Genomic DNA, 121,896 nt, shown 5'->3' on the forward strand with positions numbered 1-121,896 from the left:
TCTGCCTCAGGTTACTTTGAAAAACCCATCCTCAATTAAGATTTTAAACTGTTCTAATGTCAGATGGAGGAACTATATTTTAAAATACAGTAAGAGAGCTGGTCTGGTGAATGTTAAGTGATCAACCACCACAGACAGGCTAATCTTAATTGTGGAATATCCAGCACCAATAACCACCTCAAATTAAAAGAATGTTTTTGTAAATAAAACCATAGGTAAGAAATGCTGAATATTGTCTAGGAGAAATATCGGGAAATTCTTGTATCACACTGGAAGCTGTCTGACATGTTTAATCCAAGGGTTTACGTGAAAGTTAAAAGATAACATAGAATCTAAATCAACTCCCATGTTTGAGGGAAAGACCCTCGAGAGTTTTAAAACGTTATCCTGTTGTTTGGATTAAATAAATGGTTTGGGGTTTGGTAGAGAGGTGGTCTAACACCTGATCTTTTTGAATCTGTAAACAAATACAGTTGCACACTGGAAACTATTAAAGAACTGGATTAGTTCCTAAAAAGAGATAATGTTTCCAAAACACATCACACAATGCACTCATTCAGCCGAGAGTCAAATGTCACTGTGGATACAGTTGCAAGACGGTGTTGCTCTTTATTTACAGTAAAATATGTCAAATAGGGAACACAAAGGCATCGTCAAGATAAACATGGGACTGGAACACACAAAGGCAGGTGGCATTCAGAGTGCATCGGAAGACCTGAATAAAAGCACTTACAACAATACAAGTTCGGTTTCTATGGTGTTTTCCCTTAATGCCTCAGAATGTTTTACATAAATAAATAATTGGCATCCCACATTTCAGTCTTAACAGTGATGTGTGACATAGCGTGAATTTCGGGATACTGAGAAAGGCAGACACAGGAAACAGAGGCATTTCAGTAGCAGGACACACACAGGAAGAAAATGCTTCATTTGAGGATCTGTTATTATACCTACCATGTGTGATCTCGGTGGGAGTCTATGAGGTTTATATTTTGGGAAGGTACAATAAGGTTGAATCTGCCATTACCCAGGAGCATCGGAAAACTGAGGGAGAGTTAACTTTGTTTCAAAGGTATTTTATTATGTGCAGAATTAACATGCATTACAGTTGCATGACAGCATACATTTTTTATACATTGGTTAGCATTTATAGAGTACTAATAAATGTGGTCATTTTAAATTGCTTTTAAATGGTGTGTTAACTGGACTTGTGCCAATAATTTGTATTCTCATTCAAAGAAAGATATAGTAGGCTGTATTCAGCACTGATGTAAGTGGTGCAGCTATTGACTTTGCAGGAGTAACTCTGGCATACACCAATGCTGACTTTGACCCAATAACTATGAAACCTTCAACTGACAATCAGCACCGGAGTCACATAGCTGTTTGGCCAGGTACAGGCAAGTAATTGTGGGGTAGGAGTCACCCTACAAACAATGAAAGAGGCCTTTGCTCCCTCCAAAAGATACTGACAACCACACTCATTTCAAACTCATTTCCATGTAGGTGTTCCAGGAAATGGTGTGGGAGGAAAATCAGCAGCCACAGGATACGCAGTTCTTGACAGAATTCCCTTCAGGAGCTTGGCTTTTCCAGCATCATATATTTGTCTTTTGAATATTCATGTAAGAGTGACTTATAGTGCTTCTTGGGTTTTGTACTTTTCATCGCAGCTCTGAGAGAGCCTCTCTCCCTCTGGTTTTATGCTGCTGCCCATCAGTGTAGTATCTGAGGCCCAGGTCCTCAAAAGTATTTAGGCAACTAACTCCCATTTAAAACAATGTGAGTTAGGCACCTAAATATCTTTGAGGATCTGAGCCTGAGTGCTCTCCACATAAAATCAATATCAATAGCAAATTCTCCAGTGGACTTCAAGGAATCTCTGGCACTTCTCAAAGGCCTTGTATTCATGTGTTCTTAACTGGAGTTAACTAACATGAGGTAAAATCTTAGTGAAGACAAGGCAGTTGTGGTTTTGACATGAGTTGGCAGGTCAAGGTAAACACAAGGCTACTCCATAGTCTTTAACTCAACCTGCTAACTCATGTTAAAACTACAAACTGCCTTGTCTTAGCTAGGATTTTATCTCATCTTAGTTAACTCAAGTTAAGAACACATCTTTTTTCCTAGTAAATATGCACCCCCAGGGCTCCATGGAGTGGCTCGCCATACCCGCTGAGCCTTCCCTCTAATGTAGGGAGTGAAGTCCACTCCTACTTTAGGGGGAGGAGGGCGCAGGGAAAAGCAAATGCAAGGAAGCCTCTTTTTCTTCCAAATTTTATCTTGGTTTCTGCACAAACAATAAATGCTGCAAACAGACCCCAAATTCACGGGGTTTGCAATGTATTTGTTTATAATTTTTCCAGCACTCCAGCCCTTGATGGACTCTGAGACAAGGACATGCATTTAAAATTGAAAAATATAATTGGCAGTCAGTGAAGGAATTTTTCATTGCACTGTAAGGAAAGTAAGGGGATTCATACAGGTCTCTGTAAAGCATATTTCAAGGCTCTGTATGATGGATGCCATGTTCCAATATAACTGTATGGTAAGAACCAATCCTAGCCTAACATGAACAGTAGTGTTGTGGATGAAAGTGAAGATAGTATGGTCTCAAGCCATTTTTTCTGCAGTTTATTCTCAGTTACTATACGGTGACTTAAAATAATTCTTTGAATTGAACCCTTAACTCCTTTAACATAATTAATGGAGAACTAACTTTTCCCCAATACCATACTGACCTAAAATTAGCATTTTTCCATACAGTAAGAGTTGTTAATTTAGCTCTCTTATGGACCCACCCCAAAAGTTGTGTTCATCACATGGGCATGAGAGACTGTGGTTGTTTTATTATGTATAGTTTGCATGTCTAGGTAATATTCATGAGATGGCTTTGAATTAAAACTCCAGCGATGGAAGTCCTCTGTTTAGCCACAGACATGGTTCAGCACAGACAGTGGCAGTGCAAGCTTTCCCACAGTTGCCCGTCAAGAAGTCTCAGCACTTACACAGAAGTACCACTTCTAGGAGTACAAGATAGTTCTGTTTCAGCCTATGCTAACAAGATTGTTATTTAGTGCCAGAATGGAGGGAGGCTCTATGAGAAAGACACTGTTGGAAACTGGACTGAGATGATTTGATACCACAGTAATGGGCATCTTAGAAATGCCATTGACAGACACAGCCAAACAGCAATCTGATGGTAACAACTTGCATACAATCCTAACCTGGGCTATATTCAAAACAGCAGCCTAAACCATGAAAAGACTCTATAGCCAGAATCTGTTTTTTTAAAAGCATTCTGGAGTAGGAAACCATAGCTAGAGTGAAAACAAATCATGTATTTTTCAAAGCCTTCCACTATATTAGGAAACTCCCTGTACACAGAAGAAAGGAATCACCTGGAAAGACTGGGAACAGGAATGAGAAGAGCTTGGGTCCATTCCCTGCTGTGCCATAGATTTGATGTAGACTTGGGCAACCCACATCACGTCTCTGTGACTCCATCTCCTCAGGCAAAATGGGGATAACAACGATTATCCACCTCTGCAAAGTGCTTTGAAATCCTTGGGGAAAGTGCTAAGTAGCATTATTATAATAATAAAGAAAGAGTGCACCTAACGGGGCGGTTTTCATACTAACCATTTTCCCCCTAAAATTTCCCACTATTACTAACACTAGCTCCGCTCCTCCAATAAGGGCAGTAGGCAACTGCTAGTGTTTTAACCACTGTGTCATCTAAACCTGCTCAGAGTTGCACTTATTTCCACCAGCTGGTAACGGCTTCCGAGGAGCCCTCCGCCTGCTGGGAATAGCTGGAGAACAATGTGCTCCGGTCACCCCTTCTCCTTGCGCTCACATGCCAGCCACATCAGGGGCTTCACAGGGAGAAGCACAGAACCCAGCTGTGTCAGCTCCATACCTGCTAGGAACTCCATATACTGGGAAAGTCCCTCAAGGGGGAGAAGCAGCCAGTGTGTGCTGTATTTGCATTACCAGAGTGGCTCAAAGTGAGCAGAACAGTTCCCAACAAGATAAGACACTTGGTTTAACATGAAGCCTCAGTTTTGATGTTAGGGGTGACTGGGTTAGGTGTGGGTTACACTGGAAGCTTAGACCAGGCGGCTGCTGCCACTTCCTCCTCCCTCTCCTTCCCTTTGTGCTGAAGAAGAGGAAACTGAAACAAGGATCCGATGCTGTACTACAGAATTAACAGTTTCCACTCACACTTCTTTCCCATCTTCCCTTTCACTATGTTATTAAGCAATAAGGCAAGACGTACCGTGTGGTCAGGCTGACTCATAGACCCTTCAGGTGCAAAGTGAGGCACCAGGCAATTGTAAAATGGGCATTTTAGAGGAAAGTTAATTTTTTAATATTAAGATATTTACGGTTCCCCCTTGAATGAACTTGTGGTTTGGAGCAGGTGGCAATTTGAGAACATTTGGCCTTTATTCTTGGGCTATACTCACCCTGTGGAAAAGTTCTATAGAAATGAATGGAAAATTATATCCTTGCTATTGAATTCTGTGGATGATTCCAAAAACCTAAGGAAAGACTCTCATTCCTATTAAATTCTACAGGATTTTAGAGTAGTTTCTATAGAATCTTTTTACATTTTTATAGAACCCCATTGGTTTCAACCCTGCAAATTCTGGAGGGGTTTTCTAGAAGGATAGCATTTATTTTCCTATTCTGGGGCCCACTGATGTCCAGTCCCACTCATTAGTCTTCCTCCTTATCGTCCATGTGATCAGGCCTGTAGTCATCCAACCAAAACAGAAGAGGCTGAAGGAAACTTTGGGGAAGCTTTTTTTTTTTAAAGAGCTTTTTCACCTTATTTTTTTTTTTAAGCTGAGGCAGTTTCCCAGAGAAGATTTAGAAGATTAAGATTTTTTTTTAATGTAAACAAAATATTTATCTGTATTTGAAGAACTTACCGCTGTGCCAAATTTTGTTCCTTTAAAACCCTACAGGTAGAAAAACCACAGGCCTGAAACCCTCATGTATTTCTCAGGAGTACACACACAAACATCTTAAAGAGATATTTAAGAATCTAGGATCACTGTTAAAAGCACACACACACACACACACACTCCCGTATCCCATATAACCAACGCATGGTTCGTCTATGCAGCACAGAGTGCTTTCTTGGGGGCCAGTCTGAAATTATGGAACCAACTCCTATAGGAACTAGGGACCATCACATACCTCGCCACCTTCCCTCCATGTACAAAGTGCACTTCTTAGACCTTGCCTTCTCTGGTATAAACACAATAGCAGCATGTGCATTAAAAAAACAAAACAAAGACAGAATCCTACCAAAACAAAACACAAGTCTCTCAAGCACCCTAGGTTATACAATCATGCTATATAAAAAACCAAAGCATATGTTTATTGTTATGTAACTAAACAGTCTATAAAAAATAATAAAATAAAATAAAAATCCAGCTAGAGGAAGGATGAGTAAAAGCATATGCGTTACTTGTGATTAGAGAAAAAAAATGTTCTCTATTTTGTTTCCAGTTTGTTTACTTTGTTCAGTTGACAGCACTTTGTGTAGAGTCATTTGCATCGTTTCCCCCACATGGTGAGGTTTCCTGCCAATTGCCTTTGTCTCTCTCGTATTGCTGTGTGAAATATCTGTTTTTAAGGTTGCAAATATTGGCTGAGGCATTCAATAGAAAGTGTTGTACCTGAAAGTACGTCTAACAAATTTTTTTTTATTAATTAGCTTTCAAACTCATGTTGTCCTTTAAAGAACCCAGTGTGATTTGACAATTTGTTAGTTCTTTAATTAAAAAACATCTAATGTCTTAGTTGAAATTTGTCAGTGAAAACAGAGTGGTGCTGCTTCTGTATTTAAAGTGATAGGTATCAGTTATCCTTCTTCTTTACCACTTGGATTGGGCTGCTTTTAATTAGTTTATTGGTAGTACAGGAGAAGACAAGGAAGAGTCAGAGGTTCAGACCTGCAGGCCCAGCAAGGAACTCAGAGCTGCAGAGGGCAGGAGGAAGACCATAGCAACAGGAGTCAAAGGGAGGAAGATCAAGCAGCAGGACCTGTGAGAAGGTAGGAATGTGTCGGAATGGGAGCAAAGCTGCAGGCTCAGAGTAACAGGAATAGTAAGGACATCCAGAGCAACAGAAGAGGGGAGAGGTCCAAAGCAGTAGGAGGGGAGATCAGAGAAGAGGTGAACAGGAGGAGGAGGAAGAGATGTGGGAGAGCAGGAGGGGAGCTGGAAGTTCAGAGCATCAGGGATGAAAGGACGTCAGGAACATCAGGAGGAGTTCAGAGGTCTGGTGAGGATCAGAGCAGCAGGAGGGGACACAGAGGTATAGAACTATGAAGACTTACACCAGTGCAAAATACAGACAAGAAGGAGGATGGGAGATGTTGGAGGTCCAAAAACAACAAGGCACAAGTGGAGAGATTAGGAGGAAATGGGATAGCATCACTTACCCTAGTTTTACACCACTGCAACTACATTGATTTCAAATGAACTAGTTGCACTTGGTTTAGGCTAATTTAAGTGTGATTAGACTCAAATCCCAAATCATAGAACTTTTTATTTTAGCTATAAAACACATGATTGTGAAATGGTTTTCACAAAACCATTTAGAGTTCATCTGTGCATAGATTTGGATACTCTACCACAGAGTTCATCTATGTAGCACAGAGTTAAAAAAACCTATGCATAATTTGTGCAAAAATCTATGCAGCAGAGTTAAAAAAGAAAGAGTGCATGTGCTTTTGGCATTTTAAAAAAACATTATTACTATACATATTTATAAATCTCATGTAAGTAGGTGCGGTCCAAAGCACACGATAGTGACGATTGCCACAACAGCTCCATGTTCTGTGTGTCCAACAATCAGGCATTAATTCCAGACTCCCACTTATTATTATTAGTTGTAGTAACTTTTTAAATGGTGAATGCTGATCCTTATAATCTTGGTATCATGTCAAAAGGAGCTTCATATGGGAGAGGATAGTACAGCTCATTAAACAATATGTGTCTCAGGCACTGCCTTGCATTCTGTCACAGGACAAACTTTAAAAAAAAATCACTTAACATTAGTTGTCGTGTGATGGGAGCCCAAGAGATGGCCTGCTGCACTCTCACAAAGTCCTACAGCTTCTTGCCTTAGGTCCAGGTCAACTACTTTTCTCCTTTCTAGGCTACCAAACTTCTACAACAGTGGTTTATTGACTAGGGATTTTTAGTAGCATTGCTCTCTTCAACTCATAGGTAGCAAATTCACAGGTGATGCAGTGTCTGGTTCCTGCAGACATAGGGCCTAATTCTGATCTCAGTTAAATGAGTGTGAACCGGGAATAACCCCATTAAGTCAACAGAGTTACATTGTTTTGAGCAGGACCAGAATCAGGCTTAGAGTCACTAAACCTAGTTTGTTAATTTAAATGATTGTTTTACCACTAGAATTCATGTTAAATAAGATGTTTTACTGCATGCAAATATCATTCCTCTGTAGGAAAAAAACATTAATCAGATAGCGGAGGAGCACTAGGTGCAGTATCTAAACAGACACATTAAATATCCAGTTACTTTGTGATAAATAATTAATAAGATTAACCCATTCATCCATGACACACAAGAGAAATCCTTATGAACAATCAATACTCACAAGGCATAGCATTTATATCCTGCTTTACATTCTCAGAGTGTGGTGTAAACAGTAATTAACCAATGGCTAAGTATTACTGGTATGGTACAAACCCAATGCAAACTTTTGAAAGTTAAGTTTTGATTATATCCAGAATTCCACTTTTAGTTCATGAAGCCTTACTGAAATGCAACAGAAATTTTACAATAGGCATTTAGGTTGGGACTAAGGAGTCAAGTTTCCAGTTCTGATTGACTTTTAATGGGAAGTGATGGCCTAACTAAATTAGACTCTTTTGAAACCTCCAGCCTGTTTCTTGGAGGGTTGCAGTATTTTTACTGCCAATTTTACAATATTTTTGTACTTGCTGCTCAACACATTGAAGCGGGTCTTATCATAAAAAAAGAAATAGCAGACCAAAGAGACAGCGACTTAGGAAATGCAGAAGTATTGTTTAACTGTAAATCTTTTATAGTCTTTAACATCTGTTCCAACAATTTAGGGATTAATAGGACTGATGGTTGATAGACTTTTGCTCCTGTATCAGCTCTTAATCCAAAATTATCACAGAACTATGATAGAATTTGAAGTGTAACTATAATGGTTTTCCTTGTTTTCCACAAAGTCTGAAAAACATAGATAAAAAGTTAAATAAGTTAATTAGGAAGGTCCTGGTACAGTGAAGTTTATTTACTACTCTGTCAGTATGAGAGAGGGAAAAATTGTGTGTCCTACCATACATAGGATTCCTAGCGTTTCATAATGAGTAATGATAGAGATGATGATCTTTCGACCCTCCAATCCCCAAATTAGGATCCTACAAGCTTCCAGGTTTATCTGAGCTTTCCCCTAAAGCAAACAGACAAAGCAAGTAACCAGACCCTTACCTTTCAGAGATTGTCTCAACAGAGCAAAGGTTGAAATCATGTCACTGATTTTCCTCCCCAGGATCATGGGTTATTCATGATTCCCATGCACAGCTGTCCTTGTGAAAATCCTGGCCACAGGTTCCCCATCCCCTTGTCCCTATGTACTTTTTCAGCTGTGTGGGGCACATGGGCACAACGCCAGGCAGTCTGCCTAAGTTCTGCTCAACCTCTCATCTGGATGTTGACAGCTTAATTAGCTCTTCTTTTGAGCAGCCAGAATGAGCCAAGGTAACAAAACATAGTTTTGCAGGCCTCCATAAAATACTCTGAGAAAAGGAGAGAGTTATTTGACTATTATGTGGTTGGGGTTACCTTGTATTACCTCCACATTCACATCCAGGAGTCAAGACAACAGTACATGTGTCCATGAGAAGTGCCTTCTAGCTTTCATATCTCAAGTAGTGAAAGGAAAAGCACTTGTTTCACTTTCAAGAGTTTTCTAGAAGCGGACTATATAGCTCATGGAATTTGTAACGGGATACAAAGGTTTTTGGGTGGAATGACTTAGGCACACAAGCCTCACTGAATTTCACCTTTGGGTTGCTGGTTTAAATCTGTTAGTATTGACCACAATTTATTACTATTTGATGGCTCTTTTGTGGTCTGTCTGAAACGAGTCTAATGCATGTTGGATGGAAGTTCCCATCTCAATGTCACTACCACTCTGGGCACTAGTTAGCAGCCGCAGCAGAGAAACCAAGCCAAGAGAATGACCTTTTCTGTCACTAGTAGAAATGGTTCCTTCAGTATGGGATGTTTGCATTTCTGCTGCCCGTGCTGTATTTCCCCAATGGCTGAACAGTATACCAGGATGCCAAGTAGCACTCAGGAAAGGTTCTGTTCTGAATTTACTTTAAAATAAATGCGAGTTCACATTTTTAGGCATTGATGTTAGTTCATGAAGCAGCTAACCATGGAGTAATGATAATAGCATTCATCATTTAGTTCTGCTGTTGGGGAGGAGGCCATCTTGTGCCAACTCAGGACTGGTGGAGTCAGCCACTGGCCAGTACATAGACCCATCCTCCTATCTTTTAATAGAGCAAATCAGTAACATAACTCTCTCTATCTTCTATGAGTCTTACTCCTGGCACCAGTCTGGTCCTTTGTATCATGCCAAAATCTTTGCACTGATATATTTCCTATTAGCTGAAAATAATAAAATGGGGACTTGCATTTTTTAATAGACCTTTTCAGTAGTACTTGCCTATTGGAGTTATATTCTGACAGATCTATTCTGTTGTTGAAGGCTCATTTTGTTGCATTTATTGCTGGTTTGTCGGTATTATGATTTCTGTGTTTTTTGTGTTGCGTTTTGCTTTCAACCACTAATGTAGGAACTCTTCATCAGCATTATTTATCAAACATTTGTATTCCTAATCCTCTGATTAAAGCTGAGCAAATAATTCACAGTGAATAAATAATGTGATAAACAGTGCCTCTTTTGCTGAGATTTCCTTGAAATTATTTGTTCTGAAATCTATCTGAACATCTTTTAGAAAATCTGATTCTATGTATTGATTGAATATTTTATATTAAAGCCCTATTGTGTAGTTGTGATTGGTCACATAAATCACATGGTATAATTTCTGTTCTATGGCTGGGTGAATGCAGAAGTCTGTCAAATCTGAACATTCAGATATGCAAATTTAAATGTCAGTTTCTATGAATATTCGTGCATATGACTAAAATTTGCTTGCTATTTAATTTATGATTTTGGCCAACAAAACTCAAATCATTTGAATTCTGCTTTGGGCTTGTGAGATAGGGCTCAATTTTCATATCTATATACAATTACTGCAAGCGCATGTGCAAATCGTTTCTTTGTGCGCAATGCCATGGTAACTGTGCATGTGAAAATACACTCACAGATATGAAAATAAGGTCCTCAGACCTCTCTGTGGCTCAGTTTCACCATCTATAAAATGGAAGTGATAATAACTATGTAATTCACGGGGATGTTGTAATAATTAGTATTTGTACTGTACAATACTTAGAGATCTTTGAATGGAAAGCATTAAATTAGTGCAAAGTATTATAACAGATATTTGTAGACATTTATGTTCCATTTATTTGTTGCTAAGCCAAACCATAAGCATTTAGCTCTTTTAATCTTGTCTCTTCAACCAATCTCTCCAACCCTTTAATCATTTTTGCAGTTCATCCCTGGACTCCCTCCAACTCTTTTTTTAATGGTGAGATGCCCACATATGAGCTGCATTATTTCAGTTGCAGTCTCATAAGAGTGATATAACAAAAGGACTATTAACTTCTTTATTACCACACTAGCCTTGTTTTCTGCCACACAACACTGCTGATTCATTAATCCTCCTTTCAGCATTCCTGCTTTTTAAGTTTCTAGAGTGAAACTTTAAATACAGAAGAATGTGAAAGGAGTTTGAACTAAGAAAAGGGACAAGAGACACGGTCTAGGCATGGAAATATTCCTGTGATGTTCCTGAAAATGTTAAGGTCAAAATTAAATTTACATTTTACAAGGTTCTAGGTAATTATTTTTTGCCAAAAGGGCATGAGAATCTCCTGATTTTACATGAAATTTATCACACATACCTGAGGCCATATATATAACAAAACATGAGCGGGACAAAGAAAAAGCCCTGAACAAGGAAGATAAAATACTGTAGGAATGCAGGACGTGTGCAGGAGTCTATAATCTGCATTATTTCTTTGCTTAAGGCCACCTAGCAACAGTGCGTAGGTTAATCCTCCATAGACTGAATGGACAGCATCAGCCAACAGGAAAACAAAACATCTCTGGCAGCGGAAAAAAAAAAAATCAGAACAAGAATTACCCATTTGTGAAGGGGTTATAGGGAAAGATGACAGCAAATAAAAAAACACATATACAAATCCTTTTAAATAAACTATTTCAGCCTTTTCTTTCAGACTTCCATTAAAATGAAGGTTGTGGAGTTTTGGGTTTTTAAATCTGCTGTATTCTGATCATGCAAAACCATGGTGGGAGTTGTAAGAGCCCTTCTCCAAAGGGAGTTTGGACAGTCTGAGCTGGGCTCTGGTCAAGGCTGGGCTGATATTTAAGAAATATTCTTTTTATTTTCCCTTAAACTATAGACCTTTGAAAACACCTTTTGCCAAGTGTTATTAGCACCAACAAGAGCCAGGTTCAAATATCTAGGGGTTCCTCTTAAAATAACAGGTAAAAATATTTCTCTTCTCACAAGCACTGAGTCTGTGTATGAACCACCGGAAAACGTTATTAGGGGCAAGTGAACACAGAATCAACTTGGGACAGCAACAATAGATAATAAATAAACACCCCTGTGGAAGGGAGCTGCTGGGTCGTCAAGTCCAATCCCTTGCTATTGCAGGAAACGCCGTTATATAATCCTATTCACGAATTTATCAAGATTCATCTTAAACTAATTAGGTAGTTTGCTATCATACCTATTGGAAGGCTGCTCAAGAACTTCACTCTTCTGATGGTTAGACTCCTTCTAATCCCAGACTAAATCTATTCATGGCCAATTTTAACCCATTTATTCCTGTGACAACACTGTCCTTTAGCTTAAAATAGTTCTTCTCTCTCCCTAGTGTTTACCGCCCCACCTCCCATGTATTTGTAGAGAGCAATCACATCACCTCTTTGCATTTGATTTGCTAATCTAAATAAGCCATGGTCTTTCAGTCTCTGCTCCCAAAATGAGCTCCCCATTTCCTTGTTCATCCTAGTAGCCCTTCTCTGAACCTGTTCCAGTTTGAATCCATCTTTCTTCGACATGGGGACCAGAACTATACATAGTATCTTAGATGAGATCTTACTTGTGCCCCATCAGTGGTATTAACGTTTCCCTATTGCTATTGGAAATACTTTTCCTAATACAGCCTAGGATCTCATTGGCCTTTTTCATAGTCCTCTCACAGTGGCAGTCCATAGTTACCCTGTGATTGACTAACACATCAGGTCTTTCTCCTCCTCTGTCATTTCCAACTGATGAGCTCCCAGTTTATAGCAAAAATTCTTGTTACTAAGTGCATGACCTTGCAGTTTACATGATTACATTTAATCTCATTTCTGTTACTCCAATGCTTCCTATACAATATTCTGATCCTCTAATTCAATGTCTCCCAACTTTGTGTCATCAGCAAATTTCATTAGTACACTGGGGCACAACAGAGGGGGGAGGAGGGGGCCAGCCCTCCCTCGCCTTGGCAATAAATGCAACTGCCCACTGACACAATCAGAGTTTGGGGTCCACCTAAACACTGCCTGGGGCAGCACAGGGCTTGAACCCTTCAGATCCACTCTCTGCAGGGGACTGCAGAGACACTCCACATCCCAAGAGGCTCCTGGTCCCTTCCCTGGCTGAGCGGCTCTCTGGCTCAGGCATTATGCATGGGATAGTGAGTTCTGGGCCCTGCCTGTGGTTTGCCCTGGCCCAGCATGGAGCCACTGAGTGAGACTGGGCTTCCTCCACTCCTGTGAAGGCAGCTGATTCTGAAACACAGAGCTGCTGGTGGGGGAGCTAGGAGGAGCATGGGGCTGAAGGGGGCTTGTGGAGATGATGGTCCTTAGAAGGGGAAGGCCTCTGTGCAATGGAGGGAGCTTCCATCTGTGCCCCTCCAGATGGGAATGCCCCTGTGGGCCTTTGGGCCCCCATGCCCGGCACTGCCCCAGAGACACAGGGCACAAAATCCACCTCTGAATGAGAATTGCAGTGAACAATCCCAGGGAGACTCACACACACTCTGCCCCCCAATCATATGCTCCGCCCCAGGGAGACCCCCCCCCCCACCCAAATCAGCACTCCCTGGGCCCACTCCTTAGGAAAATACTGGTTGTGCCCCTGGACTTTTTGTACCAAAGCCATTAATGAAATATTACATATGATCCATCCCAAGACTGACCCTTGAGGAACTCCACCAGTAACCTCCCTCCAGTCCAATAGAACTCATTGTCACCTCCCATTTAGCCAGTTCCTTACCTACCTTACTCTTCTGGAACTAATCACCATCTTCTCCAACACAAGTTATAATTTCCCTTTTGTTACCATAGCAAATGCTTTACTGAAGTCCAGATAGACTAGACCTACCACATTTCCCTTGTCTACAAAATCAGGCATCTTATTAAATAAGGTCTGGCACAGATTTACCTTTGGTAAACCCATTGATAAACTTGGTTCCTTATCTGCTGGTGTGACCAACAAATATCTCTTTAACTCATCACTTTCCCCCTCCATTAAATCCCACTAATGGCTTGGTATTGCTGGGTAGCATAGACCCCGAGTCCATAAATGCCCTTGGGCAGGCCTGTCTCCATCCCCAAGGGGAAGTGCTGCCTGGTCTAGACCTCAGCTACCACCACCTAATCCAGCTATAGTAATTTCAACTCTGTGGGACCCTCACCACAGTTCACTCAGCTCTGCTGCTGCCCTCTGCAGCTTCAGCAAAGTGCCACCTCAGCATCAGTTCTCATCCCAAAGCCATTTGTGCACCATCTCTGAAGATTCAATGGCAGATAGGACCCTTGAACAGAGTCCTGGCCCTAAGATAGGAGTTTCTTTCCCCCACCCTCTCTCCTTCAGCTCAACCCACTACGCCCCAATTCCTGTACAGTTCTGCTGAGTCCCTAAAGTCTCAATGGAGGATTTCTGGGTAGAAAACTTAAGCAAATGAAGCTCTCTCCGTAGCCATACTTTCCCCTATTCACCAACAGACAGTGGCAGAGACCTGCTTCCCTATCCAGTGTCTGTCTATCTGGAGTGCTGGGTAAACCATTTAACAAGCAGCTTTGAGCTGCTCATTCTCCTGTTCGCCAACAGATGATAGTAGCAGGCCCCCTACCCTCTATAGCTGCAGGCCTCATGGGTTGCAGAAAGCAAGACTCAAGCATGCTGGTTTTTCAGCCAATATGTACTGCAGCCTCGCACATGAGGGTGAGGATGAAAGTCCCAAATTGTTCCAATGCGACGCAACATGCAAATTAAAAATGTAGTTCTGAAGATTGTCTGCTTACAGGGAAAAAACCTACAACTTACTCAGTGACCTTACTCAAGCAAAACTCCCACTGGGCTGAATCCAGAGGCACCCACTCAGGCTATGCTCAAACCACCACTGAAGCCAGTTGGCATTTTGCCTAAGTAAGGACTGAGTAAGAGCTAATTAAAGACCTCAGGATATGGCCTAGAGTAAAAATGTTCATTAGGGAAAAAATAAGTTTGCTTTAGGGGTTTCCCCTAATTCTACAAAGTGCTGTGAGACTTACAAAAGGTGTGTATAATCAATAACGCTATTAACAAAAAGGTGACCAAATGACGGCTACCGCTGATTAAAATAAAGCCTTTGGGACATTGCAGAAAATAACCATGCAACCATTTCTCTAGTATCGGAAACAGGTCTTTTCTAGCACTCATGTTAAAATCATAGCAAAAAGGCAGGCTTCCTTGAAGCTGTTCAGAAGTCTTTGGAGGCTGCTGTTATGCTTCACCTTTTTAATGCTTTATGTATTACAGCTTTATTTTCACCTACGGCTGTGATCCTAAGCTTCCTCACAGCCTTATCTACAACTCATATGTCAAAGCCTAATTTTCTTGCCCCCAAATGTAGAATAAAATAGCTTGCAAAAATGGCTGCAAGGAAGCTGCAAGTTCTATGTTTTTACAGCTTTTCTTCATAGGTTCTATATATGTACAATTCCTTAAGGGTCTAAAGCCTTCCTAGAGAAGTAGTGTAGCTAGAAGATATTTCTTGACCTAGCGTAACACTCTGTCCAGTAAGGCTGGTGGAGAGATTATGAAATTTTAATTGGTCTGAGAGCAAGATATCACTATAATTGGAGCCCAAGTGTCTGAATAAGCCTGAGAGCCAAGGACTTGTTGGAATTCTATAATACTTGGTAGCAATTTTAGTGCCAGAACCTATCCATGCCGTCACAATAAACACAAAGAAAGTCCGTCATTCCCATTCACGTTTCAGTCATTGACATCTTTTCAACATAAAATGTTCGACTGAGAAAAGGATATTCGTCTTTACTGTTTTCTGGCTCATGCTCTTTTTCTATTCCTCCTCTGTTAATGGTAGCGCTAGGAAATAACAAGGTTTTAAGAATGTTCAAGCCAAACACAATAAGGGCTGAAGTCTGACCTTGGATACACAGATTTTTCACTTTACAATGAATCTGTGTTTGACAGCTATCAATGGCCTCTTCACCAAAACAGTTGTTCCCCTGGGACACTATCATTCTCCCAAAAGCATGTGAGGCCAAACAGCTATACCTACTGCAGCTGTGACAATGCATCAATGGGCACAGGTTGCCCGAAAGTGTCAAGTTTCAGGCCTGCGCACAAGCTATTTGTATACTATCATCTGGTGGAAAACACAACAAAGCACTTCAATCTCCCAGGACACTCTGTAGCTGACTTGAAAGTTGCCATACTTCTACAAAAAAACTTCAAAAACAGACTTTAGCAAGAAACTGCAGAGCTGGAACTCATCTGCAAACTTGACACAATCAAACTGGGTCTGAAGAGGGACTTGGAATGGTTAACTCATTACAAGAAGCAATTGTCATAGTTCACACATTCTCACCTTCTAATCAATGGTTGTGATTGTCCTCATCTACTCTCACTGAATGGACTTTGTTTACACCTACTCTCCCCATTGTTGTTTCTTACCATTGGATGTATATATATACCCCCTATCTGATTTCTGTTTCATGCATCTGACGAAGTGGGTTGCAGCCCACAAACTCTTATGCCTGCGGACATTTGTTAGTCTTTAAAGTGCTACAGGACTCTCGGTTTTTTGTTTTTTAATTATTTATTATTACTGTACATATTTAGTCGATACAGTGTTGCCTGGCTACTTGCAATCATATAAATCATTCTGCTGACTCAGAGATCTAAATGTAGACTCCAGAGCATGGGGATTTGTTACACACCCAGAAGGTCTTTATGTTCAGAAACTAATGCACGGATTACACTCGCTCACATGAGTAGCTTCTAAATCTTTGCCAGACATGACCAATGCATTGTACAGGTAAAAAGTAGTCTTGATTTCACCATGAAATCTGTCTTAAACAGTGTTTAGCAAAAACTGATTGCCTGGAAGAGACTGTCTTAAAGGTCAAAGTAAATTTCCCTTGCAAAACACTCTTTTTTCCAGGTAAGTATAGATTCTAGCTCTGAGATAGCCAAATGTTTTCACTTCCTAATAGCTGTCTGCTACTACAATTGTACACATCTCTTTTAGCTCTCGACATCCCTGCTGCTAAGGAGTTATCACAATACTGCTACAGTGGGAAATCTTGACTCCTGACATCAGATCTATAAAAAAGGCTGTTGATGAAGCACTGTCATTTTAAAATGCAACACAGCAAAAGTTTTGCCTTCTTTTCTCCTGCCAGTAACTCCATGTAAAGTGAGCTCAATGGGAATAGCACCCCAGTATTAGAGGAAAGAATTGGGCTTGTTGATTAAATTTCTAATTGGAGTTATTTGTGATTTACACTGGTATGAGTGATAGGAGAATCAGACCCTGCTGTGACTGCTCTGCATATTGTTATACTACCATTTCCCCCTTCAACAGGAGTGACTGCACACTGTCACTTCTGGAACTGTTGGTGTTAACATCAATGCTGGCAATGGGAATGTGCGTAGTGATAGCAGGTGTCTTTGAAGTACCAACTAGTTTGTCCAGGTCATTAGTTGTGCTGACAAAATATCTTTTTTCTTTTTCTTTTTCTTTTTGTGTGTGTATTTATTGCTGACAAAACAACAAGCCAAAAAAGTAGAAGGATATTTTAAAGTGGTTGTGTAAGACAGGTGCAGTTTCCATTGTAGTTACTGTTTCCAAACATGATGGGTGAATTCCTGGCCCTACTTAATGGCAAACTCCCATTGACTTCAGTGGGGTCATGCTTTCACCCCTGAAAATTGTTCCTACAAGAACAAAAGAAGGGGTTGTAGCATTTTGTGGCATGTAGCAGTAAAGAGATGAAAGCATGTCACAGACAGCTCTTTGACTGTAACTTATCACTGTCTCAGACAGAAAACTGCTATACAAAGAGTAAGAGAGAGCCTTATTTCTGGAAAGGCCATTCTGATGCTGTTGCAGGTTGTGCAACACTTGGAATGAGGAACAGCATTTTTAAATGGCATGAAAGTTAGTCTAGCTTACAGAGTCCAAGAATGTAATTTTATTTGGATTGTGGGCCTGGTCTTCTTCAGCATCATGACAGTTAAAGTGAAAATTTAAAAACATAGGAGCTTGGACTACGTAGTGCTTTTCTCTGCCCGGGTGAAGGTCTTCTGTGGAGGCCAGACATATATGTCTTTCTTGATCATATAAATGTTTTGTGATAGGAAGCAGGCAGACTTTGAAGAAATGTCTTTTGTGATTCTGATTAGCAGAGAACTGTTCCCTCATGGAAATTGTGATTAGTTTTGTTTCGTTTTTTTCTAAAAGTCACCTCCACTGAATTGTTATAACAGGATTTACATGATGTTGTAAGTGTCCTTATTTACTGTAATAACATGTTTCTTCTCCAAGAGGAATCCCTGTCACAGAGGAAAATAGCATGTGTGCTCTGCTATAAGATGGTTTCTTCCTAAGGCCAGATGTGTACAGTCATAGAGTTCCCTACGCATAAGTGCTGCTCCGGTGTGAAGAAACATACAGCTCAGTTATCCAATATTTGTCTGACAGAACCGACCCTTATCAGAGTGAGGAGCACCTATGCACAAGGTGTGGAAATGGTTCTCTCACCAATCTCAGTGTATTTCTATCACAGATGGGTTCACTTTTTAAAAGTGCCCGTAAAGGATATATATTGAGTTTGTGCCCTTTTGGCTTCTTTATGGTCTGGAGAGAATTTTTATTTATTTTGTTAAGTTGGGGGGAGACTGGGGAGGTGTGTACAGATGTGCTTTGTGGAATCAAAGAAATAAGCATTACATTTATTAATAGAATGCTTGGCCTGAAACTGGTCATGGAAGGCCTGGCCTGAAGTTGTAGCCTGAAACTGAAATAGAAGCCCCAGGCTAAACCATTAACAGAATGCCTCAACTGAAATTAGGATAAAGATGTTAAAGTCACACAAGAGGTCTCTGAACCACACCTGAGAAGCAAGTCTCTGTTATGAGCCTTAAGCCTTATTGAAGTCTGAACAGACTTCAACTGTTTTGATAAGTACCAGTACCTGCCCCCCTTTGTCTTACTGGCCCCATAGAGACTTACTTCATACAAATTAGCATTTGAACAAGTATTGTGTCACCACCCATCTTCGGGTGTTAGCCAGGGTCCCTGAAAACCTGATTGTATACTCAAGTGACTCATTGGGCGTTCCTGTGAGGGCGTCTGGTGTGCCCCACTGTGCATTGTGATTGTCTTTCCTGTTAAGTATAAACTGTTAATCAAATTCCACTATACGATCAACATGTAAATGAACCTAAGCAACCCCTATATAAGTCTTTTGTATCTGTTAGCCAGGTGAAGTACATTTGCCCAGCATCCAGACATGCTGCTTGACTTCCCTATAGCCACCTGGGTTTTCCCTATGGCTATAGTATTCCCCATAGCTATGGTTATGTGATTGTGTGTGTCACAATTAAAGCTGCACCCGATCCAACTCTAAAATGTAGCAGTGTGATTCTTTTCCACGACAGCTTGATGATTGTTAAGAAATTCAGGACAACTCTATGGGTGACTGGAAAACTAGAAGTTTATGACATCAGATAGCAAGGAAGTCAAACCTGATTAACTGAAAAGGGGAGTGATTTTTATTCAGATTCTTTAAAACTCTTGAACACATTTTTAACTAAACCTCCTAGGAAGAAAGCTCTGTTTAAAGATTCAGTACCCATGCATCCCCATCAGTTAAGGACTGAGAAAGTTCCCAATACTCATTAGAATCAGCCAGTTAGTCCTCCAACAACAATCAACCCTTCTTCCCTCTGCACACAACTTGACATTTCCTGGTATTTTTAAGGGAGGAAGGCAGAAGCAGCAGAAAAAGTATCAAGTCTTTTTAGTTCATCATAAAAGGCACCACACCATTTCTCCCCTATTCTCATTCTAGTCACCTTGATGGGTGTTGTTCATTGTTCCATAGACCTGTTTGAATGGAGAGTAATGAAGGTGCCTTTCACCTGTACAAAGCGAATTATTACTTCTTATGTCTCTAATACCAATGTTAATGTTTGTGCCGCTCGAGAGCAATTAGGCACTCTGGCTTTCATAAGATGACTTCATGGTACTGTAGAGATACCACATGATGCTTTCACAAGCTATGTATCTTTGCACCACATCCTCTTTGGCCATGTAAAAATCCTTAAAACATTATCATACTGGAATTGAGTCAATGACAGACTCGTTGCTGACATATTCATTTCTAAATCCAAAGTTTTTTGTAGGAGCCTAAGTTTTGGCATTATTCATGTATAGTGCAAGTTGAAAGAGCGGTAGTTGAAGGGAAAAGAGAGTGTGGCGTTTTGTTAGAATTGTGGTTTTTTCCTTGTTCTGTTATGGCACATAAGAATAGCTCAAAATATGTCTGGAAAGAGGGGTTAAATCTCACTAATCCCCAGGTGGGAGGTAAGGTCATTGGCAGGATCTGAAATGCAGGCTGCTGGCAGGAGGATCAGGCTCTAGCTGATCTGATCTAACATTTTTCATTCTATATGCTTAGTGATGCTTCCCCTTTAAGAGGAACAAAACAAAATGTTCTTTGCACAAACATGTCTTGGTATCAGAGCTGGGCAAAGGAAGGCCAACTTTCCGCAGCTTGCAGGAAGTTTAGCATCAAGATAACAAAGCAACATAGCGCATTGTACTAATGGCATATGTGCATTCTATGGGATAGAATGTCTAGTAAGCTTCTAGGAAATTATAGCAGGAAATTATACTGTCTATGGTACTTATATGGCCTCCCATTGCTGTAGTATCCACGCACCTCAGTAGCTTTAATAGAGCTATCTCCTGTGAGCGAGGAAAGTTCTCTTGTTTACCTTTTCTTCAGAGGGGGAACTGTGGCAGAGAGACACTTGCCAAAGTCACACCGTAAGTCTATTGCAAAGACAGAATTTAATCCTGGTTTTCTGTGCTCTAACCTGTATCCCATCATTCCTCTCTAATGCCATAACTACTTTAAGCTATTTACTAGGACCCCCTCTTTACTGTACCTCCCTCCCACAACCTGCTCCCACTTGTCTGTGTCTCTTCCTAGTACTTCCTGTCAGAATCCAAGATGTGAGCTCTCTGGACATGGGCTGTCTTTATGTGATTGCATGGAACAGTGCCTAGCACCAGGCCTCTAGTCAATTCTGCAGCATAAGTGAATAATAATACTGAACGGAAAGAGAGGAAAATAATAAATTATAAAGATATTTTGCATTTCTATTGCACCTTCCATCTGAGCGAAGCATTTTGCAAATCTTATTGAACTCAACCTTTATCAATGAAGCCTTCATTTCTTAATTAATGAATTAAAAACCACAGTACTGTTTATGATCTTACAATTGAAGTCATGACGTAATAGAGCATATTGAGTACATTAAATCTATTTTTTCTTTCTGTATGAGAAAAATGTATAAGAAAAATAAAAAAACCTAGTCCTATATTGAGTGGGAAGAGAGGGAAACCCAGTTCCCTTTGTTGTAATAAATTATGTATATTGTACATAAAAGTCCCCCAGTCATTCCATTCAGCAAAGAATTCCAAAGATTTCCATTAATTTAAATGTGGAGTAGGACCTTGCTATTGCAGTTAGGTAACTAATGATTGTGCATGGGCTTCAGAGCTGACTAGTTAAGGTGAAACCTTCATGCTCTACACAGTTTGTCATTGTGGGAGGCACCAGTTTGTCCAAGCAATATGACAAAGCAGTCAAAACAGTAGGAACTCACCAATTAGCATAAATAATTGGTTTTTCAGAATAAAGGCCCCAGTGGTTAGTTTCACATTTAAGAACCTTGTAGCACTTAGAAAATGAAAGGTTGAAGAAGACTGGAGCAGGGAGAATACGAATTTTTGCAAAATGACTCAAAGATTGGCACCAGATCTTGACCTAAAAGAGAAACTCTTACACAAGCTGATAAGAACTAGATTCCTGTTGGGGTTTATTGCCATTAGGTTTCAGTATAGTTGACTTTTTCCACATTATTTCACTCTTTAAGAACCATGCTTTATTTTTTTAATGAAGAACTGTTAAATGTATTTCGTATCAACCAGGGCCTGTATAGTGCAATTCCAATAATAAAGCAAAATAGAATTGCAGATGTAAATGCTATTAATACATCCTTTCTAATTAGATTCCATCAGAAATCATACAGGATATTTCTGGCCCCTTACTCATTCTAGTCCCATCATCTTTTGATTAACTATCCCCATGCACTAGGAATTAAGGTGTAACTTCTAACTTTTTTGTTAACGATGTGCTGTTTTTAATATTAACAGCACCATCTTTTCATTGTTCCTTGAGCCGGGTTGGGAGAAGAAATATAATTACACACAATGGGGGTATAATTCATACATTAAAAGTAACATTAAAATGATAGGTAGCAAAATATAGCAATATAACAGCTTGCCTGTCATTCTTTTATGGATTACTGGCACCCTCCAATCCCATTACAAACAACTCGCTCGAGTGAATATGTCATGAAGATGTGAGATAGATTAAAGCCACTGGGCATCCTTTGGGAACTCAATACCTAGGGGATCCTTCTGCGTGAGGTTGCAAGATATCTAATTTAAGCTTATGCTGAAACTGTACTTAGGCACAATCTGCCTATGAGGGCCAAGCTGCTGGAGTCCCCAGTGTGCTAGAGACAATGTGGGGAGGTGGGCACCTGTGACATATTTTCTGGTCTTGCCCCTGTATTCAATCCTTCTGGAAAGGTGTGCCAGACCAAATACTGCAAATTTCTCAGCTGTAATCCCAATGCTCCTATTAGGAGATGACATTATGTAGTTTGATGTATCTGGGGCATCAAAGGCCCTAGTACGTAGCTGACGTTTTGAACCAGAAGAACAACTGTGTTGCACTCAACATAGCCTCTTTCAACAGGAAGATGGAACTAAGCTACCTCTGGTCACCAGTATGGAAGAATTTAAAAATTAGGATTCCTTGGACACAACTAGTTTATAATTAGTCCCAAATCTACTCTGATCAGGAGACAGTTAGTGATCCAGTGGTTACAGCAGGAGACTTAAATTCTGTTACCAATTTTGCCACTGACTCAGTAGGTGGCCACAGGTAAGATGAATTCTCCACAGAGGCACAACCTCCCCTACTGTCATAGGAAGTTGAATGGGGTTGCACAGGATGTAAATCAGTGCAGAATTTGGCTAAGATGTGTATTCTGAGTCCTGTCCATTGAATTTAGTCACACAAATAAATAGTTAGTGTTTTTTATTCCTATTAGTCCCATGGAGCCAACACAGCTATCGGAGACGTGTTGGATTCCATGATGTCTCATATATCATTAGCAAAACTTTTAACAAAATTCCAGTTGCAGAACCATTATTACTGGTGATGATGCATGGACTAAAAAGAACCCCAGCTCAACAGTCAGATGCCATCCCTTTAATTGTCAGCCGCACAAATCTGACACGAAGTTACTGAGAACCAACAAACAAGATTCTCTTTTACTTAGTCACTTTTCAGAGTTCAAAGGTTTATAACTGGGGGGGGGGGGGTAATGGTGGAGTTCAAAATATAAATTGTTCACTTTTCTCTGGGTGGGGAAAATTTTGAATGATGGGCCCCTTTCTGAAATCTTGCATCAGGTCTATAAATGGTTGGGACCCTTTTTTTTAATTATTCACATTCTGCTTCATACAAGTGAATTTAAGCACAATATTTAAGTCACAGATCTCCTTCACTTCTTCCACATTCTGCCCACAGTCAGACTTACCTACGTTTTCTAGCTCTGAGAGCTTAGTGCAGGGGTTCTCAGACTGGGGCTCGGGACCCCTCAGAGGGTTGTGAGGTTATTATAGGGGGGGTCTTGAGCTGTGAGCCCCCACGCATGCCAGTAAGTGTGGCATGACATGGGGGGGTCATCACTTTTTGGAGGTATTGTCATTGCCTGAAATATTTGAAAAGGTGGTCCCAGCAAAAAAAAAAAGTTTGAGAACCCCTGGCTTAGTGCATAATATTTGAGATTTATATTTCAGAGTAACTCAAAATCTAGGAGCACAAGAAACATGAACTATCAAGGTCTGAGAATAACAATACTTTTACAATTTGTTTCCACGTTTTATCAACCTTTTTTTTTAAGTATCGTTTCACTTTCCAGCTTTGGCATTTTCCTTTTGAGAGCTGTTAGTGATTTCCATTCTCCATCTCTCCACGCGGACATGTTATTTGGGCCTGAGTAAAAGAAAATATGTGTAAGTGGGTATGTTTTCCAACTTGCAGTAGGCAGATGTTCGTGTATCTGTGCACCTTGGCACCCTGGAGTTCTTATTGCAGTATTTTTGGATCAGCTATGTTTGTTTTCACCAAAATGGAAATATCAGAGGGCCTTAAAATTCTGTCACACACATTTGGGGCTTGATTCTTTCCTCCACAAAGCAGCCCTCAAGATAGAGGATCCAGCCAGTGGAAGATTCTCCCTATGTTGGGGGACCCTTTGGGGTGTACAACCAGTATACTATGCTACCTCCTCTCCCCACTACTGGGATAGGAGACATGGCTGGAGGAAAGAGGTTGTGGCTGGGGCAACCCTGCAACTCCACAACCTTAAAACTGCCTTAATAGCCTGTTGAACTCACATGAATTAAAGAAGTTTAAGATTATTCTAATTTATGTCACTTTGGTATTTGGACAGTCCCAGTGCAGGGGGAGTACAAAGGAGGCTTAATCCATTTTTGTACTTCTTTCTGACTCCTGGGCTGCATTTAGTGCTTTTCAACCATAATCCAGGATTTGGGCCCTAGCGTTTTAGAATAACGACTTTTCAGTATTGAGAGGCTAATTTAATCGAATTTTATTAACACAGAATGTTTTGGTTTGTCTTTTTAATACTCTCTGCACTGTATAAATGTAACACATTTAATGACATCAGAAGTAAGAATTTGATATGTTAATTACAATAGTTCCAGTGTTTTTATGGAGCTATATGGAATAGTGCAGTTTGTAATAACTCCTCTGGAAAATAGATCACTGGAAATGAAAATGCACTGTACTTTTTCAAATTGCAGCACTGAAAGCAATCAGAAAGAAATGGGTTTTCCTGAAGTCTAAAATTAACTGAAAACTTAATAATTGCCATGATGCCTATCCCAAGTAAAAGCAACAGACATTTAATATGACAGAAATTTAAATAGCTCTTAGGTTTAATTTATAATTTGTGTATAAAGTAGATGCATCACACCTATGCTGCAGGTCAGCCTAACCGAAACCACAGAAACTATCTGACTTCTTCAATATTTAAGACACTGATCCCACAAATGGACAATTATGCTCATGTAGGGTCTTGCTTTCGTTATTGGCTCATGGAGATAAATAATACAGTATCTGGCACCTATATAGCATTTATCTTCAAAGTGCTGTACAAACATTAACTGACTAAGCCTCATAAAAACCCTTTATGATAATCAGAGAGTCCTAATAATATCTGGCTGAGGGGGAAAATAATCACAGATGGGTTAAATGATTTGCCTGAGGTTACACAGAAAATCAGAGAAAGAGTTGGGAGCCGAACTGCTGAGACCTGGTTTAATGCTCATTCTTTTAGACCATACCAGCATCCAGAAAGTCAGGGCCAAGAGTTTTAGAAGTAGGAACCTCAAGTTAGGTTTCTGAATCGCTATTTAGCACCACATCAGCATTCTGACAAAAAGGGATTAAGAAAGACTTTCATAACAATTTTTCTTTCAGTACTATTCCACTTATCGGTGTTTATAAAAATACTGGCTGTGCCTAAAAAGAAGCATGTAAAACACACTGCACAGTAGGAATTACAGTCTGTGAGGCTTTTCTAACTCTGTGCAGACCCAAGTAAAACACATGTATTAAAACAATGGGTGAATTTCATTCCTCTGTATTTCATTGCTTTGTACATCACCAAAACTTTCATGTCAGATGGTAAATTGGGATTATTAGGACTAAACTATCCTCATAACTAGTACATTTGTGACTTTGTTCCAAACAGCACAACTATATATGTTCATTCTAGTTTCTAATGCATGGTACTGCAATAAATGGACTTCATGTTAATTTCTGATGGTCCATTAAAAAAGGTAAATGTAAAGCCAAAGAATAATTGACTCTTGGGAAAATGAAGTGCTATTGGAATGTGCATACAGGTTAGATTTTGTTATTTATAGCAAGACAGTTTCATCTGGTATTTAGGTTACATTTTATTTTCTTTGGACTATTTGTTGGTAAAATTGATTGATTGTTAGTATGCTGAGAAGGCTAGATTAGAGAAAAGTTGGCTGTGTTTTTGAGCTTCTATAGGAACAGCATCAGTTGTGTATTTTTAAATATGAAAATAGTAAAATGTTTTCTGAGTACAAGTTTACCTCAGAGTATCTGTAGTTCTCTCTCTCCCTCTCCTTCTCTCTCCTCTCCAGACCCCTACATATACACATAATGTTTCCAAACTGATTTAGTGTTCTCTTGTGCTACTTGAAGAAAGGACTATGTAACAACATCAAGACAAAGGGCATGAAACCCTCTACTAGTTTGATGGTAATGTGACTCCACTGACTTCAACTGAAGTACACTGGCAGAAAATGGGTGTAGCAAACTGGAAAATCAGTCCCAAAGATCCCAGCATAACAGCTCGACAAGGCCCCTGGAAGTAAAGAATGAATCTATGTAGGCAATTATACCAAACTCATCACTGTGGTTTCTAGCAGTCATGGGCAGCTGACAAGTCTGCAATGCAATAATATCCATCAGCTGCTTTTTTACTAGACAAAATTACTATGTGATTTTTTTTAAAAAGTATTTTGGGGCCAAATCTTGAGGTACTGTACTCGGTCTTTATCTGGGAAAAATACTGTGTTCTTATGAGAGTAAGAACTGAGGATGCATTTCAGAGTATACCCCAGTAGAAGTTTTAGGGGCAGATCCTCACCTGGTGTAAGTTGTCATAACTTCATTAACTTCAATTTATACCAGCTGACAATCTGCCCCTTTGAACTTCAGGATTTGGTCTGTACAAGGTGAAATAAAATCTACGATTTCCATATAAGAGGCTGCTCCCCTTAAATTAGACAAATTAGAGCTATATCCTGAGCAGGTGTAAATCAAAGTTGCCTTTAAACCTAATTTATTAAACAGCTCCCATGTATTTATTTTCTTAGCATAACTTAGTATCTTTAACTGCTCTAGATATGCTAAGAGAGTCAATCAGTATGTGTATTCCAGGAAATAACAAAAGCTAGACGTGAAAACATAATAGGCCATATTTTCAGTGGCCTCAGCCCAACCTCTGCATTTGCATGCACAAGGTTTGGGGGGGTGAAGTGGAATTTGCATGGATGACAGCTATCAGATTTTTCCCCACACAGCTGCCATTTGCACCACACCATCAGAGTTTTTGGGTGTCCACAATTGCTTTCCCATGTACTTGTGTGTGCTGTTCACGGAGTGCAGGTGCAGAGGCTGCTTTTGAAAACTGTTCCAATAGGACTGAAATGTAATATCCTGGGTAGGGTTGTGCAAAGCTATTGCATGCTACTGACAAGTACAATTGTTAGGTCAAATATCTTACAAATACAATTTAAATACATTAAGGGTTTTATGTGAAAGAATATGGTACTGTAGTACAAAGAATAAAAAGACTGAGGTGGATCCACTCTGCTGGCTTTGTAGAAACACAATGCCCTCACTCTCCAAGAAGGGAAAAGGATTTGTTTCTGATGGCATTATGTCAGACTTTTAGATGGTTTGGTTCTCAAATTTTCAGGCTCCAGGGAAGTTTATATTAGCATCTGCCCAGGAAAAGGAAGGTTGAAATTCCAGCCCAAATCCTGATTTAAATTATTCACGTTTACTTCAGTAGATGCAGGATTGGACATTTTAAAAGGAAGTATTAAAAGTATTAAAAGGAAATTGAACATGGTGTGTGAAATCCTGGTCCCACTTAAGTCTGTGGCAAAGCTCCCATTGATTTCAGTGTGGTCAGGGTTTCACTAGTTAAAAACTCCACAACCCCACTTGAATCATCACTGCCTTCAGGAGGTGCTTTTGATCAGCAAAGTGGCCGAGGGCAGCCAATGCTCAGGCCGCAGGAAAGAGAGCATAGGGAGAACTTTCCACTGTCTACAATGCAAGTTGGATTAGGCACTAAAGTTGTCCACACACCTTCAGCTCCAGGAGCTCTTCAATTTGAATCTGAAAACGAACCACGTACAGCCTGTCTGGCCTGATTCTCCACCGTCTTGCTCCTTGTGGAGTCACCCATATCTGTGCTAAGTGAATATAAAACGCTATCAAATCTCAATGGCAGCATTTTAGCCTCACTTTACTCAGTGGCAAATTTTTATCCTTCAACATTTCTACACATATTCTATCCACTGCTTGGTGTGTTATTTATTAATCCATTATCTTAACATGCATTTCCAGGAAATAAAAAATGACTCATGGATCAAATGGAGGTTACAGGCACAGTGCAACTACTTTAGTGCACATTCCTTTGTATTTAGGTACCTATATTTAGGAATCACCTCTCTCCATGTTTTGCCTGTTATATTCTTTTCATTCTCTTCTTTAGAGTAGATGTGTTTATTTTTGTTAGAGTTGCTGAATAGCATGATGAACAGTCATGTGCCAGCAAATGGTTTAATCAGCAGGTTTTACAAACAGAAGTAAGATGAGTGCAACTCAGGCAATACTACTAATTCAAGATTGATTTTGTGTACACACTTTGTCCTGTAAATTCCCAATACATTTCTGTCTATTTAATCGGACTGCAATAATCATAAGAGTATTTTGCTGGGATTCGATGACTCAGGGGGCAGGAATGGGCTAGACTGCAGAACCTTTCACTTTTGGATTGGGGGTTTAAATCCAGCCAGGTCAGTGATGACTCAACAATGACACCACTATTTGATGGCTTTCTGATGAGCTTTGAGAAACGTGTTTGATATCCTGAATCCAGTTTCCAGCAGACAAGTGTCCACATCACAAAATGCATCACCATAATTGACAATTTGGAGCTGCCTTGGTGGTAGTCCTAGCAGACAGGTCAAAGATTTAATTGGCAGAGAGCATGGTGATCAGCTCCAAGACATAGCAGGACAGCATGGAGATTCTCACTGCCGACAGAAACCCTACTAGCTATGGCTGCGAAGTAAGTCTTCTACCCATAACTGGCAGGAGAGCCGTCGAATTGGCCCATGAGCCCAGTGCTCTTGCTGCATAGGCTCCATATGGAACTCAGAATCAAATTCAAAGTTTTGTTCCTGAGACTGACAAAGGTTACCTGAAGAACCTACTACCCACAACAGCTATCTTCCATTGGAACAACAGAATTGCCACTTACAAGGGTGAGGCCCAGCAGTACACCTGATGAATGAAGCTTTCTTGGGAAACAAATTAAAACTTGGGATCAATAGAATGCTGCTCAGATGACAAAATTTCTCATGAGAAGTTATACTTTATTTCTAAGAACCTGTTCCAGAGAATGGTACGTCAAGTTGACCATGTATCATGTATGTGCCCAGATGTCCCCCAGTATCTATTTCTACTATGGCAGTTTCTATTTGCCATAGTAAATATGTTGTTACAACATATTTTCATTTACAGAACTACGTGGTGGCAACAATCAATCATGTTTTGTGACCCCATTTCCCCAGCCAGTGATTTCTTTTATTGTTGTTCATCCATATCTTGATCTCCACAAGGAGTTATATATTAAGGGAAGAGTATGCAGCTTCTGAGTGATACATGATTAATACCTTGTGCCAACCTGTATTTTCATTTTCTTCTTTCTTGAATGAAACTTTACTTCAAGAAAAGTGATGATCTGGTCATCAGGATGCATTATTATGTAATGATATTTATGAAAGCTGATAAAGACTTAATTCTCTATGAAATCTGTTCTGGTCATTTTCCAATCCTCCCAAACTCAGTGATACAAAACTCCAAGGTGCACTTTTGAGATATTAACAATAGATGTCCTTACAGAATTGGCAAGACCACAAGAAAGTTGCTAGGAAAAGTTTGCACCATGGTTTCCACCTGATAGTTATGAGATAGTGTATCTCATGGGAGTCCAAGGAGAATCCCACTACAGACAGAGAAACAGCTAACATTCAGGTTGAACTATCCCAGGGATCCTAACTGTGTCCTACATCCACCTGCACAATGCAAGGAAGATAGAACAAAGCACTTTAGTGAAGAAAATTGTTTCCTAACTTAAGAAATTGATTCAAAACAAAGGGCAAGGAAAGAAAGTGACAAAACACATGGAGATTTTAACAAAATCAGTTTACAGCACTTGTGCATGGACACTCGATGTGTATGTATATATTTTGCCATTCCTCTTCTCCATGGGCCTTTAGGAAAGAGCAATTGCGATACAGGAGATTCAGAACGCTGAAGAAATGGAGCAAACAGAAAACTGGAGACTCGTCATTTTTCTTCTGGGGAAAAGTCTGATTTACTTTAGTTTCAGAATGCCTTGTAACTTTCTTTTCACCTCCTCTTGGACGTGAGCAGCTGCATTAGGGTGGAGTTGCTGGGCTTCCCAACTTGGAGGTTGCCTGGATAGTCACCTGACTGTTCTATTTAGTGTCCTGCTTATTGACAGTCTGCATTTATGAGTCTATATTATGGAAATCATGGACCGCACTAACAGGCAGCATCCTTGCCATAGTGGCTGGAAAAGTTTTGCCAGTCTGTTCCCCTCTCATCTCTGTCTGCAGTTACCTTCCTTGCTCTAGAGTAAGGAGGTCAGTCAGACCCACGCAATTAGAGGAAACTGTATAAGGTTGACCTTGTACCCTGTCAAGTCCTTTCATGTGTGGGCAGTCTTTATCAGTAGCAGCATAGAAAACAGAGTGAGAGATGTGCCTATAGGTGTGAGATTGAGATTGTTAAGAATTTTTTTCCTCACTCTCCGCAAACTAAGATAGTACCTCTGCCACTTGGGTGAACTTAGGTTATTCCCACTCATATCTAGCAGCCCATGGTTTCTTCCTTTATCTTGACTTTTGCTATTTTCATTCTGTGATGTCTCTACTTTTGCACTATTGGGAGTGGATTGTGTGTGGATCACTAACTTTTGGACAGGTCAGCTATCTCAGCCTGAGCACCTCTAGAAGGATACTAATAAGAGGAAACGAATACATCAAAAACAATTCTCCCTTTTTCACTTCATACCCCTCTCCCAGGCACGCTGCTTTCTTCTGCTCTTGTTGTTGCTGCCCTTTCCTCGCTCTGCGTTTATACTCGGATTTCTGTAGATGGTACTGTACCAAGGAGAGATGAAGATTGACTTTTTAGGTCTGCTGGAACTGCCTGAACAAGTCAGAGTGGAGCCTGCAATTCAAAAGGGACAATGCAGGAAAGATCATGGACATTACAAAACGTGCAAAATTGTTTCAGTTTTTTAAACACGGTAGCTGTTGGAAGAAAAGTGAAGCAGCTGTAGGGAATGTACCTATGGAATTTGAAAATGGCTGTCTGGATGTCGAATCTGATCCCTGGAGTGTTCTGGGGCTCCAGTGCGATTAAGAAGCAGTCATTGGCCATGTGCTATGGCTCTTGTTGAAGTTTGGCCTAGGAAGACAAGGAAGAGCGGGGGCATATAAAGTGTATCTATTGATTTCTTGACTGGAGCTGAGGTGCAGCAGCCCTGTAATAACTGAGTGTGTACAGGTAGCAGCTTCATTTTGCACAGCAGGATCACATGGAGTGCTGAGAACAGAAGTATAGGGAGGTTGCTTCACTATTTTTTTATGCGGTTGGGAAACGCCTCAGACCATGCCAACATGCCTGCACGCTCTCTTCTATCCACCAGCAGGGATTTCTTGTCAAAAGTTCGCCTTTGCTTCAGTTTATAGAAAAAATGCTGTGCAATGCAACCCAAGTCCTGGGTTTTCATGAAATCTGTAGAGAAAAATATCTACAACTAAATCACCCGAGTTTCACATAAGATGATAGATGTGTGGAGGCCATTAGGACAGGTTTGCCTGGGAGCTAAGCAATGAACCAAGTTTCTGTCTCCAGAGACCTCTGACATCCCTGGAAAACTGGAACTGCAACCTGCATTGAAAAAAAATATGATTTCATTCTACTTTCACCATAAAGGGAATTTTGTGCTACCCAAGTTCACTATAAATGGCCAATTCCATACTCCTGAAATAGGCAAGACTACCAGTGAGGGTCAGTGAAGTTTAAATGGGAGTTTTGTGTCCATGGGGGACATTGGATTGATGTCTTCGTGAGTTCCCCTTTATTATGTAGACGATGGAACCTGGTACAGCACACCATTGCTCATAAAATCCTGTGCTTATTGCATATTACTGAGTGGTTGCATTTGTTATTAATTTAATTATATATTACAAATGTTTTATCACCATGAATGTGGGTTGGCCACATTACTCACAATTGGAGAGCTGCACATGTCTCAGTTGTGTTGAGCTACACGTCTCTGAGGGCCTCATTTGGCCTGCAGAATCTTTATTACCAATGATGATCCATGAAAAGGAAACAGCCCATTTGGACTCTCAGAGCCCAGGCTGTGTTCACAAGGCTGACAGTTAGAAAAACTACCCCTTAACTTGTATAAAATGAGCAACTGATATGGAATCAGTCAACTGCAGTCAACATGGACCCCCACAATAACATTTCTACAGCCATTATACTGTAGGGATCTGCCAGGGCAAGAAGCTAGTGTTGTGTCCATTGGAATCCTGAGAATCTCCTCTTCCCACTGGGATAAAGCTCCCACTTTAAGACCTGAGGGATTACATGTTACTGGACCTTAAAGCTGTCACTGGTCCAGGGACCAACATTGCCCATTCTGTAGCCCAGACCACTGCAAATGTGCAGAAATTAGTAAACATTTGTCTGGCAGGATGTTGTGAACAATTTTTTTTTAAAATGGCAGTTTGAAGCTGCTCAGAAGTTCAGTGTGTTAGAAGTAGTCTTAGGAAATAGGTTAGTACTGAAGTTCTCAAAGTGTGGCCACGGACCACTTATTGTCTGCATAACTTTTGCGGAAGGTGCACAGACAGCAAGCTGCTAACATGATACTGGTTTTGTAGGCATTTTTGAACCCATCAACTTTTTCTAAATAAGCAACTGCTGTAGTTGTGGAATGTTAAGAAATCACAAAGGGGAGGAGAGGTGGTCTGCAGGGTTGTGACTGGCAGGGGATAAGACTGTCTTTGCACACCAAGTTACACATTGTGGAGAAGTTTCCCAACTCTCAGGTAGTGGAAGGGTACAAGGGAACTGGACAAATGTGCATGACAAATTAATAGCTTTGTAGTTTGTTATGTGGATAATATCACGATATAGATGCTGTGGATCTATGCTGGAAAGATTAAACAGGTGCTGAGATCTTGTGCATACAAAACTTGCAGGTGACATTTTTGGAGGCCAGATTTGAAAATTAGGTCTGGAAGTTTATTTTTTTAATGAAGTCTAAGTCTTTACCAACTATTCATTTAAAAGGGCTTCACCGTATTATGGAATATATTTTTGTTTGTTTCACAGAAAGTGTATTCTCTTACTAGGTTTGTTTCTTTAAGCAGAATTAATCTAAATGGGTCCTGTTCTACAAAGGTTTTGTTTACATACGTTGTATTTCTTATTGCTTTTTATATGTAAAGTATTTGTTTGAAATTGTTTTTATGTAAGTGCTCTACAGCACCCCCTATGTGATAAAGTATGGGCTAGTCATTCCATGAATTAAACTTTTGTATGGTATCTCGATTGTGTTTTCTTTTTACGAGTTAATAACTATATCCTCTATTAAGTTCTACAGACAGCTGTTAGTTCCAGCTCTGGTTATTAATGAGTTAACAGGAAGCACTGTCCATTTAGTCTTAGAGGATCTGATCCAAAGCCCATTGAAGTCAAAGGAAAGACTAATGTGTTTTGGATCCAATCTGTACTTATATTTTTAATGTTTCTTCAGGTCATCTGAAATGAAACTAGAAGTTGAGGCAGGCAGGATTGTTGAGAGTATAGACAGTGTGGCCTACTGGCTAGAGCATTAAACCAAAACTCAGGTAACCTGGGTTCTATTCTTGGCTCCACAGTTAGGTGACCTTTAGTAAGTCACTACACATCTCTGTACTTCAGTTACCTTATCTGTAAAATGGGGATAAGGATGTTTACCTCCTTTGTAAAGTGCTTTGAAATCTATGGATGAAAAGTGTATGTAAGAACTTGGCATCATCCTCCTGATGGACATTTGGAGCTAATCAGAGTGCAGGGAATTTTTATACGGTACTGTTTATTGCAACCAAGATTCTGATAGGCTATGTCTACACTAGAAGCCACTTACCAGTATAGCTATACTGGTGTGCTATACCTGCAAAGTGCTTGTAGTGTGGACACAGCTTATACCAGCAAAACTGAATTTTTGTCAGCAGAGTTTATTCCAGCCTCAACCCAAGTGAAAAAAAACAAAACAAAACAAAACAAAACACAGTTTTGCTAGTCTAGGTGTGGCTAAACTAGGACTTCTGCCGGCATAGCTATGTTGGTCAGGGATCACACCTTTTCACACCCCTGACTGACATAGCTATACTGGCAGAAGTTTGTAGTACTCAGTCACAGTGGTGTTACCATAGAGTTGTGAGTCAGTTGCTGGACTCTGTGTTCTAGTTTGCTGAGATCATTTCATTTCAGTATGACTACACAAGTGGCACTTGGAAATACATTCTTCACTTTGTATTCATGACACATACTTTTGTTTTCAAACAGTGCTGTTTTAATGCAGTATTACAAAGGCTAACCACTAGGCACTTCTGACATGGTCTTTTTTAAAACCATGCACATTTTTATGTAGGGCTATGTTATTCCCTGGTGGCTGTAATGGCAAATTGCCGTATGTTTAAATTTCTCAACATAGATGGTGGAAAGATCCACCTGGAAAATGGGAGGACCTCTGAAAATCCTCATGAAAATTGCTTTTAATTTTTCACATAAATTTCAAAATCTTAGAAATGTGCTGACCAGCTGTAATTTTTTTCTTCTTGCGTGTTTTCGGCCTTCTGCAAGGGAATTGGCTTGTTTTTCCAGTGCATGTGTTCAGTAGCAGGTACTGGGTCACAATGATCAAATGTTGCCATAGGAATAAAATGTACAGATTGAGATATTACGTGCTAGTCATATGCTTAACTTTGTTAGGGAACAGATAAGCCTGGTGGAAACATTTTGAATTTCAAAAATTTTCTTTGGAAAACAAAACATCTTCTGAAAAATTGACCCCATTTTCCAATCAGCTCTAAGTGGCAGATGTTATCAGTGGGGGCACTCCAGCTGCATCTCCTTTGCTACGAATGGGAGACAGTGTCTGCCTGGCAGTTATCTATAAGAATGCCTTGACTCTGGAATTCACTTCTCGCCATCCCTCGATCTGCCAGAACCCAGATTTTCTTAACCTTCTTATCTTGCTACATTGTCCTTCTCTCCCCTTTGGCATTTGCAGAGGGACTGATTGCTCAGAGTGCTGGTGTGCATAGCTACTTAGCCCCACCCTGCTATTGGTTCCAACCATATGATCAGACTCCTATGCCAGCCTAGAGCCTCACTGGCTTTCAAGGGGCACTGCACTGGCCCATGTCAGGTCAGCCCAGGCAGATCTGAGTTATCCATTATTTGTTAACACACTGAATAGCTGGTAATGACTTACACTGAGAAAGCATCTTTCCTCACACCTGATTTCAAAGGGCATTACAAACCAAACAACAAGATCTTAGTACAGGAATTGCTTCACTCACCATTGAAATGCAATAATAGGAGAAAAGACCACTTCCCAATTCCAAAATCTAAAATTTTGCTTTCTTTTACTATCTGAAAAATCAGAAAATAGCCATCTTCTCCATAAATACATAAACACAATTAGCAGTTATCTACCCACAAAAAGGTTCTATTGACACATTTGTAGAAATGCTCCCTGGCAGTGATGTAGTGCTACATTTTATAATGTAGAAGTCCTGCAGAAATGATCTCCAGCTAGTAATTCTGTCACGTGAGAAAGAGTCTAAAAAATCTGTCCTATGTGTGCTGTCATCAAAAGATAAAGCACGTATACTCAAAACTTAACTTTTTACAAGTAAATTTTGTCTGACTGAAAAGCTGTGCAACTCTGAGACTTCACTCATTAGTAATAAATCCACACATCATATCACCATAAAACCCAACTAACTCAGCTTTTATATGCTAACTTTAAATTAAGTGGCAAGGCACATCCAAAGCACACATGTAGTTAGTCAAAGAGCCCAAGGGCTTGAGTCACCATTGTGTTGCTCCAGTTTCAAATTGGTGCAACTCTCTTGGAACTAAGAGAATGGGGTTACACTGCAGTAAAAAGGGAGTAATTCATTGGAGAATCAAGCCCCAAATCTTTAAACCTGAACCCACAATTTTAACCTTGGAACAAAACTTGCAATTTGAACACAAAAAGAATTTGAATTGCATTCACCTTCAGTCATATGGCTGGGCACCAAATGCAAACAAGTGTTGTCATAAATATACAGACCAATCTTGAAAATGTGGTGGTGTGTCATAGGAACCAAACACAAGGATCCATACAGCCATGCAATAAACAAACAAATAAAAATCCACTAGCATATTAAAACAACTACATCCTCAGCTCTTTTCAAATATCATGACATCTAGTCCATTTTACCCTTGCTGTCTAAGGCCTGGTCTACACTTACCTTGAAATTTGATGGCAGTCAACAGGAGTTACTCAAGCTACGCAGAATAGCTTGCGTAACTTCTGTTGACTTCATAACTCCTCTTCTGTGTGGCATCTTCACTGCACTGCACCACTTGAGGAGGTGGTTTTAACGTGTCGACTTCCGGATCGATTGAGCGGGTCTTCACTGACCACTCAGTTGATCCGGATAGACCAGATGGCAGCGAATTTGCTGCTGTCAGTGAAGATGTACCCTAAATCAAGAACTTACGGTATGTCTGCTTCTGTACCATAAAAATGTTACCTGACCTAGATAAAAAGCTAGCCCTCACCACCTGCTGTAACATCTTCCAAGTATCTCTAAGATACACACGCTATTCAGCTAGGGTTTGATCCTGCCCCATAAGGGGCAAGATTCACTACCAAGCCCCAGCTATCTTTGGGCTATGCCATAAACCCAATTTAACTGGATGATCAGACCAGATTGATGATGATTTTCCATTGTCAAAATGTTGCACGGGAACTAGAGTGCACCAGTGAACATAGCCTAGTTCAGAGAAACACATTCTAACAGAGTAAAAAGACTGATATGGGGCAGCTCCCCATTTGTCCCTGCAGCCCTCCTCCGGACTCCTCCTCCCCAACTTCCCGGGGCAAGGAACTACTCACCATCTGCCCTCCACCAACCTCCCCCTGCCTCCTCCATCCTCTATCCCATGAAGGTAGGGACGCCTGCCCGCACCTGCAAACCTTCCTCTGGAGCTGCTCAGTTGAAGCACAACAGGACCTGGGCACCCCATCCAGCCCCCTGCCCTCTGCACCCCCAGCACAGCCCACTTATCCCACTTGCCCCCTCCTCCATTCCACCCGACACCTTTCCGAATGAGCTCCTCTCTGTTGAAACAAATGGTCACAATGAGAGTCTGTGGTGGCAGCCAGGAGCTGTCCAGGCAGCAGGGCCGTTGGGGGCTGGATGCTGACATGAAGCCCCGGCAGGACTAGCGGTGTCACCAGGAGCATCCCCTAGCTGCTCAGCACCTGAGCCATAGCCACAATCTTACCAGGGTGGGGGTGGAGAGAAGCTTGTGGGTGGTGGGGAACCCAGCAGGGGGCCACTTCCCGCTCCTAGACTGAGGCATAATTACAATGGTGCCTGAGGTAGAGTGGCCTCTGCTGGTTGGGTCCCCATATCCTCTCGGGCCCTGGCGTAACTGCACCTGTTGCACCGTTGTAGCTATGCCACTGCCTCCTCTGGAGGATGTTTAACCCCCTACTACAAAGGGAGGGAGGGATCTGCAAGGGAAAGATCATGAGGAGATGATCTGGCTCCTTGTGTTACTAAAAAATCCCATGTATCCCATGGCACAATATCTAGGAACCAGCAGGTGGGAACTGTTGAAATAAGCGTTTACTATGGATGGATTCTCTTCCTTCCTGTGCATCATCAAAATTGTTTACTAAGTTCCAGTTACAGGGCCCAACAGTAACACCTGTGCAAACCCACTGAAAGCAAGAGTGCTGGACAGGTCTGACCAAGGGCATGATGTGGGCCTGCAAAAGCTTATCACTAGTAATAAATAAAGAAAAAACCCAGCTTGACTCTTAGCCCAGGCTGAATTTCCAGGGCTGATAGCTAGGGGGAAACACTGTGCACGTAAACCGAACACACTGGATATAGAACAATGGAGACACCTAACCAGGCAACTCCACAAATCCTCCCTTTTCAAAGTAGGGCCTCATTTTCTGTAAATGTACAAAACTGATTACTGTGGAGACTGAAGTCCTCTAACCCTAGAAAAAGTACAGCAAGTTCCCCCTTTGCTTTTACGCTCTTCTGGAGGGATTACTCCTATACAATAATAGTAATATGAAATTAGAATATCTAAATCTTATACAGGGCTCTCCATCAGCAGATCTCAAAGTATTGTATAAAGGAGGTCAGTGTCATTATCCCCATTTTACAGAATTGGAAACTGGCCCAAGGAGGTGAAGTGACTTGCCCAAGGTCATCCAACAGGCCATCAATTGACCCTGGTTCACAGTCCAGTGCTCTATCCAAGAAGTCACATTGCTTCTCATAACATAGTCACTGCCCTTTCTGCGCGAATGCCAACAATGGTGCCAATGAGCGATAATGAGGAATGTGGTTTTGTTATGTGGGTGCCTGTCCCCTAATAACTATGCTGAGACCAAAAAGCAAATTTCACATAAGCTACCAAACACCTGCCAGTAAAGCTTGGAAAACATGTGATTAAACAAATGAAACAAAGTTCTTTTACCTTCCTAATTTTCTAAATGTCCAGCCATTATGCATTTATTTAGAATTCATTACCATGAAGTCATTGTGTATTCAGGTGGAATGTAAAGTGAACACCATAGGAGTTTGACAGTAATTCAGCATTAGTTAAGCATTAGTTGACAGATGTACAAAGCAAAACCATTATTTCTGCCATACATTCTGTCATGACTTTTTTCCCCTATTGTGGTTTTCATCCAATGAACTGCCTCTGAGCTCTATATAAAATACTGAGATGAAAGCCTTGGCATACAAGAAATGTTAACTATTGTATGGCTATTATCGCAAAGTGTTTTCAATGATAATTAGAGGTGAGCAAGAGGGAAATGATTTTGCTTAAGATACAATTTTGCAGAATGTTACCATTTTTCATTTAATCTGCATTTCTCTTATCCAGATTTCATCAGCCTGAGTTTCAGGTATATATAGATTTCAAATATAATGTCTTGCATAGATGTACTAGTAGAAGTTGTACCCCTAAATATATTTAAATAAAATTCAGAATTCAGAATTGCTTATCAGAATCCCAGATTTTATCCAAATCAGAGCTTATTTGAAATTCAGCTGATGATATTGTGAAATCACCAGAACTCTCTGGAAAATGTTGCCCTAATTAGCACATGTACAGTACACACTAATGGCAAACACTATCAGCACTGAACAAAGTATATAAAGTACACATCAGATATCTTGCACTGAAATAAGAAGGATCTACAATTATTATTTTTATTATTAAAGGATAGATCCATATGATTGTTCTATAGAGTAAACTTTTGAAAATGTTCAACAAAAATCATTCAAAAAATCAATGCCAATTACAAGTCCACGTGAACTCAGATTTTTGTGGCTACTGGGCACAAATCAAATAATTAACTCTATCTTAGGTATTTGTATGGCCCCTATTACCGTAGTATCTGAGTGCCTCATAACTTTTATTGTATTTCTCCTCACAACAGCCATGTGAGGTAGGGAAGTGCTATTAACCCTGTTTATTATCATTAGAATAGATCTAATACTTATATACAGGTTTGGAAGGATTAGATTTTTATTGACAAATGTCAGTAAACATCAATTTCATGACACACAAACTACAAAAAAAACCTTCCATTGATAGTAATAAAAATGTACAGCTAGGCAAAGAAAGAAAAATGCTGCTTGAGAACTTATTAGAGTTTGATTTAAGGATATTTACTGTGTAAATTTTGATATGTGATGTTGACAATTTGTATTTTAATGGTTAATCTCAACATTACTCTCAATAAATAATTATTGTCCAACTGCCCTCAATGTCTGACCTCCCCCATAATTTCCTACAACCCTGAAAATCAATGAAAAATGAAAAATAAACATTGATATTATTCGTCAAAATTATAAAAAAAAAATCTAATTCTGCCAAGCCTACTTAGATAGCACTTTACAGCTGTAAATTTCACCTCTAGAAATGCTCTGAGATAACATTAGTCTTCCCATTTTACAGATGGGAAACTGAGGCACAGAGGAAATAAATGATTTGCCCAAGCAAGCCAATGGCAGAGCCAGGAATAATGCCTGTGTCCCCTGACTTTCAACCTGGTGCCTTAATATCTGACCCACCTTGCCTCCCATAAACTGGTACAAGGCAAAGAATGTATGCTTACCGTTTGGACCTCAGCCTTAGTAGTATGCTAGGAAAAGTAGACTGTACAGTTCATATATAAACCCTCCAGTGAGAAGGCAAGTGGAACCAGACCCTGTGCTTCCATGAGAAAGATACTTTACCTTCTGTGTTCATATTGGACTAGAACGTCTTAAGACTTCCAAGTCCTTATGAGCCTGCTGGAGTTTATTAAATGTTTGTGTTCAACCATTTGAATGGGGAGGTTTGTTAAATTTCAGCAAGGTCGTTCTCTCCTGGTATTAATTTTTAGGGTTTTCCCCAATATATTTTGCTGTGTTGTTTCCGTCATTTTTGTTGATACAGATGGACAGTGCCAGTAGTAAAGATATTTGGCTGTAATAAATCTCAAGCTGTCTTTTTAGTTTAGCTCTATACACAGGTTCAGTGGAACTTTCAAGAAAATCAATTAGACAAAACTAGCCAGCACATCCTAGTGGCAACAGTCTATTGAACAGTTAAGCTCAGAGACCTGGGTGCAAGGGTGATGTTGAGAGTCCCATTCTTTTGGCAATTGGAGATGAGGAGTATTTTGGCATTTAATATGTTTGATTTCCAGGGCGATCAAACATAAACCATTTCTCTAGTAGTGAATCATGGAGTAGCGTTAATACAGTTATTTAAAAGGCCACAGATTTTGCCACTAGTCCAGAAATAAGTGCCAATGAAGAGTGAAAGAGAGAAGCCCCAGAATGGAATTTGCTCCAACTTGGGAATTCCTGCAGTCACACCCATAAAAAATAAAAATGGAATAAAATATAGTATAGGTTTGGGGGGGCTGAGACCCCAAAAATGCACAATGCAACCTCTAAACATTTTTTAAAATGTAATTTTAAATTGAAATTCAGGACTCAGGTTGGTGGTTTTATTATATTTTTACCTTATCCCGTAACTTTTGACTGTTTTGGTCAGACAAATCCATTATTTCCTGCAAAAAATTTTGTGGCGAAATATATGTTATATAGTCTCAACAAAATAAATGAAAGGCTAACAGCAAGTCTGTCTTCTCCACTCCCATTTATCATATTGCTTTAACTGCTTAGACACCAGCGAACTTTTAATGGCCGTCTTGAATGTATTGTTTTCCTTTCCTATTTCATATCAAACTATACTTTTTCACTGCCCTCCCACCTGTTAGATGCCCCCCTTAATAAATTATTAACACATTTATTTAGATCACAGAAGCAAGACAAAGAAATTAGATTAAATTGATCCATGGCAATTTGCTCTCAAGTCATTTCCCCATGAAATAACATCCCTCCCATGTTTTATTCATGCAGACATCACTATCTAACTCTTATCTCCATAGTTCAGTAACATTTTCATTTTGCTCAATTTACAGTTACAACTGCAAGTTACACTTGGGATGGGCGTGAGTGTCTGTATCTAGACGCCACAATGGTCTACATCTCAGTGATGCCTCAAATTATCTAAGTGATGGTGTTTCAGCCAGTCAGATGCTTTGAAGCATAACAGAAGGTGATTCTAGTAAGATCTAGCAGGCTTTGGTCTAAGGGAAAAAGGTTTCAGAGGGCAGTCTAAGAGAAGATACAGTGAGCTATAATGAAGAAGCTACTGTTCTTGAGGGAAGAAGTGCTCTGGGAGAAGTGGTCCCCACTGAATAAGAAGAAGTTTCAGACAGCTGTTAGTGCTAAAGGAGAGAACTAATAGTAGTCTCTACCATGACCACAGGGTCAGCTGGAAGGAAGATGTCTGCCATGACCAAATCCATTCAAACTCAGGCTCTTACTAAGGCTGCAATGTGTCCCTAAAGAAAGGTTAAGCTTTTCAAAACTTAAAAAATGATATTTTCTTTTTTCCTCAGCATTTTCATTAAAGCAGAAAAGACCAGACAGTTGGATTTTTTTTTTTTTTTTTTTTAAAAGACTTTCCCAAAGAACAAATCTCTCACTGGAGCAAATAAATGTTGACAAATCCAGCTGTGTTAACCTTCAAGGGTTTAATGTGTGACAGCAGACTTCTGATAATGTTTGGATAGCTACATACCACTGTAATGAGGTTGGTATAGCCAGCCTCAGAGCTCTATGTTCTAAAATGCAGGCATTAAGAGAGTCTAGGAAAATGCTTTTTTTTTTTTTTTTTTAAATGCAAACTTTTTGTTACACATTGAAGGCTTGGTTTGCAAACACTGGCGTCAAAATTAGGCACCCAAATCCTTCATTTAGGAGCTGAAGTCAGCACAATAGCCAAAGAAGTATCTACCTGCAGATACTAAACTACATAACAGATATCCGTATATGTAAAATACTGTAGTTAGAGTTAAATAGCATCTTTCATTGGAGGATTTCTAAGTGCTTTGCAACCATTTCATTAAGTCCGACTCATTCATAGCCCTCTCTTTTTAGGTAATGATTCTCATTGTACAGAAGGGCAAAATAAGGCACAGATGGTTGAAGTGTTTTGCTCAGGGTCACACAATGCTGGTCATCTCTGGGAAACTGCATTCCAGAAACTAACAGAGTATAAAATACTCCATGTAGATCAGGCGTGATTAGTTTAACATCACATCACAGCACAGTTGTGGTTATTCCTAGGGTATAGTGGGCAATTGCTGTTTATTGGTTAGACACAACCAGATAATGTGATTTTAAATAGGACAATCCCTGTCTACACTGAGTGCTAAGTTGCGTTTTACACAGTGTAAAATAACATGTATTCTACACCGGGAAATTACATGTTAGACAAGACCACAAAGAGTTGGTATTAGAAATCCTACTCTGACTTCTAGATAACACTTGACAATGGTCCACAATATGGAAAGCAGCCTGTTTTCCACTGTAGCTTTAATGACAATATAGCAGTTATGAAATATGCTTGTTTTTAATGCTTGTCGTTTTATTTTTATCTTATTTTATCTTCTGCTTGCCTGACTCACGTCAGTGGTCCCGACATCCAAGAATCTATGGTGAGAGTAAGACAGACAGGATCTGTGCTTTGTTTTAACATTGTTTTCTAGTGGGATCACACATGATTATGCTTTATCATCACTGTCTTAGATCTATGATATTACAACAGCATCTCTTTTAGTTGCTTGAAATTTAGAGCATTGGCCTGAAATTTTGTTTTTAATTTCTAGTGTAATGCTGTAATGAAGATGAGCTGGAATACAGCGGGTGACATCATTTCAGACAGCTAAGAATCCAGCTTGATACATTATTTTGATTTACAGTTTGGTACTATGTACATTTTTAAATTAACACATCTCTGCTAACTTAGCATTTTTGGAGTCTAAACACATGATATTCCACCAGCATAATGTTTACAGGGATACATTCTGCCCCCATCTCTGTGTGTTCCTTTAGTAGCAAAATCAATGCAGTAGGGTCAGGATGTAGGGAAACCATGCATAGGGGGTGGACACACCCCAAAAGTGGTCTCTGATCTGCTACATGCAGGGAGGTTGGGAAGATAATGATTTTTTGTTACAAAGATCCTCTAGCCCATTCCCCCTCCCTAATGGGGGCTGTGAGTACCATGAAGGCTATACCAGTCCTTAGGCTGTGGAAGAGGATTCATTTCCTCATGGCTCTCCATACAAACTAATTGTTTGACTGCCAGAAGCATGCAATGACTATTATTCACAGATGACAGAGCCACAACTGAGTCATATAGGTCTACCCACGTGAGTGCTATTGGAAGTGAGAAGTAGAGAGAGCTGTTAAAGAAAGGCTATGGCAGGGCTGTCAAAAGTGAGTCCACAGAGTTTTACAAAGATACATGCAGCTGTCTTCATCTTTCCTGTGGAGGTGCAGCACATGGAGGGACAACTTGACCAAGTGCTTGCACGGCCTTAGTCATCTTAGTACACACCACTGCTTCCAGCATAAGTGCTCCATCCAGAGTTGAGCTCTTTCTGCTTGGACCAAAGTGGATCATCATCCTGGTAACAGGCATCTGCCCATTCAAAAGGAAAGGAGATACAAGCTTTTGTAAATTTATGTAACTTTGGTGCAGCTTCCTGTTGGAAGGTGGTGCTCGCTCGTTTGGGCAAAGCTTGGACATCCTTGTCATATAACGTTCCCCCCTTCCCCCCCGATGTGTTCCCAGGACTCACTGCACCGCATCAAGTGAACTTTTGAGATGTCACCGATGGCCGTTTGGCTAGCCTTCTGCATGTACATCCACATCACATCACTGTTTCATTTTGCCTTCACATCTTCTTTAGAAACCAGTGATAAAACAATATTGTAAATTGACTTGGCCACTATAATTTGTTAGGTTGTTATGGGAAAAAGCCTATTGTGCCAGCTGAGTTTTCCTCAAAGAGGAAGATTCAGCAGAAAATAAATGCTTAAAAATTGTTAGTGCGCTTGACAGGCAGAAGCTTCAATAGCATTTGTTAGGAGTCTATGATTCATAAGCGAATGAACATGAATGAAAATCTGCTACAGCTCAGCACAGCAAATTAATGATTTCAACCTAGATATCATCTTCAGATTAACTTAAATTTTACAATATCCAGTTGGATGGTACAGGCTCCATTTACCTCTGCAAAGGCTTCATGCTATGGAGCTTAGGAGAAATCCTTAAGCTCATAGCACAAATTCAGTGCCTTTCAAATGAAATTTTAACTGGGGGCTCAGCTTTTTCAGTTACAGGCTGTTTAAGTTGGGCAGTAAATGGGATTTTTAATGTAAAAATTCAAACATAATACATTTTCATTGTTTCATTTTTTCCATAGACATTTTTAACCAAAACAAACAAAACCCCCAAAATTCCCAAACCCAAATAGTTTGGTTTTCAGAAACTCCAAAATGTTAAGATCCTGTTCCCCTTTATCTTCTCTCTTTGTTCCTCCTATTTCCATTTCCAGTGGCAAAATGGAAAAAGGAAATGGAGGAAAAAAGAAGGGGAAACCCTAAAATCTTGCAATGAAAATTTTAATTTTGTGAAAAAAATATTGTGATGAAATTTTTTCCATCTGTGGTTTCAATGAACTTTTCTCTGCATTTGATAGCCATGGACCCAGGACCCTGTTTTTACCAAGCTATAGGTGCAGAATCAGCCACCGAAAACAACCTCTACAGACCTCACTGTTCTGCTATGAAAGCCTTTTTCTTTTTGGAAATTTCAGCTTCTATCTCATGCTCTCTCTCTGCCCTATTTCCCCCAAGCCTCGTTTTCAGATTGTTGTCTTTTAGTTGTGGTTTCCCTCTAGTTTAACAGTTTCATTTTAAAAAATCCCGTGCTGTGCAGATTTACTTTTCCTCTGTATTCCTTTCATCTGCTCATTATTTCAGTGGTTGAGAGAATGAGCTGTTTATTGGTTAAGCACATCGTAGAGTACCAAATCCAGCACAAATATTTACACCAATGGAAAGAACAAGACAATTCCTGCCTGCTCTGCTCCGCACCCTCTTCCCACCCAAATCTTTAAGCAAGATATCCTACGGTTATCCTTTCAGGGCCCAGGCTTGTGCCTCTAAAATCAGTGACTTGAAAAGATTGGATCATCAAGAAGAAAAATTTGGATGCATTTTTTTCTTTTGTGAGCTTCCATAAAAATCAATCTGATCTATAGTACCTTGGGCTATTCGTATCACCTTTCTGAAAGACCACAGCTGGTTCTATTCTTTCCTCCCTTCTATCTTTTTAAATCTTCTTCCACTCTGCACTTCTCTATCTTCCTTCTTGATTAACCTTCAAGGAATCACTTAAATAACCCACTGGGTGAATCACAATAATGGAAACATTTGGCCAGAGCCACAGATAAAAAGAGTAGGCAGGCAAAAACTACAATTGAGAATATGGTCCAAAGGGTCAGCAGCGTGGCACCTTCTCTGGTATCATGGTTATTTTTATTTTGCTTATGTACATCATATTCTTTCTCCATCCCATAAGTTTAGTGACTATTTTTGCTTTTTGTAATTTTCTTTATTACTGCACTTTCACTCATTTCCTTCTTCTAAAATAAAGGTTTTTTTTAAAACAAACACACACTTCTCCATAGCCTCTTTCCCCCAACAATCTCTCCCTTCCAAAAAAATTCTGAATATTTAATTCCTATGAATATACGGTTTGCTGCTTTGATTATCTGTTTTAAAATGTTGACAATTTTGCATATGGAACGAGTGTTTTCAGAAAAGCAGACACAGAAGAACCTATTGATTTCATAGTTTTAAAACTGGAATGCAGTTGGAGGCTATCACATTTAAAAGAAAAAAAAGATGATACAGATAATGGTTTTCATTCTTAAGTCACTGACCTTGCTATTTGTTAAACTGTCTTTCGGTAACTAGAATTCTAGAATTTGCATAATCCCATTTTCAAAAATCACCAGAAAATAATATATTTAAAAATACCATATTTTTTTAGGAAATGCAATTCTGCAATGACAACATCCATTCCAAGATTTTTACCAAAGTTAGATATTTTGGACTGACATTTTAGTTTATCAAGATGAGTGGTATATTTTATTATCTTTGTCAAGGTCATGTGATCTTTGAAGCAACCCAAATCATTCTTTGAATTCACAAAAGGACAAATTTGTGTAACAAATCTGAAATCTCAGAGAAAAGTAGCGAGATCCAGAGAGAACTTACGATAGATTTCCTGAAGTAGATACACCACAAAACTGCTAAAATCTGAGCCTCAGGCAGTTTGCATAGGAGAAATACAGCTCATCTGAGCCCAGTTTGACAGGGAGAAAGGGTAAGTTTATACCAGTACTATGAGCATGTTACTGGCCAAAATCTGAAAGGAATAGAAAGGAACTTTAGATGCAACTCTTCATATCTTTTAAAACATTTTAAGAGCTTTTTAAAAAACCCAAACCCTTTTAAAAAAAAAAAAAAAAAAAAGAGAGAAAGTCATATCACTAATTGGATTTTTTTCCATTGTTCCATGGTATATTTTTCCTATGGCAGGGGAATAATAAAATAATATTTTTTATACTAAAATGTTATCATTTCCACATTATCACACTGTTAAGTGCACATTACAAAATTGTAATGTCATTCTTCCTTGCACACAAGTAAAATGTAATTGACCATGTTTTAGTCAATGTATGCCCCCTTCTGGCAGAAGAGAAGTCTTTCTGTAAGCAGAGACTGTGTGAGGAGGAGCACTGTAATGCACTTTCATTTGAATGATGTGAATACGATAATTCACAAATGAATTGTGACTAGGTTCATTCTTAGTGCATAGAAATAAAAAATAAATAGTTAATATATAGAGAGTTCTGCAAACATGAAGACCCAGAATATATAAACTGCCAAGTAGTATGTAATTATACCTTACAAAATAAATTTTCTATGTAAATACGTATCTGCTATGTCAAACTCTTTCTTCCAAGAGAATTTTGTTAAAAAGCAAGACCCCCTGTTTCATTATTATTGTCCACATTTAAAATTTGCATTGGATCTGTGTGCGTGGGAGACAAAGTGGACAGATTAAGTATAAAAAGGTATTTTATCTATCTTCTCTCTCTAAATCACTGCAACATTCTGTCTTTTCAACCATCCCCTAAAGCAGAAATGGCAGAAAAACCATCCTTTCCTTTGTACATCAAGAACTCCTGGGTCCCAGTCTGGTGCTTTACACTACTGGCCCACTCTTTTCTCTTGAAATAAAATGAAAAGGGGGGGGAAGAGGAAGGGGTGGTAGTAGGGAGGGACTTGGGGACCCTTTGCTTAGTTTGCTTCAATTCCTTTCTTGCATCTACTTTGTTCCACAGATGATTTGATCAGAGAACTGCTGTCTGGAAAATGGGGTTTGACGGGCCCAAAAACTTCATTTTTTTGGCCAAAAATATTTTGGTTATCAGGTTTTTGATGAAAAGTCAAAGTTGTCCATGGAAGGCAGATACGTTCTGTGAAAATTTCAACTTTATCTCCAAAATCTGGTTTTTCATCAAAAATCTGTTTTGATGGAAAATTTTTGACCAGCCCGATTGCGAAGAAAAGAGCGACAGCGTCCTCTCTCTAATGAGCTCCAGAACTGCCACTCCCTGACAACTGCTGTGGTTGGGCACATAATTCATCTGGAGCAAATTCAAAGAACAGGTGTAGCACTCAGTGATACACGGGAACTGAGGTAACAAGGGGATTGCTGCTGCGTGAAAGACCTGAAACAGAAGCATCCTCTCCTGCTTGGAATGCCAGTAAAGGGGGACAAGGAGAGGACATCTCCAGTGCAGTCTCAGGTGTGGCAACCATTGTCTAGGACTCTGCTTGGGCCTTTAAAGTATAAAGTGCTCTCTATTGTACAGGTTGTGTTTATGTGAACTGTAAAGGCAAAACAACACTTGGGCTCTTTTATGCTTCTTCATGGTAGATAAAGAACCTACAATTTAAAAGCAATTCTGTTTCATTTTTGTTTTGCAACACCTTAGAAATGGCAGATCTTGGCTTCCCTTGCTGGTGTGTTCTGGAGGCGTCCTTGGGAAGGCTAGAGAACAGGAGTGGGATCTTTCACCTTTCCCTGGTGAAGAGGCACAGGGGTTTCAAACAACTTCCAGTTCTAATCCCCTTCTGCAGATTGCCTTTCATAAATATTTTGTACATGGAGTCATATTTGGCAAATGTAGTGGTTGGCCTGGTAACACCGAATTACCCAGAACCATCTTAAAACTACAACCACTGTTCCAGCCGAGCATAGACACTGTGGGTGGAAATACATGTTACTCTTCTTTATACATCCTCTGTTTCTGTACTCATGCCAGGCACATCATTCACATACACACTATTTCTGCATTCCTGAAAGTGGTGAAAAACACACAAGCTGGATATTTTAGAATGGGAGGCAATGTGTGGCTTTTAAAATGTATATATTTTTAAATATTGGCAGCCCTTCAGAAACAACAGAGCCAAATCAGTTCTTCTCTCAGAAGTTTCATGGCATCTCTGATAGCTAAAAAAACCCATCATCATCTTGTCAGCATTTGGGCTTTTTTAAACTTATGCGAAAACAAAAACAGATGAGCTCAGTCAATGGGAGTTTATCTGCAGGAGCAGGACTGCAGGATTGTGCAAAGTGTTCGACTGATTAGGATAGCTCAGAGATCCTCATCCTCCCTTCTCCGTTTCTGTTTCTTCTGCTTGTAACACATTTATCTTTGTTGCTAGAACATCAATATGCTGAGCAGTTTTTCATGTTGTCCATTCTGTTTGTGGGGTCAGGGATTCCATTTGTGTCCATACTTTGTCTCTTCATTTTGTCTCTTACGATGTCCATTTTTCTCACTCTTTCTTCCTTTCTTTTCCATTCTGTAACTGCTGAGTAATTCCATTACAGTTTAATGGTTACTGCAACACTTTTTTGGATGGCCTTGGCATTTTTGCCCAGGTTTCAACATGTCAGGATGCCCAGGATGCATGTCAAAAACCTTTTTAAAATAGCCTCACACTCCAAATGGGAATGGAAATAAAGGCCATTTACAAATACAGAGGGGAAAATCAGTTCATAGACCATGCAACGTATCTTCAGTTCCTTTAAACAAGATTTTTACACAAATGTTAGCACAGCATCCTTACAAAGAAGGGCAAATACTGAGTCCTCCTCTAGTAGATTGATGGAAGGAGGGGGAATTTTTTTGGGAAACAATTTGAAAAATAATGGTGCACTGGGGAAATTAATTTTCATTCTGCATATGGGAAATTTTTTCCTCCATTCACTGCTTGGTCACTGCATTTAAGACTCAAAACAAGGAGTCATCTTAAATAGTCAGCAATGAGCTCACTATTCAGTGCCGCGTTTTGGTTTTGCCAAATCCTAAATAAAGAAAACCCACTATATTCTGTACAATGGGCTGTGGGTATTCATTTGATAAACTTGCAAAATTCATATAATGAATCAGCAATATCGTTAAGTGGCCCAGTAAAGATGACACTACCATAGGACACTGCTTCAGCTACAAAGACAAGAATACAGCAAATTAGCTGGAGTTGCATTAACACCAGAGCAGTTTGGCCTACTCTAAGACAGCCACAGAGAAGGGAGAGGAGAGTGTACTCTTTTGCTGTATGACAGAATATAGCTGGGATCAGTTCCTAGTTTGAGTAGTGTGATGGTTGTGTTGTAGAACAGTGTTTCTCAACGTTTTTGATACCAGGTATTGGCTTCCTATACTGTGTCAGGGAGATCTCAGGAACCGGTGCCGGTCCATGGACTGGCCATTGAGAAACACTGTTGTAGAGGAAGTTAATGTTTAAGATTATTTTCAGTGGAGGAATGGAAGAGAAAAAGTTACATTTCATCACAGGTATCAGTTACAAGCACTTTGCAAAGTAACTAGTTATGTGGAAGTTCATGAACATATTAAATTAATTTTCACATCAGCTCCTCTTGCTTGAGACTCACCCAGGCAGGAGTTGTGTTCTAAAGATTTTTTTTTTCCTGTGGTAAGCCCTCAATTATGAAACTTATTACAAAATTTGACATTTATTTCTTGGTAATATTGGATGTACTGTTAATGAAATAAATGAAGGGCTAACAATACTTCAGCCCTGTAACCTATTATGTAACCTTTGAGGAGAGAATCTGAATGTTTTCAGTGAAAAGTTAAGACAGGCTGAAACCCCACCTTTCCTATTAGAAACAGAGATTTATTTGCTCTTGCAATTTCAATTCATCTCACTAGGGGAAGCAGGGCAGATGAACTTTTATCATATACATTCTCATTTCTAAACTGATGGGTCATATTTGCTTCCCTACTGCATTTTTAAATCATGTCTGGCATGTCCCTTTCAAAAGTCGTTTTACAAGCAAAGTCATCAACAGAAAAGACACAGTAAGAAAAGTTATTACTCTTCTCCATAATTGTCTTGTACTGTACTTCACTTAAGAATTGCTATTGAGCAAATAAAAAAATGCATTGCTATAGTTGTTATTGTCAAGCATATTACTCTGACAGGTTAAAAGGAACAGAAACTGTCAAGAAATGTAAAAAAATGAAAGATTGTGACAACTGCATTTGCTCATAATTGGGAGTTGGAAGCTTTTAAATTATGTAAAAGTGCCTCTTTTAACAGTTTTAGCATTAAGCAGCAGCTCTAGAAGCTAGTTTCAATAAAGTTCAGTAAAAGGGTTTGAGTTTCTCAGTTCAGCTCCAATATCTTCAAAATTTTGTTAAATTTGACAAGATTAGAGTAAAAGCAACACACTAACCTACAAGTTATTTCTTTAGCAATACACAACGTACAAGTCTTTTGAAATCTAAATAGAAAGTTATTATAGGTAGGGCTAGTTGCACCACCCTTTAGTTAGGCTGTCTGACATCACAAGACCCTTCTTTTAGTCGCTTATAATTTGCCAGATTTTAACTGTTTGGATTGAAATTTTGCATGCTGGGCGTTTGCTTCAGGCTGAAATTCTTAGAAAATGTCAGCCAAAATGGTTCAGCCATTTCCAAGACTAAAACTAGGAAAAAATTTAATTCTGCCCATGTTAAAAAATTCAGATGACCCTTTGAACAGCTCTAGTGCCTCCATGCTTTACAGCAGGGATTTGAAATGTGGTAGGAAGATGACCTTCGCAACAGGGTTATATGTTTTGTCATCTCCATGAAAATCTGTCCAAATTTGGCCAAGTTATAAGCCTTTGGGAAAAAAATCATAATTCACACATGCTCAGCAGAGACTTTTGATTTTTAACAGCTAAAATCTCTGAAGCGTCTGTCCTCACTGAGTATGCTCTCATATATCCTAGTGCTGACCAGCCTGTACAAGCACTATTCCCACATAGCCACAGAGCATGCTCCAACCCCTCACTGCTCCTAGGATTGATTAGACTGCATATGACCCATCCCTACAAAGCAACTGAGCACATGCTTCCTCCAGCCCAAGGCTACAAGGGTGAAGGTGGACTCTCTCTTTAATGGTGGCTTTGGGCCACGGTGAGGCCTGGAACTGAGAGCTGTGAACCTGTTTCTTCTGTGCTCTCATTCATCTCCCTGCTGGCACCCAGGCAATGTGAAGGAGGAAGCTGATTGGAATGCAGAGGGAACAAAAACTAGAGCACGAAGGGGAGGGAAAGAAGTAGACTGAGGGCTGCTCTATACTGGCGGTGGCAGTCAAGAGGAGATACAGAAGGTACGTTACGTACTTATGTTGACGTACCGTGGTGTCTTCATGGCACTGAGTCAATGGGAGACACCCTTCTGTCGATGCTGCCTTCCGCCTTTCGGGAAGGCGGACTAATTGAGTCGACTGGAAAGCACTCCCATCAACTGAGCAGTCTACACAGACCCGCTCAATAGATGCCGCTGCATTGATGCCTGCCGCTGTGGCAGCGTAGACATTCTTTGCCCAGGCAGTCTCAGGGTGACTACTAGGACTAGGATGAGAAGCCAGAGTAAGCCAGGAGTTTGGGAGTGGAATAAGGAGCCATGGATGGAGAAGATAGAGGACTGGGACAGTGATTGATTGGAAGGGACAGGGCAGAAGAGTCCATGAGGGGCACATACTCCTCCAGAGACTGGAATGGAACTCAAGATTCCCAGGTCTCACCATTCTTCTGCTGCTAGCAAATATCTGTGAAATCCATTGGCAAAGCATGTATCTTATCCCCTGCAAGTGCTGATCCACATAGGAGGACGACAACCTACTACCGCTAGTTATTCTGTTAGCTCAAATGGCAGAGGGCTGAGAGGTGGATCTAAAGGTTCCATTGCTGGTGATAAACCATAGGGGATTTCTGTTTTTATCCGTTTGCTTTTTTAAAAACCTAGGAAGCTATACACCAAACCTACTATTTTTCCCACAGGACCCTTGCCTCCTGCAGTGCATTGGATGGACCTGCACTGGGTATGAATCAAGGTTGTGGAGTGAAGAAAACTTGTCTGCAGGACCCCTACTTCATTTATTGCATAAGTTGGAAGGTGTGTGGTGAATGAGACAGGGAACCGCAGGAAAAGATGGTCTTATGAATAAGAAAGTTGAATGCTGCCCTGTAGAACTGGAATCTATCCCTAACTCTGCCACAGAGTTTCTATGTGATGCTGGGCAATTTAATTAAACCAAACTTTTCACATGTGGCCATCAATTAAGTGTTCCTTATTTTCTGGGTGCCCAAGTTCAGACTCTGAGGTCTGATTTCCAGAAATGCTGAGCACTCACAGCTTCAAACTGAAGTCAATTGGAGCTGTGTTTTGAACATGTGAAGTACTATATAATGCTAAGTACTCTCACCAAGTCAGGCCTTCAAATTTAGCAGGTACTTTTCATCTTAACCTCTGTGCCTCAGTTCCCCATCTGTAAAATGGGAATAATACACACACACCCCATCACCTCAAGATGTTGAGAAGATAAATCAGTTAATATTTGTAAAGCACTCAAGTACTACAGCGATGAATGCCACAGAACAGCCCAGGAGGCAATTAATAATTTTGTTTTCAGAGCAGAGTTTGAATAGTGCGCAGCAAATAAGGCTTGGGGTCACTCACTGAACAACAAGGGGAAAAACAAAATATTGAATCGAGGCTCATGTCCATCCTGTGCACTGAAAAAAAATAGTATGTGATCATGTAATTTTCTTTACCACAATGCATACTCATGGGAGGGCTAAATTAAGGTTACACAGGCATTTTGGCATTTCCTAAGTTTTAATGCTTGACTTTGCAACATTTTAGTTGCAAGCAAGCAACTTTTAGTGCTTGACTTTGCAACCTTAATATTATTTTCAACATATATTTATATGATATGATATTTATATGATATATTACACACAGTGCAATAGCAGTACACAGATGGCAAGATACCTTAAGTTGATGTTCCCTCCTTTTATTAATTTCCAAAGCTGCCATTCAGTTTAAGATATACCAGTGAAATAAGGAATTGTAGTTACAGTGTATGCCAGAATATGAAAATGAATATTTCTGAATGATTAGTTTTCAATGAAGTGATATTAAAAAACCACCAAGATATCAAAGCAGTTTAAGTACTATTAAGTCAACAATTTACACCATTTCATTAATGACTGACCTGAGAATGGAAATCCTCCCTACAAACACATCCCTTAAATAAGTAGTGATGTTATAGTTCATTAATAGTAAGTAATATAAAGGTTGCAAAAATAAAGAGGTACAATGAAAATGCAATAAAATATTTACTTTTACAAACAGTTTACAGTACACAGACGAGCATAGAAGAAAGCAGAAGGCCTGTGCATTCACACCATTTAATTTAATCTACAACCCAAGGAAAATCAAGCACCATACAACATAATTAACTCATGTAACAAGTGGAAATCTCTCTTGCTGGATATCCATGCAGTTTTTCCATCTTTAACAGAACTCAAATTTAATTATTACAAGCTTTTTTAATTATGTTGAAGTAAAAACGATTTTGTACAATGGACCCATTAGCTGACTAACTATCACAAATAATGTCCATAAAACTGTTAGAAATGATAGAATTAGTAAAATATTTAATAAAACTATATCATAAAACCATTAAAATGCTTATTTACCAAAATTTCATCATGCAATAATAAAGAAAAGCAAACATTCACCTTCCCATAACAAGTACTACAATTAAAAAACTAACCTTCATTTGAATTTTTCAGTATACATTCATGGAAGTCTTTTGGGTGCAGACTGAAGTTTATTGCCATGACAAGCTGAATGAAGGTAGCCAAGCAGCTAGCCTGTGCGCCCACACTTTGCTTTTAAAGTAACTTGCAAAGAAAAAAGGAAACTTACCCTTTTCTTCTTATAAGGCACACAGTTGCCTTGTATGTTTGGAGATTTGTTCATGTGTGTGTCTTGGAGGTATTTTCTCCTGATGTAACAAAAGAATCACTGTTTTTATTCTTTAAAAAAGGCTCAGATCTCCTTTCTGCACTATAAGGAAGCTGAAAATGGGCACAAACTCAGTTCCCTCACCATCTTCCAATTACTTTTAAACAACCTGCTCAGATCTAAACTAACCTCTAACTGAAACAAGCTGTGTTAATTTACTGGATTATGCTGACCATAGACACATGTGTCATGAAATAGCCATTTTACCAAAGTATCCATTTCCCCCTGTACAAATTATGGCCCAAGGTGTTAGCTGCCATTACAAAACCACTGAAGCCATGGAAATGTGTTAAAAGCTAGTTTGTGTTTCTTCCCCTCTACTAAAGCTACCTCACAGAGACTGCTGTTATGCAGAGGGGAAAGAGATTAATCTCTAAATGCCAATCTCTGCATTTTAAGGGTTCTCCTTGCAGTGATGCTTCACTGCACAGAAGAGCTGAGTTCCCCATCCCAGACTGGTACACAGCACCGGTATCCCCAACACAGGCCATCCCTGCACACAGCCCTTTTTCTCTGCCTCAAGCCTATCTACAAGTCCAGACAACCACCCCACTACTAACACTGCCACTGAACTCCCCTACATCCCTGCTCAGCCACCCTGACCCACTTTCAGTACTTTTCCCTCCTCATTTTCAGTCACAATCCACACCTTGCTTTCATCCTCCCAACATCCCTTTTGCCCAGGCTGCCTCCAGGCTTTCCTGGACTAAGAACATTGACCTGTAGTGACACCACATGTAGAAAACTATAAAAACAAATCTCTAAATATCAGTTTCATCTAATCTGTGGCTGTAAACACTAACATGCCTTAATTCCAATTGTATTGTTACTGCACGGCCTCACTACGGGCAGAGCAAGGGGTTGTTTGAGTGTCTAAATGGTGTATTTCCTCTGCATAACGCATTGGAATTGAAGTTTAACCTTAACTCTGAACTTCCTCCATTTGTAACCCCCTGGCTTTGGAATCACTCCAACTTCTGTTATGTTTATAGTCGGACTTTACTGATATTTACTCTCAACTTCAGCTCCGTCCTAAATATTTTTTTTTGCCTAGGAATTCAGAGTCCTTCAGAACGTCAGGGTGATGTTCTCTCCAACTGCCTGCAGCAAAACATGCTTTAAAAACAGTTATGCTGAAACATAATTCTGTAAAAACTGGGATTAGGGGGATCTGTGCTTTGCCTCAGCTAATTCCAGATCTATTTTCTGAGTGAGTTCACAAGGAAAGATGGTTTAAGCTTCTAGTCCTGTAAACTCCGCCTGGGATCTGAAGGCCAAACTAGGTGCTTTTGCTTATGTATCACAACCCGTAATAAAAATTCTTCAGGCCTAAATTCTGCCTTCTTTTCTTTGAGATATCAAGGCAGAAATTTAGTCCTGCAGAAGGAATTTAATTAAAAATTCTGCTTGTGGTGCACAAGTGGATTATAATCCAGCATGTTCACTCATAGTTCTATTGGATGAGCAGCTATACAGGAGTAAAATGCTTTGTAAAATATAGGATGTAATAAATTGGTAAATGATCAATCAGGATCAGTTTAACCTTTTTAAAAATTCATCTAGCTCATTTGAGAGCTCATACCCAATGTCTCTTTTTCCAAATTAGGTATATGAGGTACCACAGCAGAACCTGCCGGCCTGCAAACAACCAGCTGCTGCTTCAAACAACCCAAGGCTGAATGAAGGCAATGAATGTGAGAGTGTGTGTGAGTGTGTGTGTGTGAGAGTGAGTGAAATATAGCAACTGCTCCCATCTCTTTTCAGCTGCTGCTGCATTAAGCTAGTTGCAAAAGGGAAAATGAATCAGATGTACCAAAGTAGGGTGACCAGAGATCCTGATATTAGGGGCTGTCTTATTTAGGCAACTATTTCCCCCCTCCCTCCCAAATTTCTCACACTTGCTATCTGGTCATCCTATCCCAGAGAGTGATTTATTTATTTTTTTAAACTAAGAAAGGCTGATCATTAAATCACCAGTATCTTCCCTTTTCCTAAGGTGAGGCCAAATGAGTAAAGCAATGACATTTGTTCCCCAAACATAGTGTTATTTGGCAGAACAGGAGACATAGCTTCATCAACAGGACTTCAGTTTGACTGCAGTTCCTAAACATACAACACTGAGTTCAGAAGCAAACAAGTCAAGTTGGCAATTGGCATCCATATGAAAAATAGTAAAAAAAAAAAATCAAGATGTACTGCTAAAAAAGCAAACCAGAATATACATGGGGAAGGGCAAGAAGCCAAATACAGCTTGGTGAAAGTATGATACACAACTGTAAGAGTGTCTGGGACAGCTAAGACACAGAAGTCAACTGAAGTCTTGGTGGTGTGAGAAGTGTAACAATTCAAGCATCCTGGTCCATACTGGCTTCAAGTTTTCAATGAGTGTATCTTCATTTTTCTTTCTTTCTTTCTTTTTTTTTTTTTTTAAGTCTAGCACTAGACTAAGTTTCTGGTTAAAATCTCACCCAACTTAAAAAAAAAAACCCAACCATTAATGCAGTTTCTAGTGACTATAATATGCAAAGTAACAAAACTAAGTCAACATGCAGGGCATGTTGGAAGGATGGAAAAATTGAAGAGTAAATCTGACAAGATTTAAAATCAGATTTACTTAATACAGCCACCAAGGACTTTTGACAACTTGTCTGTTGTCAGTTCATACCCATTCAACTTCAACATACAAACTTTCAAAGTACAGGAGGAAGAATATTTGCTATACTTTCAAGCTTTTCCAGTTACACATCAAGTAGAAGAGTTACTAAAGCCATTATTCCTCTTTCTAAAAAACCATATACAATAGAAGCTGCAGATTTGATGCAGAATCTCTAACCAGGTGTCTTTGAAAGGTGAAGCAAAGCTTTTTAAAAGCCTCCAAAAACCCATATGTAAGCTTACAAGTTTACTTGTCAGACTACAGTCCAGGTTTGTTTTCATTGCAGCATTTGCACATGCCCCTAGGGCATTTCTGTGCATTGCTTCAGTGCTTAGGGAAGTCAGCCTACAATAGGCCTTGGCAGATAAATTGTACATTACCCTTCTATGAAACCTTCTGTTTGAGAATCTCCAAGCACCTTCCAAAACACTACTGAAGCCTCACTATTTGTCCTATGATTCAACTGCTAAACTGTGCTTTCCAGAACGGAAGCAGCATCAATTGGTTAAAAAGGTAGTATTTAAGTCTACTCCTATTTAAGGATTTAGAATTGTTTTATAAAATCCTAAAACTTGATATATGTTTAGATTCTGTCCTTTTCACACTTTGTTGTACAAGATGTGAATTTTTTAAATTGTATGTTTATTGTTTACATAATATATACATAAACCATATAAATACATGCTCAAGATGGAAATAGCACATAAATAACTAAATTCAACATTATTATTTGCAAAACCTGGAACAACAAAAACAAAAAACCAAACCAAAACTAAACCTGCAGAGGTCATGCAGAGCATCAAAAGATGTGAATGTTTGTTAATGGGATAAGTGCCTTTTTAATAATATAGTTCCACACTGATTTAATTCACTTAAAAATGGGAAGGAAAAGGTCTTAACAGTCAGACACTCATTAAGGACAGACAACCATTTTTCTTCTTACATAATTGAGTTTAGAACAGTTTTTAAAAATCTATAAAGAATTCAGGGAAGTAAGGATCTAACCTCTGATGTCAGAGTTTCACAAAAGCTTTCATATTAGAGAAATAATTCTAAAGTTGTTCTACATTTTGTTTGGCTGGTAAGTTTGACTTTTATTTGGTTTTGTTTTTTTAAAGGGGAACAATTTCAAATCCCCTCCTATATGGGTAAGCAGCAAGGTTCAGAACTTTGGATATTCTTCTCAACTTTGTACTGTTATACCAATAGGCCACAACATTTGTATTGTAAGCTATTAGTGCACACCACAGAACGTAATGTGCCCAAGGAATGCACTACTAGCCCTCTAATGCACATCCTGGCTGGTTTTAAATTAAACAAAATGTAAAATTAAAATGTGGGGGTTGTGAAACATCCTTCAGTCCACTAGGAAAAATAATTCCTAGTTAATATAATTTAGAATAAGAGGATGGGAAATAGAATATGCTTCAATTTTACAAATACTTAGCTTTTTAAATCCTTCTTGTTTAAAGTGTCCTAGACACTTGCCCTCTGTTCCTTTAAGCCTGGCTGTCCTTTAAGCAGCTGTTTATGGCCCCACTGCCAATTCCAGTTCACTATTTTATAAATACTGTATTTTTAAATACTGAACAGCTAGCTCCCCAGTTGATCTTTCTAATGTAAACGCTAAATAGACCATCAAGTTCTGCCAAAATGGCAACTTAAAAGTTTTAAATAAATGCTGTTTTATACCCACCCCAACACCCTGCATCTGCCTCTTTCATCTCCGCTCCTCACACGGTGCCTTATTACTAGTATCCTCCCCACTCGTTTGGCCCAGTGGGATTAGGATTTGCGTGCATTTCAGTGATGAAGTCACAGCGACACCCCTTCAGAGTGTAGAGCCTGGCTATCACATGAAAGCCCCAATTTGCCAATCTATGTCCCTAGCCAGATCAACAACAGAGAACAGGTCTGTCAGAGCAGCAGCTCAACTCCACACACTAAGATTATGTTGTCATTGCAAAAAAAGGTTGGTTGTGGGTTTTGTGGTGGGTTTTTGTTTTTACACCAAGGCAGCTCTCTCTAAATAAAATCCCACTGGAGCAAAGCATTGTAGATTACAGCTTGATGCACCTAGTCAAAATAAACTCAAGGCCTTGTTTCCCCTAAGATTTTATATTGAGATAGCTACCTTGATGTAAAAAGAAAACAAACCCCAAATCAAAAACCCAAAACAGTTTGTGTTGCGGACTGTACTTTGTAGCTGTTCTGCTGAACTGAGATTTATAGGTGGGTCCTTAGCTCAAATTAAATATATGCATTTGTTGAAACAAGTGAATTTTGACACCGCTAGCCAACTAAACTACCATAGAAAGAAAATTACACTGGAAGTTGGTTTTGTAAACTTCTAATTGGTCAAAAACTATGCTAAAGAATCTACAGTTAAAGCATACAAGAGTGACTATAAATCTGGCAATAAAATACGAGCAAAGAGAGATTCCAGAACCATGATTTGTTAATAAGCATACTTTACTCAGTGCTGCTTAAGAGCTGGATGGATTAAGACTTGAAAATCTTACATCCATAAAAGGATTAATAAAAATTTTAACATATACAATTGACAAAATTATATGAAAATAAGAACTCTCCAGGTTAATTCCTATTCTTAGGAAGGCACATCAACTTACAAAAAGTCACGTTTCTGTCTGAAAAAAAGCATTTTACCTATTGTCACAAGTGATACCTATGATTAGTATAACTGAAATGTTAAAGAAGTCTTTCAGTTATTTTAACTTGTGTTTCTCAGAAATTTAGCTACTGATTGTTTTTGCTGTATTGTCATTGTCTCCTTTCTGTTTTAAAGGAATCCAATAAATGAAGTGTTTTCACTCTGGAAGAGTTTACAATCAGAACTTTTTACTTAGAGGTTGACAGAGGAAGTTAAAGTTGAAAAGAAAAGGAAATCCACAAAAAAAAAACAAATTGTAATTTTGAACTTTAGCACTATATGTTGGGTAACTTGGTGCTACACTATTTTTGGTGAGTAAGTTATTTTTCATAACAACTAAGAAGTTACACGTCAGTTGTAACTATACTTCATGTTTCAGTGGAATGGCTGCACACAATTTAAAAAACATTTTACAAAATGTAACTGGATAGCTCTAAATTAACAAGTTAAACTAGTACACTACTGGTTTGTGTGGATATATGTGGAAGTTATGGTAGTTCTCAACATTAAATTTACTTAACTGCATCTGGGAGAGTACAATTAGTACAGCCTTTTACTTAATCCTTTCATATCTTGCCATTAACTGCAAATTATAATAGAAATGGAAATACTCACATTCCAACAGACTGAAGATATAAGATATCATGGTATAATATAGTAATAAATACAAGATTTCATTTTAAAATATTTCAAAAATATTAGACGTCAGCTAAGAAAGTGACTTACTGAATAAGGGTTGAGATATGGTCAAAGTGTCTTCATCTTTGCTCAAGGAAGATGCAAGGAGAGTAGAGGCAATATTTTCATATTATATAAAAACACAAAATCCCAACAACCCATGGACTTTACATATTAAAAAGAAAAAATTCCTTCCATCCCTGTCCAGCACAAGTATTGAAATTAAGTCTTACTAGGTCTGCTTATCGTTCTAAAATAATCACACCAAAAAGAGTCAGGTAAAACTTAACCACAAAGGAATCAGTGATGGGTTGTGTAAAACAAGTAGTTTATTTTGTGACCATATCTATTTAAACAACTTCTAATTCATAAGACCATGAATCTACAACACTGACCTTCCACAAACAGCTATTTTGTTTGAACAGAAGAGCCTCCTGAAATTTTAAAAAGTTCCCATAGGAATGTGTATAACAGAAAATGAGATACATTTAAGTTTGTCTGGGTGTATAGACACTAGCAATACAAGTTTATCATGCTCTCTGCTGTCTTGGAAGAGGGATGCCACCATCATGTTTAGTGTATTCCATTATTAGCCATGGTGTCTGCCATGTCTTCTTAGTTAAGCAAAGGCTTTGGTTTAGCAGCTCGTTGGTGTTGCACAGGTTTGACATGAACAGCTGTGACAAAAACAAAATAAATAGAGAATAAGATTGTTGTTTTATATAGCTATGCCCCTTCTCTTCCTTCCCCTCTAAGTAGCTAGATCTACTACCATCACAGACGACACCTCTCCCTTTTGTAGGGCAAAAGGCTAATTGCTGGCTCCATTTTAGGGAGTTCTATAATGCCCATCACTGCAGTTACTGTAAAGAACTTGATTCCTCTATAACTTTCCCTGCTACTGAGGGGATTTGCCTTCAGATTTAAGGTCAGTTGTCCACAGCCTTGGGGTCATTCAGACTCCATGCCACTGAAAAGCCAAATAGCAGCCAAAAACTACTTCTTCCATCTGTGACTAGCCAGAAGATTGCACCCCCAACCTTTTGAACATAGGTATGGCCACAGAAATTAATACATTTGACCAGTATGCTTCATTATTGCAACTCCTATCTAGGAACAAAACCACACGTGACGTACCGTGGGTCTCTGGTGCATTTGTGCTCCCCCACCCACGCGCAGGGCAGGAGGAGTCCCAGTGGCCACCCTCCATCTCCCCTGGGGAAGGGAGGGTCTGTACCTGCGGGGGACGGGGGGAAGGGGGAGTTTTGCAAATGCAGGCTTGGCTCCACCTCCCCGCACTTACCCGCCACATGGCGCCCACCTTTGCCGCTCCAGCCCCACAGCCTGGAGGTGGCTCGGATGAGGTGACCTCACCCTTCGGCCTGCCCCCGCCCCCCACGCCCGCCCTCCTCCCCTTTGGTACACCACTGTCACACCTCACTGAAAAAACTCCAAAATATGCTAAACACAATAACTTATTTGCTTAACACAGGCCACTATAAAACATCAGTCCAGTGCTCTGCTCTCTGCACTGGCTCCCCATTGAGAATAGAATCCAGTTCAAGGTCTCTTTCCTGAAATTCAAAGCCCTCCATGGGATATGCCCTAGCTACCTGAGAGACTTCCCTCTCCCCCCTGTGTCCATGACAGCTATGTTCTACTGGAACAGTTAAATTGTTGACCAATATGAGGAGGGCTGTGAGTGCAGCAGACAGAATTTTCACAGGAGCTGGAACTAGACTATGGAACCTAGTCCTGCAAGAGATAAGAACGACCATGGATCTAATCACTTTCACAACTTGTGAAAATTAGTTTTGCATATAGTTAGCTCTCACTTTTTTCATGCACTTTCACTCCTTCCTTCCCTCCCCCAAACATATCAAACAAGTTACTAGAAGCTGGGACAAAGAAAGTTGTTTCTCTTTAAATATTTGGGTATGTGCTCCAATTCTATGGTGATGGGGAACATAAGTATTTAGACAGAATTATTAGGTACATCATTTACAGGGGTTGTGACATTTTTTAATCTAATCTTAATTAGTAAAAGTAAAAATAATATTTCCATTTTAGCCTATATTTAAACCTGTTCACTTGCCTTAACTGAATCCTTCCCTTTCTCACCACTCACAACTCTACAAGATGACTTAACATTTAAGCAGGAAAAATGCAAATTCTTCATTGTACTCCCATTTCAGTATGCAGTCATCCCTTTCTACTTAATCTCCAAGCCTCTAAAACCAACTATATAATTGTTTTTATATTCTACCTCCTACTGTGAATGAAGTGCAACATTTTGCATACATTATAGTACATGAACATATAGAAATATTTTTGTATTAAATCATCTTGGTTACTTGGAGATAGAATCAGAAAAGTCTAATAATTAGTGTGGAAGCAACACAGTAACTTGTCATCACTGTCCATGAAGCAAACATATGACTTTTTAGCAAATTAGCCTTTTTTAAGGAAGATTAGAAAACTTTGGAATTTCCAATGAAAAAATGCAATAGTTAGGAGAAACCTGGCTAGCTAACATCAGAAAGTTTTTAGTTACAAGAAGTGTTACGTCTTCTACGGTAGATATTATTAAACTGATCTTCAGCAAGACAGCAAAGTGGCTGGTCTCAAAATATTACAGAGTCTAAATATCCATAAAGTTTTCCCAGTCTCACCTGGTGTTGGCAAAAGACCAGGTTTCTCCCCAAGTAGTGGTCGTTTTGCAGGCTGATGGGGTGAGTATCCTAGGAGACCAGGTCTTTTAGCAGGTGCTGCTAGAAGAGGTGGAGGTTTACCCTTTGCACTGGACATTCCTGTTTGGAAAATTAGAGGGTTTTTTGTTTTTATTTTTAATAAAAAATATTTCATTTGTTTGAGCAGAATACTCATACTAATATATAAACAATCAGATTTTAATTATAACCGTATCTGGAAACATTCAACTTGTAAATGCTGCTCCATTATCTGAAACTTCTATAGAAAGTAGAGCTGCAGACACTAGCAACTACATCATTCAGATGTTGCTAAGTCTTCAATCAATGCCAGTAGCAGCATTATAAAAGATCTAAGATTACAGAACAAAAGTTAAATCCTTCTAATTTATCTAACATTACACCTATACGCAGGCATGCATATTGGAAAACTTTACATCTCTACTACAAAATACAGTTTGCCGCTATATTAGTGCTGATCTGTGAACAAGTTTACACTACAGGACAGACTGACAAATTAAATTAATAAAGTGACCTTGTTACTAAAGGAAGATTGATAAAGACAGCAAGTAAAACAGCACTAATTACTATGTAACAGTTCATATCAAATATATTTGAGAGAAGACCATAGGCAGACCCAATAATGACTAATTTAAGATAGCGCTGTAGGACACCAGCTGTGAAACGAATTTGTGCCTAGTATTAACCCTGAGGCTGAAGACTCAGACTGATGACACACGAAGTTGTGAATATATGAACATTCTTTACATTAATATCTTAGATTCTTATCAAATCATTAAGTTATGATGAGTTCCCAATAATTGTTACTATGCATACTAATTCCAATCATAAAAGCAATAAGCATTTAATTTTAAATTAACCCAACATAGGCTTAGTAGTACACAAGAGTCTTAAGCATCTAGGAGAATGTGTGTTTAAAACCTGACCTGCTCTCACTGTCCCAGATGTCCCTTTGGTTTTCTGTAAGTTTTCAGAACTTAAAAAAAACTCTTTTACTAGAACTTAACTTTGGAAACGGGGGGGGGGGGGGGGGGGGAGAGAGAGAGAGAGACAGAGAGAGGAGAGAGAGAGAGAAGGGAATAAAAGCTTTATGTAAAGGGAAAAGTCCATACTGAAAAAACTTTCTAAAATGGTCAGGAGTTTGCCTCAATCCACATCAGCTCCAAAGGCTACAAGGACAGCAAGAGAATTTGATTCAGATTGAAAGCATGAAAGGTCCTATAAGTTTCTATGCTTTCATAATATTATAGGAGATTCATTTTAGACAGGAACAGAATAGTGCTCTTCTCTACCCTCCTGTTCTGCCATGGAAAGTTTGCTATGAAAGGAGTATGGCTAAGAACGTCAAACCTTTTAATTATTGTAGACTTTTTTTTATTTAATACAAAATTACTAAATTCAATATAAACTACCATGGGTTCAGCTCCTGTTGCTACAGTTTCAAGCTCAAAGTGATATCACCTCTGGTGCTTTTCTCAAATTTGGAGACTCCAGGAACACATGAAGACTACGGACAGTGACCACAGACACAATCACAAGTACAAAGTCTTATCTGTACTCCAAGTTTTATTAAAGCAATAAGGAAAGTTGCACTCACTCATGCAAATATAAACCCTACAAAACCCATGTAATGACAGACTGTAGTCATATTCACACCCTCAGAGATATTCTAGGGGCCAATGGACCTCTCAACAGATGATCATCTATAGAGGGATGGTTCCTGCTGGGTCTTCCCACTTTTACACAACCTGGGACCCTCTTTTATATTGTTGTTTTGAACAGACTAAACACCCTATGCATATGCATGAACTCTCTCTTCCTTATCTGTACTTCCACACCCCAGGAATAGTGGGGTGCCCCATTTTTCATAGGTTGTTTCTTCTGATCATAAAATAATAAACTAACTTTATTATACTTTATACTCACTTTATTATACTTCCCGTAACATTAATTATAATATTTCTATTACATTTTATGAGAAAACCTATTGCAGTGAATGATCAAATAAGTCATGAAAAATCAAGGTAGTAAATTAGTTTTAAAGACAAAATTTGACATAGAAGGAAGGAAACTTTTTACTAACCTGGTGTTGGAAGAAGAGCCCCTGATGGCCTATCACCCAACAATGCAGGTTTAGCTGGAGGAAGGGGCGACTGGCCTAAAAGAGCATTCCTGCTGGGGGTTGGAAGAAGGGGTGGAGGTTTACTTAAAGTATGGGTGGCAGTGCTTGTGCTTGGCATCACATTTGCTTGATACAATGCGTCTTCAACTTCAACTGAAGGATCAGTTTGTTCAACAAGGGCTAATTTAAGAGAACAAAAAAAAAAAGATAAGTAACTCTTAAGAGTACATCATTACAAAGACTGTATGACCTACAATGATAAAATTATTTCTAATTATTAACCCCTTAACCTAGAGGTTCAAGAAGCTTCTATGGGGCTGTTACTATGGATCAAGAGGACACCAGAATATCTTTCCACAATACTTGTATTCTGCAACTTGTGCATATTTGTTAGTTTGTTTTATCTGTTAAAGTTGTTCTGCTGAATTTCTCTTTAATACTTTGCAAAATATACATAATGTTGAATTAATGGTTTTTATTAAACCAGATGGGAAATTCTGCATAATGGTTCCTTCTATGTGACTTTAATTTAGAATGCATTTATATGTGTATAGTGTTATCGAAATTTACATGCGTGACAGTGTTAACAAAAGACATACAGAAATTTACTTGCAACAGTGAACCGTACTGGAGAGTGACTGCCCATTAGGGGGCCTGGACATAAAGATAAAATGTTTGTGTGACCATTTCTAAAGGGAATATGTATCTGATTTTAGGATAGAAATATACGTGCTTTAATATACACTGACATTTACAGGTGGATTTTTGACCTTCACCTTTATCATTTATATATGCAGACTATTTATGTGGAATGTACCTGAGAGCTGGTTTTGTAACACAGGTTGATTTTAAAAAAATGTTTCAAGTTGTATTTTGGTGAAAAAAGCATGAATACCTTCAAGCTCATCTTTCCTGGTCTTCAGGTAGTCACTTATTGAGTTCAACTCCTCACGATATAAATATTTTCCCTCACTTAACAGAAAGAGGAGATGTCTAATGCCCAAAGGCACACTGTAACTCTCATAGAGCTCCCGTTCTAGGTAGTCATCCGCCAGATCAGCTGCTTTGTGTGAAATTTCGGTACGTTCCTGTTGCTCGCGCTCAGCAAAAATTTTCCCAAATGCTTTAACTACCAGAGCCAATGCATCCTCCATGGGCATATTACGGTGTACTACAGAGAAGAGAGATAGCTTGCTTTATCAGTCTTGTGTTCTCATCTACTTTACACATTTACAAAAAGACAAAAAATAGAGCTGTTAAGTCTGTGTGTAATTCAACTGAATTAAGTTTAAAAGGTTTCTGTTTCAGTATTAACATGGTTACCCTGTAATTACAAAAGGTTAGTTTGAGTAAGCACAATTATGTGCAATATTAAATTTTCCCCAATTAAAAGATTATAGGTCACTTGTAATCTTAATTTAAATTTGGGCTAAAAAGATTCCTGATTTCACACTTAACACTTAAGCAAACACTGGGTTGAAATAAGAGGAAAAGGAGTATTAGCATAGACTTTTGTCTTAAATTCAGACCATATTTTACTTGAATGGGGGATAAAGGACAGTTAAAATGCCTTTTTAATAATGTTAAGGGGAAAGATGTGAAATCTGAAGTTAAAGTTAAAAGTTTTAGAAAACTGAAGGCTTAAAATAGATGGATTTTAACTTGATCCATCTATGTAGCAGTAAGATAAGAATGTGAACTGTAATCATGTTATTATATATAATGCCCTATTACTTACTATGATTGACTGCTTTTGTTGCTGATTTCATGCCACTTAGGAAAAAGCAATCCAGAGCAGATGTTTAAGCACTCAGGGTTTTTGTGAATTATTGAAAATTAATTTAATGAAGTATTTACAAATGGTCACATCTTAACTAGGTCAAGTTTTGTTACCAAGAGGTGTGATGTGTCAGTATTTAATATTTTAACAGGTTCAAAGAAAATTAAATTGCAGTTTTGAATGGGGACTATTTTAAGTGACATTTCTATATGAAGCTAAACTTACTTTTGATAGACTCATGAAGCATGATTACGGTGCAAGAGGAAAGTGCTACATTTGACTGTTCAACAAGAATACAAAATGGGGAACCATCATTTTTAACTTCTTGGAGGGCGCGTGTGAGACCCAACTCTGATGTAAGGTATATCATTTCCACCACAAGGCCATGATCCTGCAACCGATGGCCTATGACTGTTGCATATTCCCTTAAAGAAAAAAAAGAGGCTGGTTATTTTACAAATAAAAGTCTGTGTCACTGTTAGTTGTTGCCATGCTGTCTTGTATGCTGTAAGTTACAAGTAACAATGTTTTGTATGCTCTAAGTTACAGGTAACAATTCTAGTTATGTGAAGTGTAAGAAACTATTTTCTTTCCACAAATGGCATGTTCTTTAAATCAGACAAGCTTTTAGATGGCAAAATGGAGATTGGTTTTTTTTAAACCATATAACCAACAATTTTAGAAAATATTTGTCTTAAGGTTCAACAGTATGGAAGTTTGATCTCTTCATATAGGGGAATTTTTAATTGAGGATCCTCGTGGTGGTCATGTATTAAGTGCTATTTTTGGAAAGTGTGTATATAAATGATTGAAACTATTTATATTTAGCATTTTATATTTTTCATTCATGATTATATATTGTCACTGATATAGTCAACTGAATATATTTAATTAGAACTTGACTTCTTTTCTCTTTCCACAATAGTATAAACTATTATGACTGGGATTAGTATAAGCATTTTAGTTAAATTAACTCGTTGGTTTTTTAAAAATAAAGGTGTGAAGATAAAAAGGAAAGGGCATTGAGAATTAGATTTAAAGGATGTTTATGCTCAGCAAATGTACATTACACATCATAGCACATGTACTCTGCTCCCTATGTAACTTCTGAGTCTCATCTGCTTATTTTACAGTTGAAAATGTATTAGTGTCAACACTACAGAGGCAACATAGACAAGCCCTGTTCAATTCTCATTCTCATCAGAGCTGTTAGCTAACAGCCAATAAAAATTCCACAGTTGGAAATTATATACACAAGGCAGAAATACAGATCACTTCGCGTACCACATGGTACTTACTGTTTTGGCAGTTAGGAAGATGTTGTTTTAACATGTAAATTAAGTATATTCGATGTGAAAACCATTGAAGGAAAATAGATATCAAGATGTCAATTTTACACACAGTTATTTCTAACTGTATCAATTTTAGAAGTCTATTTTTACAACCTGCTTAGAGAATTGAGTATAATCACTGCACTTCAGGTGACTCAACCAGCCAGGCGAAGTTGTTCCTTCAGACAAAGCTATAGTAATGGCAGTTTTTTCACCACGATCGCAAGTCTCTCTACTATGGAATATAGAATAGAGATTTCATAGTGCACCGACTCCTGACATTGTGCTACGCTGGGTACTGGCAGAGGATTTGCCAACTGCATTTGAAGTGATCACCCATCATAACATCTTTCAGATGATGCCATGAATTAAGAGATGAGCAAAACCTCTAATGTAATCCACGTAACATCTGACATATTAGTCTATTGATATTCAGATGGAGAAAGGACAGAAAGAAAGGGATTCAGGTATTGCATTTACAGCACCAGAATTCAACATTCAAAGAACAGCAATATCAGCACTGATGAGTTTGTTCTGTACTAGAAGTTGTGTACGATTCTAAAAAGTACGGTTTATTATCTATAAATTTCCATATAGTTAACCCATATAAAAATAGCAGATTGTTAATTAATTTTGTATTGATACTAAATATAAAACATTTTTGTTATGGAAATGTAGGTGCAGGGAAGGAATAAATAGAATTTAAGTGGTGATATTGAACATTAAGGAAACACTGGATGCTAAAGTTAAGCTTTCTTGCACCAATCCTCCTGGCCCTCAAATCAACCCTCTTATGAATGTATCAATGATTGTCCAGACCGCCGTATCAAAGTTGATCCTGGTCATCTCCACAAGATGGACAATTATGATATGAAAGTTAATAGTTCTATGATAACCAAGAAGAAAGTTCTTTGCACTCTGCCTCATTTAACTCTCTTGTCTTGCCATAAATGTATTTCATGATGAACCAAGCCTTTATTTTGTATTTGCTAGAAAATGACACAATGCTTAAAATAGAAAATGTACGGTCTTGCTATGCAGACTTCATTACTCACAAGGATTAATCTGGAAGAAAACCAAGTTATCCAAGAGGAAAAAAACTAGCAAGTTTGCTTTCAGTTTAAAGGGATGTTATACTTAAAAACAGTCAGAAAGTTTTTTGTTTTTTTAATTTCTTGTGCTGTAAGCACCATTTAACATGACTAAAAGATTACAGAAAAAAACCTATTTGAGTTTGTGCACTTGATAGCACCTTGTATATAGCCGGTTCCTCTTTTGTTTATGGGTCTTTCATTTGGCAGCTGCACAGAGAAACATTTTTTAAATTAGGAAAATGTGTAAAATATTTAAAATTGTCAAGGTGACTGAAAGGCAGGTGTAGGATCTGAACCTACTTTTAATATCATTTTATATTGATTAGATGTCATGGTTTCTAAGAAGACTCCTATTAAATGCTAAAATGTAAACAAAAAAAAATGTAAGAGTTAAATCAGAGTTAACTTGCTTTAAAAGTAACTTTTAAAAAGTTCCTCCATGCGCCACCATGCACACTTAATATGCTCAGTGGCCTACAAGATGAATAACACTTGAAAATATTTTAGAAAAGACTAAATAGAATTATGTTAAAGAACTTCAGAGAGAAAAAAGTAGCTTACCATTCAAATATTGCCTACATCCTCAACTCTGAGAAAACAGTATCACTAACTGAATGTCTTAACTGGAAACCTAAAATACCTCATTTTTTAATTAGAAACCTACGTTTGTTCCTTGCTGATGGCAACAATGGTACAGTCAGAAGGTCTTTCTTTATCATACTCTTTTTGTATCTGCTGGTAAAATTGCAGGTACAGCTTCTCCCTACGATCATCCCTGGTATAGTCATCATCTAAAAATCAAAGAAAAAATTGATTAAAAGGTAACAATAACTGGAAACCAACTTCGGAACTTCAGGTGTCTTTTCCACTCAGTTAAATATTGTGGAAATACGGAAGTCCACTAAAAAATGAACCGTGAGACTAGTAAAAATGTATTTGTCTTGAACACATAGCAAGACAGACAAGACACAAGTAATGTCATTTAACTAGGCAGCAACTTTATTAATTCATCTGGGAATTATCCAGCAAAAACTCATCCTGTGCATGTCATCCTTCCTCCCTAAATCTGTTTTATCTAGTGGAGGGCTGTCTTCAGCCCCCCACTCCAAACCTGATCCCCGCCATTGTTGGGACCCCACTGCCCACCCATCATAATAGGGCTAAGAGGCTGAGGAAAAGGGGTTGGTTCCTCACCATACCAGACATTTGGAGTTCCAACCCTGCTCCCCCATCTTCTTTATAAGATGCCTCCCCCTAAATCCACTTCCAACTCTGGTTCATCAGGGAACTGGACCCCTATTAAAAAAGTACCTGCACTGGACACATGCTATCATGGCAGCAATTAGTTGGGTTACCTGGTTGGAAATGTGGGAAGGTAATGTTAACAACTCCTTCCCTAACACTGGCCAAAAATATATTCAGTCCTGTCAGAGAGGTGTCTTCCCTAAATAACCCAGGTACCCAATATATTTTACAAATTTAGCCATCTCCTGATTCACACATCTTCTGACCTCATGAACACGTAGAGGTCTGGTGGCTCCCTACCATAACCTCTGCTGCAAGATTTCAGACCAGATTACAATTACCCATGGGAAAGGGTCCTGAGATGGCCCTAAGTGTTTGCCCTAGTTATTAAGTCAAACCCCTTACAAGATCCCAAATTATTTGCACCCAGGTGCACAATAATCATTCAGGTGGCTACCAAAGAGTGTAAGCGGATATCAGCTAATCCCAGAGCATGTTCTTCCTATGTTATCACCCCCTCACCACGGTCTAATTGTGAACCTCTTGGGCAACTGATTGCCCATCTTGGGCCCAATGAACAATGCTGTGCCCACTGATCCAAACACCATCTCTTGTCACCTGTTCCCTGAATCCATAAAACTACATATGAAGCAAAACAGCACATTCACACCACTGGTCTCTAATTCTGAACTGGGGGCCTCATATGCACTTTGTATGCATTTGAATGCCATCAGCCACTTGTCTCCCTCAAGCCCCTACTATCAGTTGCACTGCAGAAATTGCTGCCTCGATCCTGAAAGAATGGCACCCAAATTCACCAGCAAAGAATCCTGATAGTGTAAGTCCCTTTTATAAGACTGCCACAAATTAGAATTTTTTTGAGAAATTCCTGTCACCGGGGAAAAAAGAGTGACACAGCATTAGCTGGTCTCAGCAATAGGTAGGTACTTAATGTCCCTGCCTTCCCAAACTCTTGCAGTACTATAGACTCCCCTTACCCTCCCTGATCCATTGACACTATCATGGTCAAGATGACTGATCGCTTCCCCAGTGTAAGTACCTAAATTTCAAAGCTTTCATTGACTAAATGCGCCAAGCCCCACCTCCCCTACTACCTCTCCCACCACAAAAAAAAGGCCCATTAAGGCAGCCACCTTGTTCAAGTCTGCATACTGGCTGTATTAACATACTTGATGAAGATCTCCCACCAGATCTCAAAGGCCTATGAGGTGAGACCAATCATCTAACAGCTTGCTAACTAAAAACCCACAAGGATCCATATAACCCAATAACCTGCTACAACAGGTGATGCTGATAAACACTTGAGACAGTCATGGATGCCTGCCCACCGTGTACCAGACACCACATCCTGAAGATCAGGCACTTGAGTAAGTGGCCAAATCTCGGGCAAGCCCACCCTACCCCAAAATTGAGTCAATTCCCTAAAACCCTCAATGTTCATGCGGCTACTGATCTCTGCATTAATCCAAGGACAGTCATGAGCCAAGGTTTCAAAAGGCCAGTGACATCTGCTCAGGCTCCTTGTCAGCTCTTGGTGCCAAATCTTGAAATCCATCCACCTACAATCGAGACAGTGTGGTCTATGCCATTATTAATCCCAGGATCACGTTAGTTGTAAAACAGATTTTACAAGTTAAGCACTGCAGGATAAGTGCCCTCTCCAACCTCATAACTCTGAGCAATCTGGAGGAGTGGCTGTTAATATGTACCAGCACCACGTTGTCACTATAGAATTTCACTTGTTTATGAGCTTCTCCCCATAAAATCGTCACTGCGACTAAAATGGGAAAAAATTCCAGGAATGTCATATCCTTTACTATCTCCTTTACTATATGATCACTGGGCATCTCCAAGCACACTACCTGCCCTGCTAAAAGCCTCAAACTTGGTGTCCCCAATGTGTGAGTGAACTTTCAGGTCAGTCTTTACCCAAACTGGGTTCCTAGCATCCACTCCTCTCTCCAAAGAAGTGATTTAGGAACTGAGCTGTTCCCATACCCATAGATCTACTTTCTTTTCTTTATTCACACTTACAAAATGGTTGGACCTGGGTTAGAGCCCTGTACGGATCCACAGATGTGGATCTGCATCCAATCCGCATATATCATCTTACGCTGGACTGCCGTCCACAGTATGGTGACCTGCATCTGTAGGCATCCACAGCTCTGGGGACCTCAAACCCAAACCTCTCCAGGAAGCTGCCCAACAGCTGATCAGCATGCTGGAGAGCTCCAGGGAACAGCTGATTCCATGCTGGCTGCCGATCAGCTGTTCCACAGGGGCTCCCATGCTGTTGGCAGCTGGCAGGGGAGCCTGCCTCCTCCTTCACCCCTCCCCCCCAAGAGCTGTTCAGAGGGGCTCCTCTGCTGGCCAGAGAGCCCAGCAGAACAACTGATCGGACAACTCCCACCCCCGATCTCAAAGGCAGGGAAGCAGCCTCAAAGGCTATGAGCTGCAGAGAGCTGCTTCCCCGCCTTTGAGATCCACATCTGTTCCACTATCCACCAAAAAACGATCTGTGAATATCTGCATCCCTATCCGCAGATGCAGGTATCTGCAGATACAAAGCAGATATCCATGGATTTGCAGGGCTGCCCATCCGGGGGCTACCATTCTGCATGTAAAACTAAGATGACAAATACGATGACAGTTCATGCAGAGTAATCTACTTGGCTGCTCTGTCCTTCTTAATTCCAATAATTCTGCCAGTTTATTCGAAGAAAAGTCTAGAGATGACAGTCTCTATATATAATGATCCCCATATAAGTCTGTTTTTGGTGAGGACCCCTTTTTCCTTCTGCTAGCAGTGATCACAGGCATTGGCTAGGAGGAAACCAACAGGCTGACACATTTTAAAATCTGCCCAGCCCACAAACAAGAAGGCATCCAGACAGTATGCCATTTGCTGTAAACCCAACTCCCATACCACTGACCACTCCAGTTTTGGGCTGAGCACAATATTAAGCATCCCACTGCTATGTCCTGGTCAAAACACAAAGTTGGCCTGCCAAATGAAACGTCAGAAGACTGAAGTCTGAGAGGGTTTACTAGCAGCATCCAAAAAGCCAACTTAATGCTGCACTTCACTAACATTGCCTAGGGGCTGCAAGCCCTCACCATGCTCACAATGGTACCAAAGGAAGAGTAACATACTGATCATAATTCCCGGTCTATTGCATCATACATGGAGCTTCCCCGTAGGTACGATGGGTGATGGATCAAGCAATACTCCTTGGTGCCTTTTTGGGGACCAAACCCGAAGGAGAAACTTGCACGTCAGTCATAGGTAAGTGCATGAACAGCCCTGTAATTCTGTTAGAAACAGTTTCTTGTTTATATCTTGCCCCTTGTTATGTGACTCAAACTTTCTACAGACGTCAAATTTTGAGACAATGTGTGAATTCCAACTCCTCTGTATGGTATCCCAAATCCTATTGTAAACTCCTCCCCCAAATACGTGCCATCTATCATTTTAGGATAATCCCACAGAAACACCCAAAGCACCTTGAGCTGGAGAGAAAGCACCTTCCTCCATTCCTCCTACTGGAATCTGTGTGGGGGGATAGGCAGAGCACCTGACCCCTCCTTCTACTGGTCTGGACCTTTCCCCAAATGCTGTGGCAAATGAGTGCCCCATGAACACAGAAACACTTCTCGCATGCAATTTTATATCTGATGAAGTCCCAGCGTACTTTACTGCAAGAATCAGATCTCTGGTTAGCCTGCTGTGGAACCAATAAACTGCTGTTGGTATGTACGAATGGCACCAACCAAGTAATCTGCTCTAACCAGAGGTCATTAGCAGCCTTGTCACACCTAATTTGTGGACATGTTGCATGCAGCCTGTAACTTAAATTCTTCATCTTAATGCGCCCGTGCTATACCTCCAAATGTACTGTAGGCCCAGCAGAATATGTACATATATTTGTACGAGGCTGAGCCTCTCTGGGTATTTGGCAGACATCACACCTGCATATATCAAAAAGACAGATTGTCAGTTTTCCCAGGTTCCAACCACCCTTTGACACCTCATATTCTCAGTGTCCCTCTTATTCCTCTTCACTCTACCTTACATCATTGCTTCCCTGTACAATAATGAGAATATGTCTATGTTTTTTTAAGTGGTTTGAATAGGCGCACCCCAACTGGAGATGACACTCCTGTCTAAACCTGTCTATTTTTACCTGGAAGACAAAAACTGACAGCAACAGAACCTGCCACATCACCTGCTCCCCACCACTCTGTGGCTTTGGCACCTATCCCTACATTCCAAGCCTAAGTGAGATTCAGCACCTGCATTCCTACCCCTCGATTGGTATCTCTTAACCTGCTGATGGGACCAGAAGTGATTTGGCTGCTGCCAGTACCCATAACTGGAGCCCATGTTGGGTGTGCAGGGGTTCCTATGCCGGACTCCCCAACAGAAGTTAGGGGATAAGAACAAACTTCTGTAAATTGAGGACCAGAGAGTCCACAACACTGTTTAAGTTTGGCTACCTGGCTGGAAGAGTAATTTCACCTGGACCCCAGACTGCCTGGGGAACCCAGGGAATGCTCTGTTGAAGCCCACCCAGTCCTCATGAGGAGGTCCAGGGGTATTCTCCAGCTCAGAGGCTCCCTCCACTGTCATTGTGGAAAAATATGCTGCCCTTCTAGTTCTGTGATTCTGGCCCCGGAGAAAGGGTGTGGCCTTCCACACTGTACCTTCCTGTTCCCCTTCCCACCTGTCCAGGTGCATCTTCCAAAGTTTACACCCTCTGGACTCCCCAGAGCCCAAACTCACCCACTACCGGCAAAGGAGATACCCCAGCCGGGGGGGGCACACTGGCAGCCCTTGCTGTTCTCCACTTCTCTCGGGAGCAAGGGGCGGTTGGGCCAACTTCCACTGGTGAGGATTCGTGCTCCAGATCCTGTCGCCTGGAAGAACCTGGCTGCTGGGCTGCCACTGCTGCCTCTTGTCTTCCGGGTATCCCTGGGGTCTCATGCAGACTGGGACCTGCTGGGACCACCACCGTCAACTTGATATGCCCGGGGACTCCATCACACCAGGAGGCAACCCTTGCTCCCAGTCTGTTGGGCTACTTCACTGCCGGCATCTAAACTATTGTTTTGAGCGTATAATGGTGTCCCAGCCCGGGGGAAAGGTTTGGATGCATAGGAGTCTATGGGCTTTTGCTGTGCTCCTCAGATCAGACAATCACCCCTTCCAAACCCAAGAGGAAGCTGAGTTTCCACAGTGCGTGGGAGCCCTTAAAAAAGTTGCAGGTTGCTGGCCAGTCTCCCCAGTCTGGAAGGACTGACACCATAACTAGAGACTGATTCATGTCTTTTTCTCAGGCTTCAGCTTTATTTTTCCCACATAAATTAACAATATATCAGCTGTCTCTTCCCCTCAATGCAAGCTCTTTTGGAGTGGCCTATCGATTTCCCCAGCCCACAGGTTCATTCTTCCCCCTGGCCATTTGCCTACTCCAGGGCATGTCAAAGGAGCCAACCTGCTTCCTGTAGCTATCCCACATGACCCAGTTATTTACTACCAGCGCCTCCGTGCTCCTGGCCACTACTGAGTCACCTGCTGGCTTTAATCTGATCCCTAGATGATGGGTCACAAGTGAGGTTAGGCACAACTCCCCTTAAGGGCCAGGCACCCTGTTACAAAACCACTGAGCCCCTCTTTATCCTGCAGACCCAGACCAGACTGCAGGGAGTATATTCTAACAAAAAGGAATATCAACTAATTACAAATTCTTACCTTTTTGGGAATACTGGTATCTCTCATAGTAATCTTCATTCCCTGTTGAATAGTCATACTGCTGTCCAAATAATTCCTCAAAACTAAGGAAGAAATAATATTTTGGGGAAAAAAATACATTCAAAGCAAAATAGCAGGCCAATTCATACCGATAGCCACACAAGGTTTTAAACAGTTTTAGTGTAAATTATTTATATTGAGTTTCAAAACAGATGACTATAAGCTATGGAGATATGAGAAGTCAGTCTTTCCATTATGAAGTATTTAACTTCCCACAGTAGCTTCACTAAAACTAAATTGATGCATCTGATTTTTTTTTTAAATGTATGATGTGATGCCAGAATAGATTGTGAAATAGTTTGAGGCACAGCAAACAAATACTTTCAAAGAAGAGTACTTTAGAGTTAGATGTTTTCACATACTGGAAAGTTTAACAAGTTTGTTCCTCATGTTGGCACATTTGTGTAGTTTGAGATTTCAGCAGCATAATTACTTGAAGTTTACATAAACATTATAATGACCAGTTTGGTCCAATGAAATACATGATACAAAGATCTACCTTTTCAACCCTAGCTCAGTCTTAAACATAATGACTTAGATTACTCTTGGCACAGGCAAGTTTTCCTTCAGCTAGGCTCAAACTCTACCTTTTTACTGGGGGAGAAGAGGAGGAGGAGAGAGAAAGAGAAATGTATCAAAAACACTCTGTATACTTCACCTTTTCTGTTGTGCGACAGTAGCCCTGAACTACATCATTAAACTATTGTGGATGCTGTTGAGCAGATATATGTGGGTTTAGTATGATCTGCACAAACGCCAGACATAATCATGAAAGAAACTATAGCTATGCCCGTAAGTGGTATTTCAGTCAAGGATCTAGTACTTCATCTTTTGAGTATATCAGAGTCACCCATGGATACCAAACTCCTCTGAATAGCTTTGCTGCAGCATGAGCATAAGAACATAAGAGACTGCTCACCACTCACAATTAACTGTTCTCCAGCCTACATACAATGTACTAGCAACCACTCTAGTCCCACTATGTCCTACCTCTCTGCTCCTAGGACCAACCCTCAGTTTCTTCTTCCAACCTCTTTCCTTACTAATTCCCTGGATTCTCTCCACCTACTCTCTCCAAGCTCCTTCCCACTCCCTGCAAGCACTTTCTCAAAGAAGTTCCATAGAATCTGGCCACCAGCCAGATCCATTTTATAATCCATTTTATATGCCATCCATTTTATTATCTCTAATCCATCTTATATGCCTCCACATACACCAACTTTCTTCCTCGTACTAAGTCATAGCTACTGCCTCTCTCAGAGGCAGGAGTTATTAAGCCGATGGGAGAACGCTCTCCCATTGGCTTAGTGCATCTTCACCAGAAGCGCTACAGCGGCACAGTTGAATTGGTGCAGCTGCACCATTGTAAATAATGTAGACATAGTCATAGTCTAAGACAGATAAAAGAAAAAGACAGGGTGCTTGCAAGGGAAGGGAGAAAGTTACAACTAGATTATGTGATTGGATCAGGTTTTGCATGCAGTTTGAGTGACTTCTATAATGTGAGTTTAGATTTTTCTGCAAACTGTTTTATTTACCCTTTGTTTATTTTCCTTTATTTACATCATCTGGGTCTGCAGGAATTTATAATCACATACTTGCCTCCAAATATTTGCATGTTAGCGCTTAGAGGGTGTCTGTACATTCATTTGGAAATTCTGTCTTTTTTTTTTTTTTTGGCAGGAGTGCAGGACAAGCACCCCCATATGTATAATTTTTAGAGTGACAGAATATGGCCTGATTAACTGCTCCATTTTCCACGTGACTTTACTGCCGTTAGCACATTCACATATGAATGTGCTAATAGAATTTAGTTTGTAGCACACTAAAGAGTTTCCTGCTGCTGACAGATTCTGAGCTCTTCTTTGGTTTAGTACCGTCTAGCAACCCAGCAAGTATTTTTGTAATCCTGATCCAGTGAACCCTTAACATGGACACATTAATCTTAAATTGTCAGTCTTTCTGAATTTCACCCTTTCCATCCAGTATTAAAAAGGACAGTTAAACCAACACTTAATTTTCTTATCTTTTACAAATTAGATTTTAAAGGTTAATTTTTAATCATCAGTTTACAACGTACTATTTAGGTTGGGTATTTTTTGCATTACTCATCTTGGACAATGAGACTAGATTATTCAGCATTACTTTCTGGCTTTTATGCCCAGACAAATTTACAACAATTTGGATTAAAAGCACTGCAAAGGAATAGGTTAATTAAAAAAAAATTTCTGTGTGGAAGTTTTAAGTCATGAAAGCATTCTTACTGGTCTAATGGTTTAAAAATTATTCTTCGTATTATGGAAACACCTGGAGGTTCCAGTCAAGACTCGGGCCTCACTGGGCTAGACACTGCAAAGATAGTGAGAGACAGTCCCTGCTCTAAAAAGCAGACAGTCTAAGGAATACTTAGGCACATTAACTCTGCTGATGTGACTGTGACATTCAAATCAATGAAACTACTCATGTGCTTAAGGCTGTGTGTGCTTGTAGGATCTACGCCTACAGTCAGAACAAAGTGAGGAAAATGAAGCATATCCCCCATTTTACAGATGGGCAATGGAAGCACAGAGATGCCAATTGAACCTGATCTAGTACATTAAACCTAAGATCAACCATCTATATAAAAATCTAGTTTTGGGTGACAAGTTTGACCCAAAGGAATCTATTTAAAGTTGCAAAACCAAAAAGAAAAGTATTTTGCAACTTGATCTTTTTCAACTTGGATCTGCATAAAAGTGACTTGTTAAAAAAACAATTCAAATGCACAAACTTCTTGCACTGAATTTTTAGAGAGAGACAAGTTGGGTGAAGGTGATGTCTTTTATTGGACCAACAAAGATACCACCTCACCCATCTTGTCTGCTTAGTATTTTGGGACCAATAGAGCTACAACTACACTACATTCTTAAAAGTAAAAAAAGATGAGTTTTGTATCAAATACAGTGACATAGCCATCAAGTTGAGCAACTCTGTTGCTGTTTTTTGTTTTTAAGTGATGCTTTTCTAGTGGTCCAAATTTTTATAATAAAACAAGATGATTTACGAAATTCGCACCTGTTATGAAGGCCTTAGAAGGACAGCAATCAGTTTCATTCCTGCATACTTCTATAGAATATGAATATAGCTCTCAGTTTAATGGCATATAACAAACTGATCACAATTTACTTCAATTTACTCCAATGAAACTTTTTAAGGTAAGGGTTTAAAAGTCCTCAGAAGGGGTGCTGTCAATATAAAAAAAATATTTTTAACCATCTACTTCTGTTGCAAGCAACATCCACAAAAACTGAAAGATCAGAGAACAGTATTTCTCCATACTTCCCAGTTTGTTAACCATATGCATTTAATAGCGCTTTCTATATAGTCAGTTTCACTGTTCCCCCCAAAAAAGACAAATGTGACTGCAAAACCACAAGAATTTGCAGGACACTTGGGGGCAGACATAAAACCCTCAAGAAATACTATTACTTACACTGTCAATGAGTGCTTGTCATATAGTTCCACTGATGCTGCACATGTACCCTGTGAACCCAATTGTTCTTAAATAGTTGTAGATTGTGTTGATACTGTTTGGTGGTTGTTTAGTGTAATGCTCCTTTTTTCCATTCATTTCCTTAACTGGGAATCTATTTTTCCCTGAGAGATTATCTGGTATGGGGCCCTGCCTGCTAGGGCAAAGCAGAAGTCTCTGGGGTTAAGAACCATCATTCCTGTGAGTCAGTGATATATTTCAGTGATGGGCATGCCAGGTGCCTATTGTATTTGGAAGTGGGACAATGTTAACAGATCCTCAATATGTAAGACATTCTTAAAGAAATGCAAAAAAAGCTAGGGAAGTAGATCTGAAAATCTTCTTAATGGAAAGATCAATGCATCCCTCCTCAGACCATGGAGTGACTGGGGCTGAAGACCCAGAGCAATTATCTAAAAATGTTCCTCTCACATAATCAACTTGCTCTCCTGATGTCAATGCTGCTAAATGCTCTCTCTCCTCAGCCAGTAATAATTCTCAGAACCGGAGTAGAAAGGAGCATACAGACCTTAAGGGGAAAAGATCTAGATTTCTTTCACATGACTCTAGCCCTAAAAAGCTAGAAACTCCTCATTTAGCATTGGAAAAGGGTACTGTTAGACCCAGAAAAAAATCCCTTTGCAATACACACTGACTCTCTGGTCACTGAACCTTGATGCTGCTCTCATCAGAAGATAAAAGTCAGCGAGTAGCCATCATCTAGCACCAAAGCTGTACTTATAGATGGGTGGATAAATGTAGTAGGGGAAGGATAACACCTCAACCAGATTTATTTATTTACTTACAAGAGTATCCAAACAGGCAAGAACAGACATACTGCACAGTATATTGGTAAATATGTAAAGTACTAGAGAAGATTGTAAGTGGGAAAGTATTTGCTCTGCTGACTGAATGCCAGTAATATGAAAGCAGGATGGGACATCATAATGGACACACATCACTACAATAGGCTTAAAACTCCTTTTTAACCTTTCCTGAATTTGGGCGCACTGGAAAAGAACTATAAAAGAAGATATGAAATATGTGAAAACTACTCATATTGTAGAAGTAGGGGGAAAAGCCTGGTAAGAATAAAAGGGTAAACTTTCTAGCAAAACAAGATGGGGAAGTGTGTTGATATCATTTATAAGTTTATTAAAAAACAAAGAAGCTCTTCAAGAAACATAACTGAAGATCTTAAAGTGGTTAAAAGTGTATGACAAACTGTCCTTGAAGAGGATATCTTCTGGATTCACTTGCAGAACTCTGAAGATTCCACCTACAACTGCTTCTGCAATCACTGAATCAGACCAAGCACTTTTGTCAGACATTCCTCAACTTATTGTCAGATAAGCTTAACTGTTTTGGAGAACCTAAGAGGATTTCCACACACAAAGTCAGGAAGAAGTGAAGGATTTTATTCGTAGATGAGAAGAATTTTGCTGCTGCTGCAAACCTCTTAGATCAAAGGTTTAAAAGTATTAATGTCAGTGATGATAGCATTGTTACAGCATTTGATTGAACTACTAAACAAGCAATGCTCTTAGGATAAGATGTTGGAAAAAGACTTTCAAATGGTGCAAAATACAAAACCTCTTCATGTATTTGCTCCAGCAGTGCAATCTGGGAATCTGCCAAGCATACTGCTTTTACAGCATGGTGGCAAGACCTTTTGTACAACACAACCTCTGACTCCTCTTGCTTCTTGTCTTCTTCAGATTCCTCCATCTTCTACATGTGAAAGAAACTGGTCAATGTTTGAAAATATACCCACACAATCAAGAAACTGGCTAACATGAAAGAATTGAGAAGCTTGTTTCAATTAATACAAATCTTCAGTTTAATGAAGTACATGAAGATCACAGTGAAAATTCAGAATCAGAAGTTGTGGATCTTTTAGACACAGATTCTGATTACAGAAGTCACAAGGAAAAACTTGAGCTATGCTAATGTTTCCAAGATTACATTAGTAACAAAACTGTTTTAAGTTATACTGCACTTTTTTATTTATAGGACAGCTAATTTTGCCTACAGCTATGACACTTACTCTATATATTATAATAACGCTCTATTAAAGAATCTGGTGTTTAATATAAAGTTTGGATATATACCAAAATTTGCTGTTGGTCCTTAAAATTGTGCCGTGTTAACTGCATTATAATGAATATGTATGGGATGTTCCTTTTCAGAGCTTCTTCTCTAGAAATGAGTTCCTTCGGTATCTGCATAATAGCATCAGGTCTCTATTAACATACTATTTCTGAGTGCTATAGCTATAACCTTCCTTTTGGTTTGCAAGTCAACAGTACTGATGCGCTCTATTTTCAACAATAAATTCACCCCTCCTCCCCATTTTAGACATATATCAACAGGAAAAAAAAAATACACTTAGATACCTTAGTGTGGAGCTCCATCTCTAGTAGTAGGCATATTTGTCATTATTCAAAAGTAATGAATTTATACTGTCGTGGAAAAGAATCACACTGCTACATTTTAGAGTTGGATCGGGTGCAGCTTTAATTGTGACACACACACAATCACATAACCATAGCTATGGGGAATACTATAGCCATAGGGAAAACCCAGGTGGCTATAGGGAAGTCGAGCAGCATGTCTGGATGCTGGGCAAATGTACTTCACCTGGCTCCCAGGTACAAAAGACTTATATAGGGGTTGCTTAGGTTCATTTACATGTTGATCGTATAGTGGAATTTGATTAACAGTTTATACGTAACAGGAAAGACAATCACAATGCACAGTGGGGCACACCAGACGCCCTCACAGGAACGCCCAATGAGTCACTTGAGTATACAATGTAGTTTTCAGGGACCCTGGCTAACACCCGAAGATGGGTGGTTACACAATACCTGTTCAAATGCTAATTTGTATGGAGTGAGTTTCTATGGGGCCGGAAAGACAAAGGGGGGCAGGTACTGGTACTTATCGAAACAGGTGAAGTCTACTCACAGACTTCAAAAGGCTTATAACAGAGAACTTGCATCAGGGGTGTGGTTCAGAGACCTCTTGTGGGGTTTTAGCATCTTTATCATAATTTCAATTGAGGCATTCTGTTAATGGTTTAGCCTGGGGCTTCTATTTCAGTTTCAGGCTACAACTTCAGGCCAGGCCTTCTATGACCAGTTTCAGACCAGGCATTCTATTAATCAATTTTATGATTAATTCTTTGATTCCACAATACTTATTTCATAAATATACCTAGCACATAAAAAGTATTACTAATAAAATTCTCATTTTTAAAGTAAATAAAATTTAATTTTGATAAGCCAGTAACTACTATATATATTTGGGGTGAAGGGAGGAGGAAACAACTGTTTTCCCCAGGCCTTAAAAATATTACATCACTAAGTGAGCAAGAGCTTGGACATGGCCAGGTTCCAACTCAAAACCATCGGTAGTGAAAAGGAACCGGGGGGAGAATAATGCCCCAGGCTCTTTGCCCTCATTTGGCGGCACAAGATCACTCATGGAGAAGATGCATCTCCCAAATGGACACCACCGGCCAAAAGAATCCAGACTAAGGACACAGGGCAGATGTGCCCTATGGGTGGAATATACAAGGACAGACATTCAAAAACACTGACTTTTAACTCGGAAGTTGACAAGATTTCAAGTTGACAGTGTCACCTTAGCTAAAAAAAATATAATAGTTAGCAGTTTTACTAAATTAAGTTTTTACCAGCTATTTGGAGATGAAAACTGAAACGCTGGCCTTTAATATTCTGTTTCCGCTCCATATGCTCTAAACTGGATTTTAAAAATCTCCTCTGCTCAAACCCAATCTTAAATTCAAACAGAAGCAATGATTTTTACAAAAGATATGTGACAGATTCTAAAGTGTAAAGGTGTTACCCTGAGAAGTGTTGGGTGGTCACAATTCCTAATGGTTCCTACTTCAGTGGGAGTTGTAGGTTCTGAGCAGCTCAAAATCAGCTCTAAGTATTGTCAAAATGTACTGGACCAAACGAAAGAGAAAAATTCCAAGAAAGATTGAAAGCAAACTTCTGGCCATTTCCTATTAAACTAAATATAGTATGGAAACATGTAAGTTGTGTGCAAAATAAAAATAAGTTTTTACACCAAATCTATAAAGTCCTCAAAGTTCTGGGATCAGATTGCTAGTGTTCAGTCAGGACCGGTGGAGGCATTTCTGCTCTCTGCTCCAGAGACTGAACTCTAATATCAATGGCATAAACAAAGTGTTTTTAAAAAAAAACATAACCCCCCCCCAAACTATTTAGGAGTTTTTAACAGATTTACAAATCCTTACCATGTAAATATCAGAGACAAAACAATAGTCATTACAAAAGCGAGCTTGTTTATAAACAGAAGTATTTTTCTACAGACACATGGGTAGTTCAGGAAGTCTTTAAATAATTAACATAGTTGTCCTATTGAAAAGTGTGTCTTACCTATTCAAATCTTCAAAGTCCTTTGAATAACCATCTTGGGGAGAATAAGGACTTTTCTGGTATGGTCTGTAAGGATTTATGCTAAAAGAAGCAAGAAATATGAGATTAGGTAAGTTCTATCAAAAGAGTTTTTGCCTGGCTACAATTAAAATTCTTAAATTTTACACACTGGTACTCTAACGTACTTGATGGATTTTCCAAATTCTAATTAGCTTTGGTTTATAAAAGAAACAGCTTAACTCTAGGACTGTAGTATTATTGTGAAGCAGACATACCTTCCTTTCAGTCAAAGACAGACAAAACATTCCTAAATTTCCTTTACAAATCTTGGGCATCTGTATGGTTTCTCCTGCATTAGGCTAGGTCTACACTGCAAGCTAAGGAGCAGAGGAATTGCACCCCACATTCATATACTTACACTAGCTCTCATCAAAATAGTGCAAGTATAAATAGCAGCGCAGCAACAGTAGCATTGTAGTGGCCATGGAGGCATAGTTAAGCCACGCTGAGTATGTACCCACCTGAAACCAGCTCAGCCATGGCACTACCAGTGCTACCCCGGGTGCACTGCTATTTATACAAGAGCTAGCATGTGTGTAGGAGCAGGGGAATCACATCCCTAGCTTGCAGCATAGACAGTTTTAAATAAATACATTATAACTGGGCCCTACCAAATTCAAAGTCCATCCTAGTCAATTTCACAGCTATATGATTTGAAAATTGGTCAATTTCACAATTTTGGCTGTTTTCATCTGAAATTTCATGGGTGGGGATCCTGACCCCAAATGGGGTTCTTGGGGTGTGTGTGTGGGGGGGGGGGGGTTGCAAACTTGTTGTAGGGGGTGGCAGGATTGCCACCCTCACTTCTGTGCTGCCTTCAGAGCTGGGGGAGGTGAGTTTGATCTCCCCTGTGCTGCTGGGAGCACCCCAGCCTGGCTGAGACTAGCAGCTAGGGGTCTCCGCCTGGTGGACTCCCGGCAGCACAGGGCAAAGCAGACTGACCTCCAGTACATCCCCCTGCTGCAGGAAGCTGCGGGGCTGGGCAACAGCCCCGGAGGTTCCTGCAGCCAGAGAGGCTTCTGATCTCCCCCGTGCTGCTGTGAGCACCCCAGCCAAAGGACCTAGCTGCTAGTCCCAGCCGGGCTGGTGCGCTCCTAGCAGCATGGGGGAAATTGGAAGCCTCCTCTGGCAGCAGGAACCTCAGGGGCTGCTACCCAGCCCACAGCTTCCTGCAACAGGGAGAAGAACCAAAGGTGGGTCTGATCGCCTCTGTGCTGCTGGGAGCACATCAGCCTGGCCAGGACAAGCAGCTGGGGGCCCCAGTCTGGGACGCTTGCATCAGCAAGGGGAGATCAGATTTCATGTAGAAGGCCTAATTTCACAGTCCCTGATGAGTTTTTCACAGCCGTGACATTGGTACAGTCCTACTTATAAACACAAAAGGCAGCTACATTTTGGTTATAGCCAGCTTCTGCTGACGTTTTGTTCTTCCTTTTAATGAAATGTTGATTTCACACCAGCTGTCATGAAGTTTTGCAGTCACTACTGAGACATTTTAGGGCACGTGTAATTTACATTCTACTTACATAACCTCTAACTGACACTTTGGATGACCCAGTATTTTCCCCTGAACTCATAGTTGCTAGAGAGTTTAGAGGCTGAAGCTCATGCTGTTAAGCACAAGTGAGCTGCAAGATCCAAAATCAGTTGTGTTAGGACAACTGATTTCTGCTCATAACAAGATGTGATAAAAACTAAGTATATACATGTAATTAGCAAGACTTTTGAATGTTAGTAAACTTCAATTTACCTATAATTTTAAGTATTTAATTTGCTATAAGAATCCAACCCTATATACCAGTTCATTTTGTTCTGCAAGAACAGATGCCTATGCGAACAAATCCAAATATATTATTCACATAAAGATCACAGATGAGAGCTTCACTTTTTTATTCTTTAAATATTTATACTATGGTGGTGGCCAGAGGCCTCAATAAGGACTAGGTTCAAGTGTGCTACATGTTGTACAAACTGTTAGACAAGGCTCCTGCCCCGAAGAGCTTACAATCTAAAACAAGCAACACAAAAAGGGGGAGGGGAACTGGGAGACAATCTAGTGTGTATATTTACACAAACATACTGTTCTAGTTGTCTTGATGTAGACACACCCTAAACTTACATACAAATTAAGGGCAAAGAATGAGTTTAGTTTGTATATTAGAGTTAGGAGAGCGAAGTTTTTCTGCACTGGCAAGGGAACTACTAAAACTTGCCTTAACAGAACTTGATCTCGAACATTGATAATATTTCAGTTCTACTTCATCAGAAAGAAGAGCAAGATAGCATTTGACACACCGGAAGGACTGGACACATAGAAAGGATCACAAGTGTTATTTGGGAAAATGTTCTCACTTGGAGGCGAATGGGGGAAGACTACTATGAGAAACATAAGGCACAAATAGACCGAGTGCCTGGGGGATTTGATAAGGATCACATATGCTCGGTACAGTTTTGTTTCATGAAGGTAGCGCTGAATATGAAGTCCATAGACTAAAAGGAATAAGCAGATGGTTCAACATGAACAAGGCAAAAGAAAGCTGCTGTGAATGGGAACGCAGGCTGATCAGGACGATGCCCAAAAACACAATCCATAGCCATGAAGAAAAGCAGCACAATACCTGGATGCTAACCAACCAATAGGAGAAAAGGCAAAGTTAAGACACTATCTCTTGACAAGAGATCAGGAATCTTGCAATACCAGGAGAGAGATTATTTCAGGTGAAACTAACACTGTAGTTGACTTGAGTTATTCAAATTTTGAACTATGCTGTCCAAAATTATAAATATTTTACCACCAAAACTTGAAAATAGCTAGTCACAATAATTAGAAAACTGCTTTGGAAATCCTATCAGATCAAAAAACTATACATAAACTGGGTGTGCCATAATGCTTGGTTGCATGCCATGAACTTCGACCAAGTAGGGCCAATCTACCACAAGCCAAAAAGTCCCAGCAGCAGGTAATACAGATTACCACACTGCTCAAGTACAGAAGTGCTAACATCTAGGGAGCTACCAACCATATGAAGCTGATAAGAATCCTGCAACACTAGCCTGTTGCACTTACAGCCAGTTCCATCGGTATCGGTATGTTTGGGCTGTGCTATTCCATGGCTGCTGCTAAAATAGCAAGAAAGAGACAAGGATGAAAGGATGACTGATGGAAGAGTGGTGGTCCCAATACTAGTCTGAAAATTCTTCTGCAAAGAATGAGGACAATTTCCATATCCAAAAGATTAGAAGTAGTTTAGTTTTAAAATCTTAGTTTCTCAATCTAGTTAGTAAGAATCTGGATTCTCCAGGAGACTTAATTATTTTGATGGCATAATCTGATATAGGCAGGAACCTAAGGTTGATAATTCTAAATAAAATATTGTTCCCATAAACATAAACCTGTGTCTTCTTTAAGTTTTCACCCATTATCAAAAAGCTTTTGAGAAAGCCAATAGAAGAGTGCAACTCTAAAGTAGGAATTAGTTCACTTTTCAGGATTTCTTCAAAATAGTAATTCGGGAAGGTTATTAAAAGTATCAATGTGCATCTCATAAGAGGGAGAAACATCAGACTAATAAAAATCTTACGTCATTCTGTTGGTAGTATGTAACAGAATATGAAAATGTGGGAAGGGAATGAAGAGGGAGATAAGAGGCTAAAGGAGGCACTACTTGGGAAAGGAAAAGGTAGGAATAGAAGAAACTGGGGAAAATCTAATGCACATTGTGAAGACCTGAAGACTGATCAAGAACTCACTCATGCTAGTAACTAAACGAACATTAAGAAAAAGAGAACAAAAACTGTTAGACTATCCCCTCTAACATTTACTAAAGGAATTTTGTTTACTTTGATTCATAAGTCTCACTTATGAAGACATCTAGACGGGAAAACAAGTGTATGCTTACAAATAGAACGCACAATAGCGTTTTTACACACAAAACCGGATGAAGAAAAAGTCCACCTTTTTATACTCTACTTAAAAACTCAATAAATCTGTTACATATTACTTACTCCAGAAGGCGTGGAATCCATCCGGGTCTATGCCTGGACCCAAAATGAAAAGAGCTTGAATTAAGTCATATTGAAGACAAACCGTAAAAAACAGCAGTTAAATCACTAATAGATTAGTAAAATGTGCTGAGTTTCATCAGCAGCCAGGCCTTATGCACCACACTTTTAGATTATCACAAAATGTTTTAAAGAGTAAATGATAAGCTAAAGAAAAAAAATAGAAATTATGTTGTGTGTAAAGAAATCTGATTTTTGGAGTAGGTGTGTTCTTTGAAGATCTTTGTTGTAGACCACAAGTATCCATGGTATATGCAAACCTTACTCACCTCACTTGTAGAAAGAGAAAAAGAGCAAAGAAAGGAGAGTTAGCAATAGTGATTAAATGAAATACAACAACTAACATTAGTAATCTATATTTTATTCCTCGAGCTACGCAGTAGTTATATTCCATATTGCAGGGCATTAGATTGCTCCTAAAAATGCCATTTCTAATATTCTATCAAGAGATATGTACAAAGGAATTATTTTATATGTATTTAGATAACATAATACACGATGATCCAGTTGGCTGCCCTGCTACTGTCTAACAAAAGATTTCCTTTTTTCAAGATGCAGCTAGTTGGTAAAGCCAGCCTTTTCATGACAAACTTCAAAGGGTTTTGAAATACAAGATTTTATTCACCTGGCAAGAGTAATTGTTGGCCAAAATAAGAAATTCTAAATTCTGATCTCCTTACCAAAAGACTTCCTTAGATCTCTATATTAATAAATTTTCTTTAGGGAAATGAAAGTTTGGAAAGAAATAAAAAAAAAAAAGGTAATTGCTTGGTAAACATGAAATTTAGAAATCCATTCAGAAAAGAATTAGAAATTGAGTAAGAAATTACCCTCGTGTAACTAAACGAAAATTAGGATAGTAGTCTTAATCCTCCAGAATTTCTGGATGAAGTAACTGCAATAATAAATAAATGGATTATTTTTTAAAGTGGAACTGACTGTAGAAGTTGCTTGAGACTAGATCTTCAACAGCTTGAAATTTTAACACTAGATCTTTAAAGTGACATGGTGAAACAGGAGAGTGGGCTGTACAGAGACGTAACAAGAAGACTGCAACAGCAGGAAACTAAGAAACAAGTGAGCTGTCCTAATTATCTCCTATGGAGACTGCTACCAGATGCTCTTGGATTGTGCTCAAAGTACATTATGAGATCTAGAAATGGATACCAAAAGATACTGAACCAATGAGGGAGATTTTTTTTCTCTCCGTACCATAAAGAAAAGACACTTCATAACTGCTTCTGTGCTGAATATCCAGGTGTCTTTACACTGAGTTTCAGATTTTATTACTGAGCAATCCAAATTTACTCTAAAGTCTTTCTATTTTAGGCTTCACACATGACAGCAGAAAGATACATCTAGGATTGTAACAACAGATGTATTACTACCAAGAAACAGTTTCTTCAAGCTACAACAGTAGTATAATGAGGACAGCTGTCTGGTCTTCTTTTACTCCGACTATTCTCAAATCAATGGCATTGAACGGGAGAATGTAAAAGCTACTTAAATACAACTTATTATGTCAGATTCTATTTAACTGCTTAAATTAAAAAAAAAAAAAAAAAAAGCATTTTGAAATATCCAGGAAGTTTTACATTTGGTCTGATGATAAACAAATAGGTTTTGACTTAGTGCCTTCTCATTGCTCTAAGAATTGCTTCTTGGTGTAGGTTCAAGCATTTGAGTGTCCCAAAGATCAGAAAATTGACAAAATAAATATTTACTAGATGAAAGAGTAAACCTACTAGCCAATGATAGATACAAAAGATAAGTAGGGAGCCTCCACATCAATGAGCTCCAGGAAGAATAACCTGTTTTAAAGAACAACATCCTGCCATAGGTAATGGAAGTGCTAGAATTGTTATTAAAGATCATGCATTGGGCTCTAGTTTTCATATCAGCATCTGGCTACTTGGTATCTGATAAATTTGAAGCTTCACCAGCTTCTAGCTACTGGAAAGGAAAAGAAGCTCTCTGGATACCACAAGGGTAAGGAAAACACAGAAAAAGCCTCCAATACTCTAATCTTCTCCCACACTCCAGGCTTTTGGGTGGGAGGGGGGAGATTTTGTGAAACATTCTAGCACTGATGTATGCTGCTGCTGATTTTGCCAAATGCCAGGAGACCAAAACTGATACTCTCAACTATTTCATTGCTGCCCACAGGGTTGCCCACACCCATAGGAATGATTCATCTCGTTAATTTTACATTGCTTGTGGGCACAGCTACAAGGTACAGTGGCCATCTGCAGACTCAGGAAAACACCACCGCATTGGCTTATGTTCAGTAGGTCATCTCCACAACAGACTGGTAGAAACAGTCTGCGTTTTTTAAAATGAAAGTTTGATTCTGCAAAGGATTGATGGTTAGGTCTCTGCATGCAGAGAAGGCTTCTACTGGTGAGCAGTCACATGACTCTTTCAATCTCTACTTTTGTTATGATAATGTTTTGTAGTCTGTTAACCTGCATGTTTGTTCAAAAGATATTTTGTAAAGATAGGCCATCTTTTTATTTTAATATACTTTTAATTTAGATAAGTTTTAATCTAGTTTTATTTTCATCCTTTATTGGACACCTTACCCTATGCCATAACACTTGAGCAAACTAGGGAACCTCTAGGCCATCCATACCTCCACCTCTTCTTCAGCAAGCATCCACAATGAAAATAGGTGGAAAGCTTAGGCCTTTCAGGACATCAACTGATAATTAACCACAATAGTTCCTTTTTAAGAAAACTGAATTATTGCTTCCCAATCCTTGGAGCCCAGGTTCCTCAACAGAACACAGCTTTCTATTTTCACAGTTTGTCCATTTAGCTCTGAATTATTATGCCTATTCCTTTGAAATATTTAACAAGAATTACAGAAAGAAATGTATGAAATTCTTTGAGTTGCAAGCTGATCTTCCAATAGAGTACTAGAATGTCAAATTTATTATCCTTTGGATGAGATTTCTCATGCTTAATTTCAGCCCAAGGTTGCATTTTGTTTTTATTATGCAAGCACAAAAAAGATACCCCTTTTACAAAGTGATTCCCCCCGCCCTTCAAAAACAAAAACATGAATTTTGAAAACTAATCTATTTGTCATGGACTAGTCCTCACTGATATATATAGATATGAAAAAATGTTCATTAAAAGCCTTGACCCTGCAATTTACAGCAAGTAGGCAGACCACTGTACCCTCATGAAGCCACAGTGAAATCAGTGTGGCTTTGTGTGGGCACAACAATCCATCCATATGTTGTAAACTGCAGGATCAGGGCCTAAGAATGAAATTCATCCCTGTACAGAGAGGGCCAGCACAAAGTCTGTGCATCACTTAAGTTCTCATAGGATGTACAGCTTGCTTTGGACATTAATTGGGACTGAAGTGGTACACAGGCTTTGTGCTAGTCCTCTGCACAGGAGTGAATTTCACCCCATAGAAATTAGAATTGAAGATGTAACTGATTGAAAATGTGTTGCTCAAGCATAGTATTTTATGACTGTTTTTGAACATCGATTTGCACAAACATATGAATAGGTGTACTCAGAGTGTGTTCAAACAGTACAATACTACCGACAACTGGAGAGAGTAGTTCCTTATTCCTTTATAAGTTACACAAATGACACATAACAGTGTAAAACATTTTAAAAATATTACAAGTTGTAGTTCTGATACTGGCTACGAAGTTTCTTTCAATCTAGTGTTTCAGAACACAAAACGCACCCGATAAAAGTAATAATCCTATGCAGAGTTTAATTCGTATTTCCAGCGGATACCAAATGTGCATATGTTGATATTTTAAATGCTTAGCTACTTTGTTTTCTAGATTATAGAAGTGGGATATCACTGATTCATGTTAAACATAGGGCCCAATCTTAAGCATGTGGTTAACTTTACACACTAAGTACTGTAGTCCTACTAGTCGATGAAACCACTCAGTGCATGGAGATAACATGCTTCAGTCTTTGCAGGATTGGGGCCTTAATGAATACAATGATGAAGTTCTTAATAGAATTGTATGTAAGTAGAATTGGGTGTGATTTTTTCTATTTCCCTGTTTATATATGCATGTTTGTTTTGTTAAAGACATTCAACTCTTTAAAGTGAATGAATTTTATAACAATGACAGTGAAATGACCACAATTCTCAGAATCTTATATGAAAATAAGGGTTAATGTTTACATAAGTATCTGTAGAAAGGATTGTTGAAGTTCTTATATTTATTTTACTTTTACCTTTTATCCACAACAGGTTTCTGAACTTGATTCCTGGTAACTTTGACCCAAGATGACATTTTAATTCCTAGGAAAACAAAATATGCTGCATTTATTCTTTTCACAAGTGAAGCGAGAAGACAGTCTTAAAACATCCATAGTACATTGCAGTTTTTTTAAACAACTGACCGCTTGCAACTAATTAAAAGTAATTTATTTCATAATCCATAATTGAGCTCATAGATCATCTCTGAAAATGAATACTTTCAAGTTGTTGGACCATCTGTAATACACAACTTTTTACTGTAAGCAAATGTCATCTTTGTTCCATTTATTTGTTGCAGCTTTGAATTGAAAAGAGTGGTCTTAAGTCCAAATCATATTCAGTTATATTTCCTTATTTACAGTCAGGGCTGGCCTTAGGGGCAGGTGATTCTGGGTGGTCACCCTGGGCACCAACAGTCAGGGGCCCAAATGCCACAGGGGGTGGGTTTTTGGCTTGTGCCTTTTGGATGGGAAACAAAACATGCAGGGCTGGCCCTGTTTACAGTGTAGTTATCCTTTAAAGACGGGTGAAATTTGGGACCTAATGCAAGCAGAACCTGAGTGAAGGACCTAAAGGATACCAGAGAGTTATTTTTGTTAAAGCAGAATGAGAGCTATAGTGATCAATTGGGGAAGGATGGGGGAGAGCGGGGGGGGGGGGAGGGGGGGGGGAGGGGGGGGGGGAGGGAAAGGAAGAAGGCGGCTATTAAGTATTGTCTTCATTCCATTATACACAAATAAAAGAACCAGTAGCGATTAATTATAAGACTTTAGACAACTACATATTATATTCACAGTATACATCTTATAAAAATTTTATAAAATTTGACAATCATAGTCCAGAAACCCCAATGGGAGAACAGAGTTTAAACAAAAATGAGCATTTGAACCAACTGATTGCATGCTGTATTATTGTACTATAAAAGTAATGAAAACTTATAATGTTCTGAACTTGATGGTCATTATGAGATATGTATACAGACTGTGGTTATGGACTCTGTATTTATGTACACAGAAAACTGCTCATAACCTGTACTACAAACTTCAACCACACCTCACAGCAGGGAGGGGCACCTCCCATAGTAGGTGTTTATATGAAACCAGCTCCAAGTAATAATCCACTGTCCAGCCCAGGAAAAGACAATGATGGATCATTAGTTAATTGGAAGATATTGAGACATCCAAGTCAAAAGGGAATTTCCCCCACTCTGAATAATCATGAGTCACAGTGCAACTTCTGCAGCGAGGAGTTGTGGGAAGGCAGAGTGGATCTCAGTTAAGCCTGCACCATGATGCAGTTTTTTATGTCCCATCATTCCAGGGGTTTTGGACCACATTTCACAGCATTTTTCAATTGCCCATTTACTGTGCACCCACCATCTCTGTCAGAAAGGATGGTTCCTGCATTGTGCTCTCCACTGTTGTGGCAACTGTTATGAACACATCACGGATGGTCATGCTGTATATCATGATCTCCTAATCTAAACAGGAATTAGAGGTGCCTGACCTGCCGTGTGCCATGGAAAGAAACATCAGATTACTTTTGGCATTCACAGATCAGCTGCACACGGTGGACCGTCGCTTTTGGGCTCATGAAACAAGCACGGAGTGGTGAGATCACATCATTATGCAAGTCTAGGACAACAAGCAGTGGTTGCAGAATTTTTGGATGCAGAAAACCACCTTCCTTGGAACTGTGTGAGGAGCTTCCCCAGCACTGCAGCGCAAATACACCAAAATGAGAGCTGCCCTCTCAGTGGAGAAGTGCATGGTGATTGCAGTGTGGAAGCTGGCAACTCCAGACTGCTACAGGTCAGTCACAAATCAGTTTGGAGTTGAGAAGTCTACCACAGGGGCTGTGTTAATGCAAGTGTGCAGAACCATTAATCACATTCTGATACGAAGGACGAGACTTTTGGAAATGTGCATAAAATAGTGGATGGCTTTGCAGCAATAGGATTCCCTAACAATGGTGGGGTGATAGATGGCACATATATCCCAATTTTGGCCCTGGACCATCTTATGACAGAGTACATCAATAGAAAGGGAGTACTTCTTGATGGTATTGCAGGCAATTGTGCCACAGGTATTTCATGGATATCAACGTGAGGTGGTCATGGAAGGTGCATGATCCACGCATCTTCAGAAACATCGGCCTTTACAGAAAGCTGCAAGCAGGGACTTGTCAGACCACAAGTTTCCAATGGAGAATGCTGAAATGCCCATAGTGATCCTGGGAGACCCAGCATGCCCCTTACTCCCATGGCTCATGAAGCCTTATATGGGAAACCTAGACAGCAGCAAGGAGTGCTTCAACAATAAGCTGAGCGGGTGCAAAATGACCATAGAATGTGCGTTTGGCAAATTAAAAGCACACTTGCGCTGCTTTTATGGCAAGTTAGACCTAAATGAGAAAAATATTCCCATGGTCATAGCAGCCTGCTGTGCACCGCACAATATTCATGAGGATAAGGGTGAAAAGATTCCCTCCGGATGAAGCACGGAGGCGGATCGCCTGCCAGCTGATTTTGAGCAGCCAGATACCAGAGCTATTAGATGGGCACAATGAAGGGCTATTTGAATCAGGAAGGCCTTGAGGCACCATTTTGACCATGAGCACGAGTAATATGTTTTTCTATACAGTACTCTGCCGCAGGCTGTTAACTTGCTGCCTTGCATGAAATTTTTTAAGATTCCTGACTGATTTGTAGTCTGCAAATGATTCAGTTGTCACTATGTATTAATTGCAGCAGCAACTACAATGGATAGGGGACAAATAAAGACTGATTATCTTTCAGAGACTATGTTTTTATTAAATACCAATTAACAGCACACAAAACACTTGGTGGGAAGGGAGATAACAGTGAAGGGCAGTGTGGGTTCTCATAGATGTGTGTAAGTCCAGCTATCATTTTGGAAGCTGTCTGAAGGGGTTGAGTGGAAGGGAGGGGGAAAAAGGCACGTATTCTGCCTGCAGCGTGATTAGGGACTTCAACATCACCATTTGGTCCTCCATCATTTATCATCTGCTTCTGGCCCATGAAAATTCACTCCTGCCTCTCTCCTTTCTGTCGTGACTGTCTATTCTATAATTTTCATTTGAAATGTTTCTCATTGCCATGCATTCTTGTTTTTCAGCCTCTGAGGATTAGGACACCTCTCAAAACATGTCCCTCCTCAGTCACTTCCTTATCTGGCAGAGGCACTCCACCAGTGTGGAAGGGGTTCCCTTGAAGGCCACATCTGCAGAAGCACAAGAAACAATAAACAGAAACATGACTGTTAGTGTATTCACGGCATCAAATCATTACACCTCTTTTTAAATATGAATCATTTTCTCACTGTCCCTTGGCAAGCACACAGCTCCACAAACACCCTAAACTTAGTGAGTTCAGCCCAGGGCGGTGGGGCTCAATATGAGGCACAAGATCTAAGTGTTTTTTTAAGGGAATCACTGCAAGCGACTAGGGACAAAATTGTAAATTCTGCCACCATTTTCCACAGGCAAGTCACTGAAGCCGATATCTCACTCCCGAAGATAAGCAAAGATGCAAAAGGTGCATTCCCTGAATGTGTGCAGCTTCACACCTATGCTGCTTGTCTGTGTGCCATTTTGGTCACTGCACAAGTGACTGCTGATTGGCACTGGAAAGTTTCCTACAAGGGGAAAGGAACAAAGCAGCTCTGCCAAGGAACCTTCAGCAGAGAATTGGCCAGTATCTCCAGGAAAGTTTTCTAGAGATCTCTTTAGTGAAATTTCTGTGTGCATTAACACACTGCTCTGCTGCACCGCTTAGCTGCACAGGGGAATGGAAAGCACACGCAAACACAGCTAGTCTTGCATATTTCTATCCCTTCACCCACTTCTAGAATATAACAAAGCAAAGGACAGCTCTATTTCATATAACTGAACAGCATCAACTAAAAAAATATCACTTACCAGAGCTCCCCTCTCCTGCATCATGTGCACCAGAAATGGAGTGCTGAGACTGGTTCAAACCCTCCTGGGTTAAGACGACGTCCTGGCTCACCAAAGTACCGGATGACCTGTCACCTGTCCCGTCTCATCCTCCAACTCAACCTCCTCATCCATGACTTCGTTCTCAGGGTTGAGTCCACTTTCTCCAATCCACCCCAAAGTATCCACGGGGCTCTTGGCAGTGGAGGTGGGGTCTCCACCAAGAATGGCATAAAACTCCTTATAGAAGTGGCAGGTCTTCAGCACAGCACAAAAGCAACAGTTTGACTCCCTTGCCTTCTGATACACCTGGCTCAGCTCCTTTATCTTCATACAGTACTGATGTGTTTCCCGTTCGTAGTCCTATTCCAACATGCCATGAAAAATCTGACTGTAGGTATCGAAGTTCCTATGGCTGAGCGGAGATGAGAGCACAGCCTCTTCTCCCCATATTCTCAACAGATCCAATGGCTCCAGTGTGCTCCAAGCAGCGGATCCTTTGCTGCATGAAGCCACCAGGGTCAGCTGGGAAGATGTGATGTGAGCTCTCCATGCCAGGCAAGCAGGAAGTGGAATTTCAAAAATTCCCAGGCTTTTAAAGGGGGAGAGGCAGATGCCCATGCACCTGGGTGTAAATTAACAGTAGACCTCTCTCCTGTCTTCTTACAGCAGCTACACTACAAAGTTCACAGGAGCGCAGCTGCTCTCTAGTGTAAGCTCTCTAGAATAGCCATAGCCTCAGGTTTTTATCAAGAAACTGAGGGACAACCTCTAAGCAGCAAGCTGTTTGTGAAACACTGGATCCCCCTATACCATGTGATATGTTGGGAAACTGTTCAAAGGCAATAGTCACTTGCATTAAAAAAGGGATTTATCTAATATGGAAGTGAAAAAGTCTTGCATTTTTATGTTTATTTTCTGTGTAACTTGTATATGTTTGCTTCCCTTACTATGTCATCTTTGAATCTGTGGTTTTTCTATTAAATACACTTTTTGTTTATTTTCATCCCAAGCAGGTCTCCAGTGTACAAACTCTCTGGAGGGTGTGTACCAAAGTGAACTGATAATTAGGGGAAAAAGCAGGGCTGGTTTTATGCCTTTGTGGGTGATGAACTAAAGCGGAATGATCTGAAAGCCTGATAGTTAAGAACCTAGGGAGGAGATTTTAGGAGACTTGGCACTGGAAGAGCTGCTGGTGTCACCCTGCAAGTACTAACTAGGCTGATGGAAGCCAAGGTGAACCTTGTGCTTGTGTGCAGGCTGTTGGTGTCAGGGAATTGAGCCACAGCAGCACAGCATCAAGACCCCTAACTTTACAGGGTAGGCAGTGACAGAACTCCTTACTAATATGGGTGATTCTCAAAACATCATACGTACTCAGAGGAAACTATCATTTTTTTTTCCAGGCGAAGTCCAGTTTGATGGTTCAAAGAGTGAAGGTGCCAGTTTCTATAAATTGTACACAGCTTCCAAAAATTCTGAATTTTAGTGCTTTCAAATGATAAAAGTATTTTTCCCTCATTCTATTTTCTAGCTTCCTGTTTGACTGCCAGTTTTTAAAATTATATATAAATTTTCAGAGTCAAAACAACATTAGAGCACCCATTAGCTGATCTATATTTGTTATTTACAGAGGGCATGCTGACTACAATTTACATTAAGAGAACACTCAGTCTTTAAATATACACAATTGCAAACACAATTATAATATTTTACACTTCTATAGCACCTTCCATCTGAGGATCCTGTAGTATAAGGCAGTGGTGGTCAAACTTACTGACTCCCCCCACCTCGCTGGGCAGAATCCTCTAGCTCCACAACCCTACCTCACAGCAGACGCTCCGAGCTCCACCCCAGTCTGGTAGGTGGAGAATGAGGGGAAGGGGAGCATAGGAGGCTCCACAAGACACACTAACTGTAAAAGAGCTACATGTGGCTCACAAGGCACAGTTTGGCCATGCATGGTATAGAGTTTTTAAAAAACTCCCACCCCAGTTGTCCTTCTCCATTTCTCAAAAAATGTTCTTGCATTCTGAGGCAACTGAAATTCATACTGCTACTGTCCAACGAAGTGAGGGTGTAGTGCTGCAGCTGTTCCACATGCAGCAGTCCTGTCAAAGTCAACAATAGTTCTACATACTCCCTGCAGTAATGGGCTGCTCTACTGTATTTTTGACTTCTTTGTTCTTATTTAGAAACTGTGGAAAGAATACATGCTCTATAAAGCAGCAAGCATTGGGAATTCAGACTCCTCAAATAGAAAAACTATTAACCAAATTAAAGGAAAAATGGTTTTGACGATTACCATCACATGTTCTATTTGTCTTTCGTCTCAGGGTCAATCCAGGAATTTTCAAAGGAAGTTTAATGACAGATCACTGTAGATAAATGACCATGCCACCCTCCACACACTCTTCCCACTTACTGTAATGAAAACTGACATGGATTGCATGACTTGTCAATTATCATTATAGAAAAATAATTTTTATGAAAAAATGCAGCACTGCTCTTCCTCTGATGTGCACAACCTCATTTGTCCATTAAACAACAGTTGAGAAGATAATCCATACTAGAGATTTGTTAACCATATTACACAGCCATAAAAACTGTACTGATCTAACCCTAAATAAGAACATATGAACAGCCATACAGCATTAGACCAATGGTCCATCTAGCCTAGTAACCTGTCTCTGACAGTGGCCAGTGCAGATGCTTCAGAGGGAATTAACAGAACAGGACAATTCAGAGTGATCCATCCCATCATCCAGCTCCAGCTTGTGGCAGTAGGAGGTTTAGGGACACTCAGAGCATGAGTTTGCGACCCTGACCATCTTGGCTAATAGGCATTAATGGACCTATCCTCCATGAACTTATCCAATTCTTTTCTGAACCCTGTTATAGTTTTGGCCTTCTGAACATCCGCTACTATGAGTTCCACAGTTGACAGTGTGTTGTGTTAAGTACTTCCTTTCATTTGTTTTAAGCCTGCTGCCTATTCATTTCATTGGGTGACCCTCTAGTTCTTGTGTTATGTGAAATGACACTTCTTATTCGCTTTTTCCATACCATTCATGATTTTGTAGATCTCTATCATATCCTTCCGCCCCCTCCCCCTTAGTTGCCTCTTTTCTAAGCTGAACAGTCCCAGTCTTTTTAACCTCTCCTCATATGGAAGCTGTTCCGTAACCCAATCATTCTTGTCACCCTTCTCTGCACCTTTTCCAACTCTAATATATCTATTTTGAGATGGCGACTAGAACGGCACACAGTATTGAAGGTGTGGACATATGATGGATTTGTATAATGGTATTATATTTTCTGTTTTATGATCTAATTCCTTTCCTAGTGGTCCTGTACTTGTTTTTTGACTGCTGCTGCACATTAAGCAGACGTTTTCAGAAAACTATCCAAGATGACTGCAAAATCTCTTTGCATTGCAACAGCTAATTTAGACCCTATTATTTTGTATGTATAGTTGTGCATTACTTTGCACTTATCCACATTGAATTTCATTCATTTTGTCACCCAGTCAACCTATTTGAGCGAGATACCTTTGTATGCTTTTGCAGTAGCTTTGGACTAAACTATCTTACTTTTTTTTTTTTCTGTAAATGTTGCCACCACCCTGATCACTCCCTTTTCCAGATCATTTATGAATTTGCTGAACAGCACTGATCCCAGTACAAATCCTTGGGAGACCCTGCTATTTACCTTTCTCCATCACAAAAACTGACTATTTATTCCTACGCTTTGTTTCCTATCTTTTGGCAGTTACTGATCCATGAGAAGCCCTTCCTCTTATCCCTTCATGGCTTATGTTGCTTGAGAGCCTTTGGTGAGGGACCCTATCACAGGCTTTCTGAAAGGCCAAGTACATTATATCCACTGGATCATTCTTGTCCACATATTTGTTGATACCCTCAAAGAATTCTAATAGACTGATGAGGCATGGTTTCCCTTTACAAAAGCTGGGTTGACTCTTCCCTAACATATTGTGTTCATTTATATGTCTGAATTTTATTCTTCAGTAATATCTTAACCAATTTGCCTGGTACTGAAGTTAGATTGTCTGTGGAGCCTTTTTAAAAATCAGCATTATATTAGCTATCATCCATTTATCTGGTACATTTATCTGGTACAGAGGCTGATTTAAGTGAGAGGTACATACCATAGTTAGTAGTTCTGCAATTTTATATTTGAGTTCTTTCAGAACTTTTGAGTGAATACCATCTGGTCTTCGTGACTTTTTACTGTTTCATTTATCAAATTTGTTCAAAAACCTCCTCTATTGATACCTCAGTCTGGAACAGTTCCTAAAATAGGTCACCTAAAAACAATGGCTCGGATGTGGGAATCTCCCTCAGATCGTCTGCAGTGAAGACTGATGCAAAGAATTTATTTAGCTTCTCTGCAATGGCCTTGTCTTCCCTGAATGCTCCATTAGTACCTTGATCATCCAGAGGTCCCAGATATTATTTGGCAGGCTTCTGCTTCTGAAGTGCTTTAAAAAAATTTTTGCTGTTAGAATTTGAAGAGCACCTATCCAAGAACACAAAAACTTTCTTGGCCTGCCTGATCATACTTTTACAAACTTTCTTGGCCTGCCTGATCATACTTTTATATTTGACTTGCCAGAGTTTATGTTTCTTTCTATTTTTCTAAGTAAGATTTGACTTCTAATTTTTAAAGGATGCCTTTTTGCCTCTGACCACCTCTTTTACACTGCTGTTTAGCCATGATGGCATTTGTTTTGGTTCTCTTACTGTTTTGTTTTTGGAGGGGAGGTATACATTTAGCTTGAGCCTCTATTATGGTGCTTTTAAATAGTTCTAATGCAGTTTACAGGCATTTCACCTTTGTGATTGTTCCTTTTAATTTCCATTTAACTAGCTTCCTCATTTTTATGTTGGCCCCCTTTTGAAGTTGAAACCAACCACAGTAGCATTTTTTTGCAATTTTCTCACTACCAGGATATTAAATTTAATTACATTATGGCTGCTATTACTAAGCAGTTCAGCTGTATTTACCTCTTGGACCAGATCTTATGCTCCACTTAAACTAAATCAAAAATTGCTTCTCCCCATGTGGGTTTTAGGACAAGCTGTATTCATTCTTGTTAGAACATAAGTCACTCTGGGTCAGACGAGTGGTCAATCTAGCCCAGTATCCTGTCTTCTGACAGCGGCCAGTGCCAGATGCTTCAGAAGGAATGAACAGAACTAATAATCATCAAAGTGATCCATGCGGTCACTCATTCCCAGCTTCTGACAAGCAGCAATCCCTGCCAATCTGGCTAATATCCATTGATGGACCCATTAACTTATCTAGTTCTTTTTTGAATCCTGTTATATTCTTGGCCTTCACAATATGCTCTGGCAAAGAGCTCCACAGGTTGATTGTGCATTGTGTAAAGAAATACTTCCTTTTGTTTATTTAAACCTGTTGCCTATTAATTTCATTTGGTGACCCCTAGTTCTTGTGTTATGAGGAGTAAATAACACTTCCTTATTTACTTTCTCCACACCAGTCATGATTTTATAGACTTCTATCATGTCTTCCTTAGTTGTCTCTTTCCAAGATGAAAAGTCCCAGTCTTATTAATCTCTCTCCGCATATGGAAGCTTTCCCATACACCTAATAATTTTTGTTGCCCTTTTTTGTACCTTTTCCAATTCCGATATATCTTTTTTGAGATGGGGCAACCAGATCTGCATGCCGTATTCAATATGCGGGCGTACCATGGATTTACAAAGAGACTATATATTTTCTGTCTTCTTATCTATCCCTTTCCTAATAATTCCCAACAGTCTGTTCGCTTTTTTTTACTGCCACTGCACACCGAGTGGATATTTTCAGAGAACTGTTCACAATGATTCCAAGATTTCTTTCTTTCTTGAACAACAGCTAATTTAGACCCATATAGTAGGGATTACTTTTTACAACGTGCATTACTTTGCATTTATCAACATTGAATTTCATCGGCCGTTTTGTTGCCCAGTCACCCAGTTTTGTATGATCCCTTTGTAACTCTTCGATGTCTGCTTTGGATTTAACTATCTTGAGTAGTTTTTTTATCATCTGCAAATTTTGCCACCTCACTGTTTACCCCATTTTGCTGTCCAGAAATTATCTCTCTGCATCCCTTCCTGAGGTGACATACCCAGTCAATATGACAATAGTTGAAATCTACTCCATATTCTGCCTTTGGAGCCTCTCTAATCTCCCTAAGCATTTCACAATGTAAGGCTTGAGGTTGTTTTCAGCTAACCCATTGTAGGTCAAAACTCATTTAAATGGCTAACGAACATACCTGAGCCTCAAGGACAATGGCTAGTGTAAACATCCGATGGCTCAGGCAGCCAGATGGCCTCTTAGTGATTCTAATTCCAATGAGAACAGCACATTTGCTTTTAGAATTTCTGTCTCACCTGCCACCTATCTGTAAGGACCACCCCCTCCTCCTTCTTTCTTCACTCTACTCCCGCCCCGAGTGTAGCCCTAGGATCCTTGATGTAAGTAGAGTGATTACAGTGTCTCTGCATGTATGTAACGACCATAATCACTGTTGTCGTCTCCGGATGGGACAGTGTCTGTATTTGTAAGTGAATAGATGAAGAATTTAAAATGTACTATGCAATCGATAAGAAAGCGTATATAATTGACCACTGTAATACCATGAAGTTGAAGCTGATTTATCAGACTTCCCGGTATTGTGAATAAACCTCTTCAGTATTGTCTGTGCTGCCTGATTCTTGGAGAAGTAAAGCATGAAGGATTCTAACAATCACTACCATCATCCTAATCAGATAGTCAATATGTTCCTTCTACTAAACTCTTACTGTTCAAGCAAAGGATTTCTATCCATAGAGATCCTACGCTACAGTTTGATTCATTTAAGATTTTTACTTTGACTCTAAGCTTTCTTTTACATATAGTGCCACTCTCCAGCCAGCACAACTTACTTTTTCATTCCTATATATTTTAACCCTAAATTACCATATCCCATTGACTATACTCATTCCACCAAGTTTTCATGATGCCCACTATAGCAACATTCTCTTTAAAATGATGGGCACTCTAGTTCACCCATCTTAGTATTTAGACTTCTAGCATTCATATATAAGCACTTGAATATTTTGTACATTTTATCAATAACAATGTGAAGTCTCATACTGGTTTCTTTGTAGCATAACTTCAGAAGAAAACAAATGAGCAAAGCAGTCTGAATACATGCACATGTTGATGTATTCTCAAAATACAATTTATGAAAATCACTGATTAGAGGAACCATCTAGATACCAAGGCCCGATCTTGACAGGCAAAAAAAGTGTATTTTTCAATCACGTTAGCTTAATACTCATAAAGATGCCAAGTTCAATGCACCTCAGAACAGTGCAACATACAAAGAAAGAAACAAACAGATGCATCTCTACTTGGCTCAATAAAAACAGAGTTACCAAACGTTAAATGGTTGGAAATGCATGGTTAGAGAGCTATAACTCACGGAATGGAAGCAGACTATCGGAAACACTCATTCCATTCCCACTAGTTAACCAGCAAGAGCCGAAATCTGTTAGCGTTCCCTTCTGCACCGCTGTGCAGCGCGCCGCCGGCCGCCTCCATCGCTGAGATGGCTGCGAGTGGGGGGCGGACGGGGCCTTCTTGGGATATAGAGGATGCTCTTCACAAACAAGGTAATTAGAGGCCGAAGGTTTCACACGTGGTGCGTGACAACACACCGTGCAGGAGACAACACGGCAAGGCGGGACTCGGGAGCCCCAGACCTTGCTCTTGGGGGGGCTGGGGATGCGCGCCTGCCTGGCAGGCCGTGCCGAGAGCAGCTCTCCCGAGGGGGAGTGGGGGTTTCAATGAGCAGAGCCCCGCAGCACCCCGAGCTCGGGCTGGACCCAGACAGGGAGATTTAACCCCACAGGCGGGGCGGCCTCTCCGAGCCGCCCACCCCTGAATTCTCCCCCCTGCGCCAGGGCCGGGCTCCCAGGCTCGGACTGGGACACCCGGGAAGGGCGGGTAGTCCTGGCTCCAGCTCCCCCGGGCGCCCTTCCCTCCTAGGCCAGCCTGCACCCTCGCCGGGATCCAGCAGACCAAGCCCCCAACCCGACCTGCCCCCTCCCGCCGATGACGGCGGCCAGGCAAGCCCTGGGAGCCCCGCACTCACGGCTCGGGGAGTCCAAGCAGCAGCAGCCGCCCCTGCTCCTCCTGTCGCACAAAAGCAGCCGGTCCGGAGCCGGTACGACTGTGGGCGGGCGGGCTGGCTGGCTGGCTGGCTGAAAATGGAAGCTCCGCCTCCTGCCCCTCGATGCCAGGAGAAGAGGGACGCATCGGGACCAGCACCGGCCGCAGCCTCCCGCCACAGTGGCCCCTTCTGGTGGTGTCGGGGAACTGTGCCCCAGAGAGAGAACCACGGGGCAACCATCTCTCCCGGCCCTCCTCGTGGGACTCTGGTTACCATGGGAACCCCACCCAGCTCTCATCCCTCCCCTCCCTCTAGGAGACCCCGCTTACTATGAGGACCCAACCCCCTCCAAGCACCCATCCCTTCACTCCCTTTGTGGAGCCGTGGTTACCATGGGAACTCCTGACAGCACCCATGTCTCTCCTCCTCCTGTTGGGTTCAAGGCAGCTCATCTCTCTTTTCCACTCTGTAGGGCCCTGTGCACCCATGGGATACATCTCACTTACCTATCTTTCCCTCTACCCCTCTGAGATCCTGGTCACTTTGAGGGACACCGTTCCTCAAATCTCTTCCCATCCCCTCTGTGAAGTCCTGGTTTCTATATGAAATGATAGTATATGTGAATGGGGATCACATTTATTAATTTGTTGAGGTGCCAGTTTTCTAAAGCTGACCTTTTACAAACTACATTTTTGAATTTGATAAACATTATAGCCAATATTTGAATGGAATGTAATTGGATAATTGCTCATTACTGAATCCAAAGAGTTTTAGTTTACTAATTTTATTGCTAGGTTATTTTCAGGTCAGCTTTTACCTTGAACAGTACTTTTCAAATCAGAACACTTAGCAAGATCCTCAAAGGTATTTAGGTGCCTAACTTTCATTGAAATCAATGGAATCAATTAATCAATCATCAGTATATAATCAACAGATATAGAGATTAAGTTTGGATATTAGCTATTCTAGTCACCTACTAAAAAAGTTCTCAAATCGAGAACGTATCAGATATTAAACTGATAAGAACAGATTAAAACGTTTTATTAAAGTGAATGTTTAACAAAAATAACAAAAGGTAACCCATAAAGTTAAAGAGACAAAGTTATAAAACATCCAGGGATAGTATGCAGGTTATTGGGGGGGGAGGGATACGGGGTGTGATTGACTTCCCTATAGCCACCTGGGTTTTCCCTATGGCTATAGTATTCCCCATAGCTATGGTTATGTGATTGTGTGTGTGTCACAATTAAAGCTGCACCCGATCCAACTCTAAAATGTAGCAATGTGATTCTTTTCCATGACATGGGAGAACAACAAGGGATAAGCTGTTGTATCCTGGATGCGGGGTGATGGTGTGGGCGCTAAGAGATAAAAGGGGATATAAGGGAATGGGGGAACATTCTACACACTATCTTGAAGGCAATGGACATAGGCAGCATTGAGGTCAAGCAGTTATACCACAGAACAATAAAAATCACCAAGATTTCTTATAACGTTTACTTAAAATCATCAATTATCAATTCCTTAGTATTTCTAATAATACATTTATCATACTTCAAATAATTTGCCAAGGAATAAAAAGTTAGTTTGTCTTAAAGCACTCTTATGAATAGTGTCCCTGTTATTGCTAGTGTTAGGTTTGAAAGAGACTAGTTTAAAGCATCAAAAGCTATAGTTTAGAAGTTTCCTTTGAGGTTCTCTTAGGTCAATTTACTTGGACTTACAAAGGAGAAACATACATAACTTTGTTAAAATCCCAAATATAGTTCCTTGGGGTGTCAATAGAAAGACTGCAGATGCAACAAAATAACTTTCAGTTACTTACATCAGTGGTCCTCAACCTTTCCAGACTACAGTATTCCTTTCAGGAATCTGATTTGTCTTGCATACATCCAAGTTTCACCTCACCTAAAAAATACTTGCTTACAAAATCAGATATAAAAATACAAAAGTGTCACAGCACACTATTACTGAAAATTTGCTTACTTTCTGATTTTTACCATATTATAAAATTGATTGAAATGTAAATATTGTACTTATATTTCAGTGTATAGTATATAGAGTAGTAAAACAAGTCATTGTCTGTATGAAATTTTAGTTTGTACTGACAATTGTAAGGCTTGAGGTTGTTTTCAGCTAACAAGCTGTAGGTCCCAAGGGGTAGCTATGTTAGTCTGTATACAGCAAAAACAACGAAAGTCCTGTAGCACTTTAAAGACTAACAAATTTCTTCAGGCATAAGCTTTTGTGGGCTGCAATCCACTTCGTCAGATGCATGAAATAGAAATCAGATAGGAGGTATATATATACATCCAAGAGTAAGAAACAACAATGGGGAGGGTAGGTGCTCATTCACCTGCACATCTACTAATGTAATATATGCCATCATGTGCCAGCAATGCCCCTCTGCCATGTACATTGGCCAAACTGGACTGTCACTACACTCAAGAATAAATGGACACAAATTAAACATAAAAAATGGTAACATCCATAAACCAGTAGGAGAGCACTTCAATCTCCCAGGACACTCTGTAGCTGACTTGAAAGTTGCCATACTTCTACAAAAAAACTTCAAAAACAGACTTTAGCAAGAAACTGCAGAGCTGGAACTCATATGCAAACTTGACACAATCAAACTGGGTCTGAATAGGGACTTGGAATGGTTATCTCATTACAAGAAGTAATTGTCACTGTTCACACATTCTCACCTTCTAATCCAGGGGTTGGGAACCTTTTTTCTGTCAAGGGCCTGATGGTGGCCCTGGCGGCGGGGGGGGAATTCGGCGGCGGCACGGTTTCACGGCGGTGGCGGGGTTCCATGGGGGGCGAGGGGGAAGTGCCCACCGCCGAAGTCCCCCCGCCACAGAAAAGGGGCAAATAGCGGCAGGGTTTCGGCGGCGGGCACTGCCCCCCCCCCCCCCCCACAGAACCCCGTCGCCGCCGTGAAACCGCGCTGCCGCCGAATTCCCCGCCGCCACCGCATTCCCCCCCACCGAGAGGGCCAGACCAAATGATTTTGCGAGCCGTATACTGCCCGCGGGCCGGACGTTCCCCACCCGTTTTAATCAATGGCTGTGAATAGGCCTCATCTACTCTAACAGAATGGATTTTGTTTACACCTACCCTTCCCTTTGTTGTTTCTTACTCTTGGATGTATATATATACCTCCTATCTGATTTCTGTTTCATGCATCTGACGAAGTAGGTTGCAGCCCACGAAAGCTTATGCCTGCAAATATTTGTTAGTTTTTAAAGTGCAACATGACTCTCAGTTTTTTTTAAGTTGTAGGTCGAAACTCATTTAAATAGCTAATGAGCATACCTGAGCCTCAAGGACAATGGCTAGTGTAAACATCTGATGGATCAGGCAGTCAGATGGCCTCTTAGTGATTCTAATTCCAATGAGAACAGCACATTTGCTTTTAGAATTTCTGAATTTTAGAACTTTAGAATTTGTCACCTGCCACCTATCTGTAAGGACCCTCGCCCCTTCTTCCTCGATCCTACTCCCACCCTGAGTGTAGCCCTAGGATCCTTGATGTAAATAGAGTGATTAAAGTGTCTCTACATATATGTAAGGACCATTATCACTGTTGTTGTCTCCGGATGGGACAATGTCTGTATGTGTAAGTGAATAGATGAAGAATTTAAAATGTACTATGCAATCGATAAGAAAGCGTATATAATTGACCACTGTAATACCATGAAGTTGAAGCTGATTTATCAGACTTCCCGGTATCGTGAATAAACCTCTTCAGTATTGTCTGTGCTGCCTGATTCTTGGAGAAAGAATCCTTCGTGCTTTAGACTTCACTAGTGCTTTTCTCAGCCAGTTGCAAAACTAGGCTAATATCTAGAATGAGTTGATATATCCTCTCAAAGACCTCTGAGTAACCCCAGGGATATACCACTGATTTACCTTAAAAAACACAGAGAAAGACAATCTCTGAAACAAGGTTTCACCACTTCTTAGTCCTGGTAATCTTAAGAGAAGGGAGAGGCTGTCTACATGGTTGGTCCAACCACCCGGTAGCACTTCTGGGTTCAGCAATTTCTTGATGGGTTCAGGAAACTCTGAAGATCCACACAATCCACTGTTTCAGGTTTCATTGGAGGAGGGAAAACCACTTATTTCTACTTGCCAACAGGCTTTAACTTTTTTGCTCCCTCAGTTTCTTTGCTGTCCAGTAGATGGCGATGGTGTATAACACATATTTTTTATCCTTTTCTTTTCGGAGGCTTTTTATATATTATTCATTTCAATTCTATATTTCTGTACTAACCCAGACAATTCATTAGAATCCCTCCTTTAAGTAATTTATTTTAATATTTTAAATGTATACACAGGGTAGGTGCTTATATCTTTCAATATTCTTTTTCATTCTCATTCATATCATTTCTAGAGTGCAACAATCGTTTACAAAGAAAACAAACAAAATCCTTGATAGTTCCTCTAAATTTGGTGGACATAGACCATGCATTCCTTGATTATATCTAATACCTTTCATTTCACATCTTTCAGGGCTTACAACAGAACAAGAGACATTATAATGAAGGAACTATTCATTCAGTTAATCTATACAGAGATGTCAGAAATTTCCGGTCAATTTCCTTGAGTAGACAAGCTCTTAGACAATGTGTCTTAAAAGTTTAAGGTGTGTATTGCTAGTCTTCTGGGAAAACAGAGGTGGACTAAACAAAAGTACATTTTGTAACCTTAGTTGTGTCTTTGATAAAGAAGGGAGTGAGTGCTTTTCTGATTTAAAGGCCGGAAGAACCTATAGTTATCAACAATATATTCATGATGTATTTGGCATTTGTATATCTCACAGGGCTCCTCATACCAGCACCCATCTCTCCTTTCTCAATATCAGAAAATTAAGGACAGTGCAAAGTAGAGTCCGTCTTCTACCTTCCAGCCCCATAATCTACTTTTGAAGCATAGTCAAGATCAGGAACACCCCTCATTCACCAAGCACTCCCTTTGTGGAATCTTTGTGTCTGTAGGGGCTCCCCCTTATCTTCTAAGTACCCAGCTTTCTCACTTCCTCCCTTTGACTGTGACAGGACACTACTCTTTCAACCCCTGATATTATGGAACTAAAGACAATGCAGATTTTAGATGTATGAGGCATGGTTGAGATATCACTTTCTGAACTGGTCCAACAAAAATATGGCACTAACTAGAAAACCATGCTGTTTGTGTGGGAGAAAGGGATTAGACTAAGCACCGACATCTTTGTAGGGGCAGCAACAATTTTAATAAAGTTAGAGGAGGCCATGAGAACAGAACTGTAATAGTTTAAGAGAGATTCTCAGTACCTAGGAAAATATAAACTTTAAATGTTGCTTTTGGCCACTCTGTCTTTTTTATGCAGAAATCAACAAGCCATCTTCTGAGTGTTACATTTAAAGAGCAACACAAGTGATCCAGCTCAAACTCAGGCATCTTTCATGATAGTGTAGAGGTAGCAGTCAAGCATTTTTATAATTTCTCCACTCCTAAGATGCTTGTCCTCTCTCTCTTGCATATGGCATCTGCAGAGCATCATTCTACAGATGCAGTTGTACATCCATAAGCCATTTCAAGTCCTCCTCTGTGATGTTGTGGATATCATCTAATTCACCTTTGAATCTACATTTGGGGCACTGCATTATGATTTGATGGTTTGGATGTTCTCACCGCAGTTGCACAAAGGGGAGTCTTTTATTTTCCATTCTTGGATCAAGTAGATGCATCTCCAAGGTTTGTTTGGATGCAGTTCAATGTGGTCCAAAGTATGCATGGCACGTCAGAACCATGAGGGTGGCTTGTTGGGTCAGTAATAAATCGCTTGTTTGGAATAGTAGAGGTCATCCAGACACTTTGCTTGTTGGGACAGTAATTAATATTATCTTTCACCAGCAGATGGAGACAGAAAAAGAATACATCTGTCTGAATTTACACCTTGTCAGCTTTGGAAAAATCAAATCAGTATATTAAAAAAAAACACAGGAAATTTGGTTTTTGTTTTGCATTCCCTACACATTGCATGGGTCACTGCTTTACCTGGTTCTAGAGGCACATACATGTAGTTATTGTGATCCCTGCTGTGTGTCTGAAAGTGTCTTCTATGTAAACTAAACATAATTTCAAATGATCCTGAAAACTAGGCTCTCTCTGCAGTTTTGGTATTGCTCAAAAGGCACATTTCAACTTTATTTTTACTATATATATTTCAGGGGAGGGTCACCAACCTGGCCCTTCACGACGTGCAGAGGGTGGGAGGCTAAGGAGGCTCTGAGGGGCGGCTGGATGGAGTTCAGGGGCGGGCAGGAGGGCGGGGAGCTGTAGGTGACGGTAAACCACTATCAGTTCATTAATCCTCATGAATAATCAAACCTACATGCAACATTAAAACAAAAATGAAAATGGATGGTAAAATAGTTTATCAAAATAAGCTATCTCACTTTTTGGACTACAATGTTAGAGTGGAACCTATTCAACATATAAATAATCAGTGTGCCAATACGATAGGTTTTCATGCAATCACCGGGTTAGAAGGGACTGCAAGGCTCACCTAGAGTCAGTCTAACCAAGGTTTAGGGTCTGGGGCTTGTCCCATAGGAGATCAAGGCACTGATCCAAAGGAATCTTGATTTCAATGGCCTTTGGCTCAGGCTTCTCCTTGCTCTGGTTTTCACGTGCAGAGCGATGCTCTCAGGGCTACAAACACACAAAAGAAAGGCAACAGCCATAGACTTTGCTCGGCCGGGCTCCCCCCCTGCAGCTGCATCAGCGCCCCGCCCTAACGAAACGTCACCCAGCAGCCATGTGCAGACTCCCCCCACCCCGCTTGGCTCTTTGCCCTTGCAAACACGCCCCTTCCCTTCACAGCCAATGAAAATGGGGCTTGCTGGGGAGGGGTGCAATCCGGAGAGGATGTCCAATGGGGTGCGGCGTTGTTTTTAGGGGTGGGCGGGGAGTGCGGAAGGGGTGGGGGCTGGAATTAGCTGTCTGAGTCCGGGCCGGATGGGCTGCGATGCGGCCGGGAACGGGCTCGAGACGCTGAGGAGGGGGCGGCCGTGCGTTCTTACCGCCCTCCCCCAGCCGCCATGAATTCGCTGGAGCAGGCCGAAGGTAATGGGAGTGGCGGGGGCCCCGCCGGGCCAGTGACCGGCCCTCCTCTCCCGGAGGAGGCCGGGATGACCGGCCGCCGCCGCCGAGGGAGCTTGTCTGTGGGGCTCCCGCGCCCCAGAGTGGTCTCTCCTCCGCCCTGAGCCCGCTCCCTTCAGCTGGAGGCGGCAAAGGGAGCTGCCCGGGAGCGCGTAGCTGGCCAATGGCAGCGGGCCCCCCCCCCCTTCCCAATCCCAGAGCTCAGGCGATCTCCGAAGTTTCTGCGGGGCGGGGAAAGGGAGTGAGGGACGCACCTGACCGCCTCTGGGCCTCCGGTTTTGTAGGGCCAAAGGTGAGCTCTGCAAACCTGCCGCAGGCCAAGGTCCCTCCGTCCTGCCTGGTGCCCACAGCATCAGACGATTGGGGAGGGGGGAGTGGTTTAAGGGCGAGGAGCCGGCGACTCAAGCAGTCCTGGGGGGTGGTTTGGGTTTTCGTTTGCTTGCTCATTGATGGAGCTCTGTAAGCAGCGCTTGCCTTGGACTGACGATAGACCGTGGATTCGGTTATAAAATGGGCAACGTTTTACCTTTTAACTGAGCCAAGTTATTTGAATGAGAGTGCGTGCACCGGCTTTCTCCACAGGGAACAGGCCAGTCGTCTGCAAAACTTCCTTTCTTGTAACCTTTCTTTGTTTGCGTTGTTTCATGAGGGAGCCTCTCTTTTAAACTCTGGTCTATTAAGTTTATTTCTGCCTTGGTGAAAAATTTGCTGTACATGTGGGAAACGTGTCATAGAATATTCCTTTTTTAATGTAAGAGAGAGATTCAGCATAGGTGTAATTCTTTAATTGCATTCTATATCTCAAATACATTGAGATGTAGTAATCTAGCCAAGGAATTTTTTTTCTTCAAGAAAAATACAGCTCACTGAGCTTCACTTTATTTGACCAAACGGATACTTGTTTTAACTTTTGGTGTGGATGTGTAGTAAAGGGTATTGGAAGGACCTTAAAGCTGCTTTTTCTGGGGGGGGAAAAATCAATCCAGGAGAATATTTTAATAATACACCAGTACTTCAAAATTAGATAAGTAAATGTCTTGTATAGAACAAACAAGATGTAGATACATTAGCAAAAATATTGGAAATTATGAGAAAATTGAAATGACTAGTTGTCAACCACTCATTGTAACACTGTATATATCAGAATTATTTCTTTGGTTAGAACTAGTAGACACACATTTTTAAACAGTAAAACAATCCTTTTTTTGAAAGAGGTCCTTAACAATTGGGATTCCCAAGGCTTAAAAACTGTAGCTCAAAGTTTATATATACTGTTTAAAAAAAACACTACAAATTGTATCTAATTTTCAAATGTTTTCTATTGAGTAACATTAAAATATTATATTTGTTCCAGTAGATAAACATTGAAATAATCTCTGCATGTATTTTAGAGTAAGTACATATTTCAGTAACAGGCATACATTTTAATAAAGGTATTTTCCTTGTAGTTTTTGCACTGTAACCTTAATTAGAATGTGACATTTCATGTTGTATAACAATTTATATAAACTTCTAAATTGCTATATAACTGCTATTCTTTGAAATAATTTCATGTTATCACTTTACGCCAGTTTACATTGAAAGTATAGACTTTTGTTAATAAAAAATTCAAACTTTAGACTAATAAGTTAGTGGAATAGTTTTAGGCCCCAAACTCCTCTGATTAAAAAGGAAAACTTCATGAAAGTTAAAATGAATAGTTGACTTTTTTAAAATCTAAAAGTATTTCTAAAGTATACTTCTCTTCATGTTAAACAGTTCCCCTGTAATGTTGTAAAGACAAACATACTACTTCATAAGTCAGATTGTAAAGCTGGCTAAAATTTAAATGATTTGACTGTATTTTCATTGTCCAAGCTGAGTGGCATGTAAAAAATAAATGTAAAAATCTCAAATGATGCCAACTAAGTTAGACTATCAACATAACTCATTACAAAAATGATTGTAATCACAACCAAAATACCTAACTCTACTTATCATTAGCACAGACCATAGAGTATAATAGGGTTTTTCTGACACATTTTACATTTAAAAATATACCTTGTTTTAGAGTATTTTAAGGAATTAATATGAATGGCCTGCAGTTAGACTTACAAAGGGATACCTTGTCAAGGTATTCTGATCTCTTCAATATATATAAAGCTTTTCTTTATATGGAAATGCCTGTTGCTTGAATATTACTTTTTGGTGGGGGGGCTTGACCAAAAAGTATGGTGAGTTCTAAAGCTGTGTTGAAATGCAATGCTATGCATCTTTCCATCCACCATTGTTTACTATGAGATACTTTTGTGATTTTTTTGATGATTTACATCGATCCATTACAGCTTTCCTCTGCAAGTTGAATCTGAGCTGCACAGGGCATAAGTAACATAATAGGATTTGAAGCATTAACTATTGAAGTTCAACTAATAGGCCACGACTAATTAGATTTCTGCCTGACCTTTTCCTCAGATCTCAAGGCTTTTGAAAGAAGACTTACTGAATATATTGCATGTTTGCAACCAGCTACAGGACGTTGGAGAAGTAAGCTTAACGTTTTAAAGGAGACATTGGATTAACTCTTTAATACTACTTTTGGCATTTACTGATGGATATCCCTATGGATTGATTGTGTTTACAAAAACAAATCCATGCTTCAAAAATGTACTGTATGTACTTTGAATGTTAGCCTAAAATCTTTTAAATATTTGAAGGTAACACACACAAACTTAACAAAAATAACTAAAGTGATATAACACTATTGCATCTACACCATGTGCACAAAATGCTTACAGTATTTGCCCGCTCACTATTCAAAAGTAGATATTGGCAAGAACAACAAAGCTGAAGCATAATCAGTATGATCTTCTAGGCAGCCTCAGAGAGTGGGCCAGGATTGAATGGGCTTTGAAGATTGAATTAATCTTTTAAAAGAAACTCTTCAGAACAAAGTACATTGAGGCTTTGTGATTAAATCTGCACTACCTTTTTTCAGTCTTGTATCTATTTTGTGGCTGTATCAAGGGATTTGGTTTCCAAATCAGGCTGTCTTTCACCATGATAACCTTCAATAAACAATTGGTTTTCAATTTTCTCCTGTTCATTAGGTTCCAAAGTTTTCCCCAAACCAATTTACCAATAACTGATTCTATAATTTATTATTTTATGGGTGTGTTCACTTTCCAATAGTTGGAAATCTCTTCCAAACCTATTCAAATATTTTTAAATGCAGGCTAAGGTTTTACTGACTTAAAGTGCACTCATAAAGAGAGTGTGTGTTTAAAAAAAACAAACCAAAAAAAAAAAACTTTCTTTACGTGGCATCCAGTAACTTTATAATTCTGTTACCTGATAATAACTGCTCGGTTCCTGGGAAACTGGTATTGATATAGGTTGGTCTTTTTTTATCTTTCTGTGTGAAACAGGAGAAATAACTTTCATTTTATATGGTGCATAAACTTCTCAGTCCCCTTAGAATGTGCCAATTCCATCCCCTAACTGGACTGTTTTTCTTTTATCAGTATTGCCAGCCCCAAATATTAAATAATCACAAGTCTGCTTTACAAGCAGTGAGGTTTGAAGCTTTTAAGTGTACTCCATTTGCATCTTTCAGGCTTTTCTCCACAACCGTGAGTGGAGGTCTAGAATTAAAACTGTTAGCTTTTATTTAAAAAAAAAAAAAAAAAAATTCTTGCATAATCACTTGCCTTCTGGGGCAGGAGTGTTAAGAAAAACACTTGCAATGAAATTGCAAGTATTGGTAACACCGCTGTTTGACATTGGAGAGTTAAGTTTTCTCTAATATGTCTTTACTTCTTTGTTTCCTATCTTTATCCATTTCTCATTTTTTTTTTTTTCTCCTTTCATGTTTTGGTATCCTTCAATAGGCTGTGGTATCTTGCAGTACTTCATTCCTGATGTTTTGCCCCCTTATCTCTCTTGATTATAGTGAGCCGGTTTGGAATTAGTTTCCCAAACTATTTTAAGTGCTGCTGCTTAGTTTAAAAAAAAAAAAAAAACAACTTCCCATGTACTGTTGCCAGGAAACTTTTTAACTCGTGCTACATACATTCCATTATATTTTCTACCCTTTCTACAAACCTTCATCAATAATAAGAGCATATTGATGAAAAGAGCATGATAAAACATCTTAGGTTGTGGTGAGATTCAGTTGTAGGCCCTGATCCTGCAGGCAGCTTTCATGCAGAGCAAATTACAGGACTGGCAGCTTAGTTTGGCCCTTGGAAGTTACATGCAGAATACTATAAGGCTGTTTGGCTTTTTAGCGTGTTGCTCCAGAAAGTTATCCTGTACTACTTTCCCGAAGTTTTCCAGCTGTTTCTAAATCTGTGTCTAGTGCCTCTCATCTCCCCCCAATCCACAGGATGTCTTTACTTATCAAAACGCTCTCTGGTACTAGCTTTTTGTCCTCTCTAGAGGCTTATAAAATTGTCAAAGGGTTGCATTATTTTAAACTATAAAACATTTTTTTACCTCCTTCCACTTTGACTTCACGAATAGAAAGGTGGGAGTCCAAATGAGAAACTAACATGATATGCAGGTAGAACTCTTCAGAGAAATCTTGCTCTTCTTTGGACATTCTCATTAATCAAGAATGAGGAGGGGAAAGAAAATAAAATGTAATCTCTTTCAAAGCTTTGAATAAGACATTTCTAATGAATATGAACCAGATGTGTTGCTTATGACTTCTATTTTTCATCAGTGATTCTTATAGTGGTATCAGTCTGCACAGCAACTGGTGCTTGGAATTGGTTAATAGATCCTGAAACACAGAAGGTAAGATATACTCTAATGTTGAAATATTAAATGTCTCATAATTTCTTGGCTTTGCAGTATGTTTGGAATTTAGATGATAAAAAACAAGTGTATGTAGTGTGGAGTTGTGGAATGCCTTGAAAAGTGAAAAGCTCATGGCAGGGTTATTTCTGTAACTGAATCAAAACATTGGTGATTAAGAGCAAATTTAGTGGATCATTTACAGTACAGGAATCACTTTGCTTTGAAGGGGTGACTAAGAATACTTGAGGCATTCCACTGCTGAATTGGGGTGATTTTCTCAGAGTAATAATTTTGTTCTCTATCTATAGAGCATAGTGTGCAGAGGTCACCTTCAACTAGAGTGATCCATAATCAAGAAAATGGAAGTTGAGGACATTAGCAAGTTAATTAGTCCTAAAAGGTTTTTTTGTTTGTTTTTTTTTTCTTGTGTACCTCTGCACTTTGGAAATATCTCCCCCTTTTCGTAGCAGTGGGACAATTTAAAATTTGTCACCCTATATATGCATACAGCGTCTATGCAGTTAAGCCTTTATTTAATACTACCTAAGATGATCAAACTGATTTTTTTTCCTGAATTGTGTGGGTGGAGTAGCCTGAGCCTTAATATTCTAAATTTCAGCCCAGGCCAGATATTTGCAGCTTGTATTGAAATGATAAAAGGTAGTTTCACAGATAGCCTAGAAATCTGCTATCTGAAAGTATAGTTATCCAATGAACGTTATTATGTGGCAAGAAAATTTCTGAGTTTTGAGTGGAATGTAGGCACTTCGCTTTACCACTAAGCTGAAGAAAATTGATAAAGGATTCTTAACTTATTTTCATTTTTACACCTTAGCAATAAACTGAGATACAGCTGTTGCATTCTATTGAGAAGTGGAAGGAAAAATACAAGATGAGTGACGAACAATTGATTACTTTTGTGTCATTAACAGGAAAGTACTCTTCAATTTTAGAGACTGTTCCCATGGAACTTTAAAACAGAAACTGATCTTAATTGCAGAAACTCGACCAGCATTATTATAGTGAGAAATGTAGCTATCAAATCAAAAGCTGATGATAAAATATCCACAGGTCTCATAGTTTTAAAAGCTCTCTTCAGATGTTAGCACTCTATTTTGTCCCTACTTTAAAAGGTCATGGATAGCGGATCTAAAATTTTACTTGTTTTTTTTTTTCTTAAACAGCACATCATTTAATTGGGGAGCTGCTGTAATTGGGACATCTCCCAGGAAAATGGGAGAATGTTTTCTGTTGCCTTCCAGAATATTTGAAAGCAGAAGGGATACTCACTGGAAGGATGTTTGGTAGAAGCACTTTCTACAAAGAGTAGCAGGGTTACAAGGAATGGGTAACTTCTGAGTAACAAGGGAATTTTGAAGTGATCTATTCCAGTTTAGCCTAGTGGCCTAAACATTAGGTTTGAAATACTTAGTGTCCAGATTGATGATGTCCCTTCAATCATGGAATCTTTTAATAGTTTTTCTTCAAGATAATTTGATTTCTCTCATAGGTGTCCTTTTTCACATCATTGTGGAATCATCCATTCTTCACAATTAGCTGTATTACTCTTATAGGCTTGTTCTTTGCTGGAATACACAAAAGAGTGGTGGCACCATCAATGTATCCTTTGACAGTTTGTCAGATGAAAGTTGAGGTAATTCTTACTGTAACTGCAGCCCACATTAAATCTTTGTCTAGTACTTTCCTTTGACGAAATCCACACAGTATAGCAGCCCGATGTCGAACAGTCTTGGCAGAGTATAATATGTCCTGCGATGATGTAAGTGACTCTAATCTGACTGTATGTACACATTTTGAAGGCAGGAATAAATGCAAAAAAGGGGAAATTGCTCTCTTCCTGAAGAGACACTGCAATCCTAGCTGGCATGGGTATAAATAGCAGAGTAGATGGTGAGACAAGGCTGAGGCGTGTAGACCGCTTTACCTGTGTGAACCACCCAACCAGTATCTCCCATGTCTATACTATGGGAGACTACACTGCTATTTTTAGCAGTGTCGTATTCTGCTGCTAGAGCTTTCTTTGCTGTAGGGAAAGGCTCTGGCTGGATGTGGTGGATGGCAGCAGGGAAAGGGTCGGGCAGTTCCCTGTTGCCAGAGCCTTTTACTGCAGCATCTAGCGAAACATGTAGTGCCTGTACTCTCCATGCTGTTGAAAGGGTAGACAGCCTAAGTGTGCATGTTTACATTTTTACAAATAATGTATGGCTAAAATGTGAAACAAGTCACTTAATGGTTCTATGGATGCAAACCCTTAGTTTTCACCCGTTAGTGCAGATTAAAGAGAAATTAATACACATAACATTCACTTTGTAATAAGACTGTTAAATTTCAGGGGTTTTTTAACTTTAATTTTTCTCTTTTGCAGACTGGAAAACTAATTTTGAAACCTAGGCCCCATGTTCAATAATCGCTATCTTTCTTCAACTCTGTCCACTACCAGGGAAACCAAAAATGACATTTTCTCAAGGTAGTATATCAGCAAAAAGCCAAACAGGACTGGTTTTCAGTTGCCTAGGAGTGAGAGTCTTACTTACAGTTGACAGTGAAAAGTGTGCAATATTACCTTCTGGCATATTTGTCTAAATTATCTTTTGACTATCCTCATGTTATCAGTGCTTTTGCTACTTTTGATTACCTCTTTTTCAGTATTAGTGTCACTTTTGTTCTTCAGGTAGAGCAAAACATGCAGGTGAAGTATGTTAATTGGTTACCAAGTTAAACTTGGAAACCAAACCTCATTTGTTTTTTATAATGTGTTTTTGCAAACTACTGTAAATAGCAAATCAATGCCAATGTTAAGCAAAGAAGAATACGTGCTGTGTGGATTCTTGTTCTCATGAACCAGTATTTAAAGGGATGCTTATTTGCCATTCCCACAGCTTTTTATTAATGTACTTATTAATTACAGTTGTCTTTTTTTCATTTCTGGTTACGATGTTTTTGGAATCAGCCAACAAAAAAGAGAAATCTATGGTGGGGGGAAAAGTCTTATTATGTTTAAGAATATTGCAAATTTGTGAAAGTATCACTTGTCTAACTACATACAGTACTTCAGCCACTTTCACTGTGGTTATCCTTAGTTCAATGTTTTGATCTAATTTTCAGTACAACCTATTTTTAATGATTTTAACATTTTAAAAACTCTTAAATATGCTTACGTGTTTCAGATTATAAAAATTCTATACTATATCTGAATTCCATAATCATACTGTTTTAAGAATGGATTTTATGCTGTGATAATCTGGCTATGAAACTAGTATTGTAAATGTTTAACTTCAGATCAAAATCATTTGATAAAGGAAATATATGAAAAGTGCCACAAATAAATTAATAAAACTCTAAAGTGTTAAGAGTAAGTGTGGCTGTTATGTATACACAGTGTAATAGTTCTTGAAATATTTACCATAATCATAACAGTTTAATTTTAAGTGTTCAAGGTGCCTTTTACCTGTTTCAGATTTTTTTTTTAATTTAATTGAGCATAAGACTGCATAAAAACACACAGCTATTGCCGGCACAGTAACCTCACACTACAGATAAGACAAGCAAAGCTGTCTCTTAAAGTGAGCATAATTTGACTTTAATGTATGTTAAATTTTCACTTAATTGCAGCAATAAAATCCTTTGCCTCTAAAGTTTCTTCCAGGGGTTTTGTACTTTTATCCTTCCATTGTTTTTAACTGATGTACATTTTGTAGGTAAATATGTGCATTAAATAAATACTTTATATATAAATGGTATGTTTGGTGTTTTTAGTATTGTAAATTGACAAATGTGCAGATATAGGATGGTAAGTGACAAAAGCTGAACAGTTACATACTTCAGTTACAAACAGCTGAAGATTCCAATGTTGGAAATATCATTTTGGTATTTTTGTGAAATGTCATATTTGTAATTCTGGATATTGAAGTTGCCAAAATAGGGACAGCATTGAAAGCAGCAGCGCATGGTCCCTCCACAACAATCCACCAGTCTACCTCAATCCTGTTCCAGATACCTGTTCTAAGCGTGAGAAGATGTTTTGTCTCTATCTTCATTCAGTCTTTGTCCTCCCTGGGCCTGGCCCCAGGTTCAACAAAGCACTTAAGTATGTAGTTGGGCGCTAACAAGAGTACCATAGACATTGATGTGATATGAGCACTTGTTGATATGGTGTGCCCTTGTCCAGTTCCTGGTGAACATATATCATGTAGGCTACTGAATAATCATCACATGGAAACTACTGTTAGTCACTTCCAAACTGAGCTGG

The 121,896-nt window shown here is 39.7% G+C and overlaps 2 protein-coding genes and 1 pseudogene across 3 annotated transcripts; 1 reads left to right on the forward strand and 2 right to left on the reverse strand.

The window, feature by feature from the left end:
- Window positions 1-61,402: 61,402 nt before the first annotated feature.
- Window positions 61,403-105,780, reverse strand: LOC137154863 (nuclear receptor coactivator 5-like). Of its 2 annotated transcripts, XM_067550712.1 has the most exons (11): window positions 105,675-105,780; window positions 93,517-93,583; window positions 89,236-89,268; window positions 85,171-85,251; window positions 77,170-77,252; window positions 70,816-70,942; window positions 67,952-68,151; window positions 66,842-67,117; window positions 65,908-66,126; window positions 63,768-63,905; window positions 61,403-61,772 (listed from the first exon to the last, which is right to left on the reverse strand). In XM_067550712.1, the coding sequence occupies exons 2-11, from the start codon at window positions 93,573-93,575 to the stop codon at window positions 61,711-61,713; spliced, it is 1,278 nt and encodes a 425-aa protein (XP_067406813.1). In that variant the 5' UTR covers window positions 93,576-93,583; window positions 105,675-105,780; the 3' UTR covers window positions 61,403-61,710. The 2 variants fall into 2 exon arrangements, with proteins under 2 accessions (XP_067406813.1, XP_067406821.1); XM_067550720.1 differs by lacking the exons at window positions 77,170-77,252; window positions 85,171-85,251; window positions 89,236-89,268; window positions 93,517-93,583; window positions 105,675-105,780 and adding an exon at window positions 75,302-75,353.
- Window positions 105,781-106,676: 896 nt separating this feature from the next.
- LOC137156466 (U2 spliceosomal RNA) lies at window positions 106,677-106,723 on the reverse strand (annotated as a pseudogene).
- Window positions 106,724-112,675: 5,952 nt separating this feature from the next.
- On the forward strand, window positions 112,676-121,382 carry CNEP1R1 (CTD nuclear envelope phosphatase 1 regulatory subunit 1). The gene is made up of 6 exons (XM_067550730.1): window positions 112,676-112,811; window positions 115,299-115,370; window positions 117,550-117,623; window positions 119,137-119,246; window positions 119,352-119,406; window positions 120,013-121,382. Exons 1-6 carry the CDS (start codon window positions 112,787-112,789, stop codon window positions 120,052-120,054), a joined length of 378 nt encoding a protein of 125 aa, XP_067406831.1. The 5' UTR covers window positions 112,676-112,786; the 3' UTR covers window positions 120,055-121,382.
- Window positions 121,383-121,896: the final 514 nt, after the last annotated feature.

The sequence above is a fragment of the Emydura macquarii genome, unplaced genomic scaffold (assembly GCF_026122565.2).
Source record: "Emydura macquarii macquarii isolate MOO-44397 ecotype Brisbane River unplaced genomic scaffold, CSIRO-AGI_Emac_v2 contig_295, whole genome shotgun sequence".
Classification (NCBI taxonomy): Eukaryota; Metazoa; Chordata; order Testudines; family Chelidae; genus Emydura; species Emydura macquarii.

Coding starts and splice junctions, on each gene's coding strand:
- LOC137154863 (XM_067550712.1), bottom strand. CDS start 93,575: ATGTCATCTTGGGTCAAAGTTACCAGGAATCAAGTTCAGAAACCTGTT. Junction 85,252..89,235: donor TGGATTCCACGCCTTCTGGA/GTAAGTAATATG, acceptor TGCTTCTTTTAG/CATAAATCCTTACAGACCAT. Junction 63,906..65,907: donor GGCTCTTCTTCCAACACCAG/GTTAGTAAAAAG, acceptor TTTTCCAAACAG/GAATGTCCAGTGCAAAGGGT.
- CNEP1R1 (XM_067550730.1), top strand. CDS start 112,787: ATGAATTCGCTGGAGCAGGCCGAAG. Junction 115,371..117,549: donor AGCTACAGGACGTTGGAGAA/GTAAGCTTAACG, acceptor ATTTTTCATCAG/TGATTCTTATAGTGGTATCA. Junction 119,407..120,012: donor ATAATATGTCCTGCGATGAT/GTAAGTGACTCT, acceptor TCTCTTTTGCAG/ACTGGAAAACTAATTTTGAA.